The 144,179-nt window shown below is 40.0% G+C and overlaps 2 protein-coding genes and 1 long non-coding RNA gene across 7 annotated transcripts in view; 2 read left to right on the top strand and 1 right to left on the bottom strand.

Moving 5' to 3' along the window:
• Window positions 1–28,223: 28,223 nt before the first annotated feature.
• LOC131274941 (protein IWS1 homolog) lies at window positions 28,224–67,479 on the bottom strand. 3 transcript variants are annotated; one of them, XM_058283314.2, is made up of 17 exons: window positions 52,866–53,003; window positions 51,831–51,892; window positions 51,331–51,355; window positions 46,552–46,707; window positions 40,640–40,710; window positions 40,158–40,182; window positions 38,317–38,384; window positions 37,843–37,870; window positions 35,583–35,653; window positions 35,134–35,158; window positions 34,499–34,572; window positions 34,019–34,043; window positions 32,616–32,675; window positions 30,755–30,843; window positions 30,235–30,344; window positions 30,063–30,157; window positions 28,224–28,452 (listed from the first exon to the last, which is right to left on the bottom strand). In XM_058283314.2, the coding sequence occupies exons 1-17, from the start codon at window positions 52,891–52,893 to the stop codon at window positions 28,403–28,405; spliced, it is 1,062 nt and encodes a 353-aa protein (XP_058139297.1). In that variant the 5' UTR covers window positions 52,894–53,003; the 3' UTR covers window positions 28,224–28,402. The 3 variants fall into 3 exon arrangements, with proteins under 3 accessions (XP_058139297.1, XP_058139296.1, XP_058139302.1); XM_058283313.2 differs by having other exon boundaries at window positions 38,317–38,387; window positions 52,866–52,997; XM_058283319.2 differs by lacking the exons at window positions 51,331–51,355; window positions 51,831–51,892; window positions 52,866–53,003 and adding an exon at window positions 67,405–67,479 and having other exon boundaries at window positions 38,317–38,387.
• LOC131274940 (protein IWS1 homolog) lies at window positions 67,278–107,914 on the top strand. Of its 3 annotated transcripts, XM_058283310.2 has the most exons (18): window positions 67,278–67,336; window positions 67,425–67,503; window positions 84,247–84,308; window positions 84,784–84,808; window positions 89,432–89,587; window positions 95,429–95,499; window positions 95,957–95,981; window positions 97,750–97,820; window positions 98,267–98,294; window positions 100,485–100,555; window positions 100,980–101,004; window positions 101,566–101,639; window positions 102,095–102,119; window positions 103,463–103,522; window positions 105,295–105,383; window positions 105,794–105,903; window positions 105,981–106,075; window positions 107,686–107,914. In XM_058283310.2, exons 5-18 carry the CDS (start codon window positions 89,527–89,529, stop codon window positions 107,733–107,735), a joined length of 855 nt encoding a protein of 284 aa, XP_058139293.1. In that variant the 5' UTR covers window positions 67,278–67,336; window positions 67,425–67,503; window positions 84,247–84,308; window positions 84,784–84,808; window positions 89,432–89,526; the 3' UTR covers window positions 107,736–107,914. The 3 variants fall into 3 exon arrangements, with proteins under 3 accessions (XP_058139293.1, XP_058139292.1, XP_058139291.1); XM_058283309.2 differs by lacking the exons at window positions 67,278–67,336; window positions 67,425–67,503 and adding an exon at window positions 83,139–83,273 and having other exon boundaries at window positions 97,753–97,820; XM_058283308.2 differs by lacking the exons at window positions 67,278–67,336; window positions 67,425–67,503 and adding an exon at window positions 83,145–83,273.
• Window positions 107,915–138,390: 30,476 nt separating this feature from the next.
• Window positions 138,391–144,179, top strand: part of LOC131274942 (uncharacterized) — a 10,351-nt gene continuing 4,562 nt past the window's right edge. The window contains exons 1-2 of the long non-coding RNA XR_009182260.1: window positions 138,391–138,455; window positions 144,025–144,090. This is a non-coding gene — a long non-coding RNA (uncharacterized lncRNA). The remainder of the gene's footprint in view (window positions 138,456–144,024; window positions 144,091–144,179) is intronic.

The raw sequence follows: 144,179 nt of genomic DNA, 5'->3' as shown, positions 1-144,179 counted from the left end.
TTGGGATTTTGGGTTCACCTGAATGGTATTATGGGGACAGATGGAGGACACTGTATGTCCTGCCATGGCCCACTGGATAGACTGGGGGAGAGTGTAGGCTGTACAGTGTAAACTGCAGCCCTTGTGGCATAGCAGTGCTCCAAAAAGTTTACAGCAAATGCAGTGAATGTTCCGTGCCAATGAAAGAGGTTGTTGTGGGAGGAGTAGGGATGGTGGGGAGTAGTGTATTTGGGAGCCTCTTATATTTTCTAATGTAACACTTTGTCTGATCTATGTATCTTTAAAAACAAAAAGGACAAAAAAATTACAGAGACATACCTTAATCTCATTGAGCATAGACAGAACAACCATTTTGTCTGATAAATCCTTCTGTGGTTAATTTAGGACAGTGTCTACTGATTGAGTTTTCCCTTAAGAATAGGTCAGGTTTTCCTAGCTTTTTGTATATTACATAGGGTAAATTTGAGTGATATTTTGATAAGCATGTTTACATTGTGAAACTCTTTCAAGTCTCTCTTGGCTAGCTTAGCCACTTAATGATTCCATGGGAATCTGAGGACCAGTTTTTCCATTTCTGTAAAAAGTCTACTCAATTTTGATTTTGAATTTAATCTGTAGTTTCCTTTGCATGGTATTGATATCAGAACAATATTTAGTCGATGACAATGAACATCTTGCTATTTGATTAGGTCTTCAGTGTCACTCAGCAGTGTTTTCTAATTTCAGTTTATACATTCTGGTTAAATTCTTGGATATTTTATTCATTAGAGGCTATTTGATTGGAATTTTTAAAAAGCTCCATTTAAGATTGTTCTATGCTGGATTATAGAAATAAAAATGACTTTTGCCTTGTATATCTTGTATCTTTCAATTTTGCTGAATGCCTTTTTTAGTTCCATTCCTATTCTTGTGAATTCTTTGGGATTTTGTTTGTAAAGGATTAGGCCATCTGTGTTTATAGAAATAGCTTTACGTCTTCCTTTCCAGTTTCAATGCCTTTCATTTCTTTTTCTTGCCTGATTGCTCTAACAAGAACTTCAGTACAATGTCGAATAGCAGTGATGAAAGTTCACCAATTTATCTTGCTCCTGATTTCAGGGCAAGACATGTAGCTATAATTTATGTAGATGCAGTACAGCTGCTCATGGAGTTGAAGGACTTCCACCAATGACCATCCACTCAGTGAGCAGTAAAACATCCCCAGGGTACAGGAAGTCTGGGAGTGCATTTCTGAAGTCTTGGAATTTTAGCTAATTTTAGGAGGCCAACATTCTAATCATTTTGAATGGCATCTTTCTTGTTAATGTGTATGTATTCAGGTGTTCATAATGAGATCATGATATGATATAGCTGAAATATTTTTACGTGGTCCTAAATTTTAATATTCTGTAAATCATTTTAAATGACTTTTTTTGTTTGTAGAGGTTATTCCTAAAATAGTGCTTTTAATGTAGCAAGGAGAGATATTAAGGACAATCCTTGGTGACCATGGAAAATATATAGATTGCTTTGGGGGTTGTTGGTGTATGTGCCTGAGGATAGTTATAAAGCTACTTGGTGCTATATATGTAGTCCAGATATACATAACATTTTTCTTATGTGATTAGCAATCAGAACAATATAAATTAAAATATTATTTAAAAATGAATTGCCATTGCTAAAGCCAAATATGTTTGAAAATAGATTAATTTAAAACTAAAAAGAAAATAGTACTGAAATTAATGACTCACCTATAATGTATACAGAACAAAGAAAATTCAATATAAAATAAGTATAAGAAACCAAAATCTAATAATTGTGGAAATAAAATGCATATAAATATATACAAACAAAGTGATTCAGAAATGAAATACATTTCAGGACATACAATTAAAAATACCCTTAAAGATAATTGATTCTGGAAATATATAGACCTTTATCTTTTAGGGAATGGGCAGATTTTGGCAAAGTGGTTTTAGCTATTCCACATCAAGACAAGAGCATACATTCAAAGGAGATATTCACTACTCAGATGCAGAAACAAATAGACAATGACAGGTGCAATAGAGGTAATGATAGTGAAAATCCATATTTAAGAGTGATAGAAGTACAGAACCCAGAAATATCAGGAAGAAAGCTGTTATATATTTTTTTAATTTCAAAGAATATTTGGACAGAGACAGATCTGTATTGTTGGGAATGCTATTTTGAATCTTGTTTCTATCTACAAATTTTTAAAAAATCATATGAAATACCAACAAAAAAATATTGCTGTTATTTCCAATACAGGTATAAAGGCAGACTAACACTACCACGTGAACAAATGCTCTTCATTTTGATATACATTATGTAGTAAAATGTACTATCTCAAAAAGAAGGTAAAAGCATTAATGAAAGGAAACAGTACATGAAAGAACATCATCAATGAGATAGGAAAAAACTGAAAAATGAAGGGATAGAAATCAGGGAATTATGAGAAAAAATGGGGGAAAAAATCATTTCATGATTTACATATAAACTAGAAGAAACAGTGAAAAGGTAATACCTAAATAGAAAGAGAAGTTAAAAAGAAGAAATTGCTGAAGAGAAATTTAATGTAATGTAAACGATTTGAGAAAAAATGTCAAAAGTTTAAGATCAGCATAGAAAGGGCAATATATGAATACTGCAGTGTTTGAATGAGAAACTAAAGGCAAATACTTGTACCAATTATTAAAAATTATTACTCCATTTTTTTCTGGGAAGAATTATTTGAAGCTCCACATTAAAATTACACACTGAGCATTGATACAGAAGGTCTAAAGATAAGGCAAATTTAGTGAAATTATTATGGTTTAAAGAAAACAAAACCATTTATTAGAGGAAAGCATGTGGCATTCTGGAAAGAACAGAATCTCATGAATATTTTTGAGAAAAATAATTTGTACTATGTGAAAATGGGGTAATATCTTTGTGGAAGGAAATGTGAATCATGGTTTTATCCCCAGCAAGACTGAACAGAAAGTAAAAAAGACTGAATTTGAAGTTATCCTGCTAGACCAAGGGTGATGTTATTGCCATGATCCCTTCCAGGTGAGTAAACAGATTTCAGTAAATGAAATGTCTGGAAGACATTGTCCTGAGGATGGAAGTTAAGCACTAAGTTTTCAGTTTCTTGTTCAATTATCAAATATTGATTCTATGAGAGAGTAGTGACCTTGGTGGGAGCCAGAAGGGAGACCAAATTTTATAATTAATTTGGCTCTAACTTTGTTTAACATGCTGATCTAAATATGTGTTTAATTTTTTTTTGACAAATTAAGAAACACTAGTAGTAGGAGAAAATATTGATTAATATAGTAATATCTAACATTAAATGTAAAATGTTTCTCTAAAACTCAATCTAAATTTATCTAACTAAATTCAAAATTGTCACGAAATTGATTTATTTGGGTATGGGTAGAAGAGGATAAGCACAGAGGCATCTCTAAACCCCATATGATCTATAGCTCTTCTAAGCTCAGGCTGGGGCCTCCAGCTTAAGGCCTTTGTAGCTGTCAATGGTGGGGTCTGCAATAAAAGCACAGGGTATAGAATCACCAGATACACAGAGACAGATGGAGGAGGGGTTTTGCTGATGAAGGTTGTGGGACTCAAAAGGTACAATAGACCCTGGAGAAGCAAAGTTGGCCCCCAATACCTAGGAACCAGATCCAAATGACACTGAATTCCTATTGCTACTCTCAGCTTAAGGTACCGTCTGTGTCACAGTGTCTGTAAATGTCCAACTGAAGGGATTTAATCTGTTTGCTTGGATGGGCACCCTTGAAGTGACTTCCCTGAAAGTAAGTCTGACTATAGGACTCCAGGAAGAAAAGGCAGAGTCCTATATATCAGACCAGTGAGAAGCAGGACATCTGAAGGATAGGTGTGGAAGTGATAACCCTGCTTCCCCAACCCCTGCCCCCTACACAGTCCAAGTCATGACTGTATCTTCACATTACTATTGGACAGGTTCCTTTTTCTCTCTGAAAACTAGTTTCATTTTAAAACACACCAAAACTTACCTGTGCTTTTTGGTTAAAAAACAGCTAGGCTCTAGTACTAAAAACATAAGTTTACTTACACTAGTATATTCCAACATGAAAACATTACAGAAAACACTCCTTTTAACAAGATGCTATAAGCATTATGTTTATCTTTAGTTACTTATGAAAGTAAAAAATAAAAGGAACATAAATAACTTGCAATTCTACCCATTTCACTCATCCCAAGTGAACTCTTCATTGACCATTCTTTCAGGTGTCTTTGAATTATACATACATAAAAACCTTCTCAAGAACCACAGCTTGAGGAAAGGTGGCGTGAGCTGACCAGGGATCTGAACAGGCCCCTACAGAGGGTGAGAACCCTCAGGGCTTGGGCAACTGCCAGTCAGGACTTAAGTTTCCCCTTAAAATGGAAACTGGCCTAGAATACCTACCCTACCTGCCTGTGAGGGACCCCAGAGTGCCATGGTCCTTATTATGGATTGAATCAGATCCGCCCATAAAGTCATGTTTTTGTCCTAACCTCCGCTCTTACAAACGTGAACTCATTTCTAAGAACGTCAAATGTCATACTAATGAATGTGAGTCCAACTTTAATCAGGGGGGCCTTAATCTAATATGACTGGAGACCTTATAAGGAGAAAATTAGGCACATTCAGGCACAGGAGATAGGAGGCAGATGACCGAGAGATGGAGGCAGAGGTTCAGTTATGGATTGCTGGCAAGCTGCCATCAATTTCAGAGAAAGCACAGTGCAGCCCAAACCATGATTTTGGGCTTCTAATCTCCCAAACTCTCCCTCTGTTTGAGCTAGCTGGTTACGAGTATTGATTAAAGCAGCCCTGGCAAACTAAGACAGCCTAATTCACCCTTTTGCCAGAGACCTGAATTGGTGTCATTTAGGTTCACTCCACCTTGTTCCCCAGACTCATTAATAACCAGGAGAGGCTTTTGTTGACTGTAAATGGATTATTAGTGCAAACTTCACTTCAGCAGGGCTGAGGTGTTGAACTAATCCAGGGGTGATCTTCACAAAGAATGCAGTGTGAGTGCACATAAGGCTTAAAAGGGACTAGTGCCCTCTCCTGCAAATTAAGGAGCCTTTGGAGGCTGTGGCTTGTATGGAATGAGGTTTTGTTCCCTGAGAAGAGGTTATGAGGATATATTCTACTTGCTTGTGCTTATTTTTTTACCAGGCAGTTCTTGTCTCCACCTCCATGTTCACCCTCATTTGTTGCAACGCCAATGTTCTCCTTAGTTTTACTGATTTTCCTGAAGTGCCAAAGAGAAAATTAGGAAAGAAATGTAATGTGTGTAACTTAATTCCCTTCCTTTTTCATCCTATTCCCTCCACATTCACATTTCCTTTTCCTCCTCTTCTTCTCTTTTCATTTCTTCGATGCCTTCTGGGTATTCCAGGAAAAGAGAAATTATGAAAAGAGACTCCTCCTTCACCTCAAACAGTGTAGTAAGCTGTAAGGAACAGAAAAAACTTGCTTGTCCAGAGATACCATTTGCAGGAACATACCTGTGAGGGGAGAGCGCAGCCCAGAACCAAGTTCATAAGTGCCCTCCGAAAGAGTGGCCCAAGGCACCTGACTCCCAGCCCAGCTCCCGTCCTGTTACATTCTGGTTTACTTGAGATTGTGCATGCTGCATAGTAGGTTTGGAAATGATGGAAATGCTAAAGCAGCTGTTGAGAAGGATGTAGAAAGTTGTTAAAAACCTTCTCAAACCCATGACCTCAACTTCCTAGATGAGATCAAATCCTTCAAGATTAATATCATAAAAAGAGAAGATGGGAGAGGTTCAAAGAGAAGTTTATGAGCAGGAATAGATGATAAAAGACAGAAGACATGTATTACATGCAGATTGTCATCCCTGTGGCTGAATCATCTGACTTGAAGAATGCTACTGAATGTACCATGGCAGTAACCATGATGGGGCATCCTTGTAAAAGGAAAGGAAAATGTTAGGGTTGAGGGGAGAGCTTGAACAATAATATTGTTCATGCCTGGTTATGAACTTGTCCCAGCACGTAATTTTGTCCTTATCACAACATTGCATTCCTTGGGCCTTGATTGCTTCACCTTTACCATCTAAGTTTGGTCTAAGATCTCCACAATTCCTTTTCCAGTCCTCACCTACTCTAAATGTAGGGAAGACTGTCCACCTTTTCCCTCTAAGAAGGCAATCACTTTGTCCATGTCTTCCTGACCATGACATTATAGGATCTCTTACTATCATCTTACTGAAATATGAAAAGAACAAAGCAGATCTCAATAAATATTTCCTTTACTTTCTGATTTCACACCCCTCTCCTCCATCTCCAATGCAGAAGGGGTAATGCATCTGCTCCCAGGAACTCTCTCTCTCATTGGATACTTCCGTGAGCATTGTTACCTACTTGGATTGTTACCGTCATCACTGCTGGTAGAGTCATACCTCCAATCCACAAGCCAATTGGAGGTATTGTTTAGGAACACAGATATCACCAAGAACTTTAATTGAGAGAATGGCACACCAGACCCTTCCTTTTCCAGTTGAGACCAGGCTGGCCACCCAAGATCACCTCAACTCTTTACCCCAGGTTCTCAGACCTTCCCTGAGCTCTGTGGAGTCAGAGACCTTCCACAGGACATTGGACACAGTATGCAAATGAAAGAGAAGTGGGGATGGAAATCTTTCTCAACCTCTCACTTTCCCATTTTGCTGGACTGTTACAGCACAAGCCTCCAAGCTTATCACCCTGAAAGTTGGACTCTTGTGGATGTGGTCTATGTTAGAAGAGCCCAGTGGGTTAGATGAGTTCAGCGGCCGACTCTGAGCAGCCTCCCAGGAGATGTTTTGTGAGGATGAATATGTTCACTCTGCATTGTCTGTATCATAGTTACTAACACACGTGGCAATTGGGCTTTTGACAAATGGATGACATGGACTTGTGCTGCAGGTGCCCTGGTGGTGTGGTGCTCAGTAACAAGAATTAAAAATGACAAATGTTGCCAAATTCATAGTAGAAGATTAGAGATTGCCAGGCAGAAGAGGCATGATGAAATTGTGCTTTGGTATCAAACCACCTAATATCTCAGTGCCTAGTTTCCTGTTTGGTACTTTGCATTTCTGCAAAATTAATTCGGATTCTAAGCCTCTTTTCTCCTATGTTCAAAAGGACAGATAGGGCTGCTTTTCTTTCATCATCATCAATGAAAGTGCCATTAGGGTAAGTAAAGTGCTCTACACAGGCTATACTATTCCGTATTAAATGAATTCTTCTCATTAAATCCTAATGACAGTGATTTTGTAACATAATATTTTCACTTGGAGTCCTTTGAACATTTTCCTGGATTGTTATGGGATACTTTCCAGGTTTATTGAGGCATACTTGACTTATAATGAACTATATTATTTGAAGTATATAATTTGATAATATGGACATATGTATATGTCCTTGAGGAAATTATTATGGAAATGCACAGGTAATTGTGCTGGTTATAGGAGAGAAATCTAGGAAGGCACAGAGCAGACATAGGATCTCACACATGCACATTGGCAATCACATTCATTACACTGAGAATCACAGCACATACTCATATACACACACAACACTCACATGAACACAAACCCATGCCATCTACACAGAAACCAACTATTCAAGAAACATCACTCTAGTTCTTGCCTGAAATACCCATTTACTTCCCCATACCCAAATCCTTGTTCCTACCTGGGAATTTTAATCAGGGGGCTCTTGACTGAAGCCAGCAAGAAAGACCCACATTATCATGTAGATTTTTTTCCTCAGCCCACCTACCATTGACACTTTCTTTTCAGGCCAGCTGCAATTACAGACAAGAATACATTGTAAGAATTATAGATTATTATGTAATGCTAACAGAAGGATTTTGTCCTCTTGGTGACTTTAGAATATCAGATAGGAAAGAATGGTCAAACGAAGGAAAGCCAAAACCGGTGAGGGGACACCTGTGGAAAAGGAATGAGTTTTTCCTCATTGATGCATCTCTCAAATCCATTTTGGTTGCCAGTTACAAAATTCTTTTTTTTTTTTAAAAAAAAGATTTATTTATTTATTTAATTTCCCCCCCTCCCCTGGTTGTCTGTTCTTGGTGTCTATTTGCTGCGTCTTGTTTCTTTGTCCGCTTCTGTTGTCGTCAGTGGCACGGAAAGTGTGGGCGGCGCCATTCCTGGGCAGGCTGCTCTTTCTTTTCACGCTGGGCAGCTTTCCTCACAGGCGCACTCCTTGCGCGTGGGGCTCCCCCATGCGGGGGACACCCCTGCGTGGCACGGCACTCCTTGCGCGCATCAGCACTGCGCATGGCCAGCTCCACATGGGTCAAGGAGGTCCGGCGTACCGCGGACCTCCCATATGGTAGACGGACGCCCTAACCACTGGGCCAAAGTCCGTTTCCCCAAAATTCTTAATCCAAGGTAAAAGTATTGCTCTTTAGGGTGGGCCTAATACCATATAGTTAATAAATTGATGCTGCCTTTGTGATTTTACTCTTGAAACAGGAATCAGCTAGTAATAGACTCCCATTGAAGACATTCCCCAATAATTTTGTGCATATCACCTATAATAATGTACATGGTCAGATTATCCAAATTGGATTGAAAAAGACGGAAACCAAGAAAGCAACAGCTTGATCTCAGACAAAGAAAGGTGACCTCACCTTGGAATCAGATGGAGTTTACTCTACTGCTCTGACATTCAGAAGCTCCTCCAACATGCCCCCAGGGAACTAGGAGGACAGAGAGTAACAGTCAGTAGCTCGGGGCTGTTTCTCCTGGATTACTAATGGTGCTTTGTTTATCTTGGGGAAGGGATTAGAGTATTATGGAGGCAGTTTTCAACTAGTATGGAGTGAGCTGCTCAGGAGTGGAAGAAGCAAAATGGAGGAGCAGGAGAATAAAAGGAAGCAGTCCTTGGCTTTGTCATTAAAGACATTCCAAAGCAACATGAAATAGTCAATTTACAAAGGGTAGGAAAATACATGCTATTGTTCATTGATGAATTCTTATCACTTCTGCCTTTTAAAAAATAAGTCAAACTTTTATTTATGGATTTGTAGGGTAAAACCACAGCTCATACCTCATGCATGCAAATATGTCATAATTTAAAAATATTTCTATTTCTATTTTGAGCCCCCTTTTGGTAGCATATGGGAAACACAGTCTCAGGCTCCTGCAGGTCTCCTTCTGTGTTTCCCCGGGGGCCAGGAGTTCCAGGAGACTTACACGATATCAAAGCATCAGGCTGGAGCATCTGCCTGTTTCACTTGATCTTTACTTTTCAGTCTGTGTAGGCGAGTTCTGCATCCTTGTCCCAGTATAAAGATTCATCAGGTCTGTCAGATGTCTGTCAACCACTTCACTCCTCTCATTGCTGGGTAGAGGAAATCATCATAATATTTTAGTCTCCTATTATATGCTGGGTACTCAGAATTGTTTCAGGCCCCTTTGCATAGACAGGATCAGATGCGTAATTTGTGGGGCCTGGTTCAATATGAAAATGTGAGGTCCCTTGTTTAAAATGTGTTAAGAATCTCAGGATGGCAACAGGCATTAAACCATGCACAGAGTCCCGTGTGACTGCACAAGTCACATGTTTCCTGATGCTCAAACACCATGCTGGATGCCAAGAAAAGCATGATTCTTCCTCCTAAGACAAGCATAGGGCTCTGAGTTTTCAGTAACTGGACATTCTGTCTCTCCTACCAGCCCTTATCCTGGGATGCAAGTGGCTGGTACATAGGACATATTGCCCAAATTGTCTTCTTTCTCTCTTTCTCCCTCCACATAAACAATCATGGGTACTCCATCAAGTCTGGGAGTGTGCCAGCCTGCCTCTTTTCTATTCTCAATATCTTGTTCAAAGGGAAGAAAATTCTTTAAGCCCTGAGACCTTTAGAGCTTAGACTTTTAAACAAAGCAAAACATAAAATGAGCAGCCTGTGTTAACTCAAAGCCCTTTTCTTTCAATACTATTCTGTCATTTGCTTTAAAAACCTGTTCTGAAATTCAAAAGCACTGTTTTGGTCCTTTTTTTCTCTTTTGACTATGGCATCCCTTTCTGGAGTAAGCAAGCATATAAAGGCCAGATGCTAAAACAACTGCAAAGGAGCCAATGAGTAAGATAAATGGGAAATAACATTGGTTCTTAATTTACTGATGAGAGGGTTAAGTATGTTGCCCAAGGTCATGCAACTTATTAATTGGCAGAGGTGGGAATTCAGTTTATGTGGTTTAGTTCCAGAGTATGGAATCTGAGTCATAATGCTCTACTGCCTCTTTTAGTAAGCTCTACTAAATGACAGCTTCATTACTGATTATAATGTAAAGTACCAATAACAAAAAAGCTTCATTATTTATTGTGATGATAAAGTACCAGAAACAAAAGAATATCTGGATCATTAAAACAAATATATTTAAGGCACAAGAAAATTTGTTTAGTGTGACATTTATTAGCTCGTCACCATCTTTAACAAAAGATTAATACTAAAACAATAATAGAAAGTAGTTAATAATTGATAATATAGTTTCTCTCATTTGTATTTTTTTAAAGAAGTTGGGAGTTTACAAGAGAATCATGTGTAACGTACAGAATTCCCATACAACACCTGGGGCAGTTTGATATTACTTATAAATTCCAGAAAGGGATACTGATTATGTTTGTAAACTGGCCTTTTCCTCTGGACGTGATACCCTTTGACTGACCTAAATTCAAAGACTTTGCATTTACTTGATTAAATCAAGATTAGGACTTTGATTCGACTACATCATTAGGGTGTGCAGGGTTGAGTTCCCCACTCCCTTGGGGGGCTGATAAAACAGACTCTCAGACAAAGGCAGGCACACAGAGAATATACACAGAGGGAGAGAGACAGCTCCACAGACATGGCAGAGGCCCTGGGAAGAGAGAAGAGCTGTTCCCCTGATAGTAAACAGCTGACCTTGTGAAGAGACTAGAACTGAGCCTGGAAAGAAATGAGCTCTGAAGAGAGATGAGTCTTATGCCAGCCTATGCTAAGATCAGAAGAAGCTAGACCCATGGAGTCTTAAGAGGAAAGAGGAAGGCTGAACTCTGAAGAGATCAGCAGCCATCTTGTTCAACATGTAGTAACAGATATTTGGTGAGAAAATACCACTACCACTTAGGGTACCTTGAGTAGGACTCTTTAGGGCCGTGTAACTATAAGCTTCTACCCCAAATAAATACCCTTTACAAAAACCAGAATATTTCTGGTACTTTGCATCAGCACCCCTTTGGGTAATACTATCCTACCACAAGCATCCTGCATTGTTGTGGAATGTTCGTTGTAATTGATAAAATAACATCTAAATATTACTACTAAGTATGGTCTAAAGCTTGCATTAGGTATAGTTTATGGAGAAAAATTTCCCCATAAAACACTCTATTATCAGCACCATGTATTTGTATTATACATTTGCTATAATTCACATAAAGAATGTCCTCATATTTGTACTGTTAACAAAAATCCACCATCCACCACAGGGTTCACTATTAAACTGCCCCATGTCTTGTGCAATCCAAATCCTCCTGACATTTTGAAGCCAAACTCAAATGCCACTATCTTCTTGACATATTCAAAAAACATTTTAGCCTCCATGGTTCCACCTCTACTACACTGCATTTATTAGCTGTTGTATAGGATTTTGCACTTGATTGACTGCCAACAAAGTATTTTCTTCCCAAAATGTAACAATAGAATAATTGCTTTAAAGACATTTTTATTCATAACCTTTTGTTGTGGGACTGGATTCAATTCTACATACTATTGTATTTATTCACTAATCATTCATCAGAAATATAATCAATTAAACAAGGCTGGAAACTACTAAAATACTACCATTTAAAATGGACAGTTATATATCATGTAATAGTTTTTCTTCCAGTCTTCCTTTTCTATGCCCCGTGTGTGTGTTCATTGACTGGGTTTGTTGTCCATGTTTACACTCCCCATGGCTAAGGGGAAGTGTGGGGTTAGCATTTAGACTCTAACTCAGCTGTAAAACTTGAAATAAGGACTGTGTGCACCAGGCTGGTCATGAAGTGGTAACTTGAGTTCTTATGGTCACTGTCCCTTGGTTGTGGAGCTACAGGATTTGAACATTTCTAAAGCTCATGTTGATGGTATTATCAAATACACTAAAACATATCCCTGATACTTATCTGGTTGGGGCCAGGTTGGAGGATTTACTACAGTAAACACCTCTCAGAATCTCTGAACTGACCACAAGAATGGGGGCTTTCTCTGTGCGGTATTGTGGTGAGGCCATAGTGGGTACAGGCATCTGTCACCTCTTTGTCTCATGACACCACTGAGACTACTTACAATGAGGAATAGGGATTGGGGTCTCCGCAGTTTGGATACTTCCAGGAATACAAATGGAGGTTCAGCCTCCCTTGCATGGTGTACACTGACCCCGTGGCTGAGCAGTGAATGAAGATAGTGGCTTGGGGCATGAGCATTGGGGCTGCATGCCTGATTTCACAAAGAGGCTCCTATATGTAGGAGCTTGAAATCCTAGGCTGTTCATCTCTGCACCACAGTTTTTCCACCCAAGGTGTGGAAATATTAAACAAAGCCCTAGTGCTGTAGTTCTGTGGACTGATTGAATAAATATATGTAAAGTGTGTAGTCAGGAAGGGATAAATTTGAGAAAGTTGACAATAATTGTCCTGCGTAGTTGGGAAATACCTCATAGGGAAACACACTCACCCTCACCTAACCTTCACAATCACAAACTATTCTTAAAGGCGGTTCCCACTCAACTGCCATATGCAAAACCACGCCACCTAAAGGGAACGCAGCTGTTTACAAGGACTGTAGAACATAGCCATTTTCCTTTACCTAGAACATAAACAGTGCCCATAACTCATTCCCATCTGGAAAGTGGTTTTAGGGTTCCCACACTACAGGAAGCACAAAAGCTGGGTTTTAATCATAGCTTCATTCTCAATAAATGAGTGGTTCCACAATATATACCGTTTTTTCTTGTTCCCGAGGCCACCTACAATTAGGCAAAAGACAAGCAAAAAACCCACAGAACTCTGAGGGCTCGACCATGCCGACCATGCCGTATAGTGTTTGCACCGGCTTTTGTTTTCTGAGTACCTTTAGAAAAGCAAATGGGAATCAGGTCAAGTCAGTCTCCATAAATAATTGCAGCAGATGTGTGCAATGGCACAAGCTTTTCCTGAACGATGCTTCTCTCAAGTATATTTAGGTTGAGAATTTAGGTTGGGTGTTGAAATATTTTTAATCCTAGGAGGAAAAAACTGCCTGTGAGGAAAAGTCACTGTACTGAACACTTGGTTGCTGCCACCCTCTTGAATCCAGGGTCAGTTAATTATAGGTTCTCATTGACCCCTCCCCCAAACAAAGGAATCCTATATCATCTATAATTACATGGTCAGATTTTCATGTCTGAACTCATTTGAAAAATAATAAAGTGACAATTTTAGCTCAGACAAAGAAAGGCAACATTACCTTGGAATTAGATGGGACCTCCTCCTCCTTCCTATCACTAGGAATCTCCTCCACCAGGTCCTTAGGGAGAGCTAGAAGGATAGAGTAACTGTCAGTACATTGGGATGTTCCTCATGGGTTACTAAGGGAGCTGCACATGATGTGGTAACAGGCAAGAGAGCAAGGGGGTAGATGGATAGTAAGCCTGGAATGATCAGTTGCTGGACCAACCTCCTGGGTGGAAGGATTGTAAAGAGGAGGAGCAGAAAACAAATGAGAAATAAGTTTCTTTGGTTGTGTATGTAAAGGCATCCCATTGTAACATGAAATGATCTATAAATGGTACTAAAACGGACACTATGATTCATTGACAGAGTCCCATCACTCCTCCTGACCATTTTGTCACTGTCCTGTTGAACTTTCCAAGATCATTTCAAATTCCACACATTCAAAGTGTTGCTGCTAGAATTCTCATCTCTTATGAAGTATTTTTCTCTTTATAATAAGCAAACTTTTATTGGTGGACTGGATTTAATTCTAGGCAAAGCATTCTATTGTATTAAATCATTAGTCCTTATAAAGATAATTACAGTGGTTTTGATAATACTGATACCCTACCTTTAAAAAATAAGCAATTGTGACATAATATTTTCCCTCCATCTTCCTTTTCTTTATCACTTATGCACATTTGTTGAGTGCTGTGACACTCCGTGCTCACACTAACCAGCCATAGTGGGCCAGTTCATGAGGAGGGAGGCACAGGTTGAGCACGGAGGCTCTATACCAACTCTACAAGAGAGTTGTAAGAAGGGCAATGGAAAGTAGGCTAATGACTACGTGGGACTTTACGATCTTATTGGTTATTGTCCCTTGAGTGTGTAGCTTAGATTTGATCATTTGAAGGGCTCAGGGTGATAAAGTTATCAAATAGATGAAAACAAGTCCCTGATTATTATCTTGTTGGGCCAGGTACTTAGCAGTGACCCAGCACTGGCAAAGATTGTCAGGCTTGTCCTCAGATGCCTCCCAATTCTGAGAATCTGTGAGCTTGACAGAAACATGAGGACTTCTGTTGCTTTTGACACAAACAGCTATGTCTAAGTATCTAGTAAAATGCCCCTAATGGTAGCCTGGGTTATGTGACCCTCAGGCTTCCTAATATATAAGATCAGTGTTTAGGAGCCCTCTAGGCAAATGCCTATACATGGATGATGGGAATCCTTTGCATGGCCACTAATGAACCATGTCTGTGAGCTAAGTGAGAGTGGGTTATTCAGAGTATGAGCATATGGGCTCATGCCTGTGTTCTCATTTTCACTCTACCTCTTAGGAACTCGAGATCTTAGGTTATTAATCTGTGCCCCTCAGTCTGCATGTAAGAGGTGGGGAGAGCAAACATAACCAGAATTTTGTGGTAAAGATTTTATGAGTGAATATATGCTACATGTGCGATATTAATGGTTTGGTTTTTGAGAAAGTTTGCAATGGCAAATGTACAGGGTGAGTTGGGCACATCTCTTGGGAAAGCAAACACTAACATCCCACAGTCACCCATTCACAATCACGCCACATAGGCTCACTCACTAACCCCTGTACACACAAATCCGTGCCACCTAAAGGGAACACAGCTGCTTTCAGGACTTTAGAGCATGCCCCATAATGCTTCCCCAATCCTCATTCCTCCCAATAACTAGAACCACTATCTCTGCAGACAAATCCACTAATGACACACTGGTATCTTATCTTCCATGTTTTTCCAGATATCAGTAATTCTAGATACATACCATTTCACTTATTCCTAGAGCCACCTGCAATTAGAGAAAAATCTATGAGTATTACATCATGCTATACCCTGTTTGAACAGGACTTTTGCTTGCTTGATACCATTAGAAAAGCAGATAGGAAACAGTGGTGAAGGCAAAGCCCCATAAGAAAGTACATCAGGACACATCTATTAAGGCACAAGCTTTTCCTAGAAAGTCTCGCAGGTCCATTTTGGTATGTGATTACACATTCTTACTCCAAGCAATAAAATAAAAATTGCAGCTGAGGAAAAGGACCTTTACCACATAGTTTATAATCTACTCTTGCCATTTCTAGATACCCTGTTGAATCATGGATCAGTTGGAACATGCTCCCATGAAACACTCTGCATTCCTAAAAAACTGTATATACCATCTATAATGCACACTATTAGGCATCCTTACCTGAAATCAGTTGCAAAAGATAGAATACAAAAAGCAACCCCTCTCCCTTAGACAAAGAATAGCATCCTCACCTTGGCATTGGGTGAGGCTTCCTCATCCTCTCGGTCCTTGGAAGCACCACCTTCAGTTGTTCCTGGGGAGCCAGGAGGATACAGAGTAATTCTCAGTATATTGGTGTGTTACATGTAAATTTCTCAGGGAGGATTCTAGTCTTGGGCAAGATACTAAAGGGTGTAGAGTTTGTAGTGTAAGAAGCCTAGTATGACCTGCTGTAGGGGCTGTCTTCTGTACTGAAAGCAGGTTGGCCAGGAGTGTAGCAGGGAAGAAGCAGGAATCAAAATCCTTAGCTTTGTAGCTATTGGCAATCTATAACAACTGACCGTAGCCTATAAATAATACTAAATATATATATATTATTATTCATTGATAGTCCCCAAATGCCTCCTGATTATTCCATATTTAGCCTAAGTTGCCAGGATCATGGGACATCTCCAGACAAATCCAACCTCCATGGATATACATATACTGACAAGGCATTTACTATATGTTCTTAGATAATTTCCACTTGATTAGAAGCAACCTTTCGGTGGACTACATTGAATCCTGGGCAAGTCATTCTATTGCATCTATTCACTAGTGCTTTGTTGTAAAGGTAATTGTAGATTTGAATATACTGAGATAATTTGATAATCATTACTTATTTATCATACAGTTTTCCTTTCAGTCTTCCTTTGCTGTGCCACGTGTGTGTATTCATTGCATGAGTGGCTCTCCATCATTGCCGTTTCAACACTGTGACAGTCATTATGGAGGGACACATGGATTTAGTGTGGACGCCCTCTAAGCCAGATCTCCAAGAGCATTTCAACAAGGGTGTTGAACACCAGGTTAAGAATGTATTGAAAGCCCAGTGTCTTTGGGTTCTATTTTATCAAGGACTCATAGAACTTGAGCATCTATAGGGTCCATTATGGTGATGATATCAAATGCACTAAATTGTCTTCCAATGTCTATCTGCTTTGAGCGACCTGCTGAGCTGACACCTCAACTCTGGCAGGGTTGACCAAGTCAGCATCACAACAGAGGATTTTGGGGTGATCAGAAGCATGTGGGCTTTCTATGTGTTTTTGACACTAATAACTATATCAAAGTCTGTGAAAATCTGCACAACCTGCTGCCCTAGGCTGTGTGACTACTGAGGCTATCTTAAAATGGTGGGCAGTTTGGTTTCTCTGTCGACTCAGGTAATTCCAAGACATAGGGAGATGCTAGAACTCCTTTGTCTGATGTCTACTGATCCAATGGCTAAATCATGCAATGTGTTTGAGAAAGTTGACACTGGCAATTCTCTGCATAAGTGGGACATAACACCTCGGGGAATTGCACATGATAATCCTATAGTTACCTAAAGGGAACACAGTTTCTCCTGGGGACTTTAGAAACAAGGACAGAATACCTTAACAAAAACCCTTTCATCATACCCCCAATCCTGTGAAACTCCCATGGCTGAGTATAAAGCGCAGGTCTGTAGCTTAGAGCGTCAGCATTGGGGCCAAAAGCCTAGGTTCACATTGAGGCCCTTCCCCTCGGGAGCAGACAGCTCAGGCTGTTGTTCATTTCTGCAACTCAGTTTCTCCACCTGTGTTGTGGGGATAAAAAGCACACCCTAGGTGCAGCTGGATGAAGTGAATGTGCATAAAATGTTCAGTGGTGATAGGGTTTATTTGAGAAAGTTGAGAAAGTTGGCCCTAGCAATTTTCCTTTGTAAATGGTACATATCACCCGGTTAAATGCACACAGACTCAAAATCAGACCCCAGAGACTCACATGTGGACTCCCATTAGTCCCTGTACACTAAAATCTCTACCACCTCAAGAGAACACAGCTGCTACTTGGAACTGTAGAAACAAGGACAGAACACCCTAATGAAAGCCTTTCATCACACCCCAACCCTCATTTCCCAATGAAACTAGGATCAGGCTGGGTCCACAGGCTAAAGCTTGGAGGAAACTCCCTAGTTTATTTTGATTTCTCCCACAACAGTTGCATGAACCAGAATAACTACCATTTTTGTTGTCTGAGTTCACCTGCAATTGCAGAAAGTGAGTAATGAGAATCAGACTACGCAGTATTGTTTTTTTTCTCAGATCTCTGTGATTTTATAAAAACAAATGGGACACAGTGATAAAATCAAAGACCCCATGAATACATATGGTAGGCTCCTATGGGAAAGGCTCAGACTTTACCTGGGGGCTTTGTCTCTCAAGTCCATTTTGGCAGGAATTACAGAAGTCTTAATCCAAGTAAGGAAAGTGGTGCTGAGGCAAAAGCCTCCAACTCTATGGGTTATGACCTGGTGTTGCCATTTTTAATGCCTTCTTTTATCAGTGATCTATTAGTAGAAATCCCTCTGCAAATATTCCTTCCCCCAAACATCACCCATTATCTGTAATGTACATCATCATATATTAAGATCTATGCTTAGTTGAAAAAGCATAAATCTGAGAAAGGAACATTTCTATCTTAAAGGAAAACGTGACTGCCTCAGCATTAGATGGGGCCTCCTCACCTGCCACGTCACTAGGAGCCTCCTCCACCATGTCTTCCAGGAGCTCTAGTGGGATATAGAATAACAACTAATACATTGGGGGAGCAGCTCATGCATTATTCAGGGGCATTTGCTTTATTAAGTCAACAGGCTCCAATGTATGGAGCTGGTTGGTTAGCGAGCGTAGACTCGCACTATTTGGCCTTCCTTGGCAGAAGAAAGACTAAGTTGAGGAACAGGAAAGCAAACAGAAACAGACTCCTTGGCTTTGTAGCTAAAGACAATCTAAATTAATGTGAAATAGTTCATCTATAAATGATAGAAATTTATAGCCTATGATTCAACACTTCTGCCCATTTTGAAGCCCATGTTATTTTCTGTTTTTAATAGCAACCGTTTTAGTGGATGTGAAAAGGTATCTCATTATGGTTTCCTTTTCTTTTAAGGTTTATTTTTTATTTATTCCTCTCCACATCCCCTCCCCCCTCCCCACTGTCTGTTCTCTGCGTCCATTCACTTTGTGTTCTTCTGAGTCTGCTCGCATTCTTGTCAGCGGCACAGGGATCTGGGTCTTTTTGTTGCATCATCTTGCTGTGTCAGCTCTCTGTGTGTGTGGTTCCACTCCTGGGCAGGCTGTGCTTTTTTCGCATGGTGCAGCTCTCCTCTTGGGATGCACACCTTGTACTTGGGGTTCCCCTATGTGGGGGACAACCCTGTGTGGCACAGCACTCCTTGAGCGTGTCAGCACTCTGCGTGGGCCAATGCACCACACAGGTCAGGAGGCCCTGGGTTTGAACCCTGAACATCCTGTATAGTAGGCAGGTGCTCTATCAGTTGAGCCAAATCCTCTTTCCTCATTGTGGTTTCAATTTGCATTTTCCTAAAGGCGTTCAGCATCTTTTCAAGGTCCTTCTGGTCCTATGTATATCTTCTTTGGAGAGTCATCTTTTCAAGTCTTTCTCTGATTGTTTGGAGGTTTTTGATGCTGATTTCATCCCTTTACATTTAACTGCTCTGTTGAGATTTTCTATCTTTTCTACAGTCACAAAGGTTGCTTGAGAGTTTCTAGGAATGTTTCTATTTCATCTAGGAGTCTACCTTGTTGGCATACAGTTGTTCCTAGTGTGCTCTTAAGATCTGTAACAGTTTAAAGTTTTTTGTGAATCCCAGAAGATCAAGTACTTAAACTAATACATGCCTGTGAGTGTGTGATCCTTTGATTGGACTGTATCAGTGAGGGGTAACACGGATTGGGCCTCCACCCTCTTGCTGGTGTCTTTTATACTATATAGTGAGAAGTGAATCAAAACACAAAGGCAGGTGTCATTTTTAAGCTGCCATGTGAGAGAGACCTGAGGATCTTTAGCTGCCATAGCTGAAGAAATGTGATACCCAACAGGCTAAGCACAGAATGTAGCTCCAAGATGAAGAGACCAGCCCTGCCATATGCTTCATTGCCCACAGCTAGCTCAAGGGGAATGCAGCCTGGAGGAGAGGGCACACACAGGCCACCAGTTTGCCTTGCTATGTGGCAGGGCTACAGGGTCTGCTAGCAGCCAACTTTGATGAGAAAGCATATCTGATGGTGCCTCAGTCTGGACATTTTTGCAGCCTCAGAACTGTAAGCTTTTACCCTAAGAAATTCTCTTTAGAAAAAGCTGATGCACTTTTGGTACACTGCATTGGCTATCTTTGACAAAGAAGAACAAGATCTTTTTTACTCCTGTGGGATCAGTGGTAATGTTCCCTGCTCATTTCTGAAGTTATTTATTTGCATCCTCTCCCTTTCTTCCTTTTTCTGTCTAGCTAAAGGTTTGTCAACTTTATTGATCTTTCCAAAGAACCAACATCTGGTTTTCTCAATACTTCTCTATTGTTTTTGCATTTTATTCTCTATCTCATTATTTATTATCTAATGTTTGTAATTTCCTTCTGCTAGTTTTGGATTTAGTCCGCTGTTCTTCTCCTAGTTCCTCCTGGTGTGCAGTTAGGTCTTTTATTTTTCCTCTTCTTTTGTAATATAATCATTTAGGGGTATAAATTTCCCTCTCAGTACTGCCTTTGCTACATCCCAAAAGTTTGGTTGTAGTGCATTTGTTGTCATTCATCTCAAAATATTTCCTAATTGCTTTTCTGCATATTTTTTGACTTGTTGGTTTGCCAGATGAGCCGTGGCATATTAGGACCCTCCCTTTAAAAAACATTCCTGCCACAAAGTAACTGGGGGTGAGAATCAAAGCCCCTGAGGATATTCCTGAGCCACAAGAGGGCCCAAATCCTGACCCAACCTCCTGATACTACATTACAAACCTTGACCTAAATGACAGTGTTATTTCCCTTACATGAAGTCCACTGATGGTGTAGATAAACTCCAAACTTGTGGCCTTCCTTCCCTGCATCATCAGTGCTTCTCTTTCCTGCTGTGAGACCTTCTGGGAGTCAAGTGACTATCTTGAATGACTAGTGGTCTGCATGGCTCACAAGCTGTCTCTAAACTGCAGGCATTCCAGACCAACTACCATGTAACAGATCATCAAAGGATTAGATTCACCTTCCATTGACCAACCTTAGATGACCAGTTGATGATCATCCACTGCAAAAGTCACCTGCTGCATTGGGGATTGTTGGTATTATGTATAAAGTCTGCAGGCCCCAACTATCTCCCTGACTACCATCTGCACACCTTCCTGAGGAGTCTAGACTGAGAGTGGGTAGTGAGTACACAAGCACTGAGTATGTATCTTTCCTGCTTGGGCCCTTTCTCACCAAATCGAGTCGACTCAGGAAGCTATTGCTCTGAAATCTGGCAGTCCATATCAATTTTACTGATCACAAGAGATATTAAATGCCTTTCCACACCCTTTTTCAGTTCAGGAACTCACTACAGATCCTATGATTTATTGTACACTGAATAAAGAGACTCTGTGAATAATTTGTTCTTTCACAGTCCTCCACATCCTGTTGATAACTCCAGCCTGCTTGCAGCCTGATCCCTAAACCCCAAGGGAGACAGCCAGTCCTTTTCCTAGAGATTGATTTTGTCCTTCCCCGAGAGTCCCAACAAGACATATGGGGGAATTTTGTCCTTCTGTGAAGTGGGAGAATTACATGCCCATACTCAGTGAACACATATTTCCCTCAAGGAATCCCACCAATAACTATATATTTAGGTCAGCCAGATTGCAACCAAAGACCACACCATGTGATACGTTTTAAACCATCACAGTCTCACAAAAGAGAAGGGCTTCACCCATTATTAGCAGAGAGGACAGCAGCAGAGAACAGACAGTGAGCGCCATCCAGAATAGAAGGAAACAGACCAAGGACTCATGCAATATATTGTCTACGGAAGGGCCAGTTCCATTCACAAATCACACAATAATGAAAAGGATATTGAACTCCCATTCTGGGGAGTTCTGCTACATTCTCTAATAGAACAGCAAGAATCCCAGGGTGCTGCAGTGCCTATTGAAGAAAGGCAGAATATTAAGGCAGACCCTTGATATTGGTGACTGTACTTATGAGCCTTTCCTTGTGAAATTGAAACTTATCCTAGTATTATATATTGCCTAAGTGTTACCTCCTGAAAGCCTCCTTCTTGTTTAAATGTGTCTTCTCCTTAAGCCAAACTCAGGATATAAATACACTACCACCCCTCTCCATGGGGCATGACTCACAGGGATGAGCCTTCCTGGCACCAGGGGATTGTTACCAAGCACCAACTCGCAATGCATCTAGAAAAACAGCTTGACCAAAAGGGGGAAATATTAAATACAAACGAGTTTTTATACTAAGAAATTTCAAAGTGAGTTGGGAGGCCATTCCTGTGGTTATGTTTTTGCAACTATTACCAGGATCTCTTTTGACTGCCACAGTAAACAGTGCCTCAGATAGTGGGACTTCTGAGGGCTCTGGAGACATCTAGACACTATAAGGAGGGCAGACAGCTCAGGAATTCCATTCCCTGCCTTATTTTGGTATATATGCTCCACAATGTAACATAGTTATACTCATTCATTGGGCTATCCTGCCCCTTTCATTTGATCCTCTAATTAGCACTATACTTGTTAAATATATGTCCCAGAGACTTAAATCATTGGTCCATCCATGGGCCATTTGAGCCCTGAATTTCAGCAGAGTTCCTATGCCTACACTCCAGTTCTTTGGATGAGCCCAGGACGACTAACAGGGAGATGATGATTGAGAACACTCATTACAAGTAACAGAGAGTGCCTGCAATTGCAAGCAAGATAGTTCCATCCATCTGCCCCATGGGATCTAAGCTACCTCTCAGTTAGAAGTAGAGTGGGCATCACCATTCCCAAGTCCTCAATACTGGGGCATGAACAATGGACTAATGTAGACATTATTATTAGTTTTTCTATTTTTATTTTTATTTTTTTAATTATCTTTTTTAAAGTTAATAGATCACATAAAATATTACCTTAGAAAACATAAGAGGTTCCCATATACCCCACTCCCCACCCCTCAGCCCCATCAATTTTTTAATTGTGTGTTTTTATTTTTAAAATTTGTATATTTTGGGGGCATCACCATCCCAAAATCCTCAAGATTGGGGCGTGGACAATGGACTAAAGTAGACATTATTGAAGTAGATATAAAAGACATATTGTCACTCTAGTACTGGAAGAACTCTTATCATTGATATAAAGGCAGTGACCACAAGAGGTTCTGAGGGATGGGAGAGGAATGAATAGGAGTAATGTGAGGGCATTTTCAGGACACTGGAGTTGTCTTGCATGACATTGCAATGATAGATACAGGCCATTGGATATTCTGTCATAATCTACAAAATTGTGCAGGACAGAATGTAGACTATATTGTAAAATGTAGTCCATGGTTAATAGCTGTGCTTCAACATGGGTTTGTCAATTTTAACAAATGTAACACAGTAATGAAGGATGTTGATAATGTGTGAAAGTGTCAGAGGGATAGGGAGTGGGGCATATGAGAATCCCTTGGATGTACCACTTTTGTATTCTAAAGCTTCTTTAAGTGTGTGTGTGTGTGTGTGTGTATACACAATTTTTTTAAAAATGGAAAAACAAAAAATACCCATGGAGGCACTCTCACCATTCCTGCTATCCCCATACTAGTTCAAGATGTGTGGCAAGCAAAGGCAATTTGAAAATAACTGTGGGAGAAAAGGAAGAGGGAAGATGATAAACAGTCATTAGGATGTTATAAAGCTTCTGCTTAAAGAATAACCCCAAGCAGAGTGAAATAATGAAATATGTATCTGGAATTTCAGATCATGGATTATTGGGAAAGTATTTCACACTATGTACAAATTTTAAGGGCTGGTTAGCTACAAAGGAGCAGAATGTCAACAGCAAAAATAGTGGATTTGGGGAGTCCTGGAGTCAGGCCATCCACAAAAGCAAAAAAGAAAATGACAAAAATAGCAGAATAAAATTGTTATGAACTGTGGAATCTAACCAAAATCGTACAGCAAGAAGGGGAACTTTGAATCAGGTGAAGGAAAGAAAAAAATAAAAATAAAACAGGTGAAACTTGTCAGAGGTTTGGGTTATTTTCCTTTACCCTGGTCCCAGTCTGCTCACCGCCTTGGTATGGCTTTGAAGACAACAGCCTGCATTTCTGTTACAGTAATCTATACGAGAGGGAGCAGAAAGGACCTTATTCACAGAGGCTTCTGGTTGACTGTTTTACTTGGATGGCAAATCCATGGAGGTCCTTCTCCAAGGACCTGCGTATATTTCAGGCAGTTACCCGGGAGGTATTCACCCAAAACATTTAAGACAAATAGACTGGTTGATGTCACATGGCTCACAGGAATACATTGGTGCAGGAAAACACTGGGACAAATGTTTTGGAGGAAGGCTGAGGAATGAGGTGCTTTGGTTAATAAGATCTTTGAAAAGCTGCAATATATTCCTGGTTATGTACAAACTATGTATATAGAAGGGACTGGGTGCATGTATAAAAAGGACCTGAGAACAACCTAAGCACTCATTTCTGGTTTACTATTAAGATTTGTACAAACAGGACATGTGGAGTTGTGGAGTCATAAACTGAGTGTTGAAGCCATGTTGCAGTGTAAACATACAACATATCTGCAAGGACTTTTAAATTTATTGTTGGTTTTAGGCATATGTGGAAATTTCTGTCCATTCACAGTCTGGCCAGTAAGCTACCGGGACAAGAGATTTTAGTGACTATCCATGACAAATTGTACTGACTTCACACAATTAGTGCCAAGAAGTGACCAAACAAAGAAAAACAACAAGCAGTCACAACAAACCCTGGATTCAGGAAAATCTAATTTCCAGACTGGCCACCTTAAAATATTCAAAAGATCCAGTTTTATGGGCATGGAGTGTACCAAGAACGAATGTCCCACACACAAGAGAAAAGACAATTAATAGAAAATATCCTTCGGTTATAAAACAAAGTTATAAATGACCGGTTTTTAATATGCTCAATGATGAAAGGAGAATATGAGGATGATGTCTCAGTAAACAGAATATCAGTAAAGAGGTAAAAGTGTAAAATCAACTGAAATAGAAATTCTGGGGCTGAAAAGTACAATCACCGATATGAGAACTTCTCTAGAGGTTGACAACATTTTTCTCCCTGGCTGAAGACCTGAACCACTCTTTGAGCAGCCTGGTATATACACCTTCCCCAATCCTTCTTCAACTAAATTGTGTCCATTCTGTAAGATGTGTCAATGAGACTTTCTCTTTTTCATGTGAATTTTACTGGTCACTATGTTGAGTAAATAGTCATACCCTTGTTCATGCTTAACTCAATGTAGATCCTATGATTTAGGGTATATAGAGGAGAGGACATGGTGAATTATTTATTCTTCCAGAGAGCACTCTTTCCTTCTGAGAACCCAAGACTGCACCCAGCCTAAATGAAAATTCCCCAAAGGAAAGACACAGTACTCTTCTCAGAGATATTCTCCATCTTTGCCTCTGAGTTCCCATAGAATTTCAAGAAAATGATGGCAGTCCATTAAGAGGGAGAATTAGAACCCCTTTTTCTGTGAACCCCAATATTCTTCAGAGTATCCCAGAAATTCCTACATATCTAAAGCAGCCAGATCATAACAAAGCCCTCCTCCTGTTCTATAAATTAATCAATCCCAATCTCACCATAAAGTTCTTTGTTTTGCATAGTCTAGCCACTTGCTGATGTCATGTAAATTGGAGCATCTGTTTTTCCATTTCTGTAAAAAAAAAAAAAAAAAAAAAAAAGTCGGTTGGGATGTTTATAACTATAATACCGAACCTGTAGTTCCCTGTGGGTAGTATTGGTATTAGAACGATATTTAGTCTTACCATCCATGAACAATGGATGTCTTGCCATTTGTTTAAGTCTTCTTCAGTTTCATTCAGGTATGACTGCTCCTGTTCAAGTGCTTTACGCTTTCAATAAATTCATTCCTAGATATTTTATTCGTTAGAGGGTAATGGAATGGATTTTTTAAAAAATTCGTTCTCGGACTTTTTTTTTTACCATACTATATAAGCAGAACTGACATTTGTATGTATATCTCATACAATGCAAGTTTACTTAATGTCTGTATTTGTTCCAGTAGTATTTTTGTGGGTTCTTGGGAATATCTACTTAAAGATTATGTCATCCGTGTATCAGGATAGCTTCCTTCTTCTGTTCCATTTTTCTCGCCCAATTCCTCTGGCTAGAACTTCCAGTACACTGCTGCATAGCAGTGATGAAAGTGAGCAAATTTATCTTGTCATGGCAAAACGTTCAGTATTTCACAATTGAATATAATGTTTGCAGTGGATTATATAGACGCAGCTGTGAAGAGAATGGAATGACTTCCACAAATGACCCTCCACTCAGTGAGCAGCAGAAAGTCCCCAGTTTATAGGAAGGCTGTGAATGCACTTCAGAAATCCTGGAATGTGAGTTAATTGTAGGAGACCTACATTTTTATGGTTTTGAAGAACGTAATTCTTAATAATGTACAAGTGTCCCACTTTCATAATAAGATCATGGTAGACTATGTCTGAAATGTCTTTTATGTATTCTTAAATTTTAAAATTCAGTAAACCATATTAAGTGAATTTTTCCTTTCTAGAAGTTATTTATAAAACATTACTTTTAATGGAGGAGAGACAAGTGTTAAGGACATCCTTGGAGACCATGGGAAATAGAACTATTACATTGGGGGATGCTGATGTATGTGTCTGATGATAAGTATAGGGCCATATGGTGGTAATATTGCAGACCTGATATGAATGACAGTGAACCTATGTCATTGTGACTCTAAAGCAACAGCATTTTTAAAAAAATTCACTGACTATGAACTGCCATTGCCAACACCAAATATGTATGAATATTGATTTAAAACTGGGGAGGAAATTAATAATTCTGAATTCAAATGACTCAAATACAAAGTATAAAAACAAAGAAATTTCCATGTAAAATAAATATAAGCAACTAAAATCTATATGATTATAGAAATAAAACACAGGTACATAGGCAAATATAATTCAGAAAGGAAATACAACAGAAGATATCTAATATAAAATCCCTTACAGATAAATAATTTTCAACCTATATGGACATTTATAGAAAACGACTAGATTTTGGCAATGTGGTAATAGATGTTTCGCTTCAAGTAAAGAGTATATATGAAAAGGAATATTCACTAGTCAGATGAAGAAAGAAAATGATAGGTGCAATAGAGGTGATGAGAGTAAAAGTCCCATGTTTAAGAGAGGTAGAATTGAAGCATCTGGAAATACCAGGAAGAAAGATTTTGTACTTTAAAAAATTTCATAAAAAATCTAGGAAGACACACTTATCTCTGTTCCTGGGAAAGCTAATTTGAATTGCACTTCTATAATTCTTTCTAATTACATGAATACGAAGAAAAAAAATCACATTATTTTTATGTAACAAAGTAATTTAGTAGGGAGAAACGGAATACAGAGTAACCACAATAAATGCATGAAAGACCGTCTTCATTATGTATATTATGTCCTGAAAAACGCTTTCACAGAAGTAGATAAAAGGTATTTAGAAAATGAGACAATACATGATAAGATGTCATAAATTAAAAATAGAAAATCAAAAAACAATTGGGATGACATCAGAAAATAAGAAAAATATCAGTTCAAAATTGAAATGTAATGCATAATAAATAGAATGACCAGAAATGGTTAAGTAGAAAGCAAAAGGAAAAGCAGATAGTGTTGAAAAGAAATTTTGTGGAGAATGTAAAAGATTTGGAGGAAAAAAGGAAAAGAATGAAGAATGGCATAGTTGGTCTAATATCTGAACACTGCAGTGTCTGAACCAGAAATCAAAGCAAAGACTTGAAAGAAATGCTAAAAATTACAATTTGTTTTTTTCTCTGGAAGGAAATTCATTGAAGCTGCGTGTCAGAAGTGCATGCTGTGCACTGACTCGGAAGGACTAAAAGCAAGGGATATTCTAGGAAAATTAACCAGGTTAACAAAAATGTGAAAACATTTACACTCATATTATGTGAAGGAATTAGAATCTCATCAGTGTTTTGGAGAACAAGATTTTGTGCCAGATACAAATGGGGTAACGTTTGTGGAATGAAATGTGAATCATGGTTTTATACACAGCAACACTGAAATGTAAGTGAAAAAGGCCCTGAAATTCAAGTTATCCTGCTAGACACCAAGATGAGTATTTTTGGCATGACCCATCCCAGGTGACTGAACATAGTTCAGTAAATGAAATTTCAAAAACCCATTGACAGGAGGACTTATGATAAGCTGTCAGTTTCCAGTTATTTTTTCAACTAACACTTAATGAAGATTCCATGAGTGAGTGTATCACCTTGGTGGGAGCCAATACAGAGACCAGATATTATAATTCATATAAGCTCTAATATTGTTTAGGGTACTTATCAGTATATTTCTTTACTTATTACATAAAGAATAAGAAATGTAAGTAGTAAAGGTACAAAAACTGTTTAATATGACATAAAATTAAAAGTAAAACCTATTTCTAAGACTTCATCTAAGTCTTTGGATTAAAAACTAAAGTGCCACTTAGTTGTTCATTCACAATGGAGTAGAAGGGTGAGCACATAAGTGTCTCCAAGCACCATAAGATCTCCAGTTCTACTCAGCTTCAGGCTGAGGCCTCCAGCTCAGCATCCTTGTAGCAGTCAGTTGTAGGATCTGCAACACAAATACGGGATCTGGAATCACTGGGGAGGCACAGAGGTGGTAGGAGCTTAAGGTTTCCCTGAGGTGGTTTGCAGGACTCAAAAGTTACCTCAGACCAACCCCAGAGAGGTGATCTTTGGTCCATGATATCCCAGGAGCCAGATCCAGAGGGACTGAATTCCTACTGCTGCTGTCTGCAGAAGGTGCTGTCTACGACTAAGAGTGTCTCTAAATTTCCAGGCAAAGGGCTGTGACCTGACTGCTAGATTGGGCACCTTTCAAGTGAATGTCCTCTGAAGAACAACACTGATGCAGAGGAAAAGGTGGGCTCGAGTCCTCTAGAAAGAAAAGGCAGAGTCCCATCTCCCTGGGGCAGGCGAGGGGCAGGAATTCTGAAGGGAGAGGCATGGAAGTGATAACCTTGCTCCCTCCACCCTGGTCCTCAACAGCATCCAGTGGTGAAAGCCTCAGATAAAAAAGGGACAGATTCTTGGAGTGCTTTCCCTATTTAACAGTGTCATTCTAAATCAAACACTGAGCTTACTGTGCAATCCGTTTTAATATAAAGTGACTGCGATGCCAAAATCATATATTTTCTTACATTAAGATATTCCAACATGTAAGTGTTACAAAACACTCATCATAATCTAATAAGAGTTATTACTTAAATGCTATAAAATAAATAAGGAGACTTAAGTAACATGTAATCCTCTCTGATTTTCTCATTCCTAGCAAGCCCTGCAGGGAGATTTCCTTTGTGCTTTGTGTTTGTTTGAATTCTACATACATGAATAAATTGTAAAGAAGTACAGCTTGAGAAAATGAGTGTGAGCTGAAGTGGGATGTGGAAGGAAACTACAGAGGCTTAGAACCCCAAGGCTTGGGCAGCAGTGACTCAGGTCCCACTGAGGTAGAAAACAGGGCCTCAATAGCTACCCTGTTTGCCTGAGAGTGACCCCACTGTTCTGGGTTCTGGATTGAATAATGGGCAGCCATAAACTCATGCTTTCATCCTCACCTGCACACCTATGGATGCAAAATCATCTGTGAATAGGGTCGTCAGAGATCTTACTAGTGAAGGGGAGGCCGACCTGCATCTGGGTGACCTTAATCCTATATGCTTGGAGTCCTTCCAAAGAGAGGAAGACTAGACAAATTCAGAGCAGGAGCCCCGGGAGACAGATGAAGACAGATGATCAGCTGATGGAGGCAGAGGTTGAGTTATGTGTTGCTGGCAGCATCAGGGAAAGCATCATCATGCTGACACCTAGATTTTGCGTCTCATCTCCTAAACTGAGTGTCAATTCCTGTGTTTGCCCCAGTTAATCACTGATATCAGATAAAGCAGCCCTGGCAAACTAACACAGGCTAATTCACCCTTTCCCTATGAGAACTGGTGGCACTCTAGGTTACTACTCCACAGTGTACACCACACTCAGAAAGAAAGACAGGAGGATTTGGCAGGCCTTAGTGGATTGGGAGGGCAAACTTTGGTCCTGAAGAGGGCTAGAGCCCTCCTACAAATTAAGGAGCTAAGGGAAGGCATAGCTGATCAGCTTTAGGGCTCACATGGAAAGCACTTCTACTCACAGGGAGAGGTTCTCAGGGCACCCTTCACTTGCCTGTGCTCATGTTCCCCATCAGATTCCTATCTCCGCCTCCATATTCACACACAGTTGTAGGCACTCCGGCAAGCTCCTCATGAACGCTGAATTTCCTGAAGTGGCAAAGAAAGTTAGTGCACATGAACTTGTTTCCCTTCCCTCTTCATCCTACCCACTACTCCACACTAACATGTCTTCTTCCTCTTCTTCCTCTCTTTTTACATCGTTGATTCCTTCTGTGCATTCTCGGAAAAGAAGGTTGATGTCAACAGACTCCTCCTCCTCCAAGAGTGTAGGCAGCTGCAGGGTAGAGAACACACTTGCTTTTCCAGAGCCATATGTGGAGGAACACGGCAGTGAAGGGAGAGTCCATCCCAGAAAAAACTTCCCAGGGGCCAACCCCACATGATGTGGGCCAATGCTTCAGACTTCAGCACAACTTCTTGCCTGGGCCATTCAGGGACACACCAGTTGATGTATGGTGCATAGTAGGGTTGGAAATCCATGCAATGTTAAAATGCAGTAGGTGAAGAAGGTGGAGAAACATTTTAAAAACATTGTCAATTGTATAACCTCACCTTCCTGGAGGCTACCAGGACCTTTGAGATGACAATTGTAAAAGGAGGGGGAAAGAGAAGAGCTACAAAGAAATGTTTACAAAGAAGAAACAGGAAGATTTTAAAATTAGGCAAGAAGAGGAAATAAATTACATGCATATTGCCATTCTCTACGTCTGACTCTTCTGAGTCCGAGAAAAACGCCTCTGAGTGTACCATTGCGGTGACCGTGATAGGGTGACCTTGCAAAAGGAAAGGAGAAAGTTAGGATTCAGGGGAGATTTAGAGCCCCTATTGTCTTTGTCATACCGTGACCTGAGCTTGGCACCCAATTCTGTCTGTATCACTCCCAACTTTCTTTGGGCCTCGATAGCGTCTCCTGTGCCCTGTGTGGTTGGCCTAATGTCAACAGGGTCCGTTTACTAGACCTCACATACTATAACTTTGGGGAGGAATGCCCATTTCCTCCTTGTCCTCAAAGAAGGCAGTCATATTCTCTATGTCTTGCTAAGCATGTTGTTGATTTCCTTTCCATCATCTTGCCTCAGGACCTCCCTGCCTCTCTTCTCTCTCCCAATACTGCTTATTTCCTTGATTCTTGTCTTCCATTCACATTGTTCTTCCTTATGAGAACATAGGGGAATGATCAAGCGTATCATGCCACCCTCTCCATTCAATGGATTGGCCTATTACCAATTCAACCAATGCCAGATGCAACGCTCAGGATCTGGAGCTGAATCAGATCTTGTGGAAGAGAGCTACCACCAACCCCCAAAATCAAGTGGTTTTTGAAGTGTCTGTTATGGCTTTAGGTGTGAAGCAAACATTCTGTCCTCTCAACATCTCCATAGGTTCCAAAAAAAAAAAAAAAAAAACGATTTAGAGAGGATTAACAGGAAATTAGACGTAAAGTAACTTGTCCACATTCCCTTATCTTGCAAGTGTGTTAATAGCCTTGTGTAGAATGTGTGGCCATTTAAATGAATTCAGCCTTCTAGGTTCCATCAAGCCTTCTTAGGCCTGGGTACCTTGGGTGCTTTGAGAAGCCTGTGGAAAGGCACAGGGAGAGAAAGGAATATTGCTTGAGAAACAGGGCATTGCTGACCATAGCACTGAATTCAAAGAGCAGGAGGAAACCTGTGGCCCTGCTGCCAAGAGGCTCTGATTTGGGCATACTCAATTCCAGAGCACCAGCTCAGTAGGACTCTGAGAGCCAGTGTGTGAAACAAGTCAGTGGCCCGTTCACACAAGTCCTCAGAAAGCCTGCTGGGCTTTGCAAGCTCTTCTGGGGCAACTAGAATCAAACCATTCTCAGATGTAATTAAATTTAGGTTTCCAAACTACATTGGCATTTTGGATTTGGGTTGGAAGTGCAAAATAGTAGTGAGTTCAAGAATTTGCTTTAGCCACGCCTCTCAAGGACACAGGTACAGGCTAAGCTCAGAGAAAATGTTCTTCCTGGCTTCCAACCCATGGTTAACCTTTAAAGCAGGATCCACAGTAAGGATGGAACATGAAGAAAGTAAAACTAGATCTAAAATTGCACGGGATGAGGCCTTACTTCTCAAGTGCCATCTGGCACTAGCTAAAAACACTTTGTCCCAGGTCCAGGTGACAACCTGAGAGGTTGTGTCCCAACAGACCCGCTCCATTGAAGTTCAACACTTAAATCCAAACCACAATCTCTTGTATCAGTTACTATGGGAGGCTAAGCAAAGGAAACAAAAGTTTTGTTGTCAGACTGTTGAGAAGACATGAAAAAACTAATCCGTGGGAAGTTAATTAAAAAAAAAATACATGGAAATTTCATTTAACACGCAACACACACAAAGCTCACGGTCATTATATCTCCTACTTTTATGTTATTGAAAACGAAAAGATGGAAGCAGGCCCTCATAAGTATTTCCTATACTTTCTAATATCATGCCCCCTTCCATAGACTCGAAGGCACCAGGTATAACTACTGATCTTGGTATCTTCTCCATTGGATCCTTCCTTGAGAATTGTAACCTACCTGGATTGTCGTCGTCGTCATCGCTGCTAGTGGAGTCATACTTGCGGTCCGCAAGCCAGTCTTTAGGAAAACAAAGATCCGCAGGGACGTTATTAAGGATTGGGCCACTCCCATCCCTCCCTTCTTCCTTGAGACCTTGCTGGCTACCATAGGAAAACCCAGCTCTCTACCCTGGGTTCTAAGACCTTCCTGGGCCCCTCTGGAGCCTGAGGCCTTAGCAAGAATTTGCAAAGTGCTTGCAAGTGAGGGAGAGGAGGGGAAGGTATCAGCTCTCAACTTCTCACTCCCTTATTTAGCTGGAAAATAGAGCACGGACCTCCAATCTTGTCACCCTGAAATTATGACTCTTTGGGCATGCTCTGTCTTAGATGAGTTCAAAGCACAGACCTAGTGCTAGACTCTGGGCTGCTGCCTTGGGGAGCATTTTGTGAGGATGAACATGTTCCCTTCTGCATCATCCCTACCACAGCTACCAGCACAAATGGGCGTTGGGCTTTAGCAAAACTGCAAAAACTAGAATCTGCTCTAGATGCCCTGGCTGTGTGAACTAAAATGACAAATGTTGACAAATTCGTAGGAGAACTTTAGAGACTCTGCCAGGCAGAAGAGGCTTGAAGAAAACGTGTGGATTAGGAGTCAAAGCACCTAAAATCTCAAGTTCTTTGGTCTGTATTCATTAAATGTCCAGTTCTGAAGATTTTCTTTCACCTTCTCGAAACTTCCCTGTCTCATATGTTAATGAAGGGACATGTATGTCTGCCTTTCTTTCATCCTGACCATTCAAAATGCTATGAGGTATAAGTAAAGCCTTACAAAGAGGAGAGATTTATGATTAAGCCAAGACATATTATTACATCCCAGAAAGAAGGGTCCTGTACCACATTTCAGTCCCTGTAGAGCTTCGTGAAAATTGTCTTTGATGTTGATGGATTATTCTTGAGTTATTGCGGTATACTTGACATATTGTAAGCCACACTAATTTAGGACATAATTTGATAATATTTGAAGAGATATTGATGGGATTTTTTACAAAGAAAGTTGACACTAGTCATTGTGCTGTTTGGTGTGTGAAAAATCCAGAAGACACATTAAAGACTCACATTTGTACGCATGCCCATTGAGAATCAAAACGTGTATCCTGAGAATCACATCACAAACATACACATGTAAACACACACCACTTTCATGCAGACAAACACATGCCAACTAATCAGTACTCGACTTCTTAAGAAAGACAACCCTAGTTCTTACCTGGAATGTCCATTTCATTCACCACACCCAAATCCTCATTCCCTCAAGGAGGTTGTCATCAGGAACCTCTTTAAACTCAATTGACAAGGGAGGCTCATGTTTTTTAATATCTGGACTTTTTCTCAGCAAGTGTATGACTTCAGAATACTTACCATTGTTGCTTGCTCTTGGGATTGGCTGCAATTTTACAGAGAAGATAATGCCGTAAGAATCAGAACTTAATCTATAGTGCTCCAAGAGGCCTGTGTCCTCTTGGAGACTTCAGAATACAAGAGGGAAAGAATGAAGTTAAGGAAAACCAAAAGCAGGTGTAAAGCATGAACAGTCCTGGATGATGCATCTCTCAAGTACATTTTGATTACTAAGTACAAAATTCTTAATTCCAGGTGAAAAAATTTCTGCTAAAGAATGTCCTCCTGCCATATAGTTTATAACCTGATGCTGTCATTTATGATTGCCCCCTTTAAACTGGGATTAGCTCCTAAAAGATGCCCACTGAACACTGACCCACCAAGCATTTGAACCTCTCATCTATATTGTACGTGGTCAAATTTTCATAACTGAATTGGATGAGAAATGAAAGAAACCAAGAATGCAATGGTTCTATCTCAGATAAAGAAAGTTGGCCTTACCTTGGTGTAAGTAAATGGAGTGTGCTCTATGGCCTCGGCACTTAGGAGTTCCTCCAGCAGGCCCTCAGGGGGAGCTAGGAAGACAGAGAGTTAGCATCAGTACATTGGGGTAGTTGCTCTGGGTTCAGTCAAGAAGCATTGCTTGACTTGGACGAGGGACTAGAATAACAAGGAGGCAGGTATTCAGCAAGACTAAGTGAGCTGCTAAGGAGTGGAAGGAGGGCAACAGGGAGGAGCAGTAACACAAAGGGACGCAGTCCTTGGCACTGTAGCTAAAGACGTCCCAAAGCACCATAAAAGGAACCTGCAAAGGTACTAAAAAAGAGGATGTTGTTCAATGACAGTTTCTTACCACTCCTCCTGCCCATTTTGAAGCCCACTGTTATTGTTGAACTTTGAACATTTAAATACACGTAAAGTGTGCAACTATCATGGGATATGAACAAAAACCCAATCCACCTAAGGGGAACACAACTGCTAAAAGTACTGTACAATGTGGCCATTTTTCTCTATTTCTTATGCCCACATGGAAGGTAAAATCAGATTGCTTTCCACAGTAAAGAAAGCATGAAACTCCTAGTTTAAATCATCTAGATGTTTTTAAAAAAGAAGTAAAGTGATGCCAAAATACATACCATTTTCACTTACTCCTGAAGCCACCTACAATTAGAGAAATGAAGACACTCTGAGGACTGGAGCAGGCTGTATAGTGTTTGCACAGTTGGGTTACTCTGTTGCTGCCTTTAGAAAACTAGATGGGAAACAGGGGTTGAGATGAAGGCCCAAAAAGTAATTGTAACAGACACTTGTGGAAAGGCACAGCATTTCCTCTTTTATGCATCTCTCCCATCTATTGAGGAGGAAACCTAGCCCTGTAATGTAGAGGGGACTCCTTGAAGACCCTCTTGAAGCAGAGATGTTAGTAAAGGGTTCCAAATAAACACTCTTCTGACTCAGGAAATTGCAGGCATCATCTATAATTATTTGGTCTGATTTTCATATCTGAACTCAATTGGCAAATAAAAGAAAGGAAAAAAACTTAAAATCAGCAATTTGACATCAGAGAAAGAATGGGTGACCATACCTTGGAATTTGATGGAACCTCCTCATCTTCCCTCTCACTGGGGGACTCATCCAGCAGGCCCTTAGGGGTTCCTGGGAGGACACAGAGTAAATGTCAATACATTGGGCAGTGTTCATGGGTTACTCAGGGACCTACCCTGACACTGCAATGGGCAAGAAAATAGGGACCTGAGGGGTAATAAGTCTGTAAAAATATATTGGTGGAAGAAGGATGGTAAAGGAGAAGAGGAACAGGAAAAAAAAAAAGAGAGAAATGAAGACTTTGTGTCTGTGTACCTAAAGGCAACCAAATTCAACATGATATATTCAATCTAAAAATAGTATTAAACAGATGGTATTACTTACAGAGCTCCATCACTTTTCCTTCCTGTTTTTTATAATAGTTGTGTTTTTATTATTTTCTTTAAGATTTACTTTTTATTTCTCTCCCCTTCCTCCTTACCGCCCCCCCCCCCCAGTTGTCTGCTTTCTGTGTCCATTCGTTTTGTGTTTTTCTGGGTCCACTTATATTCTTGTCAGCAGCACTGGGAACCTGTGTCTCTCTGTTATGTCATCTTGTTGCGTCAGCTGTCCATGTGTGTGGAGCCATTCCTGGGCAGGCTGCGCTTCTTTCATGCTGCGCGGCTTTCCTTATGGGGCACACTCCTTGTGTGTGGGGCTTCCCTGTGTGGGGGACAACCCTGCATGGCACTGCTCTCCTTGTGCGCATCAGCACTGCGTGTGGGCCAGCTCATCGCACGGGTCAGGAGGCCCTGGGTGTGAACCCTAGAACTCCCACGTGGTAGGTGGACACTCTGTCCGTTGAGACAAAATCTGCTTCCCCCTTCCTGTTTTGAATCTAGACAAGTTGTCAATGCCCTTTTGAACTTTCCAAGGTCATTTCCATCTCCACTAATGCAAAGTGCTCCTACTACAATACTAATCTGTTGTATAGTGTTTTATTTATTCATTTATTGGTTGACTGGATTTAATTCTAGACAAGGTATTCTTTTGTATTGAGTCACTAACACGTGTCACAAAGATAATTATAGGGTTTGTCATAATACTCATGGACTACCGTCTAAAAGTACCCAATGTTCACCATGTGATATTTTCCCTTCATCTTCCTTTCCATTACCATGTTTTTGTATTCATTGCATGATGTGACTCTCCATGCTTATATGATCCATCCCACAGTGGGAGAGTTAGTTAGGATCGACTGAGGGTTGAGCATGAATCTCTATGCTAGCTATAAGGGAAACTTGAAATACGAATGATGAACATGAACCTAATGGCTAAGAGGGAATTTTTGAGTTCTTACTCATTACTCTTCCTCAAATGAGTAGCTCACAGAATGATCTTTTTTTTTTTTAATGGCTTATGGTGATAATGTTATTAAATAGATGAAAATCTCTCCTTGTCTGTCTGCTTGGGCCATGTGCTGAGCTGTGAACCAGTACTGGCAGTGATTGGCAAGCTTGTCCTACTAAAACCTCACGAGTCTGAGAGTCTGTGAGTTTACCAGCAACATGTGGGGCTCTCTCTGTGTTTTCCACACTAATAACTGTGAATAAGTATCTTGTACAATGCACCTGCTAACCTGTGTTATGTGACCCCTGTGAATATCTAATACGTGAGTGTCATGTTTAGGAAATGCCTAGGGCACATACATATATATAGGCAGTGGAAATTCCTTCATTGTCACTAGTGACCCATACCTGTGATTAGGTAATATTCAGTAGTTCAGAATAGTAGTATAGGGATTACATGCCTCACTCCAAATCTTGTCTCTACAACGTAGGAATTTGAAATCTCGGGTCATTAATTTACGCCCCTCGGAACCTGGCTGTAAGGGATAGGGAGAGTTTACATAATTCCAGGAATGATTCTAGTGAGATGTTTACAGGTTATTGTATGCAATATGTGCTGTGGTGATGTGATGGTGTTTCAGAAAAGTTTCAATGACAGTTGTCCTGTGTATGTTGGACGCTTCACTTAGGGAAACACACAGCAATGCCCCAACACACACCTTCTCAATCCCTCCAATAGGCTCGCTCATACACACTCCATGACTGCCATAGACACAAATCCATACAAGTGAAGTGAATACATCTACTGGGAGAACAATAGAGCATGACCATATTCCTTATCAGGAGGAATTAATGTTTAATGTGTAACCATACCTCAGAAAATCCCACCAGTAACTGGAACCACCTTGGCTTTCCAGGCAAACCTAGGATCTAATTCAAAATTACCTAAATTCAGTAATTCTAGATACATACCAGCAGTTTGACTTTCTCCTGGGGCCACCTGCAATTAGAGAAAACCTTATGAGGATCAGATCATGTTTTGGCTGTTTGCAAAGGATTTTTGCTTGATTTGCAGCATTAGAAATTCAGGTGTGAAATAGGGGTCAAGCAAACCTGATGAGCAGGTGTAGCAGACACACCAAGAAAGGCATGAGCTTTTCCTGGACGCACATTTGTTAAATTCAATTTGTGTGGCGATTACAAATTCTTAATCCAAGGAGAACAAAATTGTAGCTGAGCAAAAGCCTACTTTGTCAACTTCTGCTCCCCTTTGTGGTTGATCTCTTCAATGTTGGATCAGTTAGAAGAGGCCCCACGTGATGCTTCCCACCCCAAGGAAATGGAATATTTCATCGAATATGTTCATGATCAGGTATCCTCATCTGAAATCAATTCTAATGGAAGAGACCAAAAAATCAACTTTAGATCAATGACTAGTAAGCTCACCTTGGCTTTAAATGGGACCTCTTCATCCTCTTGATCACTTGGAAGTGCCCCCATCAGTTGTTCCTGGTCTTCTAGGGTGACACAGAGTAACTCATCACATTGGTGTGTTTCTCATAAATTTCAAAGTAAATTTATAGTCTTGGACAAGATTCTTAACTGTGTAGAGGAGGTAGTTTATCAAGCATGCTGAGAACTGCTGTGGGACCATCGTCCATCATGAAGGAAGGATGCAAAGAGAGCAGCCAGAAAGAAACAAAAATATATATCCCTAGCTCTGAAGCAAATATCAGCCTAAACCTTCTGACCATACCCAGTGTACAAATGGCACTGAAAAACATGCTATGATTCAATGCCTGAGTCCCATCATCCCTCCTCTTTGTAGTATATCTCAACATAAGTGCCAGTATCTTCTGGACAACTCCAAATGAATTCAATCTCCATGCCACATATATAGACACGGCATTTACCATTTGTTCTACAGAAATTTGTCACTTGATTAGAAGCAAAGTTTTCTGGTGGTCTGGATTCCATTCCATGTAATGCATTCTCTTGCATTTATTCACTAACCCATTGGGATAAAGATAACATATCACAGAAGATTGGGAGTACTAAAATCTTACCATTTAAATAGTAACACTTATTAATCAGATGGTTTTACTTCCAGTCTTTCTTTTCCACACCAAGTGTGGGTAGCCATTGAAATATTGAATGATATTGAAATATCACTGGCCATCAAATATGGGATAGCCATTATGTAGGGACATATAGATTGAGTGTCAGCACCCACAAATGCAACTCTTTAGGAATGTTTCCACAAGGGGTTTGGACACCAGGTTAAGAACCAAGATGTATCTGCATTCTTATTTTTCAAAGACCATCTCGTGGGACTCGTGATTTGAGTGCCTATCGTGTCCTTTGGGATGATGCTGTCATATGTACTAAATTGTCCTCCCGATGCCTGTCTGCTTTGGGTAAGCTCCTGAGCTGTGACCTCAATCCAGTTATCATGGATCATGCCATCCTATGTGATGCCTCATGACTCTCAGAATTTGGAGCTGCTCATTACCATGTATGCTTACTGTGTCCTTTGAGCACTAATAACTATATCAAAGTCTGTGGTGGTCAGCACAGGTAGTTGGCCTAGGTCATGTGAACACTGAGGCTACTTTATAATGATGGGCAGTTTTGGTCTCTTTGTGGGCTCATGTAATTCTGGGGTATGCATCTATACAGATGCTGTAACTCCCTTGTATGGTTTCTGGTAAGCATATGGCTGAGTGGCAAGGTCAGGTCTGTAACTCAAGGTATGATGACATGTGACTAGGTTCCCATTTAGGACCTTCCCTTTAGCAGTGCCAGAGCTTGGGATGTTCACCTTTGCCCTCAGTTTTCCATCTGTGTTGTGGTCATAGAAAGCAAACCCCAGATCCAGCTTTGGTGAGTGTGGAACAAGTTCATGTACATAGAACATGCAGTGGTGATGGGGTATACTTGAGAAAACTGTCCCTGTTGTCCCTGGTAATTGTCCAGTCTAAATGGGATATAACATCTGGGAAACTGCTCATGGTTGCCCCCATATATGCACACACACAAAGTCAAAATTACACCACAGAAACTCACACTAGACTCCCCAAACCCCCATGCATGCAAAGCCTGCACAACCTAAAGAGACCACAGACCAAACCACAGACTGTAGTAACAAGGGCAGATTCCCTTCACAGAAACCATTTCCTCATCACCATGATGCTTTGTCCAGGATGTCCCCAGCTGAAAGTTTTCTGGAAGTTCCTTATTTCACCTCTATTTTACCCTCAGAAGTGGGATTAGCACAGAATACCTACCGTTTTCACTTTCTCTGGAGTTCCCCTGCAATTGCAAAAAAGAAAACACTATGAGGATCCTAGGATGTTGAGTAGCATCTTCTCAGGTATTGGTGATTTTATGAAAACTGATGGGAAGCATTTGTAAAGTCAAAGGCCCCATAAATAAACATGGAAAATACATTAGGAATGGCTCAATTGTTGCCTGATGGATATGAATTTCCAGACCACTTTGATGGGAGTTACAAAAGTTTGAATCCAAGCAGAATACTGGTGCCGAGGCAAAAGCCCACTACCGTATGCTATAGAACCTGGTGCTTCAATTTCTAATGCCTTCTTTATCAGGGCACTTTTGGAAAGAGAAGCCTTCCAAATATCCTTTCCCCTGACCAGTGGGTGATATCTATAATTCACACCGTCATATATTATGATATTTACTCAATTGAAAAGGACAAATAGGAGAAAGGAGTATTTCTATCTTAGACCAAAACAGATGACCTTACCTCAACATTAGGTGGAACCACTTCATCCTCCCTGTCACGAAGAGGGTCCTCCACCAGGTCTTCCAGGGGAGCTAAGGGGACACAGAGTAACAGTCAGTACAGTGGGGTGTGGCTGATATTATTCAGGGATCTTTGCTTGACCCAGACAGGGGCTTACAATGTGCAGGTCCGGGTGGTCAGGAAACATGGACTGTGGAGTTACCCAGACACACTTCATGGAAGAAGGAGACCAAAGAGAGGAAGCATGGGCATCAGAAATAGGATTCTTGGTTTTGTAGCTAAAGAGAGCCTAAACCAAAGTGAAATAGCTCACGAACAAGCGGTACTAAAATGTACAATATGATACAGTGATATGGTTCCAACTCTTATGCGACCCATTCTGAAATCCAGCAAAATTGCCAGAATCTCATTGACATCATGAGATACTGCTTCATACTCACAGATCTTTGTTGACTTTGAGTTTCTCATTTGTTCTACAGGATTTTTAAAAATTTTCAACAAGTTAACATCTACATAACATGTAATTTGCCAGTTTACCCATTTTTATCTATACAATTAATTTATTACCATCAATTAATTACATGTCCAATGTTGTGTTACCATCCCATCAAACATTCAATTCCAAATTTTCTCATTACCTGAAACAGAAACTCTGTAGCCATTAACCAATGAGACGAATCTATCTCCTTAGCCCTGGTAATAAAGTCTAATCTCCTTTTCTTTCTCTGAATTTTCTTTTTCTTATATTTCAAAGAAGTACATCGAAACAGTATCTTTCTTTCATATCTTCCTTATTTCCTCAGTATAATGTTTTAAAGTATCATGCATATAGTAGGGTGCATCAGAACTTCTTTACTTTGTGTGGCCCATCCCATTCTATGGATATGCTTTTGTTTTTTTTTTACTGATTCCCATATTGATGGACACTTGGGTGGTTTGAAACTTTTGGCCATTCTGAATGATGCGGCAACAAACACTGAGTTTTCACATACCTATTTGTGTCCCCTCTTTTAAGTTAAATTCTTTTCATATATAGACCTAGTTGTTAGATTGCTGGTCCCATGGTAATCCTGTGTTTATCTCAATGAGGGATTGCCAAACTATTTCCCAATGTGGCTGATCCATTTTACATTCCTTCCACCAATGTATGGGCCTTCCAGTTGATTCACAGCCTCCCTTGTATTTTTTATTTTTCATTTTATTTCCTCTTAAAAACATTAGCTACCCTACTGGATATAAGGGGCACCTCATTGTGGTTTTGATTGGCATTTCGTTGAGGATTAATTATATTGAGTATCATTTCTTGTGCTTATTATCAATTTGCATATATTCTTTCAAGATACATCTACTCAAGACTCAGCTAGTTTCCAACCCAGAAACTAAGTAAAAACCAAGTTTACCTGCTTTGCTTAACAACAGCTACATTATTCACGTATCATCTCCCTTTTGAATGAATCTGACAAAGATGGCAAAGATCCTATTGTTGACAGCCTAAGTGTAATGACTGTTCTTCTGAATGAATGAGTTTCCTGACTGTTAACAGAGACCCAGTCAAGTGAGATGAACGGCAATTACAAATGATAGTGGTCTTATCTATTGTGAAGTCCTTTGTCCCAAAATGCATAAAAACATCACTTTGGATTATGTTTTACCTTAATTATAAGTGTCTCAATTGATATATTTGCCAAGGCATGGAATGAACCATAACTTAACCTTGAATAGAGTTCTGAGTGAAGAAGAATTAGGAGACCTTTATAGTGACCCCAATGTTGGCAGCACCTAAATGGGAATATATTTCTTTGCTGTGCTGTATGTGTGTTTGTGTGGGGTGGAGTGGAGAAAGGCGGGATGGAGAAAGGATTGGGAGAGGAGTGTTTAGGAGAGGTATAATAAGACACTGACCAATATTTTACCAGGAAGCACTCCTGTGCAGTGCCTACACGATGACTGAAACAGTGATTAAGGCATCTAGGAAATGGGTAATTTTCAAATGACACTTGAAGTAAATGACAAAATAATTTTATGTGTAAGACACTAAGTGTTTATCATAAAGTTCCAATTCTTTGAGTAATTCTCAAAGAAAGAAAAATGAAAAGGTATCAGAAAAAAATGTAAATACCAAAGCATTTGCAACAAAGTTTTCAGGAACTCAAAAGGGGAAAAGAAATAAAATTAAACCTCCCCAGAAACATGAAACATTTCCCTAGCCAGAGAGCACATTGATGTAGAAAAAGGCATGTAATACCATTCCCAAGCTCCCTTATCCAATCAGCCAGTGTCCCTGTAAAATGAGAAGGGACACAGAAAGAAACAGTAAAGGGAGAAGGCTATATGAATGTGGAGGCAGAGGCTGGACTCATGCAGCTACATGCCATGGATCACCAAAGATTGCCACCCTCCACCAAAAGAGAGGGAAAGCCAAAGGAGAACTCTTCCCCTAGGGCCTCCAGAGGGAGCATGGTGCTGTGACACATTGATTCCAGACTTCTGCACTCCAGAGCTGTAGAAGAACACATTTCTAGGTCTTATTCTTTCCTTTTGCTATTATGTGGCCAAGATTTTGGTACTTTGTATGGCAGCCCTGGAAAATGAATATAGTACCCTTCACGATATGGAAGGCTCCATACAAATGACCACCACTGCTGATTCACAGCCAGTTTCTTTCAACTAATAATTGACACATGCAAGGACGTGAGTGTTCTGCACACCTCAGGACGATCTCAAGGACTGCCATAGAAAACAATGCTTCAAGCAGGGGTGCTGCTGTGGGCTCTAGAGACATCTGGACACTTGAGGCCTTTCAGCCAAACTCAGGAAATTGGCACCACATGGGTGGGCCTTACCTTAGAATATATGATAGCCAGTCTCCCTGGTGTATCAGAGTTAGGCTCATTTCCTACACACGGTTTTTCTGCCCATGTATTTGAACCTATACTTATCACTATATCCATTTTTAGATGTATGTCCCAGAGACTTAAATCTGCAGTGTGTTCATATGCCAGTGGAGCCCTGAATCTCAGCAGAGTTGCAGCCAACACCTACTCTCCAGTTCCTCAGATTCACCCAGGATAAGTAACAAAAGAAGGATGATGGACAACGCCCATCCCAAAAGACAGAGAGTATCTAGCACTGCAAGCAACAGTGTTTCCTCCATCTGCCCCATAGGACCTAACACCCATCTTAATCAGAAGTAGCGTGGGCATAAGCATTCCAAAATCCTCAAGATTGAGGAATGAACACCCATAAGAGGAAAATGTAAATATGGACCAAAGTAGACTGATTATTACTCTAGGACTAGAAGTCCTTTCCACATTGATGGAAAGACAGTGATCACCGCGGTTTCTGTGGGGAAGCACAGGGAAGAAAAGGTGTAACATGGGGCATTTTTGGCATATTGGAATTGTTCCACATGGCATTGCAATGACAGATACAGGCCAGTATACATTTTGTCAAAACCTGTAAAATTGTGCAGGGCATAGTGTAAACTGTAATGCCAACTATAGACCGTGGTTAGTAACACGTTAGTAATAGTGATGTATTTGTTCATCAATTGTCAAAATATATCACAATAATGAAATATGTTGTTAAATGTGTAAAATGTGAGCAGATGAGGTGGGGTATATGGGAATCCCTATATTTACAAATAACTTTCATGTGATCTAAAACTTCTTTAAAAATGAAGAACATGTGAGTACTATAGGTAAAGCCCTTAGAAAGGTTGTGGTACAGTGTCACTTTCACATGAATGTTCAATTAGTAAATCTGAAAGGATGTGCAAAAATTTAACAGTTGGTACTTAATGACAGAACCTAGAGGAGTACAGAAAATGGAGGGAAAGTCAATCAAATTTCAATATACAGTTTTTCATATACTTTTATTTGTCTACAAGTACATTATTTTTTGTTGTTATCTCTTTTTTTATTCATTTTTTAAAAAATATTACATTAAAAAAATATGAAGTCCCATTCAACCCCACCGCCCCCACCCCCCACTCCCCCCACAGCAACACTGTCTCCCATCATCATGACACATCCATTGCATTTGGCAAGTACATCTCTGGGCATCGTTGCACCTCATGGTCAACGGTCCACATCACAGCCCATACTCTTCCACGTTCCATCCAGTGGGCCCTGGGGGGATCTACAATGTCCCGTAATTGTCCGTGAAGCACCACCCAGGACAACTCCAAGTCCCGAAAACGCCTCCACATCTCATCTCTTCCTCCCATTCCCCGTACCCAGCAGCCACCATGGCCACTTTTCCCACACCAATGCCACATTTTCTCTGTGGACATTGGATTGGTTGTGTCCATTGCACTTCTATGTCAAGAGGGGGCTTAGATTCCACATGGATACTGGATGCCATCCTCCTGCTTTCAGTTGTAGGCACTCTAGGCTCCATGGTGTGGTGGTTGACATTCTTCAACTCCATGTTAGCTGAGTGGGGTAAGTCCAATAAATCAGAGTGTAGGAGTTGACGTCTGTTGAGGTTCAGGGCGTGGCTATCATATTGTCAGTCCAGAGATTCAAATCCCCTAGATATATCTTAAACCCCAGCACCAACTACAATTCCAGTAAAGTAGCATGAAAGTCTTGTGAAATTGTTGTTATCTTATGCAAAAAACCTACTCTCTGAAATTCTTGAATACAACAATGATTTCCCTTTTTTTTGGGTACATATTTGGAAATCCAGGGAGGGCAGAGTGCTGAGTTCTGTTTGTTATCTTTGCTGTCTGGGGCCTCAATGGGAAGTCTCACTGGCTGCACACAACTCGGAAACATGTGGGTAAACTTCACCCATGTCTGTGTTCAGAAGCAATGCTTTGATGTGAAGCCTCTGTGCGACCTCTCCATGTATCTATTAAGGCAACACCCCACTTCCCAATACCAAATCTAGTTAGTTTCCTAGTGTTTCCATAATAAATTGCCACAAATTGGGTGGGTTGAGAACAGAAACTTATTCCCTCACAGATCTAGGGACAAAAACTCCAAAACCATCGTGTCCATAGCACCACTCTCTGTCTCTCTGAGGAGCCTAGCCAGGAATCACTCCTTGACTCTTCTGGCTTCAGGTGGCTCCAGGTGCCCTGGCTTATGGCAGCACAACTCCAGTCTCTTCTTCCATCTTCACATGGCCTCCTTCTCCCAGTGTTGGTCCATCTTCACACAGCTTTCTCATGTCTCTTACCTTCTTATAAGTGCTCTCTAGTCATAGAATATTAACACCCACCCTTAATTCAATAGACCTCATCTTAATCACATCTGCAAATACATTATTTCCAAATGAGTCCACCACACACAGTTACCAAGGATTTCTGAATGTAATTTGTGGGACACAATAAAACACCTGAATTTTTGTCACGGGAGTTACATGACAATATGCCTTTGTCAAAATGCACAGAGGAGTAGATAGGAAGCATGACTCTCCAGAACAATGTACTGGTGCTGTCCCTTTAATTGTACACACATCCATAATAATGAGAGGGGTCAACAGGGGAAACAGTGCTGGGTCTGCACTGGAAGGATGGCAGGGAAACATGTAGGAACTTTTTGTACTCTCTGCTCAATTTTTATGTGAACCTAAAATTCCTCTAACAATTTATATCATTTTTATAACAATCTCACAGCACTTTTTTGAAGTCAACTCTTTCAGCTAAAGTTCATAAATAGATTAATGACCAAACATTACCTTGAAATGCTGTGTACCAGTAAACACAAACCGACTTTTGTCAGTGCATCTTTCACTATGTGGTTGTGGTGCTATCTACTAACACGATTAATAAAGTTGTCAAACATGAATTTTAAAAAAAGATGGTGTCTTAGCCTTTGTGTAGGTTTTTCCTCAGTAGGGAACACTAAATAAACCACAGGCAACATTACTGAGGCAATACAATGATTGCAATTCCACTGTACCTTCCAAAGAAGAAGAGTTGCTTGGGGACATTTGACGGCCCTTCCTCTTCCTTGGCCACATGGTGATTTTGCGACGTCTGACAGACTGGGAATGGCGGGCAGTAGACTTTTTGGATTGAGTAGCACATTTTCTTTTTTTATACTTGAGACATGAACCTGGGAAATGCATTCACAATAGAAATATCAGTTGACATGTTATTGACAGTTGAGCATAGGAAATCTTTAATGAATGATTTAGAGTTCAAACTATCATCCTCTCATTAAGGAGCTTCCCAGAAGACCCCATTGGGTCTAATTTTGGTTTCAAAAGATGTTGTAGTTTTGTGTTGTTCACTTTAGACACTCAATAGACAGATGCAGGATGCCTTTTTGTAGATGGGACAGCATAGGAAAGCAGCAAAGCACAGTGGCCAAAGTATGTGTGCTAGTATCAACTGGGTTCAAATACCATTTAGAGGCCACCCAAGCCAGGTTATAGCTTGTAAATTTTCTGGGTTCAGTTTTCAGCACTGTCATTTGAAAACTTTAATAAGATCTACTTAATTGTGCATATTATGAAACTGAAAGAATGAGTAATTGCAAGCAAAGCCTTAAGAAAAGTGCCCAATACGTCATAAAAGACTTAGAAGAGCTCAATTGTTAAAAGTTGGGAGGAATAAGCAAGTATTCTACTAGTGCTTTCCTCCAGAGAGGGTGGCTCAGGACATCATCAAGGCTCAGGACAGGGGAGGCGTGACACTGACTTTCAGCCCTACATGGGTGTGATGCTTTAGAGCTCCTGGAGAACATGCGCACTGTCCTGTCAACCCCAAATGAGTCCTTTGTGTTCACAACATTGCTGAGTGAAGGATTTGGGTCAGGAAATGTAAGCACTACTCCAACTTGGCAAATTCCAGGGGTTCCAAGTTCCCTCCCAGGAGCCGTGGACAAAGGCCAGCCAAGTACTTGATTCCAGGGAAGAGAATGGCTCAAATCCTCACCCTACTGTCTGCCTAAAAGTTAATTCTCTGATGCAGAATATGACTCAGGTTCCCCCAAATGGAGTTCCTCTGAAGGACCAGGGACTCTTGTGGACATCCTACCCCAAACTATTCACACTGTCAGCTGCCTTGTGCAAGACTTCCTGGGGGTCAGCTAACCACTCCTGATGACCAGTCATCAGCTTGGCTACCATGGTGGCTCAGAACCCAGGATTTTCACAAATAACTGCCCAGGGCAGCTCTGCAAAGCACTAGCTCCCTTCAACCAGTGAAGCCTGAATAAGCAGTGAGGAAGGAGAGAGTCCCATCCCTAGACATAGCTTAGAATCCCCATCTAGGGATTTGCTCAGCAACCCGGGCCTGCATTCCTTTGGGTCCCACGCTCTGATCAATTAAGGGATTTCCCTTCTACTCCCTCTCCCAGGCTGCCCTCAGAAACCTGCATCCTCTGCTATCGTCCCACAGAAATCCTGCCAGGAAATCCCAGGTACTTTCCTTTGCAATCTCTGGTCCAAAATGCAGACGTTTTCCACGCTTTCAGCACGTGTATTCAGAAGAATGTTCTTTCTGTAATTTCCCTTTCCCATCTTTGTCTTTCTGGAGTTTGGTATCGAGATTCTCTTGATTTGATGAAAGAGTGTCCCTCTATCTATTCTTTGCAAGTGTGTTCTGCTTTGGCATTATGTCTTTATGAATATTGTGTGGTAAACATAGGAAGCCACTGGGACCTGGAGATAACTTTTGTGGGCATGCTTACTTTTTGTATTTCTTTTTTCTAAACATGAATGCTTATTGTAATGGTTGTGAAGTACACAAATGCACTTCACAGGGCTTGGTGGTTCATATAAACACACGTGTTGTGAACACCCTGACCTACACTCAGAATGTGTCCAGCCCCTGGCGGCCTATCGTTTGCTCCTTCCTGTCAGTAGCCCCCAGCAATTACCACTATTCTGACCATGATCACCGTCATTTAGAGTTCTCTCTTTTTCACACCCTATCAATGGAAGCACACAGTATAAACTCTTTTGAGTATGGCTGGATGTTATATCTGAATATTGTGGGAATTCCAAGCTGTTGCTGTGTGAATCAACATTTGCTATTTGGCATGCCAAGTAATTATATCACATTAGGACATAGCACAATAAGTGTATTCCTTCTACATTTTATACACTGTATTGTTTCCCTGAATGACTGCTCAGGATCAAACTGTTGCAAATGAGTCTTTGCAGGCCTTTGTGTGGACAATTGCATTCGTGCCTCATTCATGGCCCTTAGATTATACAGAACAAGGACAGGGCCTGCTGGGTCACAGGTGCACATGCCTCTAATCCATACCAGAACACTGTTTTCCAGGTGAATGTAACAGCACCATCCCCACAGCATCATGGGTGAGTTTCTCCATGTGTGCACCCATTCTTGGTGTTGATCTTTATACCCAGGTCGTTCTGGCACATTTAAGAGGCACCCAGAGCATCCAGGATACAATTATCCCTTCTATACATCAATGCAATTGACATGTATTGTATAGGTGACACGTTCTGCAAAAGAACCTGTACTGTGGATGATTTGACAGGAGACAAATATCAAAACTTTTTAGTTCTTTTTTTTTTTTTTTTTTTTTTTGCCTTTTAATATCTTGGAGAATGAGATATTCAAGTTAAAAGTTTTCATTGCATTTGTTTCCCGGCAAAAATATGAAATGAAAACACCTATCTGTACTTTGAATATGTTTTTGTCATACAGGGTATAGTCTTATAAGTAACACTACAAACAAACCATGCAAAGAAATCAATTCTGTGATGTACTTCAAAACCTGGCAAAAGTTTTCTGTGAAGATAGACAGTTCACTAATGCAAAAGGCTGTTAAAAGGAATCCTTCCATTTAAGTTAAGCATTTATTTATATAGTCATGCTTCATAACCACTGAAGCACCTTAAAAGTCTTAAGTGAGTTGTTATGAGGAAAAAACCCTAAAGAAAATCAATATTTGATATAAAACAGAAAGAAGAAAGCGGGTCATTAGTGACAACGCTGATTACAGGAGGGAATGAAAGAAGGAGGGAGGGAGAGAGGGACAAAGGAAGGAAGGAAGGGAGGGAGAGAGGGAGGGAGGAAAGAAGGGAGGGAGGAAGGAAGGAAGGAAATAATGGAAAGGTTCAGGAACAAATGAGAAGCAGATTCCTTGGATTTCCAGCTAAGGATTCCTAAAGTGTCTTACAAATGGTAAATCTACAAATGCACAAATAGTAATGTGTTCATTATGACACAACCTGCATCCCATAACACCATGTGTTTTGAAGCACAGCTTAACTACCTTTAAAACCATTTCACCTTCCGCAGGTCCATTTATGCTGCCTCTCCATTTGTTGTCCCTTTTATGGAAGTTTACAGTTTATTTAGGGTCTGGATTATTGAATCCTGGGCACAGTATTTTGTGTATTTATTCAGTAATCTGTTGACATATAGGAAATCCAATTTTGAAATTTAAAATGTTGAAATCCTAACATTTAAGATAACTCTTTTTGCTATTGTGTTTTCCTTCTCAACTTAAAAAATTGTTTGTATTTATAGAAGTTGTAGATTATGTAAATGTTACATAATAACAAATTCCTCTTTTATTCCATGTGTGTATTCATGAGTGAGCTGGTGCTTGATCTGTGATGGCACTAAGCAGCCCACACTGGAGAATTCATTAAGGAGATAGGCATGGGTTGAGCACAGAGGATCTCTAACCAGGCGCACAAGACAGTTCAATAAGGGTGACCTGGGCTAATAACTGAGGGAAATTTTGAGTTCTTACCTTCCGCTGTACATACAACTCATGGCTTGCAAGACTGGCACATTTCTTGGGCTACTGGCAATAATGTTAGCAAATACACTAAAAGAATCTCCTGATTTTAATCAGATACTGGCCAGGTAATGACGAGTCACCCAAATCTAAGAGATATTGTCTTTGTTTCCCTACATAGTGACTTTGAACTCTCAGATATGTGACTGGACAAATGCATGTGAAATTAGCAGTATGGTAATTTGAGAGGTAATCTGGGTTATGTGACACTGGCAAAAATCTTATACTGATGAGCAGTGGTTGAAAACTCGGTAGGCTTGAAAACTTTCAAGTACATGCATAGATGCTAATGTTGTCCAATTTTCCCATGTACATTGTTTGATATCCCCATGTCTGAGCTTTAAATGCACGTTCAGTTTCAATATTGGAGCCTCATGCCTGGGTACAGAACCTGGCTCTGAGTCTTAGGCTCTAGTGAGATTGTTGACATGTGTCTCTGTGCCTCTGTATTCCAGCTGAGGTGTCAGTATTTTAAACCCCTGCATGACATATGGCTGTGATGAGGATTTAATAAGTTACTGTATGTAAACTGTGCACTGGTCAGAAGGAATTATTTTCTTGGTAGAGTTGACAATGTTGATTTACCTGTGTAAACAGGAACACTGTCTAGTATGAATAAATACAAGCACACAGACACACACACATTCAGATTCACAGTTACACAACACAGACTTACTCATTGCCATGCCTCAACTACAATCAATAGTAATCCACACTACCCAAGGGCAACCCAGCTGCTTCCAGAAACATGATCAAAGTTGAGGAAACATGATCAAGGTTCTTTCCCTTGAGATCAGTTTCTCTCACACCATCCCCAATTCTCACTCCCACCAGGAATTGGGAATTATCCCAATTATCCCCACCTAAGCCATCATGGAAAGCCAACCTATTCATCTAGATTTCTATTATTTTCTATCCTCAGCCATTCAGTGATTCCAGAATACACACCTTGTTCTCTTGTTCTTGAGGCTACCTGTAATGAAAGAAAAGAAAGCATGTGAGAATCAGATTAGGCTGGGTATTGTTTACACAGGTCTTTTGCTCTCTTAGTTGCTGTAGAAAACCAGATGGGAATCCACCGTTAAGTCAAAGAACAAAAAAGCAAAGTAGAGGACACCATTAGAAAAGGTGCAGACCCTCCCAGATTGTATTTCCTTCTATTCCTTTTTGGCACACAATTACAAAATTATTAATATAAGGAGAAAAAAATGCCACTAAGGCAGGGGGTCTTCTACATAGTGTCTCCCAACTGACACCACCAATGTTGAAGGCCCTCTGGCACCAGCTGTCTGTTGGAAAGAGAGTCTACCCATTCCTGCTTACCCCCAAGCAGACAGTACCTAAATTCTATACTCTACGTGATGAATTTTTCAAATCTGAATTTGATTGCAAAAGAAAGAAACCAAGAAACCAACACATTTATTTTAAATACAGAAAGTCAACCCTACCTTTGTGTTAGATGGGTTCTCCTCACCTGCCCTGGCATTAGGGAGTTCCTCTGATGGGTCACCTGTGGGAGGCGGGAAGACACAGAGTAACTCTCAGTATATCAGGAATACATCTCATGAATTATTCTGGGAACACTGCTTGACTCGTGATGCTTCTCTTTATGGATGTTGGTTATACCAAACCAGAACTGGGCTGCTATTGGGCCACCGACTACATAAATATTATTTATCTTCTCATCTATATACATTATCTTTTTTTCTCTGTGTGGGAAAGTGTCAAAGCACTTGCTTATCTATCAATGTCTATGAGTTCATTTTCCTATTTTTCTATCTATTGCTGTGTGTTGAAAGATATGCTGCTCATTGGGTGGTAGAGAAAAAAATTACAGTATTTTCCCCATACTTACCATTAGGGAGGGCAGTGGGTAAGTGAAAGCATCAATAAGTAAGTTTGTCAAATGAAAATTTTGGATAAACCCCAAGGATAAAAGGAAAGGTGCATATTGGTTCATAAACTGACATTTAGAAACTCAAGTTCTTGGAAAACTAGTTATATGAATGGAAGCAATGGATTCCCTAAACATACTGAGTTACATATGCATTTCAGGATGCATAGCAATGGTAAAGCATGTTAAAAACCAACTTTAGTACACTTCGTCTTATGAAATGCCTCACTTCTGATGTCTAGCCATCCATTTTAACTCCAAATTCTGAAATGAATAATTTACTTGGCCCTTGCTGAGTGAAAAACAGCATCAAAACAGACATGGAGCTGAGGAGAAGATGGAAGGGTACAGAACATTAAAAGAAATGCTAAATTTTTCTAGTGGGAGATTCATTTTAAGGCAACCAGCTTGATAGAAGGATCTAAAATATGAACAAAGTAGTAAGAGACAAGTATAAAGCTCATCTGAAATGTTGTAGGATGAGTTGGGAGAGGAGAAACTAGAAAAGAATGAGGAGAATATTTTGTTGAAAAATAACTAGCCAATTTGAGGGGTATTAACTAGATTAAGTAGGTCAGTATGTTCACACCTCTTGAGCAGCAATTGAGGTTTCCCATCTCTATGAGCCGTACGAACGAAGCTGGGAGCTTTTCCACCTGCCACCAACTTCAAATCTCTCTGGGCACAGAGTGACAGTTAGAACCGTGAGGCAGATGTGCATCATGAAGTAACCATGGCGACCAGTCATCACAGAATTTTCAGAGTGAATGCCTTCTCCATATTGCAAGGTCCAACTGCTGCTGTGTGGCCATTTTCCTTTGCCACCAGCAATGACTGGGTGCTCCTATTTTTCCACATCCTCTCCAGTACTTGTTATTTTCCATTTCTTAATAAGAGCCATTCTAGTGGGTATGTTATGATATCTCATTTTGGTTTTGAATTGCATATCTATCATAGCAATGACAGGGAGCATCTTTTTTTGTGCTTTCTTGCCATTTTTTACCCTTTGGAGACATATCCAAGACTTTTGCCCATGTTTCAAAACGTACTTTTAGTTTCATTTTTTCACTGTTAGAAACATTAATTTTGATTCAGTCTACCATAAATAACTCAGGAGAGATTCCACTCAGTCTCAGATGCAATATTTTGTTTATTTTTCAAAGATATATACATCACACAAAACGTTCCATTAAAAAATGAAGGAGATTCCCATATGCCCCACTCCCCACAACTCCCATTTTCCCACATCAACAACTTCTTTCATTAGTGGTGCACATTTATTGCATTTGATGAATACATTTTGGAGCATTGCTACACAGCATGGATTATAGTTTACATTGTAGTTTTCACTCTCCCAGTCCATTCAGTGGGTTATGGCAGGATATATAATGCCCTGCATCTGTGCCTGCAATATCATTCAGGTCAACTCCAATTCCCCAAAACGCCTCCATAATACGCCTCCTTTTCCCTCTCACTGCCTTCAGCAACTCCAGTGGCCACTGTCTTCACATCAGTGGTATAATTTCTTCCATTGCTAGAGCCACAATAATTCCATAGTAGAATACCAGTAAGTCCACTCTAGGCCATAGTTCATTTCCCAATCCTGAGGACTCTGGCATGGCGATGCCCACTCCACCGTGCAACTGACAGCAGCTTTGTCCGTTTTTTAATTGGGTTGTCTTTCATTCTATATATGTTGACGACCTTCACGATTCTTTATATTTTCTAGATAGAAAACCCTTATTGGATATATGATTTCCCCATATATTCTTCCATAGAATTAGACTGATTTTGCTTTCATTATAAAGGTATTTTAGGCACAAAGGCTTATAATCTTGATTAGGTCTCACGTATCTATTTTTCTTTTGTTGCTTTTGCTTTGGGTGTAAAATCTAAGAGGACATTGCCCTGGAGAACTCCCTCCTACCCATGCATTCCCCATCAATGATACCTCACTTCAGAGTTTCCAACAACTGAGGGAGTGCTGAGTTCCCATTCTGGGAAACTCTGCCCCACTCCCCAGTGGAGCAGCAACAATACCCCAAGTACAAGGGCAAAGACCAGTGAAGAAGGATGGTCCAGTGATGGGCCCTTGATACTGATGACTATGTTTATGGGCCTAAGTGCTTTAAATTACAAGTAGGCCTAAACTGTAGGGTGCCTACGAGTTACATCCCAAGAGCCTCCACATTGCTCAAATGTGGCCACTCTCTAAGCCAAACTCAGTATGTACGTGCATTACCTTCCCCCCAGTGTGGGATATGACTCTGGGCTGAGGTATTACTACCAACACCTGCCGGTGATGCACCTAGAAAAAGACCTTGAATAAAATGGGTAAGTGGTAAAGACAAATGAGTTTATATGGCTAAGAGGCTTCAAAATGTGTTGGGAGGTCTTCAGAGGGGTTGCACTTATGCTCATCTCAACCAGATCTCAGAGACAGCCAAAGTAGGTACAACCCCAGGGAAGGGTCCTTCTGAGGGATACAGGCACACCCAGGTCCTATGATCATGACAGATGGCTCTGGAGTTCACTGCCTTGTCAGTGGAATTTGTGTTCCTGAGTGTGGAGTTGGATTCAGATGTGACCTCTCTATGCATGCTTCTTCTGTCACTTTTCCCTTACCTGTGATAGGTGCTGGGTTTGGTGTATGCTCAGGAGACTTGAATCTCTGGACTGTCTATATGCCAGCTGGGTCCTGAGCCTCAGCAGAGTTGCAACACCTACTCTCCTGTCCATTGGACTGCCCATGTCAACTAACAGGGAGGTGAGGATAGTCAACCACTGCACCAGGGAACCAAGAGAGTCTACAAATGCAAGTGGGAAAATTCCATCCATCAGCCATGTGGGATGTAAGCCCCCTTTTGATTTAAAGTTGGAGTGGACATGGCCATCCCAGGGTCCTCAGGATGCAGGCATAAAATAGAATGGATTTACTGGTATTCTCCTATAGAATTGTCATGACTCTAGCACTGGAAGAATTAAATCATTTCATTGATGTGAAGACAGTGGCCATGGGAGTTGCCGAAGGCAGGGACGGGGGAAAAAGAGGTGTGATATTGGGGCATTTTCAGGACTTGGGAGTTCCCCTCAATGATATTGCGGGGACAGATGCAGGCATAATATAACCTGACATAACCCACTGAATGGACTGGGAGTGAGTGCAAACTACAAAATAAACTATAATCCATGCAGTGTAGCAATGCTCCAGAATGTGCCCTTCAAGTGCAATGAATGTACTGCCCTAATGAAAGAAGTTGTTGATTGGAAGGAGTGGGGGTGTGTGTGGAATGCAGTATATGGGAACCTTTATGTTTTTTAATGCAAAAATTTGTGTGATCTATGTATCTTTAAAATAAGAATGATAATAATAAAATATTTTTAAAAAACAAAACTAAATATTGCCCAACACATGGTTCTGAAGATCTTCTTAAGTTTTCTTCTACAAGTTTTATGTTCCTAGTTCTTTTAAGTCTTTATACGTTTCAGTTAATTTTTGTATATGATATGAGATAGTTGTCCTCCATCATACTTTTACATATGGATGCCCAGTTCTGCCAGCATCAGTTATTGAAGAGACCATTATTTCCCCATTGAGGGTACCTGGCATCCTTGGGAAAAATCAATTGGCCATAAAAGAGAAGGTCAATTTCTGAACTCTCACTTTGATTCCATTGATCTATATATTTATTCTTATGCCAGGACCATGTTTTTATGACCACTGTTGCTTTGTAATAAGTTTCAAGTCAAGAAAGGTGTATCCTCCAACTCTGTTTTTCATGATGGTTGTGACTTTTCAGGATAGCATATCCTTCCAAATAAATTTGATGATTGTCTTCCATTTCTGCAAAGCTGTTTATTGCAATTTTCATTGGGATTGCATTGAATCTATCATTCGTTTTTGGTAGAGTTGATACCTTGGCAATATTTAGCCTTCCAGTCCGTGAGCATGCAATGTCTTTCCCTTTATTAGGTCTTTGATTTCTGTTTGCAGTTTTGTAGTTCCCATACATAAGTTCTTTACAACCTTGGCTATATTTATTCTGAGATATTTGTTTTAATTGTAATTGGAAATGGATATTTTTCTTCATTTCCTCCTTGAAACGCTCATTACAATCGTTCATAAATATTACAAATTTGTGGGTGTTTATCTCATAGGACATCACATTGCTCAATTTCTTTCTTGCTCTAGTATTTTTGTTGTGGAGTTATGAGGCTTTCTATACATGGAATCTTGTGGTTTGCAAATAGTGAAAATGTTACTTCTTCCTTTCCAATATGGATGACTTTGATTTATTTTTCTTCTCTGCTTGCTCTAGCTAGAATGTCCAGTACAGTGCTGAAGAGCAGTGGTGACAGCGGGCATCCTTGTTTTGCTCCAGATCTCAGAAGGAAAGCTTTCGATCTTTCACCATTCAGTATGATGTTGGGAGTGGTTTGTTTCATATATGCCTGTATTAGTCAGCCAAAGGGGTGCTGATGCAAAGTACCAAAAATCTTTTGGCTTTTATAAAGAGTAATTATTTGTGGTAAAAACTTACACTTATAAGGCCATACAGATTCCAACTCATGGCTGCTTTCCAACCAAAGCCAATTGCCATGTGTTGAGACAAGATGGTGGGTGTTCTCTGCCTCCTTCTTTCTTCCTCTTAAGGCTGCCGGCCCAGTTTCTTCCAATCTCAGCTTTATGCTGGCATAGGGCTTGTCTCTCTGGGCAGACAATCAGGAAATGACTCATCTCTCCTCGGGGCTCCGGAACTGACAAAGTTCTCTCTTCCTTGTCTTCTTCTCTCTTCCTGTGTGTTGTCTTGAGTAAGAGTCCTTTTGTACCAAGGGTGTGGGTACTCAAACATGAGTCACACCCTCCTGACTTGGTTGAATCAAAGCCCACATTTCACAGGTAAATCTTAAAAATATTTTTTTATTTATTTTTAGAAGATACTTAAGATTACATAAAATGTTTCATAAAAAACTATAAGGGATTCCCATATGCCCGACTCCCCACCCCTCCCACTTTTCCTCTCATGAACAACTTCTTTCATTAGTGTGGCACATTCATTGCAATTGATGAACCCACTTTGGAGCATTGCCACTAAGCATGGATTGTAGTTTACATTCTCTCCCACGCAATTCTGTAGGTTTTGGCAGGATATATAATGGTCTGTATCTGTCATTGCAGTGTCATTCAGGACAATTCCAAATCTTAACAGGTAATTTAGTTAAAGACCTCTGTGGTGAATCTAAGGCAATCAAAGTGGGTTACACTGAGGAACAGGCCCATTTACAAAATAATGTCTTTCGGGGTTTACAAACATAATGACACTTGGGAGGTCCATTGATTATTTCAAACTGCCACAGTGTTCATTCTCATGTAGAGGGCATTTCCTTTTATTCTTACTTTTCTAAGTGATTTTATGAGGAAAAGAAACAGGATTTTGTCACATGCCTTTTGCACATAAATTGAGATGATCATTTTGTTCCCTTCTTTTTGTCAATATGGTGTATTATATTAACAGATTTTCTTTTCTTGCATAATGGGGACAATCCCACTCCTTTTTATGACTAAATAATATTGCACTGTATGTCTGTATATGCGTGTGTGTGTGTGTATACCATGTTTTCCTTATCTATTCATTAGTTGATTGATAATTTGAGTTCCTTCCATCTTTTCACAATTCTGAATAATGGCCTTATGAACACTGGTGTACAAACATCTTTTCATGACCCTGCTTTCATTTCTTTAGGGTATATATCTAGTGGTGGAATTGCCAGGTCATATGGTAGTTCTATACTTAGATCTCTCAGGAATCCCCAGTCTCTCTTCCATAGCCACTACACGATTTGACATTGCCACTGGCCTTGAAAGAGTGTTCCTATTTATCCTCATCCTCTCTACATGTTATTTTCTGTGTTTAATAGCAACCATTTTAGTGGATGTGAAAAGGTATCTCACTGTGGTTTCAATTTGCATTTTCCTAAAGGCAAATGGTGTTGACCATCTTTTCAAGGTCCTTCTGACCCTATGTTTATCTTCTGTGGAGAGCTGTCTTTTCAAATCATTCTCTGATTGGAGGTTTTTGATGTGGATTTCATCTCTTTACTTGTAACTGCTCTGTTGAGACTTTCTATCTTTTCTAGAGTCACTGTAGGTTGCTCATGTGTTTCTAGGAATGTATCTATTCCATCTAGGTTTCTAATTTGTTGGCATACAATTGTGTGCTCTTAAGATCTGTGACAGCTTGATGTTCTTTTGTGAATCTCAGAAGACCAAGTAATTAAACTAATACATGCCTGTGAGCGTGTGGTTCTTTGATTGGACTGCATGATTTCAGAAATAGACCCTCACATATATGTCGCATTGATTTTTGGCAAGTCTTCCAAGTCCACTCAATGGAGGAAAGAATAGCCTCAATAATGATGTTGGAGAACTGGATATCCATATGCAAAAGAGTGATGGAAGACCCTATCTCTTATCATATACACAAATTAACTGAAAGTCTATAAAGTCTTAGAAGAGCTAGAAACATTAATCTTTTAGAAGAAAACATAAAGATGGCCTTCAGCATCTTGTGTTAGGAAATGGTTTCTTAGAATTTGTACCGAAAGCACACATAGCAAAAGAAAATAGATGAATGAGACGTCGTGAAATTTAAAACTTTTGTGCCTAAAATGACTTTGTCACAAAGACAAAAAGTCAACTAATTCCAGGGTAGAAAATATTTGTAAACCATATATCCAATAAGGGTTTTATATCTAGAATATATAAAGAACCCTAAACTCAACAAACAGTGAAAAACAACCCAATTAAAAAATTGGAAAAAGAAGTATATGTCCTTCAAAGAGGACATATAAATTTCCATAAAGCTGGTGAAAAGAGGTTCACCATCTTTAACTATTAGGATATGTTACTCAAAACCAAAATAAGATACCATTCCACACCTACTAGAATGACTGTTATAAAAAACAAAACTGAAAATAGCAAGTATTAGAGAGGATGTGGAAAAACAGTAGTACCCATTCATTGCTGGTCACAATGGTCACATAACAGCAGTTGGACCTCACAATATTGAGAATACATTCGCTCTGAAAATTCTGCGATGACCAGTTGGCATGGTTATCTTATGATACATATATGGCTCCTGGTTCTAACAGTCACTCTGTGCCCAGTGAGATTTGAAGTTGGTAGCAGGCAGGAAAAGCGACCACGTTTCATTACTATGGTTCATAGAGATGGGAAATCTCAATTGCTGCTTGAGAGATATGATCATTGACCTACTTAATTAATCCAATCCCCCCAAATATGGTTATTTTTTTCACAAAATATTCTTTTGTTTTTTTAGTTTATCTTCTCCAATTTGCCCTACAGACTTTTATATGTGTTTTATACTTTTCTCTTACTCTTGAATATATATATATATTAGGTCCTTCTGTCAAGCTCATTGCGTTAAAATGAATCTCCCTTTAGAGAAATTTAGTTTTTCTTATGATTTTCTGTATCTTTCCTCTCTTCCTCATGGCCATGTCTATTCTGATCATATTTTTTTTTACCAAGGAAGGATGTAGTCAGTTATTTATTTCAGATTATGTAGTAAATCTGGAATTGTAGTGATCAAAAGGGAGACATTTCACATGATGAGACGTCTGAAAGTTTGCTTTTTACAACTTCTATTCATCTTGAAATGTGTATATAACTCAGTATATGTGGGGTGTGTTCCTTCCATTCACATAATTAGTTTTCCAAATCTATAAAAACTTGAATTTCTAAATATCAATTTATGAACCAACATGCACATTTGCTTTTATACTTGTGGGTTAAGCTAAAATTTCCATTTTTATATAGTTATATATCAATGCTTTCACCTATCCATTGTCCTCCATAATGGTAAGTATTGGGAAAATAGAGGACATTTTCTCCACTGTGCATTGAATAGTCTTTCAATACACAGTGATATTTGGAAAATTAATTCAATTAAGTCATAGCAATTGATAGATAATCAAGTTCTTAGGCAGTTTCCACATTGAGAAAACATAATATATACAGATAAAAGAGAAATAAAATTTGCACAGTGGATAGCCCAGTAGGTCAATTTTTGTTTGATAACAAACATCCATAAACAGAAGCACGTTGTAAGAGTCAAGCATTGTTACCTGAGTAATTCACAAGGTGCATCTCTAATACACTGATAGTTACTCTGTAATCTCCCATCTTCCACAGGTGATCCATTGGAGGAACTTCCTAATTCCAGGGCAGATGTGTAGAATCCATATGAGACCAAGGTAAGGCTTCCTTTCTTTGTTTGAAAATGATGTTTTGCTTTCTAGGTTTCTCTTTCAATCAAGTTCAGATTTGAAAACCTGATTATGTAGATAATAGAATTCAGGTACTGTCTGATTGGGGTTAGTGGGCATGGGTAGACTCTCTAACCAACAGATACCTGGTGACAGAGAGGCTTCAGTTTTGGTGGCCTTGGGTGGGAGACTCAAAGATAGAAGACCTTTTCCTCAGTGACAAATTTTCCTCTTTGGATTAATAATTTTGGAATTGCCTGCCAAAAAGGAAGAGAAAGAAATAACTTTTAGGAAATTGTGCACCTTTTCAAATGGTGTCCTCTACTCTTGCTTTTGTGTTCTTTGACTCAACCATGGTTTCTCATCTGATTTTCTAGGGTAACTAAGAAAGCAAAAGATCTGTGTAAACAGTACACATCACGATCTGATCCTCATATGCTCTCCTTTCTTTCACTACAGGTGGCCTCAAGAACAAGAGAAAAAGATGTGTATTTGGGGATCTCTCACAGTCTGAAAATAGAAAAGGATGGAAATCTAGATGAATTCCATCAGTTTTTCCTTGCTGGTTTTAGTGGGGAGAACTGGTGTAATTCCTGATTCCATGTGAGGGTAAGAATTGAGGTGTGGTGAGAGAAACTGATCTCAAGTGTAAGAATTTGAACATTTCTGCAGTCCCTGGAAGCAACTGCATTCTACTTCAGTGGTATGGATTTGTTTAAATTGGAGTTAAGGGATGTCAATGAACAAGTCTACATCATGTTGTTGTATATCTGAGTATATATATGTGGGTGTACTTGTATTTCTTCATACTAGACTGTGTTGTGTTTACACAGGAAAGTTATCACTGTCAACACTGACAACAAAATACTTCCTTCTGACCACAGCAAAATTTACTACAGTAACTCATTGAATTCTGATCAAGCCATATGTGGTGTCTGTGTTTACTACTCACATACATCAGATGGAAAACAGAGGCACAGAGACAACTGTCAACAATGTTACTAGCTTCTATGACTTAGAGCCAAGATATGTACCCAGGTATGTGGCCTAAATGTTAAAACTGTAAACATGCACTTAAAACTCAGACATGGGAATATTATACTACATACATGGGAATATTAGACAAAATTAGCATCTGTTTATGTGTTTGAAATTTTGCAAGCCTGCAGAATACCCAACCACTGCCCATTGTTACAAGATACTGCCAGTATAACATAACCTAGGGCCCTTCTCAAAGCATCTCACTGTAAATTTCCCATGCTTTTGGTCATCCACAGATCTAAGAGTTCAAGGTCAACACTTAAAACAAGAAAGTCAACATCTGTTAGAGTTGGGTCACTCTTTGTTACCTGACTGGAATCTAATTATAACTGGAGAGATACTTTAGTATATTTCATAACATTATTTTCATAAGCCCATGAAATGCTCCAATCTGACAAGCCATGTGCTTTATATACAGCAGCATGTAAGAAATCAAAATCTCCCTGGGTTATTTTGTCCCCCAAAATTCTTTTTTTGCCTATGTCATTCTTTTCAAAGAGTCTTGTCCACCTGGACTAGAGAACCTCTATGCTCAACCTATGCCTACTCTCCTGAATGAATGCTTATTGCCAGTGTAGAGTGCCAGATCATTTGATGAATATACACACATAATAAAAAAGGAAGCCAAGAAGGAAAATAGTATATGAAAAAGAGCAGTTACTTTTAAATGTTAGGATTTTAATTTTCAATATTTGATGACCTTTATAGTAACAGTTTACTGGTTAAATACAATAAAATATTGTGCCCAAAATTCAACAATCCAGTCCCCCAATTGAATTTAAGATTTCATTAAGTGATGACAAAAGCAGAGGCAGCATAAATGGATCTGTGTAAGGTGGTTTTGGAAGGTGTAAAGAAGCTATTGGAGCTTAGGCTATGCTTGCAGCCAGGTGGAGTTATGGAACACAGTGCCTTAATGCATATTTTAGTATTTACACATTTGTAGATTGTGTTTCTAATTACTTCAGATGCCTTAGTTAGAAATATAAGGAAACTTTTTCATATTTTCCCTGAACCTTTCCTTTACCTATCTTTTATTTTATTTTATATTTTCTGGTCATGAAACATCAATAATGATCAACTTGATCTAATTTTTTCTTTGTGTTTTACATCACAAATTAATTTTTAGATGTTTTCAATAATAATCCAAATTAGACATTTAAGGTGTTTCTTTGTTTGGTTGCAGCAAAGTCAAGGAGTACTGAATAACAGAGAAACCGAAATCCAGCACTCAGACATGGAGGAACATATTTATTACATGTGGGCCCAGAGAAGAGTCTATCTCCAAATTCTGAGCCCCATTTTTCATTTTCTGTAGGTTTATATAGGATTTCAGGTGGGACTGGCATAAATCTTGCTCATTGGCTAATGCATTGCTAGGCAAAATTTTGCAGGCAGGGTTACAGAAGCAGAATGCCGGTGCAAGGCTGCACTTTTAAAGGCTGGTATACAGATGCAGGGGCAGGAATTACTTGTTAGATATTCTCCTGCTAGGCCATGTTTTCACAGACTGATGTACAGAAGCAGGGGGCAAGGGTCATTCATTTGATATTTTCCTACAAGGCCATATTTTCACAGGCTGATTTACAGAAGCAGGGGCAGAAGTGATTTGCTAGATATTTTTGTAATCTTTGTTAGGCTTTTTATTTCTCAACATTCCCCCCTCCCCCTTTGATGCCCCTAAAAGTTTTTCTATAGGGCATCACTCATGCTAAGTGGTTTATATTCTCCTATGGCCAGAACTCTTGCTGTTGCTCTCTAGATTACTGTTGTTTCAATGAACCTGATAAGGGCATTGACTGTGCAGGGGCCAAATGTGACTAACATGAGTAAAGTGATTAGGGGACCTGCTAGGGGCAGGAACCAAGAAGACCATTGTCTGAGATTCCAGCTCCATGACTCATCTGATTCCCTTTTTCTCCTCTGAATCTGGTTTCTTAGCTATTTTACTTTGGTATAAACTATTCCTGTTTGGTTGACATAGTAACAGCATTCTTCCCTGAGGAAGATGCATGTTCCTCCTTTTTCTGCTGTTAATAGGTCTAAGGCTCTCCTGTTTTGTGGGCTACTGTGGTTAGTGAGTTGACTTGGCTCTGGAGGGAGAGTATGGAGTCAGCAACCTGTCCTATGTCCTCATTTAATTCTCAGGAGAGTTTGTAATAAAAGTTGAAGGGAGAACCTAATCCTCCCAGTCCAGTTCCTATTTCTGCAACTATACCTGCTCCTATAAGGGTGGCGACAAGCAGCGTTTGTTTGGCCCACTCTTGGTGCAGGTTTAGGGCTTGTTCTACCACATGTTCAGTATATACTGACACTTTTGGTGTTAAGAACACCATGAAGCAATTCCCTGTCCAATTGGCTTCTAAGTATCTATATGCAGTGCTCCCACATAGGAAGAACAATCCTGAGAGATTACACTGGGTCAAGTTGTTTGCTAGGGTTTTACTGGCAGTACCTAAGTTTGCAGGGATTGTCCCAACCAATTCTGATGTTAAATCAGAGTTTTTACCCAGATAGCAGGTTATATAGTTTTGATTGCCTTCTGAGAGAACTAGCTGGATATTGAGGGCCATGGGGCCAATAGGGGCAACTTCATTTTTCATTTTAGCTAAGGTTTGTTTGGGGGTCCACCCTGGAGGAGATGGGGTGCCTACAAGGTTTTTCTCGAGAGGGGCAGGCACAGTCAACAGATGTTGGTGTCCAGGTGAGCGTTAAGGAGGAGGGTATTAGTGGTGTTGACTGGCTGCTCCACCTGCTGAATGGGGGCTATGAGCTGAGTAAGTTGGCAGAGTCCTTTGAGGTTCACCCTCTGATATAGATATTTGGGACCTTTGGCTAGTCAGATGAGTTTGGCTCAGACCTGTTTTAGGACTTTTTCCTGGACTTGGTTGTGCACTCCTCCCCCATCAGACATGTCTATTTGTGGGAGATAGGCCCAGCCTACAGTTTCCACTGGTTTACCCCAGGTTTTGCAGTTGGCCCAGTGCTTCATTACACCCATCCAGAACTTTTGCCCAGTTTCTGGACATAGGGTAAGAGTTTGGATATCATAACATTTTGTTGGCACATAAGTATGATGGTTAAAGGCACGCACAGGAGACCATTGTTCCTTGAGCTGCTTTAGCCTCTGTATAGCAGTGGATACTATGGCCTTGTAGCACCCAGTACAGTGGGGTAAGCATTGGCAGTGGCCCCAAGCCAAGTAAAGAAAAACAACTTAAAATAGCAAAGCATCCTACAAGACTCAAGTACACTATTAAGATTAGTATCCTTTCAGCTACACTCCAGTCTCTGGGAGGTCTGAAACAGGAAGCTGAGCAGTCCAAAGAGTAGTAGGAACTGCAGGGAACAGGAGTACATCTAGTTGGGTGATGGTGATTCTCAGTGGCTCTGGGTTTTCAAGGGAAAGTCAGGTACAGGGTGAGCTGTCCAGTAGTCTTGTTTTTCATTGATGTGTGCCCTTTTAACTCTAGTATGATGAATCCAAGGGGCAATACCTGAAACTTTAAGAGCAGTGTGGTTACAAAGATAACAGTATGTGGGCCCATCCAGGTAGGCTGGAAGGGCTCCTTTTTCTAGTCTTTTACCCAAATTAGGTCTCCAGGTAAGTGTGGGTGTACTGAGTGGCCTAATGAGATGGGAACTGAGACAGGACAGTTTTGTGTATTTGGGCCAGGGTTTATCCTTGTTGTTGGCTAAGTTCCCTTGAAGGAAAATATTAGGACTAGAGAAAGCAAAAGGGGTAAGAAAAGAAAAATGTAGTAGTAGTATTGATAGTGAATGTTTGCAAAAGAACCATGTGAGATCTAGGAGAAAGGATATACCTATAATGAGATTGTAAACTGAATATGAGGAGGAATATAGTATGATTTAAAAGGCCAGTATGGTCAGGAGAGAGGGATAGAGAAAAGAAAGGACAAAAAATATAAAGAGTGAATTAAAGATAGAAAACAGAATAGAGGTATTAGAGATAAAAAGTCAGAAATATTGGAGGCTAACCAGGAGAGGTGGAATGTAAGAGAAACAATAAATGGTGGAGGATAGAAAGATGTGGAGGAAAGTGAATAGCATTGGTAGCCAAAATCACAGAAAAGAGGAACTTGAGGATGAGGAAGCCCAGCAAATAAGAAATGTTGCCTGCAACACCTAATATTAAAAAAGAAAAAGAAAAAAGATAATGAAAAAAAGGGAAAAAACAAGCAAGAAAAAGAGAAAGGAAAAAAAGAAAGAAGGGCCTTGGCAGGATAAAGAGGAAGGAAAAACAGTAAACAAATCCCCCCCAAAAAAAAGACCAGACAGTGCCTTAGGCAAGGAATCCTCTTTGCAATTGAATAAACTGTTTAGGAGTCTGACTTTCCCCTTTTCTCCCTTCCTGGATTCCCTCTCTCCCAGGGTAATATGAAGGCTGTGTGAGGGTGCCTATAGGAGATTCAAATGGGTCCCTGGTGAACCAACTCACCTCAGAAAATGTCTCTTAATTTCTTGAGAGAACTAAACCCATCCCTTGCCAGGGACCCTAAATATTATTGGAAGCCTGCAAAGCATGTCTTACTCTCCCTCTCAGGTGTGCTACAGGGGAACTAGTTAATTTTTTTACTCCACCTTCTCTCAGACCGTTTCCTATCTCCCCAGGGCATTTAGGTAAATCAGGATCTCTCAAGGGATTCACCTCTCCTCTCTTCCTAGCCTCTCCCCAAGTCAGCTGATATGCTCCTCCAAACTCAATAAAATGGGGGACCAGACAATTGAACCCACACTCCTTGGGCCCCTCTGAACCTCCCACCTAAACCCTCCCCCTCTTGGAGTTAGTCCATGGCAAGAGGGCTAGGACAGGGCTGGGTTTCTGGGAGGGCTGTGCTTGAGAAACAGAGGCCCAGGAGGATGTGGACTTGGGGTACATAAGTCTGTGAAATGTGGGTTGCAAGGGTTCAGGAAACACAGGCTTGGGGTTCATGCATTTGGGGAACGTGAGGCTTGGGAATGCTGGGGTGTGACTGGTAGTTCACAGGGAGCACTGTGGCCTTTAGCCCTAGGGGCAAGGGATTTACCTTCCCACAGCTTCTGAGTTCAGTGTTAGAAACCCACAGCTTTACCTTGAGGAAGCACTAATTTTGTTGCAGTATCTCTAGATTGATGTCCAGACACCTCCTGCTTTGTAGGTTCCCTAAACAGCCCACTCTGGCAGGATTGCGTCACCACTTAGCTGGTCTTTTGCAGGAGAGATGATGATGTACTTATTTGGTGCAGGAGAGATGAGGTGCACTTATTCGGACTCACATCTTGTACCGCCTCCCCTCTGTTTCTTATTTGTAAGCATTTCTTTGTAGTACTTTCTGTTCCCTCTCTTTATAAAAAAAAAAAAAAACCATTTCTCCAACTTTCTCACCCTCTGTATTTTAACTTTGCACAGATTTCCAAATCTACCATGCATCTTGAATTAACTCATGCAACTCTGAATTGCCCAGGCAAACGTCATGCTGGAAGGCAGAAGCCTTGAACCACACTGTATGGAGGGGCTCCTGTGAAATTGTTTCTAGGCTGGGCTCTCCCCTCACAGGTTTTTTTCCTGCACAAGTTGCTCTGGAAATGCAAGTGTGTTCTCTTCCCTGGAGTTGGCTTCACTCTTTAGGAGGAGGAGCATATTTACATCAATTGTTTTTTTTCCTGGAAATACACAGAAGGAATTCAAAATGTAAAAAAAAAAAAAGAAGAAGAAGAGGAAAAGGAAATGTGAGTGTGGAGTGGTAGCATGAGGAGGGAAAGGAAAACAAGTTGACATGCACTCAGATGACTCTTACCTTTCTCTTTGACACTACAGGAAACTCAGCATTCCTGAAGAGTTTAGTGGAGTGGCTTCACTTGTGTGTGAACATGGAGGTGGAGATAAGAACTGGAAGGTAAAAATAAGTTCAGGCAAATGAAGGGCATCCTGAGAACATCTCCTCAGGGACTAGAAACCCTTTCCACATAAGCCCCAAGGTTGCTCAGTTATAGCTTCCCAAGACACCTTAATTTGGAGGAGAGGGCTCTAGCCCTGTTCAGGACCAAATTTTGACCTCCAATCCACTTAAGCTCAACCAAGTCCCTCCCTTTGTTACTGAGTTTGGTGAACACTGTCGAGTGACCTTGAGTGCCACCAATTCAGGTCTCTTAGAAAAGGCTGAGTTAGATTGAGGTAGTTTGCCTTGGTTGATAACACCATTGGCTAGTTGGTATATTCGCAGTAATTGACTGTCTCAAGTTTAGGTGGTTAGAAGTAAAGTCTAGGTATTAGCCTGGTGATACATTCCCTGAAGCTGGTGGCAGCTTGCCAGCAAACCCTTACTCAACCATTCAGTTAATCATATATCTATACCCGTCTCCTGCTCTGGCTCATGAATTTGTCTACACTTCCTCTCTTTATAAGCCTTCATGCATATTGAATTAAGGCCCCCCTTAAGGGGTAGCACATTGGCATTCCCTTCATTAATAAGATTCTTGATGATCCTGTTCATGTATGAGTTCGCATTCCTAGTAGTGGAGGTGAGGATGATACCATGGCTATATGTCCAGACTTCATTCAATTCATAGTCAGAAAAACAATGCTCTGGGGTCCTTCTCATGCCAGTAGGGTTATTTGTGGCCCTGTTTTCTATCTCAGTGGGACCTGACTCTTTTAGCTCCTTTAGCCATGTGGTTCTGAGCCTCTGTAGTTCCCTATTCACATCCAGGTTTAGCTCATGCACCTTTTCTCAAGCTGCAGTTATTTAGAAGTTATTTATGCAAGTAGAATTCAAACAAACATAAAACCTGAATGATATTTCTCTTCAGAGCTTACTTGGGATGGCAGAAGTAGGTAAGATTACATGTCACTAATGTCCCCTTATTTATTTTGTAATACTGTTATTAATAGAATAACTTTTTTACATTATAATGATTAGTGTTTTAAATATTTACATGTTAGAATATCTTAATGTAAGAGAATGTATGTTTTTGGTATCACAGTATAACTTTTTAAAAAACAGAATGCACAGGCAAGCTTTGTGCTTGATTTAGAAAGAAAATGTTAATTAGGAAACTGAAGCATTCTAGGAATCTCTCCTTTTATAATGTAAAACTTTCAAGACTGGACTATGCTGAGGGTCAGGGTGGAAAGGGCAGGATTATCACTTCCATGCATGTCCCTTCAGAACTACTTCTATTCACCTGGCCCAGGTAGATGGGACTCTGCCTTTTCCTTCAAGAGTACTTGAGCCCACCTTTTCCTCTGCATCAGTTTCAGTCTTCAGAGGACATTCACCTTAAGGGTATCTAGTCTAGCAATCAGGTCAAATTCCTTTGCTTGGAAATTTATAGAGAAACTGTCATAGACTGCACTAGGAATTCAGTGCCTGCTGGATCTGGCTCCTGGGAATATCATGGACCAAATATCACTTTTCCAGGGTCTGAGGTGACTTTTGGGTCCTACAACCCATTGCAGAGAAACCCCAGCTCTGGCCATCTCTGCACCATCCCAGGGATTCCAGATCCTATATTTGTATTACAGATCCTACAACTGACAGCTGCAAATCTCTTGAGATGGAAGCCTCAGCCTGAGCTGTAGATCTTACGGTGTTTGGAGATGCCTCGGTGCTCACCTTTCTACTCTATTCTGAATCAGCCAATTTACGGACAGTCGAGTTTTTACTTCAAAAGTTTTAGATGAACTTTTAGAAATAGGTTTTAATTTTACATATCTTATTAAACAGCATTTGATCTTTGATAGTTACATTTATTATTTATCAAATAAATAGAAACACAACCTAAAAAAAGTTAGAGCTATATAAATTATAATCTTTTGTCTCCATATTAACTCCCAGCAAGGTCACACACCCACTCATAGAATCCTCTTTGAGTGTTAGATGATTAAATAATTGGAAATTGAGTGCTTATCATCTGTTCTCCTGCCAATGTGTTTTAGAAATTTAATTTACTGAAATCTGTTCACTCACCTGGAAGGGGCTTTGTCAAAAATATTAACCTTAGTTTAGCAGAACAATTTGAATTTCAGTGCCTTCTTGACTTACATTTCAGTGTTGCTGGGTATAACACCATGATTCACATTTTTTGGAGAAATGTTACTCCATTTTCATCTGGCATAAAATCGTGCTTTTAAAAATAGTGATGAGATTCTAATTACTTTAAATAATGTGTGTATAGTTATTCATGTTTTCTTTAGTCTGGATAATTTTCCTAGAATATACCTTGTCTTTAGTCCTTTTAAGTTAATGCTCAGCAAGTACTTTTGACAGGCAACGTAAAAGAATTACATTCCAAAAAAAAAAAAAAAAGAATTATAATTTTTAGCATTTGTTTCGAGTCTTTGCTTTCGTGTTCTGGTTCAGGGACTTCAGTGTTCCTCATCTATACTATTCCTCATCTTTTGACATATTTTTTCCAAATCTTTAACATTCATTGTTTAATTTCTTTTTAACACTTCCCACTTTACACCTTTTCTTTTTTTACTTATACATTATATTGTCACACTATTTCTTATCAATCGTATTTTGATTTTGAAATTATATTTTTCCATTCTTCTTATTTCCCATGTCCTCCCATTTTTCTTGAGTTTTATTTTAAATTTATGATATCTTATATATTATTTCTTTTTCTTAATGCCTTTCATTTTCTATTCAGAAAGTACATTTCATTACATAATATAGCTTATGAGGAAAACCTTTTATTCATTTGTTGCTGTACTTACTCCTTCTCTCCCTATATTACCTTGGTAACTGAAAATAATATGAATTTTTTTTTCTTTTGGTATTCATACAATTAAAAAAAAAGAATAGAAGTGAGATTCAAAATAAGTTTCCCAACAACAAAGATTTGCTTCTCTTTGCAGATTTTTTTACTACATTTTTTCATATGAAAGCTTTCCCACTGATGTTTCCAGATTCTATATTTCTACCACTCTTAAAAATGGGTCTCCACTCTCAATACCTCTATTGAACCTTTTGTTGTCCATTTTCTTTCTCTGACTACTGAATATTCCTTTTAACACATACTCCTCTCTTAAAGTGAAACATATATTACCACATTGCCAAAATCTAGTCACTTTATAAATGTTGATATACATTCAAAACCAATTATCTAGAAGTTATTTTCAAATAGATGACTACATTTTATTTCATGCCTCAATTATCTTATTTTTATATATTTATATGTATTTCATTCCTACAATCATTAGATTTCAGTTTCTTATATTATTTTATATGGAAATTTATTTGTTTTTATACTTTATTTGAGTTCAGAGTTGGTAACTTTCTTTCAATTGAGTTTTAAATCAATCTCTTTTTATACATATTTGGTTTCAGCAATGGCAGTTCTTATTCAGGAAATTTTTAAAAATCTATTGCTATAGATCCATAACCACATAGGTTCAGTGTCTTCTTTATCTGGACTAGAATATTACCACCATATAATTTTATAGCTATCAGGCACACACACAAACATCCTCCAAAGTAATCTTTATATTTTCCATTGTCCCCAAGGATTGTCCTTAATAATTCTCTTCCCTCCATGAAAATACTGTTTATAAATATCTCTAGAAAGAACATGTTCATCTAATATGGTTTCCTGAATTTTTAAAATTTAAGAATACATCAAAACATTTCAGGCATATTCTACCACAATCTTTTTATCATAACCTGAGCATATGGACATTAGTAAGAATTAAGCTCTCCAAAATCATAAAAATGTAGGTCTTCTACAATTAGCTCACATTCTGGTATTTCAGAAAGACACTCACAGGTTTCCTATATTCTGGGGACTTTCTGCTGCTCATGGACTAGGTGGTCATTGTGGAAGTCCTTCCACTCTGTTAACAGCTGTATCTATATGACCCAGGGTGAAATTAGACTCAGTTGTGAAATAATGGAAGTCTTTTGCATGAGGTCATGAATACAATAAATTAGCTCACTTTCATCACTGCTATTCAACATTGTACTGAAAGTGCTACCCAGAGTAACTGGGGAAGAAAAATAAATAAAGCTATCCAAATTGGAATGAAGAAGGAAAGCTATCCTTATACACAAATGACATTATCCTTTATATACATAATTCAAAAGAATCCACAACAATACTACTGGAACAAATAGACATTAAGTAAACTTACATTGTATGAGATATACACAAAGAAGTCGTTTTGTTTCTATAATACAACAAAAATTAATATGAAATGGAATTTTTAAAAATCAATTTGATTAGCCTCTAACCAATAAAATACATAAGAAGGAATTTAATGAAAGGGTAAAGCAATTGAAAACCAGCAAAGATACCTGAGTAAAACTAAAGACCTAGGAAAACAGAAAGACATCCATTGTGCATGGGTTGTAAAACTAAACAACATTACAATATCAACACTAACCACAGGGAACTAGATATTCAATATAATAGTTATAAAAATCCCAACACCATTTTATTTCTTTTTTTTTTCCCAATGGAAAAGTTGATTCTCAAATTACATGGCATCAATAAGTGGCTTAAGTAGGGAAAAAAGTCACCTTTCCTTTTGTGAGATTGGGACAGATTAATTTATGACAGGAGGTCTTTCATTGATATATGGCAGACTTAGATATATAAGAATTTGTGGAATCCTCTGAGAATTATTGGGTTCACAGAAAATGGGGTCGTAATTCTCCCTCTGAATGGAGGACCACTATTTTCTTATAAGTCTCCTGGAGACTAAGAGGCAGGATGCAAAATATCTCTAGGAAATATGCTGTGTCTCTCCTTTGGGGCATTTTCATTGAGGCTGGGGGCAGAGTAGGTTTCTCAGAAGGAAGTTGAAGTCTTGAAAGAAATAATACTTCACCACATCCCCTCCTCTCTATACACTAAATCATAGGATCTGCAGTGAGTTAAGCACAAACAAGTCATTTAACATCACTAGTGACTAGTTAAATTCATATGAAAACTAGAAGGACTCACTGCTACATCTTTTGCAATGGACATGATCTGGGTGAGGAAGGACTTAAAGAGTAAAGGTGCACACACCAGGCTGCTCAGAAATTTGTTTAGGTCTTTAGTCAGGAAAACAATTGTTGTTCACCTCTAGGCAAGCTCTCATATCAGTGATTGTACTTTTCAACTCCAGCATTTCAACTTCAGTTGATTTTATACTTTCTACCCTCTATTGATATTCTCCATTTGGTAAGACATTATTCTCATATTTTCCTTTTATTCATTGAACATATTAAAAATTGTTAATTTATTATCTTTGTAAGTTAAAAATCTGGGCTTCCTGAAGGATAGATTCTATTAATTATATTTTCTCTGGTGTGTAGGACATTCTTTTTTGTTTCAGTGCATGCTGTGAAAACTGGATCCTTCAAATATTTTAAGGTGGCAAGTCTGGAAACTAGATTTTCAGGAATCTATGGTTTGTAGTGACTGCTGCTTGTTTTAGTTATTTGCTTCTTTAGTCACTATCTGGCACTAACTTTGTGAAGTCAGTATAATTTGTCATGTATGTTCACTGAAATCTCTGTCCCAAGCGCTTAGTGGTCAGATAGTGAATGACAGAAAATTTCACATATGCCTAAATTCAACCAAAAATTTAAGAGTCCTTGACTTGGCTTCAACACTAAGCCAGCTATTTTATGATTCCACAACCCCACACCTCCTGTTTGTACAAATCTTAATGTTCAACAAGAGATGATCATTTAGGACATTCTCAGGTCTTTTCTATGCATGTGCCCAAACCTTCTATGCACATAGTTTCCAGATACCCAGAATATATTGCAGCTTTTCAAAGTCTTTATTGGCCAAAGCACCTCACTACTCAGCCTTCTTCCAAACCATTTGTCTTAGTTTTTTGTTTCCCCAACTGTGATCCTGTGTGCCAAGTGGAACTAACTAGTCTATTTGCCTTTAATGTTTATGTTTTGAATGAATACCTCCTAGCTAGCAGCCTGAACACTGGGAGAGTTCTGAGTTAGGTGAAATAAATGTAGTTATTTTAAAATTGTAGTACTGTAAAGTTGTACTACATAACATGCAAAGACCTAGATAAACCTGCTCCCTTCTCAAGGGCAAATACTTTCAAAAGAAACAGTCCTAAAGTAACCATAAAAGGAGTTATCAGACAAATTTCCTATTTGTATGCTCAGTCAGAAAGGTAAGACCTTGCAATGAGTGGAAAGATAGGAGTTCTCAGCAGAAAAACAGAACCAATTAAAACATGGAACTGAATATTTAGACTTGAGCATAAAAGATCGAAACTAAATTAACAGAGCCTAAAGGAACTGTACATTATTAAAATTTTTAATATTCATTCGAAAGATGGAAAGAGGGAGAAAGAAGTTGGTATAGAAAAAAATGAGTTGAAAGTGATTGAACCCCTCTCTACTTTGGAAAAACGGATTCACAAAGCTCAGAAAATATCCCCACGAGAGAATATAAGCAAAGAACCAAAAATTGAGTCAAAGACAAAATCTTGCAAAGTGGCAAGGATACTGAACTACATTTCATGTTGGAAAATAACGATTTTGAAGAACTGTGATTTTTGTGATTTCATACAGGCCAGAAGAGATTGAAACTTTAAAATGCTGAAAGAAAGGAAATGTTATTAACCAAGGAAAGTCTAGGCAGCAAATGTTACTTTAGATTTGAAGGGAAAATTATGACAGAAGGACAGACTTGAAAAGCAAGAGAATTCATCAGCAGAGTACTTGCTCTATAAAGATGTAAGAGGAACTATTTCAGGCTGAATAAAAATTATGCAAGAAGGAAGATTTGAACTTCGGAAATAAAGGATGAAGTATGGATATGGTGACTATATGGGTGAATGAAATTTTCCAGAATCAGAAAGTCCAGAAATGCAAGAGGTTTGTGGGGGCTTGGTTGTAGACTTTGGAACACCTGCATCCAGCTGTGTTTGTGCATGCTCTTTCCTGCATTGCATCCCAGGCACAGGTCAATCAGGATGGGATTTGCCTTTGACCAAATTTTCCTGCTCCAAAATTATGTAGCCATAGACACACGCTACACATTGGCTCCTTATGGACAGTTACCTGGCCAAGCTTTGCCCCTTCTGCCAGCCCACAAATGCACCGAGGACCTATCAGGACAATCAGAGATCAATCTTTTTTGCTCTAGAAGTGTAAAGCTGACACTGTGCTCTAGAGGTCAATGAGGGACTCATCTTTCCTGGGAAAAATGGGTCTCAGAAAGAATACTCCATTCCAAAAGATCAGAAGCAGCACTAATCAAATCACCCAGATATATGCTTCAAACTCATGTGCTAAGGGAAATGCCATTTACATGAGCCCATACAGTGCCACTGGAGGTTTCCCTTCAGTTCAGAGGCTAAGAGTCCTGATCCTCACCCCACCAGGCTGCAGCAGAGTTTACAGAGAACCTGAGCTGGCCAGTATAGTACTATCTGTGCAGTCTTACAAATAGCCCAGAGGACGATTCTAAGAAAAGAGGGTTTATACGTGACCTCAGGGATAAAAGGAATTTAAAAAATTGTCCACTCAAATCTAACAATTTTAGTCTCCATGAAGTCAAGTAATTTGGCTACTGTAGAGGCAACGGGATCCTCTGATGGTGTCACCATACCATGAGGCAATCAAGTCCTTACTTAGATCTAGACTAGAAGAAGAGAGCAGCATTCCTGACCATCGATGCACTGGGGGTGATAGAAGACAATCTATATAGACTGCCATATCACCCACCTTTCAGTTCTTTGCATCTGTTTAATATTAATCCTATATCTTTTATAAAATCAACTTCATGAACTCACATCAATATATGCATTTTAACCCACATCCATAGGGATCACTGATTTTTGCATTTGCATATATGTAACTATTTTTGATATACAAAGAAAGCAAATGGGGTCAGACACAAGAAAGGACTGGATGGTAAGTTGAATTACAAGGCTGCAGTGTGATTTCTGAATGAAACTGGCAACCTGTAGCCACATTTTATTGAATGAGTCCTTGATCTATTTCTTTCAAGATTGCACTCACTATCTGTTTCCTGCTGCTGTCCTCTCTGCTGAAAGGGGATGAAGCCTTTCTCTTTTGTCAGACTGATAGTTTAAAACTAATCACATGGAGTGGTCTTTGATTGAGATCTGGCTGACCTACATATGTAGGAATTGGAGGGATTTTCTGATGTATAAAAGGGCTCATTGAGTATGGGCATGTAATTCTTCCATTTAACAGGAGGACATAATTCCCTCATTTGTCTTATTGGGACTCATAGGGAAGGACAAAGACTATCTCTAGGAACAGGGCTGGCTGTCTCGCTTGAGGTTTGGGGATCAGGCTGAAAGCAGGCTGGGGTTATCAACAGGATGAGGAGGGATGTGAAAGAACAAATGATCCTCAGTGTCCCTTACACAGTGTCCAAGAAATCATAGGATCTGTAGTGAGTTCCTGAAATGAAAAAGGGTATGGAAAGGCATTTAATACCTCTTGTGATCAGTAAACATGAAATGAACTACAAGGTATCAGAGCAATGGCTTCCAGAATAGACTGAATTTGGTGAGGAAGATCTGAGCAGGGAAGATATGTTCTCAGTGCTTCTGCACTCACCGCCCACCCTCAGACTAGACTCTTCAGGAAGGTGTGCAGATGGTAGTCAGGAAGAAAATTGGGGGCTTGTAGACTTTATACATAAAACCAGGTGTTTTCATGACAGTTGGTCTGGAATGGCTGTGGTTTAGAGACAACTTGTGAGCCATGCAGGCCAATGGTCATTCAAGGAAGTCACTTGACATCCAGAAAGACTCAGCAGGAAAGAGATATACAGATGATACAGAGTGAAGAAAGCCAAAAGTTTGGACTTTATCTAGACCATCAGTGGAATTCATGTAAGGGAAATAACACTCTTATTTAGGTCAGGGTTTCTAATGTAGTATCAGGAGGTTGGGTCAGCATTCGGGCCCTTCTTATGGCTCAGGAACATCTTCTGGGGCTTTCATTCTCACCACCAGTAACTTTGCTTTTTTAAAAGGAGGGTCCGAATATGCCACGGCTCAAATGGCAAACCAACAAGTCAAAAAATATGCAGAAAAGCAATTAGGAAATATTTTGGGATGAATGAAAACAAATACACTACAAGCAAAACTATGGGATGCAATGAAGGTAGTACTGAGAGGGAAATTTATTCCCCTCAATGATGACACTACAATAGAAGAAAGAGGAAAAATCAAAGACCTAACTGCACACCAGGAGGATCTAGCGAAAGAACAGCAGACTAAATCTAAAACAAGCAGAAAGAAATTACAAACATTACATGATTAATAAAATAAATAGAGACTAAAAAACAAAAACAATAGAGAAGTATTAAGAAAACCAGAAGTTGGTTCTTTGGAAATATCAATAAAATTGACAAACTGTTTGCTAGGCAGACAAAGAAAGAGAGGAAAAGGATGTAATAAATAATTTCAGAAAAGAGTAGGAAATATTACTACTGATTCCACAGGAATAAAAAAGATCTTGTTCTTCTTTGACAAAGATAGCTAATGCAATATACCAAAAATGCATTGGGTTTTTGTAAAGGGAATTTCTGAGGGTAAAGGCTTACAGTTCTGAGGCTGCAAAAATGTCCAAATTGAGGCATGATCAGAGATGCTTTCTCATCAAAGGTTGACTGCTAGCAGAACCTGAAGTCCTGCAACATGGCAAGACAAGGTGACAGCCTGTGTGTGCCCTCTCCTCCAGGCTACATTCCCCTTGAGCTAGCTGTGGACAATGAAGCATATGGCAGGACTGGTCTCTTCAGCTTTGATCTGCTCCATGGGTTTAACCTCTCGGGTATCACGTTTCTTCAGCTATGGCAGCTAGAGATCTGGAGATCTTTCTTATATGGCAGGGTAAAAATGGTCAACTTCTCTATGTATAATATATGAGAAACCAGCAAGAGTGTGAAGACCCAATATATGTTATGCCTCACAGACACAGTCCAATCAAAGAACCACACGCTCACAGGCATGTATTAGTTTAATTACTTGGTCTTCTGAGATTCACAAAAGAACATCAAGCTGTCACAGATCTTAAGAGCACACAATTGTATGCCAACAAATTAGAAACCTAGATGGAATAGATACATTCCTAGAAACACATGAGCAACCTACAGTGACTCTAGAAAAGATAGAAAGTCTCAACAGAGCAGTTACAAGTAAAGAGATGAAATCCACATCAAAAACCTCCAATCAGAGAATGATTTGAAAAGACAGCTCTCCACAGAAGATAAACATAGGGTCAGAAGGACCTTGAAAAGATGGTCAACACCATTTGCCTTTAGGAAAATGCAAATTGAAACCACAGTGAGATACCTTTTCACATCCACTAAAATGGTTGCTATTAAACACAGAAAATAACATGTAGAGAGGATGAGGATAAATAGGAACACTCTTTCAAGGCCAGTGGCAATGTCAAATCGTGTAGTGGCTATGGAAGAGAGACTGGGGATTCCTGAGAGATCTAAGTATAGAACTACCATATGACCTGGCAATTCCACCACTAGATATATACCCTAAAGAAATGAAAGCAGGGTCATGAAAAGATGTTTGTACACCAGTGTTCATAAGGCCATTATTCAGAATTGTGAAAAGATGGAAGGAACTCAAATTATCAATCAACTAATGAATAGATAAGGAAAACATGGTATACACACACACACACGCATATACAGACATACAGTGCAATATTATTTAGTCATAAAAAGGAGTGGGATTGTCCCCATTATGCAAGAAAAGAAAATCTGTTAATATAATACACCATATTGACAAAAAGAAGGGAACAAAATGATCATCTCAATTTATGTGCAAAAGGCATGTGACAAAATCCTGTTTCTTTTCCTCATAAAATCACTTAGAAAAGTAAGAATAAAAGGAAATGCCCTCTACATGAGAATGAACACTGTGGCAGTTTGAAATAATCAATGGACCTCCCAAGTGTCATTATGTTTGTAAACCCCGAAAGACATTATTTTGTAAATGGGCCTGTTCCTCAGTGTAACCCACTTTGATTGCCTTAGATTCACCACAGAGGTCTTTAACTAAATTACCTGTTAAGATTTGGAATTGTCCTGAATGACACTGCAATGACAGATACAGACCATTATATATCCTGCCAAAACCTACAGAATTGCGTGGGAGAGAATGTAAACTACAATCCATGCTTAGTGGCAATGCTCCAAAGTGGGTTCATCAATTGCAATGAATGTGCCACACTAATGAAAGAAGTTGTTCATGAGAGGAAAAGTGGGAGGGGTGGGGAGTCGGGCATATGGGAATCCCTTATAGTTTTTTATGAAACATTTTATGTAATCTTAAGTATCTTCTAAAAATAAATAAAAAAATATTTTTAAGATTTACCTGTGAAATGTGGGCTTTGATTCAACCAAGTCAGGAGGGTGTGACTCATGTTTGAGTACCCACACCCTTGGTACAAAAGGACTCTTACTCAAGACAACACACAGGAAGAGAGAAGAAGACAAGGAAGAGAGAACTTTGTCAGTTCCGGAGCCCCGAGGAGAGATGAGTCATTTCCTGATTGTCTGCCCAGAGAGACAAGCCCTATGCCAGCATAAAGCTGAGATTGGAAGAAACTGGGCCGGCAGCCTTAAGAGGAAGAAAGAAGGAGGCAGAGAACACCCACCATCTTGTCTCAACACATGGCAATTGGCTTTGGTTGGAAAGCAGCCATGAGTTGGAATCTGTATGGCCTTATAAGTGTAAGTTTTTACCACAAATAATTACTCTTTATAAAAGCCAAAAGATTTTTGGTACTTTGCATCAGCACCCCTTTGGCTGACTAATACAGGCATATATGAAACAAACCACTCCCAACATCATACTGAATGGTGAAAGATCGAAAGCTTTCCTTCTGAGATCTGGAGCAAAACAAGGATGCCCGCTGTCACCACTGCTCTTCAGCACTGTACTGGACATTCTAGCTAGAGCAAGCAGAGAAGAAAAATAAATCAAAGTCATCCATATTGGAAAGGAAGAAGTAACATTTTCACTATTTGCAAACCACAAGATTCCATGTATAGAAAGCCTCATAACTCCACAACAAAAATACTAGAGCAAGAAAGAAATTGAGCAATGTGATGTCCTATGAGATAAACACCCACAAATTTGTAATATTTATGAACGATTGTAATGAGCGTTTCAAGGAGGAAATGAAGAAAAATATCCATTTCCAATTACAATTAAAACAAATATCTCAGAATAAATATAGCCAAGGTTGTAAAGAACTTATGTATGGGAACTACAAAACTGCAAACAGAAATCAAAGACCTAATAAAGGGAAAGACATTGCATGCTCACGGACTGGAAGGCTAAATATTGCCAAGGTATCAACTCTACCAAAAACGAATGATAGATTCAATGCAATCCCAATGAAAATTGCAATAAACAGCTTTGCAGAAATGGAAGACAATCATCAAATTTATTTGGAAGGATATGCTATCCTGAAAAGTCACAACCATCATGAAAAACAGAGTTGGAGGATACACCTTTCTTGACTTGAAACTTATTACAAAGCAACAGTGGTCATAAAAACATGGTCCTGGCATAAGAATAAATATATAGATCAATGGAATCAAAGTGAGAGTTCAGAAATTGACCTTCTCTTTTATGGCCAATTGATTTTTCCCAAGGATGCCAGGTACCCTCAATGGGGAAATAATGGTCTCTTCAATAACTGATGCTGGCAGAACTGGGCATCCATATGTAAAAGTATGATGGAGGACAACTATCTCATATCATATACAAAAATTAACTGAAACGTATAAAGACTTAAAAGAACTAGGAACATAAAACTTGTAGAAGAAAACTTAAGAAGATCTTCAGAACCATGTGTTGGGCAATATTTAGTTTTGTTTTTTAAAAATATTTTATTATTATCATTCTTATTTTAAAGATACATAGATCACACAAATTTTTGCATTAAAAAACATAAAGGTTCCCATATACTGCATTCCACACACACCCCCACTCCTTCCAATCAACAACTTCTTTCATTAGGGCAGTACATTCATTGCACTTGAAGGGCACATTCTGGAGCATTGCTACACTGCATGGATTATAGTTTATTTTGTAGTTTGCACTCACTCCCAGTCCATTCAGTGGGTTATGTCAGGTTATATTATGCCTGCATCTGTCCCCGCAATATCATTGAGGGGAACTCCCAAGTCCTGAAAATGCCCCAATATCACACCTCTTTTTCCCCCGTCCCTGCCTTCGGCAACTCCCATGGCCACTGTCTTCACATCAATGAAATGATTTAATTCTTCCAGTGCTAGAGTCATGACAATTCTATAGGAGAATACCAGTAAATCCATTCTATTTTATGCCTGCATCCTGAGGACCCTGGGATGGCCATGTCCACTCCAACTTTAAATCAAAAGGGGGCTTACATCCCACATGGCTGATGGATGGAATTTTCCCACTTGCATTTGTAGACTCTCTTGGTTCCCTGGTGCAGTGGTTGACTATCCTCACCTCCCTGTTAGTTGACATGGGCAGTCCAATGGACAGGAGAGTAGGTGTTGCAACTCTGCTGAGGCTCAGGACCCAGCTGGCATATAGACAGTCCAGAGATTCAAGTCTCCTGAGCATACACCAAACCCAGCACCTATCACAGGTAAGGGAAAAGTGACAGAAGAAGCATGCATAGAGAGGTCACATCTGAATCCAACTCCACACTCAGGAACACAAATTCCACTGACAAGGCAGTGAACTCCAGAGCCATCTGTCATGATCATAGGACCTGGGTGTGCCTGTATCCCTCAGAAGGACCCTTCCCTGGGGTTGTACCTACTTTGGCTGTCTCTGAGATCTGGTTGAGATGAGCATAAGTGCAACCCCTCTGAAGACCTCCCAACACATTTTGAAGCCTCTTAGCCATATAAACTCATTTGTCTTTACCACTTACCCATTTTATTCAAGGTCTTTTTCTAGGTGCATCACCGGCAGGTGTTGGTAGTAATACCTCAGCCCAGAGTCATATCCCACACTGGGGGGAAGGTAATGCACGTACATACTGAGTTTGGCTTAGAGAGTGGCCACATTTGAGCAATGTGGAGGCTCTTGGGATGTAACTCGTAGGCACCCTACAGTTTAGGCCTACTTGTAATTTAAAGCACTTAGGCCCATAAACATAGTCATCAGTATCAAGGGCCCATCACTGGACCATCCTTCTTCACTGGTCTTTGCCCTTGTACTTGGGGTATTGTTGCTGCTCCACTGGGGAGTGGGGCAGAGTTTCCCAGAATGGGAACTCAGCACTCCCTCAGTTGTTGGAAACTCTGAAGTGAGGTATCATTGATGGGGAATGCATGGGTAGGAGGGAGTTCTCCAGGGCAATGTCCTCTTAGATTTTACACCCAAAGCAAAAGCAACAAAAGAAAAATAGATACGTGAGACCTAATCAAGATTATAAGCCTTTGTGCCTAAAATACCTTTATAATGAAAGCAAAATCAGTCTAATTCTATGGAAGAATATATGGGGAAATCATATATCCAATAAGGGTTTTCTATCTAGAAAATATAAAGAATCGTGAAGGTCGTCAACATATATAGAATGAAAGACAACCCAATTAAAAAACGGACAAAGCTGCTGTCAGTTGCACGGTGGAGTGGGCATCGCCATGCCAGAGTCCTCAGGATTGGGAAATGAACTATGGCCTAGAGTGGACTTACTGGTATTCTACTATGGAATTATTGTGGCTCTAGCAATGGAAGAAATTATACCACTGATGTGAAGACAGTGGCCACTGGAGTTGCTGAAGGCAGTGAGAGGGAAAAGGAGGCGTATTATGGAGGCGTTTTGGGGAATTGGAGTTGACCTGAATGATATTGCAGGCACAGATGCAGGGCATTATATATCCTGCCATAACCCACTGAATGGACTGGGAGAGTGAAAACTACAATGTAAACTATAATCCATGCTGTGTAGCAATGCTCCAAAATGTATTCATCAAATGCAATAAATGTGCACCACTAATGAAAGAAGTTGTTGATGTGGGAAAATGGGAGTTGTGGGGAGTGGGGCATATGGGAATCTCCTTCATTTTTTAATGGAACGTTTTGTGTGATGTATATATCTTTGAAAAATAAACAAAATATTGCATCTGAGACTGAGTGGAATCTCTCCTGAGTTATTTATGGTAGACTGAATCAAAATTAATGTTTCTAACAGTGAAAAAATGAAACTAAAAGTACGTTTTGAAACATGGGCAAAAGTCTTGGATATGTCTCCAAAGGGTAAAAAATGGCAAGAAAGCACAAAAAAAGATGCTCCCTGTCATTGCTATGATAGATATGCAATTCAAAACCAAAATGAGATATCATAACATACCCACTAGAATGGCTCTTATTAAGAAATGGAAAATAACAAGTACTGGAGAGGATGTGGAAAAATAGGAGCACCCAGTCATTGCTGGTGGCAAAGGAAAATGGCCACACAGCAGCAGTTGGACCTTGCAATATGGAGAAGGCATTCACTCTGAAAATTCTGTGATGACTGGTCGCCATGGTTACTTCATGATGCACATCTGCCTCACGGTTCTAACTGTCACTCTGTGCCCAGAGAGATTTGAAGTTGGTGGCAGGTGGAAAAGCTCCCAGCTTCGTTCGTACGGCTCATAGAGATGGGAAACCTCAATTGCTGCTCAAGAGGTGTGAACATACTGACCTACTTAATCTAGTTAATACCCCTCAAATTGGCTAGTTATTTTTCAACAAAATATTCTCCTCATTCTTTTCTAGTTTCTCCTCTCCCAACTCATCCTACAACATTTCAGATGAGCTTTATACTTGTCTCTTACTACTTTGTTCATATTTTAGATCCTTCTATCAAGCTGGTTGCCTTAAAATGAATCTCCCACTAGAAAAATTTAGCATTTCTTTTAATGTTCTGTACCCTTCCATCTTCTCCTCAGCTCCATGTCTGTTTTGATGCTGTTTTTCACTCAGCAAGGGCCAAGTAAATTATTCATTTCAGAATTTGGAGTTAAAATGGATGGCTAGACATCAGAAGTGAGGCATTTCATAAGACGAAGTGTACTAAAGTTGGTTTTTAACATGCTTTACCATTGCTATGCATCCTGAAATGCATATGTAACTCAGTATGTTTAGGGAATCCATTGCTTCCATTCATATAACTAGTTTTCCAAGAACTTGAGTTTCTAAATGTCAGTTTATGAACCAATATGCACCTTTCCTTTTATCCTTGGGGTTTATCCAAAATTTTCATTTGACAAACTTACTTATTGATGCTTTCACTTACCCACTGCCCTCCCTAATGGTAAGTATGGGGAAAATACTGTAATTTTTTTCTCTACCACCCAATGAGCAGCATATCTTTCAACACACAGCAATAGATAGAAAAATAGGAAAATGAACTCATAGACATTGATAGATAAGCAAGTGCTTTGACACTTTCCCACACAGAGAAAAAAAGATAATGTATATAGATGAGAAGATAAATAATATTTATGTAGTCGGTGGCCCAATAGCAGCCCAGTTCTGGTTTGGTATAACCAACATCCATAAAGAGAAGCATCACGAGTCAAGCAGTGTTCCCAGAATAATTCATGAGATGTATTCCTGATATACTGAGAGTTACTCTGTGTCTTCCCGCCTCCCACAGGTGACCCATCAGAGGAACTCCCTAATGCCAGGGCAGGTGAGGAGAACCCATCTAACACAAAGGTAGGGTTGACTTTCTGTATTTAAAATAAATGTGTTGGTTTCTTGGTTTCTTTCTTTTGCAATCAAATTCAGATTTGAAAAATTCATCACGTAGAGTATAGAATTTAGGTACTGTCTGCTTGGGGGTAAGCAGGAATGGGTAGACTCTCTTTCCAACAGACAGCTGGTGCCAGAGGGCCTTCAACATTGGTGGTGTCAGTTGGGAGACACTATGTAGAAGACCCCCTGCCTTAGTGGCATTTTTTTCTCCTTATATTAATAATTTTGTAATTGTGTGCCAAAAAGGAATAGAAGGAAATACAATCTGGGAGGGTCTGCACCTTTTCTAATGGTGTCCTCTACTTTGCTTTTTTGTTCTTTGACTTAACGGTGGATTCCCATCTGGTTTTCTACAGCAACTAAGAGAGCAAAAGACCTGTGTAAACAATACCCAGCCTAATCTGATTCTCACATGCTTTCTTTTCTTTCATTACAGGTAGCCTCAAGAACAAGAGAACAAGGTGTGTATTCTGGAATCACTGAATGGCTGAGGATAGAAAATAATAGAAATCTAGATGAATAGGTTGGCTTTCCATGATGGCTTAGGTGGGGATAATTGGGATAATTCCCAATTCCTGGTGGGAGTGAGAATTGGGGATGGTGTGAGAGAAACTGATCTCAAGGGAAAGAACCTTGATCATGTTTCCTCAACTTTGATCATGTTTCTGGAAGCAGCTGGGTTGCCCTTGGGTAGTGTGGATTACTATTGATTGTAGTTGAGGCATGGCAATGAGTAAGTCTGTGTTGTGTAACTGTGAATCTGAATGTGTGTGTGTCTGTGTGCTTGTATTTATTCATACTAGACAGTGTTCCTGTTTACACAGGTAAATCAACATTGTCAACTCTACCAAGAAAATAATTCCTTCTGACCAGTGCACAGTTTACATACAGTAACTTATTAAATCCTCATCACAGCCATATGTCATGCAGGGGTTTAAAATACTGACACCTCAGCTGGAATACAGAGGCACAGAGACACATGTCAACAATCTCACTAGAGCCTAAGACTCAGAGCCAGGTTCTGTACCCAGGCATGAGGCTCCAATATTGAAACTGAACGTGCATTTAAAGCTCAGACATGGGGATATCAAACAATGTACATGGGAAAATTGGACAACATTAGCATCTATGCATGTACTTGAAAGTTTTCAAGCCTACCGAGTTTTCAACCACTGCTCATCAGTATAAGATTTTTGCCAGTGTCACATAACCCAGATTACCTCTCAAATTACCATACTGCTAATTTCACATGCATTTGTCCAGTCACATATCTGAGAGTTCAAAGTCACTATGTAGGGAAACAAAGACAATATCTCTTAGATTTGGGTGACTCGTCATTACCTGGCCAGTATCTGATTAAAATCAGGAGATTCTTTTAGTGTATTTGCTAACATTATTGCCAGTAGCCCAAGAAATGTGCCAGTCTTGCAAGCCATGAGTTGTATGTACAGCGGAAGGTAAGAACTCAAAATTTCCCTCAGTTATTAGCCCAGGTCACCCTTATTGAACTGTCTTGTGCGCCTGGTTAGAGATCCTCTGTGCTCAACCCATGCCTATCTCCTTAATGAATTCTCCAGTGTGGGCTGCTTAGTGCCATCACAGATCAAGCACCAGCTCACTCATGAATACACACATGGAATAAAAGAGGAATTTGTTATTATGTAACATTTACATAATCTACAACTTCTATAAATACAAACAATTTTTTAAGTTGAGAAGGAAAACACAATAGCAAAAAGAGTTATCTTAAATGTTAGGATTTCAACATTTTAAATTTCAAAATTGGATTTCCTATATGTCAACAGATTACTGAATAAATACACAAAATACTGTGCCCAGGATTCAATAATCCAGACCCTAAATAAACTGTAAACTTCCATAAAAGGGACAACAAATGGAGAGGCAGCATAAATGGACCTGCGGAAGGTGAAATGGTTTTAAAGGTAGTTAAGCTGTGCTTCAAAACACATGGTGTTATGGGATGCAGGTTGTGTCATAATGAACACATTACTATTTGTGCATTTGTAGATTTACCATTTGTAAGACACTTTAGGAATCCTTAGCTGGAAATCCAAGGAATCTGCTTCTCATTTGTTCCTGAACCTTTCCATTATTTCCTTCCTTCCTTCCTCCCTCCCTTCTTTCCTCCCTCCCTCTCTCCCTCCCTTCCTTCCTTCCTTTGTCCCTCTCTCCCTCCCTCCTTCTTTCATTCCCTCCTGTAATCAGCGTTGTCACTAATGACCCGCTTTCTTCTTTCTGTTTTATATCAAATATTGATTTTCTTTAGGGTTTTTTCCTCATAACAACTCACTTAAGACTTTTAAGGTGCTTCAGTGGTTATGAAGCATGACTATATAAATAAATGCTTAACTTAAATGGAAGGATTCCTTTTAACAGCCTTTTGCATTAGTGAACTGTCTATCTTCACAGAAAACTTTTGCCAGGTTTTGAAGTACATCACAGAATTGATTTCTTTGCATGGTTTGTTTGTAGTGTTACTTATAAGACTATACCCTGTATGACAAAAACATATTCAAAGTACAGATAGGTGTTTTCATTTCATATTTTTGCCGGGAAACAAATGCAATGAAAACTTTTAACTTGAATATCTCATTCTCCAAGATATTAAAAGGCAAAAAAAAAAAAAAAAAAAAAAAGAACTAAAAAGTTTTGATATTTGTCTCCTGTCAAATCATCCACAGTACAGGTTCTTTTGCAGAACGTGTCACCTATACAATACATGTCAATTGCATTGATGTATAGAAGGGATAATTGTATCCTGGATGCTCTGGGTGCCTCTTAAATGTGCCAGAACGACCTGGGTATAAAGATCAACACCAAGAATGGGTGCACACATGGAGAAACTCACCCATGATGCTGTGGGGATGGTGCTGTTACATTCACCTGGAAAACAGTGTTCTGGTATGGATTAGAGGCATGTGCACCTGTGACCCAGCAGGCCCTGTCCTTGTTCTGTATAATCTAAGGGCCATGAATGAGGCACGAATGCAATTGTCCACACAAAGGCCTGCAAAGACTCATTTGCAACAGTTTGATCCTGAGCAGTCATTCAGGGAAACAATACAGTGTATAAAATGTAGAAGGAATACACTTATTGTGCTATGTCCTAATGTGATATAATTACTTGGCATGCCAAATAGCAAATGTTGATTCACACAGCAACAGCTTGGAATTCCCACAATATTCAGATATAACATCCAGCCGTACTCAAAAGAGTTTATACTGTGTGCTTCCATTGATAGGGTGTGAAAAAGAGAGAACTCTAAATGACGGTGATCATGGTCAGAATAGTGGTAATTGCTGGGGGCTACTGACAGGAAGGAGCAAACGATAGGCCGCCAGGGGCTGGACACATTCTGAGTGTAGGTCAGGGTGTTCACAACACGTGTGTTTATATGAACCACCAAGCCCTGTGAAGTGCATTTGTGTACTTCACAACCATTACAATAAGCATTCATGTTTAGAAAAAAGAAATACAAAAAGTAAGCATGCCCACAAAAGTTATCTCCAGGTCCCAGTGGCTTCCTATGTTTACCACACAATATTCATAAAGACATAATGCCAAAGCAGAACACACTTGCAAAGAATAGATAGAGGGACACTCTTTCATCAAATCAAGAGAATCTCGATACCAAACTCCAGAAAGACAAAGATGGGAAAGGGAAATTACAGAAAGAACATTCTTCTGAATACACGTGCTGAAAGCGTGGAAAACGTCTGCATTTTGGACCAGAGATTGCAAAGGAAAGTACCTGGGATTTCCTGGCAGGATTTCTGTGGGACGATAGCAGAGGATGCAGGTTTCTGAGGGCAGCCTGGGAGAGGGAGTAGAAGGGAAATCCCTTAATTGATCAGAGCGTGGGACCCAAAGGAATGCAGGCCCGGGTTGCTGAGCAAATCCCTAGATGGGGATTCTAAGCTATGTCTAGGGATGGGACTCTCTCCTTCCTCACTGCTTATTCAGGCTTCACTGGTTGAAGGGAGCTAGTGCTTTGCAGAGCTGCCCTGGGCAGTTATTTGTGAAAATCCTGGGTTCTGAGCCACCATGGTAGCCAAGCTGATGACTGGTCATCAGGAGTGGTTAGCTGACCCCCAGGAAGTCTTGCACAAGGCAGCTGACAGTGTGAATAGTTTGGGGTAGGATGTCCACAAGAGTCCCTGGTCCTTCAGAGGAACTCCATTTGGGGGAACCTGAGTCATATTCTGCATCAGAGAATTAACTTTTAGGCAGACAGTAGGGTGAGGATTTGAGCCATTCTCTTCCCTGGAATCAAGTACTTGGCTGGCCTTTGTCCACGGCTCCTGGGAGGGAACTTGGAACCCCTGGAATTTGCCAAGTTGGAGTAGTGCTTACATTTCCTGACCCAAATCCTTCACTCAGCAATGTTGTGAACACAAAGGACTCATTTGGGGTTGACAGGACAGTGCGCATGTTCTCCAGGAGCTCTAAAGCATCACACCCATGTAGGGCTGAAAGTCAGTGTCACGCCTCCCCTGTCCTGAGCCTTGATGATGTCCTGAGCCACCCTCTCTGGAGGAAAGCACTAGTAGAATACTTGCTTATTCCTCCCAACTTTTAACAATTGAGCTCTTCTAAGTCTTTTATGACGTATTGGGCACTTTTCTTAAGGCTTTGCTTGCAATTACTCATTCTTTCAGTTTCATAATATGCACAATTAAGTAGATCTTATTAAAGTTTTCAAATGACAGTGCTGAAAACTGAACCCAGAAAATTTACAAGCTATAACCTGGCTTGGGTGGCCTCTAAATGGTATTTGAACCCAGTTGATACTAGCACACATACTTTGGCCACTGTGCTTTGCTGCTTTCCTATGCTGTCCCATCTACAAAAAGGCATCCTGCATCTGTCTATTGAGTGTCTAAAGTGAACAACACAAAACTACAACATCTTTTGAAACCAAAATTAGACCCAATGGGGTCTTCTGGGAAGCTCCTTAATGAGAGGATGATAGTTTGAACTCTAAATCATTCATTAAAGATTTCCTATGCTCAACTGTCAATAACATGTCAACTGATATTTCTATTGTGAATGCATTTCCCAGGTTCATGTCTCAAGTATAAAAAAAGAAAATGTGCTACTCAATCCAAAAAGTCTACTGCCCGCCATTCCCAGTCTGTCAGACGTCGCAAAATCACCATGTGGCCAAGGAAGAGGAAGGGCCGTCAAATGTCCCCAAGCAACTCTTCTTCTTTGGAAGGTACAGTGGAATTGCAATCATTGTATTGCCTCAGTAATGTTGCCTGTGGTTTATTTAGTGTTCCCTACTGAGGAAAAACCTACACAAAGGCTAAGACACCATCTTTTTTTAAAATTCATGTTTGACAACTTTATTAATCGTGTTAGTAGATAGCACCACAACCACATAGTGAAAGATGCACTGACAAAAGTCGGTTTGTGTTTACTGGTACACAGCATTTCAAGGTAATGTTTGGTCATTAATCTATTTATGAACTTTAGCTGAAAGAGTTGACTTCAAAAAAGTGCTGTGAGATTGTTATAAAAATGATATAAATTGTTAGAGGAATTTTAGGTTCACATAAAAATTGAGCAGAGAGTACAAAAAGTTCCTACATGTTTCCCTGCCATCCTTCCAGTGCAGACCCAGCACTGTTTCCCCTGTTGACCCCTCTCATTATTATGGATGTGTGTACAATTAAAGGGACAGCACCAGTACATTGTTCTGGAGAGTCATGCTTCCTATCTACTCCTCTGTGCATTTTGACAAAGGCATATTGTCATGTAACTCCCGTGACAAAAATTCAGGTGTTTTATTGTGTCCCACAAATTACATTCAGAAATCCTTGGTAACTGTGTGTGGTGGACTCATTTGGAAATAATGTATTTGCAGATGTGATTAAGATGAGGTCTATTGAATTAAGGGTGGGTGTTAATATTCTATGACTAGAGAGCACTTATAAGAAGGTAAGAGACATGAGAAAGCTGTGTGAAGATGGACCAACACTGGGAGAAGGAGGCCATGTGAAGATGGAAGAAGAGACTGGAGTTGTGCTGCCATAAGCCAGGGCACCTGGAGCCACCTGAAGCCAGAAGAGTCAAGGAGTGATTCCTGGCTAGGCTCCTCAGAGAGACAGAGAGTGGTGCTATGGACACGATGGTTTTGGAGTTTTTGTCCCTAGATCTGTGAGGGAATAAGTTTCTGTTCTCAACCCACCCAATTTGTGGCAATTTATTATGGAAACACTAGGAAACTAACTAGATTTGGTATTGGGAAGTGGGGTGTTGCCTTAATAGATACATGGAGAGGTCGCACAGAGGCTTCACATCAAAGCATTGCTTCTGAACACAGACATGGGTGAAGTTTACCCACATGTTTCCGAGTTGTGTGCAGCCAGTGAGACTTCCCATTGAGGCCCCAGACAGCAAAGATAACAAACAGAACTCAGCACTCTGCCCTCCCTGGATTTCCAAATATGTACCCAAAAAAAAGGGAAATCATTGTTGTATTCAAGAATTTCAGAGAGTAGGTTTTTTGCATAAGATAACAACAATTTCACAAGACTTTCATGCTACTTTACTGGAATTGTAGTTGGTGCTGGGGTTTAAGATATATCTAGGGGATTTGAATCTCTGGACTGACAATATGATAGCCACGCCCTGAACCTCAACAGACGTCAACTCCTACACTCTGATTTATTGGACTTACCCCACTCAGCTAACATGGAGTTGAAGAATGTCAACCACCACACCATGGAGCCTAGAGTGCCTACAACTGAAAGCAGGAGGATGGCATCCAGTATCCATGTGGAATCTAAGCCCCCTCTTGACATAGAAGTGCAATGGACACAACCAATCCAATGTCCACAGAGAAAATGTGGCATTGGTGTGGGAAAAGTGGCCATGGTGGCTGCTGGGTACGGGGAATGGGAGGAAGAGATGAGATGTGGAGGCGTTTTCGGGACTTGGAGTTGTCCTGGGTGGTGCTTCACGGACAATTACGGGACATTGTAGATCCCCCCAGGGCCCACTGGATGGAACGTGGAAGAGTATGGGCTGTGATGTGGACCGTTGACCATGAGGTGCAACGATGCCCAGAGATGTACTTGCCAAATGCAATGGATGTGTCATGATGATGGGAGACAGTGTTGCTGTGGGGGGAGTGGGGGGTGGGGGCGGTGGGGTTGAATGGGACTTCATATTTTTTTAATGTAATATTTTTTAAAAAATGAATAAAAAAAGAGATAACAACAAAAAATAATGTACTTGTAGACAAATAAAAGTATATGAAAAACTGTATATTGAAATTTGATTGACTTTCCCTCCATTTTCTGTACTCCTCTAGGTTCTGTCATTAAGTACCAACTGTTAAATTTTTGCACATCCTTTCAGATTTACTAATTGAACATTCATGTGAAAGTGACACTGTACCACAACCTTTCTAAGGGCTTTACCTATAGTACTCACATGTTCTTCATTTTTAAAGAAGTTTTAGATCACATGAAAGTTATTTGTAAATATAGGGATTCCCATATACCCCACCTCATCTGCTCACATTTTACACATTTAACAACATATTTCATTATTGTGATATATTTTGACAATTGATGAACAAATACATCACTATTACTAACGTGTTACTAACCACGGTCTATAGTTGGCATTACAGTTTACACTATGCCCTGCACAATTTTACAGGTTTTGACAAAATGTATACTGGCCTGTATCTGTCATTGCAATGCCATGTGGAACAATTCCAATATGCCAAAAATGCCCCATGTTACACCTTTTCTTCCCTGTGCTTCCCCACAGAAACCGCGGTGATCACTGTCTTTCCATCAATGTGGAAAGGACTTCTAGTCCTAGAGTAATAATCAGTCTACTTTGGTCCATATTTACATTTTCCTCTTATGGGTGTTCATTCCTCAATCTTGAGGATTTTGGAATGCTTATGCCCACGCTACTTCTGATTAAGATGGGTGTTAGGTCCTATGGGGCAGATGGAGGAAACACTGTTGCTTGCAGTGCTAGATACTCTCTGTCTTTTGGGATGGGCGTTGTCCATCATCCTTCTTTTGTTACTTATCCTGGGTGAATCTGAGGAACTGGAGAGTAGGTGTTGGCTGCAACTCTGCTGAGATTCAGGGCTCCACTGGCATATGAACACACTGCAGATTTAAGTCTCTGGGACATACATCTAAAAATGGATATAGTGATAAGTATAGGTTCAAATACATGGGCAGAAAAACCGTGTGTAGGAAATGAGCCTAACTCTGATACACCAGGGAGACTGGCTATCATATATTCTAAGGTAAGGCCCACCCATGTGGTGCCAATTTCCTGAGTTTGGCTGAAAGGCCTCAAGTGTCCAGATGTCTCTAGAGCCCACAGCAGCACCCCTGCTTGAAGCATTGTTTTCTATGGCAGTCCTTGAGATCGTCCTGAGGTGTGCAGAACACTCACGTCCTTGCATGTGTCAATTATTAGTTGAAAGAAACTGGCTGTGAATCAGCAGTGGTGGTCATTTGTATGGAGCCTTCCATATCGTGAAGGGTACTATATTCATTTTCCAGGGCTGCCATACAAAGTACCAAAATCTTGGCCACATAATAGCAAAAGGAAAGAATAAGACCTAGAAATGTGTTCTTCTACAGCTCTGGAGTGCAGAAGTCTGGAATCAATGTGTCACAGCACCATGCTCCCTCTGGAGGCCCTAGGGGAAGAGTTCTCCTTTGGCTTTCCCTCTCTTTTGGTGGAGGGTGGCAATCTTTGGTGATCCATGGCATGTAGCTGCATGAGTCCAGCCTCTGCCTCCACATTCATATAGCCTTCTCCCTTTACTGTTTCTTTCTGTGTCCCTTCTCATTTTACAGGGACACTGGCTGATTGGATAAGGGAGCTTGGGAATGGTATTACATGCCTTTTTCTACATCAATGTGCTCTCTGGCTAGGGAAATGTTTCATGTTTCTGGGGAGGTTTAATTTTATTTCTTTTCCCCTTTTGAGTTCCTGAAAACTTTGTTGCAAATGCTTTGGTATTTACATTTTTTTCTGATACCTTTTCATTTTTCTTTCTTTGAGAATTACTCAAAGAATTGGAACTTTATGATAAACACTTAGTGTCTTACACATAAAATTATTTTGTCATTTACTTCAAGTGTCATTTGAAAATTACCCATTTCCTAGATGCCTTAATCACTGTTTCAGTCATCGTGTAGGCACTGCACAGGAGTGCTTCCTGGTAAAATATTGGTCAGTGTCTTATTATACCTCTCCTAAACACTCCTCTCCCAATCCTTTCTCCATCCCGCCTTTCTCCACTCCACCCCACACAAACACACATACAGCACAGCAAAGAAATATATTCCCATTTAGGTGCTGCCAACATTGGGGTCACTATAAAGGTCTCCTAATTCTTCTTCACTCAGAACTCTATTCAAGGTTAAGTTATGGTTCATTCCATGCCTTGGCAAATATATCAATTGAGACACTTATAATTAAGGTAAAACATAATCCAAAGTGATGTTTTTATGCATTTTGGGACAAAGGACTTCACAATAGATAAGACCACTATCATTTGTAATTGCCGTTCATCTCACTTGACTGGGTCTCTGTTAACAGTCAGGAAACTCATTCATTCAGAAGAACAGTCATTACACTTAGGCTGTCAACAATAGGATCTTTGCCATCTTTGTCAGATTCATTCAAAAGGGAGATGATACGTGAATAATGTAGCTGTTGTTAAGCAAAGCAGGTAAACTTGGTTTTTACTTAGTTTCTGGGTTGGAAACTAGCTGAGTCTTGAGTAGATGTATCTTGAAAGAATATATGCAAATTGATAATAAGCACAAGAAATGATACTCAATATAATTAATCCTCAACGAAATGCCAATCAAAACCACAATGAGGTGCCCCTTATATCCAGTAGGGTAGCTAATGTTTTTAAGAGGAAATAAAATGAAAAATAAAAAATACAAGGGAGGCTGTGAATCAACTGGAAGGCCCATACATTGGTGGAAGGAATGTAAAATGGATCAGCCACATTGGGAAATAGTTTGGCAATCCCTCATTGAGATAAACACAGGATTACCATGGGACCAGCAATCTAACAACTAGGTCTATATATGAAAAGAATTTAACTTAAAAGAGGGGACACAAATAGGTATGTGAAAACTCAGTGTTTGTTGCCGCATCATTCAGAATGGCCAAAAGTTTCAAACCACCCAAGTGTCCATCAATATGGGAATCAGTAAAAAAAAAACAAAAGCATATCCATAGAATGGGATGGGCCACACAAAGTAAAGAAGTTCTGATGCACCCTACTATATGCATGATACTTTAAAACATTATACTGAGGAAATAAGGAAGATATGAAAGAAAGATACTGTTTCGATGTACTTCTTTGAAATATAAGAAAAAGAAAATTCAGAGAAAGAAAAGGAGATTAGACTTTATTACCAGGGCTAAGGAGATAGATTCGTCTCATTGGTTAATGGCTACAGAGTTTCTGTTTCAGGTAATGAGAAAATTTGGAATTGAATGTTTGATGGGATGGTAACACAACATTGGACATGTAATTAATTGATGGTAATAAATTAATTGTATAGATAAAAATGGGTAAACTGGCAAATTACATGTTATGTAGATGTTAACTTGTTGAAAATTTTTAAAAATCCTGTAGAACAAATGAGAAACTCAAAGTCAACAAAGATCTGTGAGTATGAAGCAGTATCTCATGATGTCAATGAGATTCTGGCAATTTTGCTGGATTTCAGAATGGGTCGCATAAGAGTTGGAACCATATCACTGTATCATATTGTACATTTTAGTACCGCTTGTTCGTGAGCTATTTCACTTTGGTTTAGGCTCTCTTTAGCTACAAAACCAAGAATCCTATTTCTGATGCCCATGCTTCCTCTCTTTGGTCTCCTTCTTCCATGAAGTGTGTCTGGGTAACTCCACAGTCCATGTTTCCTGACCACCCGGACCTGCACATTGTAAGCCCCTGTCTGGGTCAAGCAAAGATCCCTGAATAATATCAGCCACACCCCACTGTACTGACTGTTACTCTGTGTCCCCTTAGCTCCCCTGGAAGACCTGGTGGAGGACCCTCTTCGTGACAGGGAGGATGAAGTGGTTCCACCTAATGTTGAGGTAAGGTCATCTGTTTTGGTCTAAGATAGAAATACTCCTTTCTCCTATTTGTCCTTTTCAATTGAGTAAATATCATAATATATGACGGTGTGAATTATAGATATCACCCACTGGTCAGGGGAAAGGATATTTGGAAGGCTTCTCTTTCCAAAAGTGCCCTGATAAAGAAGGCATTAGAAATTGAAGCACCAGGTTCTATAGCATACGGTAGTGGGCTTTTGCCTCGGCACCAGTATTCTGCTTGGATTCAAACTTTTGTAACTCCCATCAAAGTGGTCTGGAAATTCATATCCATCAGGCAACAATTGAGCCATTCCTAATGTATTTTCCATGTTTATTTATGGGGCCTTTGACTTTACAAATGCTTCCCATCAGTTTTCATAAAATCACCAATACCTGAGAAGATGCTACTCAACATCCTAGGATCCTCATAGTGTTTTCTTTTTTGCAATTGCAGGGGAACTCCAGAGAAAGTGAAAACGGTAGGTATTCTGTGCTAATCCCACTTCTGAGGGTAAAATAGAGGTGAAATAAGGAACTTCCAGAAAACTTTCAGCTGGGGACATCCTGGACAAAGCATCATGGTGATGAGGAAATGGTTTCTGTGAAGGGAATCTGCCCTTGTTACTACAGTCTGTGGTTTGGTCTGTGGTCTCTTTAGGTTGTGCAGGCTTTGCATGCATGGGGGTTTGGGGAGTCTAGTGTGAGTTTCTGTGGTGTAATTTTGACTTTGTGTGTGTGCATATATGGGGGCAACCATGAGCAGTTTCCCAGATGTTATATCCCATTTAGACTGGACAATTACCAGGGACAACAGGGACAGTTTTCTCAAGTATACCCCATCACCACTGCATGTTCTATGTACATGAACTTGTTCCACACTCACCAAAGCTGGATCTGGGGTTTGCTTTCTATGACCACAACACAGATGGAAAACTGAGGGCAAAGGTGAACATCCCAAGCTCTGGCACTGCTAAAGGGAAGGTCCTAAATGGGAACCTAGTCACATGTCATCATACCTTGAGTTACAGACCTGACCTTGCCACTCAGCCATATGCTTACCAGAAACCATACAAGGGAGTTACAGCATCTGTATAGATGCATACCCCAGAATTACATGAGCCCACAAAGAGACCAAAACTGCCCATCATTATAAAGTAGCCTCAGTGTTCACATGACCTAGGCCAACTACCTGTGCTGACCACCACAGACTTTGATATAGTTATTAGTGCTCAAAGGACACAGTAAGCATACATGGTAATGAGCAGCTCCAAATTCTGAGTCATGAGGCATCACATAGGATGGCATGATCCATGATAACTGGATTGAGGTCACAGCTCAGGAGCTTACCCAAAGCAGACAGGCATCGGGAGGACAATTTAGTACATATGACAGCATCATCCCAAAGGACACGATAGGCACTCAAATCACGAGTCCCACGAGATGGTCTTTGAAAAATAAGAATGCAGATACATCTTGGTTCTTAACCTGGTGTCCAAACCCCTTGTGGAAACATTCCTAAAGAGTTGCATTTGTGGGTGCTGACACTCAATCTATATGTCCCTACATAATGGCTATCCCATATTTGATGGCCAGTGATATTTCAATATCATTCAATATTTCAATGGCTACCCACACTTGGTGTGGAAAAGAAAGACTGGAAGTAAAACCATCTGATTAATAAGTGTTACTATTTAAATGGTAAGATTTTAGTACTCCCAATCTTCTGTGATATGTTATCTTTATCCCAATGGGTTAGTGAATAAATGCAAGAGAATGCATTACATGGAATGGAATCCAGACCACCAGAAAACTTTGCTTCTAATCAAGTGACAAATTTCTGTAGAACAAATGGTAAATGCCGTGTCTATATATGTGGCATGGAGATTGAATTCATTTGGAGTTGTCCAGAAGATACTGGCACTTATGTTGAGATATACTACAAAGAGGAGGGATGATGGGACTCAGGCATTGAATCATAGCATGTTTTTCAGTGCCATTTGTACACTGGGTATGGTCAGAAGGTTTAGGCTGATATTTGCTTCAGAGCTAGGGATATATATTTTTGTTTCTTTCTGGCTGCTCTCTTTGCATCCTTCCTTCATGATGGACGATGGTCCCACAGCAGTTCTCAGCATGCTTGATAAACTACCTCCTCTACACAGTTAAGAATCTTGTCCAAGACTATAAATTTACTTTGAAATTTATGAGAAACACACCAATGTGATGAGTTACTCTGTGTCACCCTAGAAGACCAGGAACAACTGATGGGGGCACTTCCAAGTGATCAAGAGGATGAAGAGGTCCCATTTAAAGCCAAGGTGAGCTTACTAGTCATTGATCTAAAGTTGATTTTTTGGTCTCTTCCATTAGAATTGATTTCAGATGAGGATACCTGATCATGAACATATTCGATGAAATATTCCATTTCCTTGGGGTGGGAAGCATCACGTGGGGCCTCTTCTAACTGATCCAACATTGAAGAGATCAACCACAAAGGGGAGCAGAAGTTGACAAAGTAGGCTTTTGCTCAGCTACAATTTTGTTCTCCTTGGATTAAGAATTTGTAATCGCCACACAAATTGAATTTAACAAATGTGCGTCCAGGAAAAGCTCATGCCTTTCTTGGTGTGTCTGCTACACCTGCTCATCAGGTTTGCTTGACCCCTATTTCACACCTGAATTTCTAATGCTGCAAATCAAGCAAAAATCCTTTGCAAACAGCCAAAACATGATCTGATCCTCATAAGGTTTTCTCTAATTGCAGGTGGCCCCAGGAGAAAGTCAAACTGCTGGTATGTATCTAGAATTACTGAATTTAGGTAATTTTGAATTAGATCCTAGGTTTGCCTGGAAAGCCAAGGTGGTTCCAGTTACTGGTGGGATTTTCTGAGGTATGGTTACACATTAAACATTAATTCCTCCTGATAAGGAATATGGTCATGCTCTATTGTTCTCCCAGTAGATGTATTCACTTCACTTGTATGGATTTGTGTCTATGGCAGTCATGGAGTGTGTATGAGCGAGCCTATTGGAGGGATTGAGAAGGTGTGTGTTGGGGCATTGCTGTGTGTTTCCCTAAGTGAAGCGTCCAACATACACAGGACAACTGTCATTGAAACTTTTCTGAAACACCATCACATCACCACAGCACATATTGCATACAATAACCTGTAAACATCTCACTAGAATCATTCCTGGAATTATGTAAACTCTCCCTATCCCTTACAGCCAGGTTCCGAGGGGCGTAAATTAATGACCCGAGATTTCAAATTCCTACGTTGTAGAGACAAGATTTGGAGTGAGGCATGTAATCCCTATACTACTATTCTGAACTACTGAATATTACCTAATCACAGGTATGGGTCACTAGTGACAATGAAGGAATTTCCACTGCCTATATATATGTATGTGCCCTAGGCATTTCCTAAACATGACACTCACGTATTAGATATTCACAGGGGTCACATAACACAGGTTAGCAGGTGCATTGTACAAGATACTTATTCACAGTTATTAGTGTGGAAAACACAGAGAGAGCCCCACATGTTGCTGGTAAACTCACAGACTCTCAGACTCGTGAGGTTTTAGTAGGACAAGCTTGCCAATCACTGCCAGTACTGGTTCACAGCTCAGCACATGGCCCAAGCAGACAGACAAGGAGAGATTTTCATCTATTTAATAACATTATCACCATAAGCCATTAAAAAAAAAAAAGATCATTCTGTGAGCTACTCATTTGAGGAAGAGTAATGAGTAAGAACTCAAAAATTCCCTCTTAGCCATTAGGTTCATGTTCATCATTCGTATTTCAAGTTTCCCTTATAGCTAGCATAGAGATTCATGCTCAACCCTCAGTCGATCCTAACTAACTCTCCCACTGTGGGATGGATCATATAAGCATGGAGAGTCACATCATGCAATGAATACAAAAACATGGTAATGGAAAGGAAGATGAAGGGAAAATATCACATGGTGAACATTGGGTACTTTTAGACGGTAGTCCATGAGTATTATGACAAACCCTATAATTATCTTTGTGACACGTGTTAGTGACTCAATACAAAAGAATACCTTGTCTAGAATTAAATCCAGTCAACCAATAAATGAATAAATAAAACACTATACAACAGATTAGTATTGTAGTAGGAGCACTTTGCATTAGTGGAGATGGAAATGACCTTGGAAAGTTCAAAAGGGCATTGACAACTTGTCTAGATTCAAAACAGGAAGGGGGAAGCAGATTTTGTCTCAACGGACAGAGTGTCCACCTACCACGTGGGAGTTCTAGGGTTCACACCCAGGGCCTCCTGACCCGTGCGATGAGCTGGCCCACACGCAGTGCTGATGCGCACAAGGAGAGCAGTGCCATGCAGGGTTGTCCCCCACACAGGGAAGCCCCACACACAAGGAGTGTGCCCCATAAGGAAAGCCGCGCAGCATGAAAGAAGCGCAGCCTGCCCAGGAATGGCTCCACACACATGGACAGCTGACGCAACAAGATGACATAACAGAGAGACACAGGTTCCCAGTGCTGCTGACAAGAATATAAGTGGACCCAGAAAAACACAAAACGAATGGACACAGAAAGCAGACAACTGGGGGGGGGGGGGCGGTAAGGAGGAAGGGGAGAGAAATAAAAAGTAAATCTTAAAGAAAATAATAAAAACACAACTATTATAAAAAACAGGAAGGAAAAGTGATGGAGCTCTGTAAGTAATACCATCTGTTTAATACTATTTTTAGATTGAATATATCATGTTGAATTTGGTTGCCTTTAGGTACACAGACACAAAGTCTTCATTTCTCTCTTTTTTTTTTTCCTGTTCCTCTTCTCCTTTACCATCCTTCTTCCACCAATATATTTTTACAGACTTATTACCCCTCAGGTCCCTATTTTCTTGCCCATTGCAGTGTCAGGGTAGGTCCCTGAGTAACCCATGAACACTGCCCAATGTATTGACATTTACTCTGTGTCCTCCCAGGAACCCCTAAGGGCCTGCTGGATGAGTCCCCCAGTGAGAGGGAAGATGAGGAGGTTCCATCAAATTCCAAGGTATGGTCACCCATTCTTTCTCTGATGTCAAATTGCTGATTTTAAGTTTTTTTCCTTTCTTTTATTTGCCAATTGAGTTCAGATATGAAAATCAGACCAAATAATTATAGATGATGCCTGCAATTTCCTGAGTCAGAAGAGTGTTTATTTGGAACCCTTTACTAACATCTCTGCTTCAAGAGGGTCTTCAAGGAGTCCCCTCTACATTACAGGGCTAGGTTTCCTCCTCAATAGATGGGAGAGATGCATAAAAGAGGAAATGCTGTGCCTTTCCACAAGTGTCTGTTACAATTACTTTTTGGGCCTTCATCTCAACCCCTGTTTCCCATCTAGTTTTCTAAAGGCAGCAACAGAGTAACCCAACTGTGCAAACACTATACAGCCTGCTCCAGTCCTCAGAGTGTCTTCATTTCTCTAATTGTAGGTGGCTTCAGGAGTAAGTGAAAATGGTATGTATTTTGGCATCACTTTACTTCTTTTTTAAAAACATCTAGATGATTTAAACTAGGAGTTTCATGCTTTCTTTACTGTGGAAAGCAATCTGATTTTACCTTCCATGTGGGCATAAGAAATAGAGAAAAATGGCCACATTGTACAGTACTTTTAGCAGTTGTGTTCCCCTTAGGTGGATTGGGTTTTTGTTCATATCCCATGATAGTTGCACACTTTACGTGTATTTAAATGTTCAAAGTTCAACAATAACAGTGGGCTTCAAAATGGGCAGGAGGAGTGGTAAGAAACTGTCATTGAACAACATCCTCTTTTTTAGTACCTTTGCAGGTTCCTTTTATGGTGCTTTGGGACGTCTTTAGCTACAGTGCCAAGGACTGCGTCCCTTTGTGTTACTGCTCCTCCCTGTTGCCCTCCTTCCACTCCTTAGCAGCTCACTTAGTCTTGCTGAATACCTGCCTCCTTGTTATTCTAGTCCCTCGTCCAAGTCAAGCAATGCTTCTTGACTGAACCCAGAGCAACTACCCCAATGTACTGATGCTAACTCTCTGTCTTCCTAGCTCCCCCTGAGGGCCTGCTGGAGGAACTCCTAAGTGCCGAGGCCATAGAGCACACTCCATTTACTTACACCAAGGTAAGGCCAACTTTCTTTATCTGAGATAGAACCATTGCATTCTTGGTTTCTTTCATTTCTCATCCAATTCAGTTATGAAAATTTGACCACGTACAATATAGATGAGAGGTTCAAATGCTTGGTGGGTCAGTGTTCAGTGGGCATCTTTTAGGAGCTAATCCCAGTTTAAAGGGGGCAATCATAAATGACAGCATCAGGTTATAAACTATATGGCAGGAGGACATTCTTTAGCAGAAATTTTTTCACCTGGAATTAAGAATTTTGTACTTAGTAATCAAAATGTACTTGAGAGATGCATCATCCAGGACTGTTCATGCTTTACACCTGCTTTTGGTTTTCCTTAACTTCATTCTTTCCCTCTTGTATTCTGAAGTCTCCAAGAGGACACAGGCCTCTTGGAGCACTATAGATTAAGTTCTGATTCTTACGGCATTATCTTCTCTGTAAAATTGCAGCCAATCCCAAGAGCAAGCAACAATGGTAAGTATTCTGAAGTCATACACTTGCTGAGAAAAAGTCCAGATATTAAAAAACATGAGCCTCCCTTGTCAATTGAGTTTAAAGAGGTTCCTGATGACAACCTCCTTGAGGGAATGAGGATTTGGGTGTGGTGAATGAAATGGACATTCCAGGTAAGAACTAGGGTTGTCTTTCTTAAGAAGTCGAGTACTGATTAGTTGGCATGTGTTTGTCTGCATGAAAGTGGTGTGTGTTTACATGTGTATGTTTGTGATGTGATTCTCAGGATACACGTTTTGATTCTCAATGGGCATGCGTACAAATGTGAGTCTTTAATGTGTCTTCTGGATTTTTCACACACCAAACAGCACAATGACTAGTGTCAACTTTCTTTGTAAAAAATCCCATCAATATCTCTTCAAATATTATCAAATTATGTCCTAAATTAGTGTGGCTTACAATATGTCAAGTATACCGCAATAACTCAAGAATAATCCATCAACATCAAAGACAATTTTCACGAAGCTCTACAGGGACTGAAATGTGGTACAGGACCCTTCTTTCTGGGATGTAATAATATGTCTTGGCTTAATCATAAATCTCTCCTCTTTGTAAGGCTTTACTTATACCTCATAGCATTTTGAATGGTCAGGATGAAAGAAAGGCAGACATACATGTCCCTTCATTAACATATGAGACAGGGAAGTTTCGAGAAGGTGAAAGAAAATCTTCAGAACTGGACATTTAATGAATACAGACCAAAGAACTTGAGATTTTAGGTGCTTTGACTCCTAATCCACACGTTTTCTTCAAGCCTCTTCTGCCTGGCAGAGTCTCTAAAGTTCTCCTACGAATTTGTCAACATTTGTCATTTTAGTTCACACAGCCAGGGCATCTAGAGCAGATTCTAGTTTTTGCAGTTTTGCTAAAGCCCAACGCCCATTTGTGCTGGTAGCTGTGGTAGGGATGATGCAGAAGGGAACATGTTCATCCTCACAAAATGCTCCCCAAGGCAGCAGCCCAGAGTCTAGCACTAGGTCTGTGCTTTGAACTCATCTAAGACAGAGCATGCCCAAAGAGTCATAATTTCAGGGTGACAAGATTGGAGGTCCGTGCTCTATTTTCCAGCTAAATAAGGGAGTGAGAAGTTGAGAGCTGATACCTTCCCCTCCTCTCCCTCACTTGCAAGCACTTTGCAAATTCTTGCTAAGGCCTCAGGCTCCAGAGGGGCCCAGGAAGGTCTTAGAACCCAGGGTAGAGAGCTGGGTTTTCCTATGGTAGCCAGCAAGGTCTCAAGGAAGAAGGGAGGGATGGGAGTGGCCCAATCCTTAATAACGTCCCTGCGGATCTTTGTTTTCCTAAAGACTGGCTTGCGGACCGCAAGTATGACTCCACTAGCAGCGATGACGACGACGACAATCCAGGTAGGTTACAATTCTCAAGGAAGGATCCAATGGAGAAGATACCAAGATCAGTAGTTATACCTGGTGCCTTCGAGTCTATGGAAGGGGGCATGATATTAGAAAGTATAGGAAATACTTATGAAGGCCTGCTTCCATCTTTTCGTTTTCAATAACATAAAAGTAGGAGATATAATGACCGTGAGCTTTGTGTGTGTTGCGTGTTAAATGAAATTTCCATGTATTTTTTTTTTAATTAACTTCCCACGGATTAGTTTTTTCATGTCTTCTCAACAGTCTGACAACAAAACTTTTGTTTCCTTTGCTTAGCCTCCCATAGTAACTGATACAAGAGATTGTGGTTTGGATTTAAGTGTTGAACTTCAATGGAGCGGGTCTGTTGGGACACAACCTCTCAGGTTGTCACCTGGACCTGGGACAAAGTGTTTTTAGCTAGTGCCAGATGGCACTTGAGAAGTAAGGCCTCATCCCGTGCAATTTTAGATCTAGTTTTACTTTCTTCATGTTCCATCCTTACTGTGGATCCTGCTTTAAAGGTTAACCATGGGTTGGAAGCCAGGAAGAACATTTTCTCTGAGCTTAGCCTGTACCTGTGTCCTTGAGAGGCGTGGCTAAAGCAAATTCTTGAACTCACTACTATTTTGCACTTCCAACCCAAATCCAAAATGCCAATGTAGTTTGGAAACCTAAATTTAATTACATCTGAGAATGGTTTGATTCTAGTTGCCCCAGAAGAGCTTGCAAAGCCCAGCAGGCTTTCTGAGGACTTGTGTGAACGGGCCACTGACTTGTTTCACACACTGGCTCTCAGAGTCCTACTGAGCTGGTGCTCTGGAATTGAGTATGCCCAAATCAGAGCCTCTTGGCAGCAGGGCCACAGGTTTCCTCCTGCTCTTTGAATTCAGTGCTATGGTCAGCAATGCCCTGTTTCTCAAGCAATATTCCTTTCTCTCCCTGTGCCTTTCCACAGGCTTCTCAAAGCACCCAAGGTACCCAGGCCTAAGAAGGCTTGATGGAACCTAGAAGGCTGAATTCATTTAAATGGCCACACATTCTACACAAGGCTATTAACACACTTGCAAGATAAGGGAATGTGGACAAGTTACTTTACGTCTAATTTCCTGTTAATCCTCTCTAAATCGTTTTTTTTTTTTTTTTTTTGGAACCTATGGAGATGTTGAGAGGACAGAATGTTTGCTTCACACCTAAAGCCATAACAGACACTTCAAAAACCACTTGATTTTGGGGGTTGGTGGTAGCTCTCTTCCACAAGATCTGATTCAACTCCAGATCCTGAGCGTTGCATCTGGCATTGGTTGAATTGGTAATAGGCCAATCCATTGAATGGAGAGGGTGGCATGATACGCTTGATCATTCCCCTATGTTCTCATAAGGAAGAACAATGTGAATGGAAGACAAGAATCAAGGAAATAAGCAGTATTGGGAGAGAGAAGAGAGGCAGGGAGGTCCTGAGGCAAGATGATGGAAAGGAAATCAACAACATGCTTAGCAAGACATAGAGAATATGACTGCCTTCTTTGAGGACAAGGAGGAAATGGGCATTCCTCCCCAAAGTTATAGTATGTGAGGTCTAGTAAACGGACCCTGTTGACATTAGGCCAACCACACAGGGCACAGGAGACGCTATCGAGGCCCAAAGAAAGTTGGGAGTGATACAGACAGAATTGGGTGCCAAGCTCAGGTCACGGTATGACAAAGACAATAGGGGCTCTAAATCTCCCCTGAATCCTAACTTTCTCCTTTCCTTTTGCAAGGTCACCCTATCACGGTCACCGCAATGGTACACTCAGAGGCGTTTTTCTCGGACTCAGAAGAGTCAGACGTAGAGAATGGCAATATGCATGTAATTTATTTCCTCTTCTTGCCTAATTTTAAAATCTTCCTGTTTCTTCTTTGTAAACATTTCTTTGTAGCTCTTCTCTTTCCCCCTCCTTTTACAATTGTCATCTCAAAGGTCCTGGTAGCCTCCAGGAAGGTGAGGTTATACAATTGACAATGTTTTTAAAATGTTTCTCCACCTTCTTCACCTACTGCATTTTAACATTGCATGGATTTCCAACCCTACTATGCACCATACATCAACTGGTGTGTCCCTGAATGGCCCAGGCAAGAAGTTGTGCTGAAGTCTGAAGCATTGGCCCACATCATGTGGGGTTGGCCCCTGGGAAGTTTTTTCTGGGATGGACTCTCCCTTCACTGCCGTGTTCCTCCACATATGGCTCTGGAAAAGCAAGTGTGTTCTCTACCCTGCAGCTGCCTACACTCTTGGAGGAGGAGGAGTCTGTTGACATCAACCTTCTTTTCCGAGAATGCACAGAAGGAATCAACGATGTAAAAAGAGAGGAAGAAGAGGAAGAAGACATGTTAGTGTGGAGTAGTGGGTAGGATGAAGAGGGAAGGGAAACAAGTTCATGTGCACTAACTTTCTTTGCCACTTCAGGAAATTCAGCGTTCATGAGGAGCTTGCCGGAGTGCCTACAACTGTGTGTGAATATGGAGGCGGAGATAGGAATCTGATGGGGAACATGAGCACAGGCAAGTGAAGGGTGCCCTGAGAACCTCTCCCTGTGAGTAGAAGTGCTTTCCATGTGAGCCCTAAAGCTGATCAGCTATGCCTTCCCTTAGCTCCTTAATTTGTAGGAGGGCTCTAGCCCTCTTCAGGACCAAAGTTTGCCCTCCCAATCCACTAAGGCCTGCCAAATCCTCCTGTCTTTCTTTCTGAGTGTGGTGTACACTGTGGAGTAGTAACCTAGAGTGCCACCAGTTCTCATAGGGAAAGGGTGAATTAGCCTGTGTTAGTTTGCCAGGGCTGCTTTATCTGATATCAGTGATTAACTGGGGCAAACACAGGAATTGACACTCAGTTTAGGAGATGAGACGCAAAATCTAGGTGTCAGCATGATGATGCTTTCCCTGATGCTGCCAGCAACACATAACTCAACCTCTGCCTCCATCAGCTGATCATCTGTCTTCATCTGTCTCCCGGGGCTCCTGCTCTGAATTTGTCTAGTCTTCCTCTCTTTGGAAGGACTCCAAGCATATAGGATTAAGGTCACCCAGATGCAGGTCGGCCTCCCCTTCACTAGTAAGATCTCTGACGACCCTATTCACAGATGATTTTGCATCCATAGGTGTGCAGGTGAGGATGAAAGCATGAGTTTATGGCTGCCCATTATTCAATCCAGAACCCAGAACAGTGGGGTCACTCTCAGGCAAACAGGGTAGCTATTGAGGCCCTGTTTTCTACCTCAGTGGGACCTGAGTCACTGCTGCCCAAGCCTTGGGGTTCTAAGCCTCTGTAGTTTCCTTCCACATCCCACTTCAGCTCACACTCATTTTCTCAAGCTGTACTTCTTTACAATTTATTCATGTATGTAGAATTCAAACAAACACAAAGCACAAAGGAAATCTCCCTGCAGGGCTTGCTAGGAATGAGAAAATCAGAGAGGATTACATGTTACTTAAGTCTCCTTATTTATTTTATAGCATTTAAGTAATAACTCTTATTAGATTATGATGAGTGTTTTGTAACACTTACATGTTGGAATATCTTAATGTAAGAAAATATATGATTTTGGCATCGCAGTCACTTTATATTAAAACGGATTGCACAGTAAGCTCAGTGTTTGATTTAGAATGACACTGTTAAATAGGGAAAGCACTCCAAGAATCTGTCCCTTTTTTATCTGAGGCTTTCACCACTGGATGCTGTTGAGGACCAGGGTGGAGGGAGCAAGGTTATCACTTCCATGCCTCTCCCTTCAGAATTCCTGCCCCTCGCCTGCCCCAGGGAGATGGGACTCTGCCTTTTCTTTCTAGAGGACTCGAGCCCACCTTTTCCTCTGCATCAGTGTTGTTCTTCAGAGGACATTCACTTGAAAGGTGCCCAATCTAGCAGTCAGGTCACAGCCCTTTGCCTGGAAATTTAGAGACACTCTTAGTCGTAGACAGCACCTTCTGCAGACAGCAGCAGTAGGAATTCAGTCCCTCTGGATCTGGCTCCTGGGATATCATGGACCAAAGATCACCTCTCTGGGGTTGGTCTGAGGTAACTTTTGAGTCCTGCAAACCACCTCAGGGAAACCTTAAGCTCCTACCACCTCTGTGCCTCCCCAGTGATTCCAGATCCCGTATTTGTGTTGCAGATCCTACAACTGACTGCTACAAGGATGCTGAGCTGGAGGCCTCAGCCTGAAGCTGAGTAGAACTGGAGATCTTATGGTGCTTGGAGACACTTATGTGCTCACCCTTCTACTCCATTGTGAATGAACAACTAAGTGGCACTTTAGTTTTTAATCCAAAGACTTAGATGAAGTCTTAGAAATAGGTTTTACTTTTAATTTTATGTCATATTAAACAGTTTTTGTACCTTTACTACTTACATTTCTTATTCTTTATGTAATAAGTAAAGAAATATACTGATAAGTACCCTAAACAATATTAGAGCTTATATGAATTATAATATCTGGTCTCTGTATTGGCTCCCACCAAGGTGATACACTCACTCATGGAATCTTCATTAAGTGTTAGTTGAAAAAATAACTGGAAACTGACAGCTTATCATAAGTCCTCCTGTCAATGGGTTTTTGAAATTTCATTTACTGAACTATGTTCAGTCACCTGGGATGGGTCATGCCAAAAATACTCATCTTGGTGTCTAGCAGGATAACTTGAATTTCAGGGCCTTTTTCACTTACATTTCAGTGTTGCTGTGTATAAAACCATGATTCACATTTCATTCCACAAACGTTACCCCATTTGTATCTGGCACAAAATCTTGTTCTCCAAAACACTGATGAGATTCTAATTCCTTCACATAATATGAGTGTAAATGTTTTCACATTTTTGTTAACCTGGTTAATTTTCCTAGAATATCCCTTGCTTTTAGTCCTTCCGAGTCAGTGCACAGCATGCACTTCTGACACGCAGCTTCAATGAATTTCCTTCCAGAGAAAAAAACAAATTGTAATTTTTAGCATTTCTTTCAAGTCTTTGCTTTGATTTCTGGTTCAGACACTGCAGTGTTCAGATATTAGACCAACTATGCCATTCTTCATTCTTTTCCTTTTTTCCTCCAAATCTTTTACATTCTCCACAAAATTTCTTTTCAACACTATCTGCTTTTCCTTTTGCTTTCTACTTAACCATTTCTGGTCATTCTATTTATTATGCATTACATTTCAATTTTGAACTGATATTTTTCTTATTTTCTGATGTCATCCCAATTGTTTTTTGATTTTCTATTTTTAATTTATGACATCTTATCATGTATTGTCTCATTTTCTAAATACCTTTTATCTACTTCTGTGAAAGCGTTTTTCAGGACATAATATACATAATGAAGACGGTCTTTCATGCATTTATTGTGGTTACTCTGTATTCCGTTTCTCCCTACTAAATTACTTTGTTACATAAAAATAATGTGATTTTTTTTCTTCGTATTCATGTAATTAGAAAGAATTATAGAAGTGCAATTCAAATTAGCTTTCCCAGGAACAGAGATAAGTGTGTCTTCCTAGATTTTTTATGAAATTTTTTAAAGTACAAAATCTTTCTTCCTGGTATTTCCAGATGCTTCAATTCTACCTCTCTTAAACATGGGACTTTTACTCTCATCACCTCTATTGCACCTATCATTTTCTTTCTTCATCTGACTAGTGAATATTCCTTTTCATATATACTCTTTACTTGAAGCGAAACATCTATTACCACATTGCCAAAATCTAGTCGTTTTCTATAAATGTCCATATAGGTTGAAAATTATTTATCTGTAAGGGATTTTATATTAGATATCTTCTGTTGTATTTCCTTTCTGAATTATATTTGCCTATGTACCTGTGTTTTATTTCTATAATCATATAGATTTTAGTTGCTTATATTTATTTTACATGGAAATTTCTTTGTTTTTATACTTTGTATTTGAGTCATTTGAATTCAGAATTATTAATTTCCTCCCCAGTTTTAAATCAATATTCATACATATTTGGTGTTGGCAATGGCAGTTCATAGTCAGTGAATTTTTTTAAAAATGCTGTTGCTTTAGAGTCACAATGACATAGGTTCACTGTCATTCATATCAGGTCTGCAATATTACCACCATATGGCCCTATACTTATCATCAGACACATACATCAGCATCCCCCAATGTAATAGTTCTATTTCCCATGGTCTCCAAGGATGTCCTTAACACTTGTCTCTCCTCCATTAAAAGTAATGTTTTATAAATAACTTCTAGAAAGGAAAAATTCACTTAATATGGTTTACTGAATTTTAAAATTTAAGAATACATAAAAGACATTTCAGACATAGTCTACCATGATCTTATTATGAAAGTGGGACACTTGTACATTATTAAGAATTACGTTCTTCAAAACCATAAAAATGTAGGTCTCCTACAATTAACTCACATTCCAGGATTTCTGAAGTGCATTCACAGCCTTCCTATAAACTGGGGACTTTCTGCTGCTCACTGAGTGGAGGGTCATTTGTGGAAGTCATTCCATTCTCTTCACAGCTGCGTCTATATAATCCACTGCAAACATTATATTCAATTGTGAAATACTGAACGTTTTGCCATGACAAGATAAATTTGCTCACTTTCATCACTGCTATGCAGCAGTGTACTGGAAGTTCTAGCCAGAGGAATTGGGCGAGAAAAATGGAACAGAAGAAGGAAGCTATCCTGATACACGGATGACATAATCTTTAAGTAGATATTCCCAAGAACCCACAAAAATACTACTGGAACAAATACAGACATTAAGTAAACTTGCATTGTATGAGATATACATACAAATGTCAGTTCTGCTTATATAGTATGGTAAAAAAAAAAGTCCGAGAACGAATTTTTTAAAAAATCCATTCCATTACCCTCTAACGAATAAAATATCTAGGAATGAATTTATTGAAAGCGTAAAGCACTTGAACAGGAGCAGTCATACCTGAATGAAACTGAAGAAGACTTAAACAAATGGCAAGACATCCATTGTTCATGGATGGTAAGACTAAATATCGTTCTAATACCAATACTACCCACAGGGAACTACAGGTTCGGTATTATAGTTATAAACATCCCAACCGACTTTTTTTTTTTTTTTTTTTTTTTTACAGAAATGGAAAAACAGATGCTCCAATTTACATGACATCAGCAAGTGGCTAGACTATGCAAAACAAAGAACTTTATGGTGAGATTGGGATTGATTAATTTATAGAACAGGAGGAGGGCTTTGTTATGATCTGGCTGCTTTAGATATGTAGGAATTTCTGGGATACTCTGAAGAATATTGGGGTTCACAGAAAAAGGGGTTCTAATTCTCCCTCTTAATGGACTGCCATCATTTTCTTGAAATTCTATGGGAACTCAGAGGCAAAGATGGAGAATATCTCTGAGAAGAGTACTGTGTCTTTCCTTTGGGGAATTTTCATTTAGGCTGGGTGCAGTCTTGGGTTCTCAGAAGGAAAGAGTGCTCTCTGGAAGAATAAATAATTCACCATGTCCTCTCCTCTATATACCCTAAATCATAGGATCTACATTGAGTTAAGCATGAACAAGGGTATGACTATTTACTCAACATAGTGACCAGTAAAATTCACATGAAAAAGAGAAAGTCTCATTGACACATCTTACAGAATGGACACAATTTAGTTGAAGAAGGATTGGGGAAGGTGTATATACCAGGCTGCTCAAAGAGTGGTTCAGGTCTTCAGCCAGGGAGAAAAATGTTGTCAACCTCTAGAGAAGTTCTCATATCGGTGATTGTACTTTTCAGCCCCAGAATTTCTATTTCAGTTGATTTTACACTTTTACCTCTTTACTGATATTCTGTTTACTGAGACATCATCCTCATATTCTCCTTTCATCATTGAGCATATTAAAAACCGGTCATTTATAACTTTGTTTTATAACCGAAGGATATTTTCTATTAATTGTCTTTTCTCTTGTGTGTGGGACATTCGTTCTTGGTACACTCCATGCCCATAAAACTGGATCTTTTGAATATTTTAAGGTGGCCAGTCTGGAAATTAGATTTTCCTGAATCCAGGGTTTGTTGTGACTGCTTGTTGTTTTTCTTTGTTTGGTCACTTCTTGGCACTAATTGTGTGAAGTCAGTACAATTTGTCATGGATAGTCACTAAAATCTCTTGTCCCGGTAGCTTACTGGCCAGACTGTGAATGGACAGAAATTTCCACATATGCCTAAAACCAACAATAAATTTAAAAGTCCTTGCAGATATGTTGTATGTTTACACTGCAACATGGCTTCAACACTCAGTTTATGACTCCACAACTCCACATGTCCTGTTTGTACAAATCTTAATAGTAAACCAGAAATGAGTGCTTAGGTTGTTCTCAGGTCCTTTTTATACATGCACCCAGTCCCTTCTATATACATAGTTTGTACATAACCAGGAATATATTGCAGCTTTTCAAAGATCTTATTAACCAAAGCACCTCATTCCTCAGCCTTCCTCCAAAACATTTGTCCCAGTGTTTTCCTGCACCAATGTATTCCTGTGAGCCATGTGACATCAACCAGTCTATTTGTCTTAAATGTTTTGGGTGAATACCTCCCGGGTAACTGCCTGAAATATACGCAGGTCCTTGGAGAAGGACCTCCATGGATTTGCCATCCAAGTAAAACAGTCAACCAGAAGCCTCTGTGAATAAGGTCCTTTCTGCTCCCTCTCGTATAGATTACTGTAACAGAAATGCAGGCTGTTGTCTTCAAAGCCATACCAAGGCGGTGAGCAGACTGGGACCAGGGTAAAGGAAAATAACCCAAACCTCTGACAAGTTTCACCTGTTTTATTTTTATTTTTTTCTTTCCTTCACCTGATTCAAAGTTCCCCTTCTTGCTGTACGATTTTGGTTAGATTCCACAGTTCATAACAATTTTATTCTGCTATTTTTGTCATTTTCTTTTTTGCTTTTGTGGATGGCCTGACTCCAGGACTCCCCAAATCCACTATTTTTGCTGTTGACATTCTGCTCCTTTGTAGCTAACCAGCCCTTAAAATTTGTACATAGTGTGAAATACTTTCCCAATAATCCATGATCTGAAATTCCAGATACATATTTCATTATTTCACTCTGCTTGGGGTTATTCTTTAAGCAGAAGCTTTATAACATCCTAATGACTGTTTATCATCTTCCCTCTTCCTTTTCTCCCACAGTTATTTTCAAATTGCCTTTGCTTGCCACACATCTTGAACTAGTATGGGGATAGCAGGAATGGTGAGAGTGCCTCCATGGGTATTTTTTGTTTTTCCATTTTTAAAAAAATTGTGTATACACACACACACACACACACACTTAAAGAAGCTTTAGAATACAAAAGTGGTACATCCAAGGGATTCTCATATGCCCCACTCCCTATCCCTCTGACACTTTCACACATTATCAACATCCTTCATTACTGTGTTACATTTGTTAAAATTGACAAACCCATGTTGAAGCACAGCTATTAACCATGGACTACATTTTACAATATAGTCTACATTCTGTCCTGCACAATTTTGTAGATTATGACAGAATATCCAATGGCCTGTATCTATCATTGCAATGTCATGCAAGACAACTCCAGTGTCCTGAAAATGCCCTCACATTACTCCTATTCATTCCTCTCCCATCCCTCAGAACCTCTTGTGGTCACTGCCTTTATATCAATGATAAGAGTTCTTCCAGTACTAGAGTGACAATATGTCTTTTATATCTACTTCAATAATGTCTACTTTAGTCCATTGTCCACGCCCCAATCTTGAGGATTTTGGGATGGTGATGCCCCCAAAATATACAAATTTTAAAAATAAAAACACACAATTAAAAAATTGATGGGGCTGAGGGGTGGGGAGTGGGGTATATGGGAACCTCTTATGTTTTCTAAGGTAATATTTTATGTGATCTATTAACTTTAAAAAAGATAATTAAAAAAATAAAAATAAAAATAGAAAAACTAATAATAATGTCTACATTAGTCCATTGTTCATGCCCCAGTATTGAGGACTTGGGAATGGTGATGCCCACTCTACTTCTAACTGAGAGGTAGCTTAGATCCCATGGGGCAGATGGATGGAACTATCTTGCTTGCAATTGCAGGCACTCTCTGTTACTTGTAATGAGTGTTCTCAATCATCATCTCCCTGTTAGTCGTCCTGGGCTCATCCAAAGAACTGGAGTGTAGGCATAGGAACTCTGCTGAAATTCAGGGCTCAAATGGCCCATGGATGGACCAATGATTTAAGTCTCTGGGACATATATTTAACAAGTATAGTGCTAATTAGAGGATCAAATGAAAGGGGCAGGATAGCCCAATGAATGAGTATAACTATGTTACATTGTGGAGCATATATACCAAAATAAGGCAGGGAATGGAATTCCTGAGCTGTCTGCCCTCCTTATAGTGTCTAGATGTCTCCAGAGCCCTCAGAAGTCCCACTATCTGAGGCACTGTTTACTGTGGCAGTCAAAAGAGATCCTGGTAATAGTTGCAAAAACATAACCACAGGAATGGCCTCCCAACTCACTTTGAAATTTCTTAGTATAAAAACTCGTTTGTATTTAATATTTCCCCCTTTTGGTCAAGCTGTTTTTCTAGATGCATTGCGAGTTGGTGCTTGGTAACAATCCCCTGGTGCCAGGAAGGCTCATCCCTGTGAGTCATGCCCCATGGAGAGGGGTGGTAGTGTATTTATATCCTGAGTTTGGCTTAAGGAGAAGACACATTTAAACAAGAAGGAGGCTTTCAGGAGGTAACACTTAGGCAATATATAATACTAGGATAAGTTTCAATTTCACAAGGAAAGGCTCATAAGTACAGTCACCAATATCAAGGGTCTGCCTTAATATTCTGCCTTTCTTCAATAGGCACTGCAGCACCCTGGGATTCTTGCTGTTCTATTAGAGAATGTAGCAGAACTCCCCAGAATGGGAGTTCAATATCCTTTTCATTATTGTGTGATTTGTGAATGGAACTGGCCCTTCCGTAGACAATATATTGCATGAGTCCTTGGTCTGTTTCCTTCTATTCTGGATGGCGCTCACTGTCTGTTCTCTGCTGCTGTCCTCTCTGCTAATAATGGGTGAAGCCCTTCTCTTTTGTGAGACTGTGATGGTTTAAAACGTATCACATGGTGTGGTCTTTGGTTGCAATCTGGCTGACCTAAATATATAGTTATTGGTGGGATTCCTTGAGGGAAATATGTGTTCACTGAGTATGGGCATGTAATTCTCCCACTTCACAGAAGGACAAAATTCCCCCATATGTCTTGTTGGGACTCTCGGGGAAGGACAAAATCAATCTCTAGGAAAAGGACTGGCTGTCTCCCTTGGGGTTTAGGGATCAGGCTGCAAGCAGGCTGGAGTTATCAACAGGATGTGGAGGACTGTGAAAGAACAAATTATTCACAGAGTCTCTTTATTCAGTGTACAATAAATCATAGGATCTGTAGTGAGTTCCTGAACTGAAAAAGGGTGTGGAAAGGCATTTAATATCTCTTGTGATCAGTAAAATTGATATGGACTGCCAGATTTCAGAGCAATAGCTTCCTGAGTCGACTCGATTTGGTGAGAAAGGGCCCAAGCAGGAAAGATACATACTCAGTGCTTGTGTACTCACTACCCACTCTCAGTCTAGACTCCTCAGGAAGGTGTGCAGATGGTAGTCAGGGAGATAGTTGGGGCCTGCAGACTTTATACATAATACCAACAATCCCCAATGCAGCAGGTGACTTTTGCAGTGGATGATCATCAACTGGTCATCTAAGGTTGGTCAATGGAAGGTGAATCTAATCCTTTGATGATCTGTTACATGGTAGTTGGTCTGGAATGCCTGCAGTTTAGAGACAGCTTGTGAGCCATGCAGACCACTAGTCATTCAAGATAGTCACTTGACTCCCAGAAGGTCTCACAGCAGGAAAGAGAAGCACTGATGATGCAGGGAAGGAAGGCCACAAGTTTGGAGTTTATCTACACCATCAGTGGACTTCATGTAAGGGAAATAACACTGTCATTTAGGTCAAGGTTTGTAATGTAGTATCAGGAGGTTGGGTCAGGATTTGGGCCCTCTTGTGGCTCAGGAATATCCTCAGGGGCTTTGATTCTCACCCCCAGTTACTTTGTGGCAGGAATGTTTTTTAAAGGGAGGGTCCTAATATGCCACGGCTCATCTGGCAAACCAACAAGTCAAAAAATATGCAGAAAAGCAATTAGGAAATATTTTGAGATGAATGACAACAAATGCACTACAACCAAACTTTTGGGATGTAGCAAAGGCAGTACTGAGAGGGAAATTTATACCCCTAAATGATTATATTACAAAAGAAGAGGAAAAATAAAAGACCTAACTGCACACCAGGAGGAACTAGGAGAAGAACAGCGGACTAAATCCAAAACTAGCAGAAGGAAATTACAAACATTAGATAATAAATAATGAGATAGAGAATAAAATGCAAAAACAATAGAGAAGTATTGAGAAAACCAGATGTTGGTTCTTTGGAAAGATCAATAAAGTTGACAAACCTTTAGCTAGACAGAAAAAGGAAGAAAGGGAGAGGATGCAAATAAATAACTTCAGAAATGAGCAGGGAACATTACCACTGATCCCACAGGAGTAAAAAAGATCTTGTTCTTCTTTGTCAAAGATAGCCAATGCAGTGTACCAAAAGTGCATCAGCTTTTTCTAAAGAGAATTTCTTAGGGTAAAAGCTTACAGTTCTGAGGCTGCAAAAATGTCCAGACTGAGGCGCCATCAGATATGCTTTCTCATCAAAGTTGGCTGCTAGCAGACCCTGTAGCCCTGCCACATAGCAAGGCAAACTGGTGGCCTGTGTGTGCCCTCTCCTCCAGGCTGCATTCCCCTTGAGCTAGCTGTGGGCAATGAAGCATATGGCAGGGCTGGTCTCTTCATCTTGGAGCTACATTCTGTGCTTAGCCTGTTGGGTATCACATTTCTTCAGCTATGGCAGCTAAAGATCCTCAGGTCTCTCTCACATGGCAGCTTAAAAATGACACCTGCCTTTGTGTTTTGATTCACTTCTCACTATATAGTATAAAAGACACCAGCAAGAGGGTGGAGGCCCAATCCGTGTTACCCCTCACTGATACAGTCCAATCAAAGGATCACACACTCACAGGCATGTATTAGTTTAAGTACTTGATCTTCTGGGATTCACAAAAAACTTTAAACTGTTACAGATCTTAAGAGCACACTAGGAACAACTGTATGCCAACAAGGTAGACTCCTAGATGAAATAGAAACATTCCTAGAAACTCTCAAGCAACCTTTGTGACTGTAGAAAAGATAGAAAATCTCAACAGAGCAGTTAAATGTAAAGGGATGAAATCAGCATCAAAAACCTCCAAACAATCAGAGAAAGACTTGAAAAGATGACTCTCCAAAGAAGATATACATAGGACCAGAAGGACCTTGAAAAGATGCTGAACGCCTTTAGGAAAATGCAAATTGAAACCACAATGAGGAAAGAGGATTTGGCTCAACTGATAGAGCACCTGCCTACTATACAGGATGTTCAGGGTTCAAACCCAGGGCCTCCTGACCTGTGTGGTGCATTGGCCCACGCAGAGTGCTGACACGCTCAAGGAGTGCTGTGCCACACAGGGTTGTCCCCCACATAGGGGAACCCCAAGTACAAGGTGTGCATCCCAAGAGGAGAGCTGCACCATGCGAAAAAAGCACAGCCTGCCCAGGAGTGGAACCACACACACAGAGAGCTGACACAGCAAGATGATGCAACAAAAAGACCCAGATCCCTGTGCCGCTGACAAGAATGCGAGCAGACTCAGAAGAACACAAAGTGAATGGACGCAGAGAACAGACAGTGGGGAGGGGGGAGGGGATGTGGAGAGGAATAAATAAAAAATAAACCTTAAAAGAAAAGGAAACCATAATGAGATACCTTTTCACATCCACTAAAACGGTTGCTATTAAAAACAGAAAATAACATGGGCTTCAAAATGGGCAGAAGTGTTGAATCATAGGCTATAAATTTCTATCATTTATAGATGAACTATTTCACATTAATTTAGATTGTCTTTAGCTACAAAGCCAAGGAGTCTGTTTCTGTTTGCTTTCCTGTTCCTCAACTTAGTCTTTCTTCTGCCAAGGAAGGCCAAATAGTGCGAGTCTACGCTCGCTAACCAACCAGCTCCATACATTGGAGCCTGTTGACTTAATAAAGCAAATGCCCCTGAATAATGCATGAGCTGCTCCCCCAATGTATTAGTTGTTATTCTATATCCCACTAGAGCTCCTGGAAGACATGGTGGAGGAGGCTCCTAGTGACGTGGCAGGTGAGGAGGCCCCATCTAATGCTGAGGCAGTCACGTTTTCCTTTAAGATAGAAATGTTCCTTTCTCAGATTTATGCTTTTTCAACTAAGCATAGATCTTAATATATGATGATGTACATTACAGATAATGGGTGATGTTTGGGGGAAGGAATATTTGCAGAGGGATTTCTACTAATAGATCACTGATAAAAGAAGGCATTAAAAATGGCAACACCAGGTCATAACCCATAGAGTTGGAGGCTTTTGCCTCAGCACCACTTTCCTTACTTGGATTAAGACTTCTGTAATTCCTGCCAAAATGGACTTGAGAGACAAAGCCCCCAGGTAAAGTCTGAGCCTTTCCCATAGGAGCCTACCATATGTATTCATGGGGTCTTTGATTTTATCACTGTGTCCCATTTGTTTTTATAAAATCACAGAGATCTGAGAAAAAAAACAATACTGCGTAGTCTGATTCTCATTACTCACTTTCTGCAATTGCAGGTGAACTCAGACAACAAAAATGGTAGTTATTCTGGTTCATGCAACTGTTGTGGGAGAAATCAAAATAAACTAGGGAGTTTCCTCCAAGCTTTAGCCTGTGGACCCAGCCTGATCCTAGTTTCATTGGGAAATGAGGGTTGGGGTGTGATGAAAGGCTTTCATTAGGGTGTTCTGTCCTTGTTTCTACAGTTCCAAGTAGCAGCTGTGTTCTCTTGAGGTGGTAGAGATTTTAGTGTACAGGGACTAATGGGAGTCCACATGTGAGTCTCTGGGGTCTGATTTTGAGTCTGTGTGCATTTAACCGGGTGATATGTACCATTTACAAAGGAAAATTGCTAGGGCCAACTTTCTCAACTTTCTCAAATAAACCCTATCACCACTGAACATTTTATGCACATTCACTTCATCCAGCTGCACCTAGGGTGTGCTTTTTATCCCCACAACACAGGTGGAGAAACTGAGTTGCAGAAATGAACAACAGCCTGAGCTGTCTGCTCCCGAGGGGAAGGGCCTCAATGTGAACCTAGGCTTTTGGCCCCAATGCTGACGCTCTAAGCTACAGACCTGCGCTTTATACTCAGCCATGGGAGTTTCACAGGATTGGGGGTATGATGAAAGGGTTTTTGTTAAGGTATTCTGTCCTTGTTTCTAAAGTCCCCAGGAGAAACTGTGTTCCCTTTAGGTAACTATAGGATTATCATGTGCAATTCCCCGAGGTGTTATGTCCCACTTATGCAGAGAATTGCCAGTGTCAACTTTCTCAAACACATTGCATGATTTAGCCATTGGATCAGTAGACATCAGACAAAGGAGTTCTAGCATCTCCCTATGTCTTGGAATTACCTGAGTCGACAGAGAAACCAAACTGCCCACCATTTTAAGATAGCCTCAGTAGTCACACAGCCTAGGGCAGCAGGTTGTGCAGATTTTCACAGACTTTGATATAGTTATTAGTGTCAAAAACACATAGAAAGCCCACATGCTTCTGATCACCCCAAAATCCTCTGTTGTGATGCTGACTTGGTCAACCCTGCCAGAGTTGAGGTGTCAGCTCAGCAGGTCGCTCAAAGCAGATAGACATTGGAAGACAATTTAGTGCATTTGATATCATCACCATAATGGACCCTATAGATGCTCAAGTTCTATGAGTCCTTGATAAAATAGAACCCAAAGACACTGGGCTTTCAATACATTCTTAACCTGGTGTTCAACACCCTTGTTGAAATGCTCTTGGAGATCTGGCTTAGAGGGCGTCCACACTAAATCCATGTGTCCCTCCATAATGACTGTCACAGTGTTGAAACGGCAATGATGGAGAGCCACTCATGCAATGAATACACACACGTGGCACAGCAAAGGAAGACTGAAAGGAAAACTGTATGATAAATAAGTAATGATTATCAAATTATCTCAGTATATTCAAATCTACAATTACCTTTACAACAAAGCACTAGTGAATAGATGCAATAGAATGACTTGCCCAGGATTCAATGTAGTCCACCGAAAGGTTGCTTCTAATCAAGTGGAAATTATCTAAGAACATATAGTAAATGCCTTGTCAGTATATGTATATCCATGGAGGTTGGATTTGTCTGGAGATGTCCCATGATCCTGGCAACTTAGGCTAAATATGGAATAATCAGGAGGCATTTGGGGACTATCAATGAATAATAATATATATATATTTAGTATTATTTATAGGCTACGGTCAGTTGTTATAGATTGCCAATAGCTACAAAGCTAAGGATTTTGATTCCTGCTTCTTCCCTGCTACACTCCTGGCCAACCTGCTTTCAGTACAGAAGACAGCCCCTACAGCAGGTCATACTAGGCTTCTTACACTACAAACTCTACACCCTTTAGTATCTTGCCCAAGACTAGAATCCTCCCTGAGAAATTTACATGTAACACACCAATATACTGAGAATTACTCTGTATCCTCCTGGCTCCCCAGGAACAACTGAAGGTGGTGCTTCCAAGGACCGAGAGGATGAGGAAGCCTCACCCAATGCCAAGGTGAGGATGCTATTCTTTGTCTAAGGGAGAGGGGTTGCTTTTTGTATTCTATCTTTTGCAACTGATTTCAGGTAAGGATGCCTAATAGTGTGCATTATAGATGGTATATACAGTTTTTTAGGAATGCAGAGTGTTTCATGGGAGCATGTTCCAACTGATCCATGATTCAACAGGGTATCTAGAAATGGCAAGAGTAGATTATAAACTATGTGGTAAAGGTCCTTTTCCTCAGCTGCAATTTTTATTTTATTGCTTGGAGTAAGAATGTGTAATCACATACCAAAATGGACCTGCGAGACTTTCTAGGAAAAGCTTGTGCCTTAATAGATGTGTCCTGCTGTACTTTCTTATGGGGCTTTGCCTTCACCACTGTTTCCTATCTGCTTTTCTAATGGTATCAAGCAAGCAAAAGTCCTGTTCAAACAGGGTATAGCATGATGTAATACTCATAGATTTTTCTCTAATTGCAGGTGGCTCTAGGAATAAGTGAAATGGTATGTATCTAGAATTACTGATATCTGGAAAAACATGGAAGATAAGATACCAGTGTGTCATTAGTGGATTTGTCTGCAGAGATAGTGGTTCTAGTTATTGGGAGGAATGAGGATTGGGGAAGCATTATGGGGCATGCTCTAAAGTCCTGAAAGCAGCTGTGTTCCCTTTAGGTGGCACGGATTTGTGTGTACAGGGGTTAGTGAGTGAGCCTATGTGGCGTGATTGTGAATGGGTGACTGTGGGATGTTAGTGTTTGCTTTCCCAAGAGATGTGCCCAACTCACCCTGTACATTTGCCATTGCAAACTTTCTCAAAAACCAAACCATTAATATCGCACATGTAGCATATATTCACTCATAAAATCTTTACCACAAAATTCTGGTTATGTTTGCTCTCCCCACCTCTTACATGCAGACTGAGGGGCACAGATTAATAACCTAAGATCTCGAGTTCCTAAGAGGTAGAGTGAAAATGAGAACACAGGCATGAGCCCATATGCTCATACTCTGAATAACCCACTCTCACTTAGCTCACAGACATGGTTCATTAGTGGCCATGCAAAGGATTCCCATCATCCATGTATAGGCATTTGCCTAGAGGGCTCCTAAACACTGATCTTATATATTAGGAAGCCTGAGGGTCACATAACCCAGGCTACCATTAGGGGCATTTTACTAGATACTTAGACATAGCTGTTTGTGTCAAAAGCAACAGAAGTCCTCATGTTTCTGTCAAGCTCACAGATTCTCAGAATTGGGAGGCATCTGAGGACAAGCCTGACAATCTTTGCCAGTGCTGGGTCACTGCTAAGTACCTGGCCCAACAAGATAATAATCAGGGACTTGTTTTCATCTATTTGATAACTTTATCACCCTGAGCCCTTCAAATGATCAAATCTAAGCTACACACTCAAGGGACAATAACCAATAAGATCGTAAAGTCCCACGTAGTCATTAGCCTACTTTCCATTGCCCTTCTTACAACTCTCTTGTAGAGTTGGTATAGAGCCTCCGTGCTCAACCTGTGCCTCCCTCCTCATGAACTGGCCCACTATGGCTGGTTAGTGTGAGCACGGAGTGTCACAGCACTCAACAAATGTGCATAAGTGATAAAGAAAAGGAAGATGGAGGGAAAATATTATGTCACAATTGCTTATTTTTTAAAGGTAGGGTATCAGTATTATCAAAACCACTGTAATTATCTTTATAAGGACTAATGATTTAATACAATAGAATGCTTTGCCTAGAATTAAATCCAGTCCACCAATAAAAGTTTGCTTATTATAAAGAGAAAAATACTTCATAAGAGATGAGAATTCTAGCAGCAACACTTTGAATGTGTGGAATTTGAAATGATCTTGGAAAGTTCAACAGGACAGTGACAAAATGGTCAGGAGGAGTGATGGGACTCTGTCAATGAATCATAGTGTCCGTTTTAGTACCATTTATAGATCATTTCATGTTACAATGGGATGCCTTTACATACACAACCAAAGAAACTTATTTCTCATTTGTTTTCTGCTCCTCCTCTTTACAATCCTTCCACCCAGGAGGTTGGTCCAGCAACTGATCATTCCAGGCTTACTATCCATCTACCCCCTTGCTCTCTTGCCTGTTACCACATCATGTGCAGCTCCCTTAGTAACCCATGAGGAACATCCCAATGTACTGACAGTTACTCTATCCTTCTAGCTCTCCCTAAGGACCTGGTGGAGGAGATTCCTAGTGATAGGAAGGAGGAGGAGGTCCCATCTAATTCCAAGGTAATGTTGCCTTTCTTTGTCTGAGCTAAAATTGTCACTTTATTATTTTTCAAATGAGTTCAGACATGAAAATCTGACCATGTAATTATAGATGATATAGGATTCCTTTGTTTGGGGGAGGGGTCAATGAGAACCTATAATTAACTGACCCTGGATTCAAGAGGGTGGCAGCAACCAAGTGTTCAGTACAGTGACTTTTCCTCACAGGCAGTTTTTTCCTCCTAGGATTAAAAATATTTCAACACCCAACCTAAATTCTCAACCTAAATATACTTGAGAGAAGCATCGTTCAGGAAAAGCTTGTGCCATTGCACACATCTGCTGCAATTATTTATGGAGACTGACTTGACCTGATTCCCATTTGCTTTTCTAAAGGTACTCAGAAAACAAAAGCCGGTGCAAACACTATACGGCATGGTCGGCATGGTCGAGCCCTCAGAGTTCTGTGGGTTTTTTGCTTGTCTTTTGCCTAATTGTAGGTGGCCTCGGGAACAAGAAAAAACGGTATATATTGTGGAACCACTCATTTATTGAGAATGAAGCTATGATTAAAACCCAGCTTTTGTGCTTCCTGTAGTGTGGGAACCCTAAAACCACTTTCCAGATGGGAATGAGTTATGGGCACTGTTTATGTTCTAGGTAAAGGAAAATGGCTATGTTCTACAGTCCTTGTAAACAGCTGCGTTCCCTTTAGGTGGCGTGGTTTTGCATATGGCAGTTGAGTGGGAACCGCCTTTAAGAATAGTTTGTGATTGTGAAGGTTAGGTGAGGGTGAGTGTGTTTCCCTATGAGGTATTTCCCAACTACGCAGGACAATTATTGTCAACTTTCTCAAATTTATCCCTTCCTGACTACACACTTTACATATATTTATTCAATCAGTCCACAGAACTACAGCACTAGGGCTTTGTTTAATATTTCCACACCTTGGGTGGAAAAACTGTGGTGCAGAGATGAACAGCCTAGGATTTCAAGCTCCTACATATAGGAGCCTCTTTGTGAAATCAGGCATGCAGCCCCAATGCTCATGCCCCAAGCCACTATCTTCATTCACTGCTCAGCCACGGGGTCAGTGTACACCATGCAAGGGAGGCTGAACCTCCATTTGTATTCCTGGAAGTATCCAAACTGCGGAGACCCCAATCCCTATTCCTCATTGTAAGTAGTCTCAGTGGTGTCATGAGACAAAGAGGTGACAGATGCCTGTACCCACTATGGCCTCACCACAATACCGCACAGAGAAAGCCCCCATTCTTGTGGTCAGTTCAGAGATTCTGAGAGGTGTTTACTGTAGTAAATCCTCCAACCTGGCCCCAACCAGATAAGTATCAGGGATATGTTTTAGTGTATTTGATAATACCATCAACATGAGCTTTAGAAATGTTCAAATCCTGTAGCTCCACAACCAAGGGACAGTGACCATAAGAACTCAAGTTACCACTTCATGACCAGCCTGGTGCACACAGTCCTTATTTCAAGTTTTACAGCTGAGTTAGAGTCTAAATGCTAACCCCACACTTCCCCTTAGCCATGGGGAGTGTAAACATGGACAACAAACCCAGTCAATGAACACACACACGGGGCATAGAAAAGGAAGACTGGAAGAAAAACTATTACATGATATATAACTGTCCATTTTAAATGGTAGTATTTTAGTAGTTTCCAGCCTTGTTTAATTGATTATATTTCTGATGAATGATTAGTGAATAAATACAATAGTATGTAGAATTGAATCCAGTCCCACAACAAAAGGTTATGAATAAAAATGTCTTTAAAGCAATTATTCTATTGTTACATTTTGGGAAGAAAATACTTTGTTGGCAGTCAATCAAGTGCAAAATCCTATACAACAGCTAATAAATGCAGTGTAGTAGAGGTGGAACCATGGAGGCTAAAATGTTTTTTGAATATGTCAAGAAGATAGTGGCATTTGAGTTTGGCTTCAAAATGTCAGGAGGATTTGGATTGCACAAGACATGGGGCAGTTTAATAGTGAACCCTGTGGTGGATGGTGGATTTTTGTTAACAGTACAAATATGAGGACATTCTTTATGTGAATTATAGCAAATGTATAATACAAATACATGGTGCTGATAATAGAGTGTTTTATGGGGAAATTTTTCTCCATAAACTATACCTAATGCAAGCTTTAGACCATACTTAGTAGTAATATTTAGATGTTATTTTATCAATTACAACGAACATTCCACAACAATGCAGGATGCTTGTGGTAGGATAGTATTACCCAAAGGGGTGCTGATGCAAAGTACCAGAAATATTCTGGTTTTTGTAAAGGGTATTTATTTGGGGTAGAAGCTTATAGTTACACGGCCCTAAAGAGTCCTACTCAAGGTACCCTAAGTGGTAGTGGTATTTTCTCACCAAATATCTGTTACTACATGTTGAACAAGATGGCTGCTGATCTCTTCAGAGTTCAGCCTTCCTCTTTCCTCTTAAGACTCCATGGGTCTAGCTTCTTCTGATCTTAGCATAGGCTGGCATAAGACTCATCTCTCTTCAGAGCTCATTTCTTTCCAGGCTCAGTTCTAGTCTCTTCACAAGGTCAGCTGTTTACTATCAGGGGAACAGCTCTTCTCTCTTCCCAGGGCCTCTGCCATGTCTGTGGAGCTGTCTCTCTCCCTCTGTGTATATTCTCTGTGTGCCTGCCTTTGTCTGAGAGTCTGTTTTATCAGCCCCCCAAGGGAGTGGGGAACTCAACCCTGCACACCCTAATGATGTAGTCGAATCAAAGTCCTAATCTTGATTTAATCAAGTAAATGCAAAGTCTTTGAATTTAGGTCAGTCAAAGGGTATCACGTCCAGAGGAAAAGGCCAGTTTACAAACATAATCAGTATCCCTTTCTGGAATTTATAAGTAATATCAAACTGCCCCAGGTGTTGTATGGGAATTCTGTACGTTACACATGATTCTCTTGTAAACTCCCAACTTCTTTAAAAAAATACAAATGAGAGAAACTATATTATCAATTATTAACTACTTTCTATTATTGTTTTAGTATTAATCTTTTGTTAAAGATGGTGACGAGCTAATAAATGTCACACTAAACAAATTTTCTTGTGCCTTAAATATATTTGTTTTAATGATCCAGATATTCTTTTGTTTCTGGTACTTTATCATCACAATAAATAATGAAGCTTTTTTGTTATTGGTACTTTACATTATAATCAGTAATGAAGCTGTCATTTAGTAGAGCTTACTAAAAGAGGCAGTAGAGCATTATGACTCAGATTCCATACTCTGGAACTAAACCACATAAACTGAATTCCCACCTCTGCCAATTAATAAGTTGCATGACCTTGGGCAACATACTTAACCCTCTCATCAGTAAATTAAGAACCAATGTTATTTCCCATTTATCTTACTCATTGGCTCCTTTGCAGTTGTTTTAGCATCTGGCCTTTATATGCTTGCTTACTCCAGAAAGGGATGCCATAGTCAAAAGAGAAAAAAAGGACCAAAACAGTGCTTTTGAATTTCAGAACAGGTTTTTAAAGCAAATGACAGAATAGTATTGAAAGAAAAGGGCTTTGAGTTAACACAGGCTGCTCATTTTATGTTTTGCTTTGTTTAAAAGTCTAAGCTCTAAAGGTCTCAGGGCTTAAAGAATTTTCTTCCCTTTGAACAAGATATTGAGAATAGAAAAGAGGCAGGCTGGCACACTCCCAGACTTGATGGAGTACCCATGATTGTTTATGTGGAGGGAGAAAGAGAGAAAGAAGACAATTTGGGCAATATGTCCTATGTACCAGCCACTTGCATCCCAGGATAAGGGCTGGTAGGAGAGACAGAATGTCCAGTTACTGAAAACTCAGAGCCCTATGCTTGTCTTAGGAGGAAGAATCATGCTTTTCTTGGCATCCAGCATGGTGTTTGAGCATCAGGAAACATGTGACTTGTGCAGTCACACGGGACTCTGTGCATGGTTTAATGCCTGTTGCCATCCTGAGATTCTTAACACATTTTAAACAAGGGACCTCACATTTTCATATTGAACCAGGCCCCACAAATTACGCATCTGATCCTGTCTATGCAAAGGGGCCTGAAACAATTCTGAGTACCCAGCATATAATAGGAGACTAAAATATTATGATGATTTCCTCTACCCAGCAATGAGAGGAGTGAAGTGGTTGACAGACATCTGACAGACCTGATGAATCTTTATACTGGGACAAGGATGCAGAACTCGCCTACACAGACTGAAAAGTAAAGATCAAGTGAAACAGGCAGATGCTCCAGCCTGATGCTTTGATATCGTGTAAGTCTCCTGGAACTCCTGGCCCCCGGGGAAACACAGAAGGAGACCTGCAGGAGCCTGAGACTGTGTTTCCCATATGCTACCAAAAGGGGGCTCAAAATAGAAATAGAAATATTTTTAAATTATGACATATTTGCATGCATGAGGTATGAGCTGTGGTTTTACCCTACAAATCCATAAATAAAAGTTTGACTTATTTTTTAAAAGGCAGAAGTGATAAGAATTCATCAATGAACAATAGCATGTATTTTCCTACCCTTTGTAAATTGACTATTTCATGTTGCTTTGGAATGTCTTTAATGACAAAGCCAAGGACTGCTTCCTTTTATTCTCCTGCTCCTCCATTTTGCTTCTTCCACTCCTGAGCAGCTCACTCCATACTAGTTGAAAACTGCCTCCATAATACTCTAATCCCTTCCCCAAGATAAACAAAGCACCATTAGTAATCCAGGAGAAACAGCCCCGAGCTACTGACTGTTACTCTCTGTCCTCCTAGTTCCCTGGGGGCATGTTGGAGGAGCTTCTGAATGTCAGAGCAGTAGAGTAAACTCCATCTGATTCCAAGGTGAGGTCACCTTTCTTTGTCTGAGATCAAGCTGTTGCTTTCTTGGTTTCCGTCTTTTTCAATCCAATTTGGATAATCTGACCATGTACATTATTATAGGTGATATGCACAAAATTATTGGGGAATGTCTTCAATGGGAGTCTATTACTAGCTGATTCCTGTTTCAAGAGTAAAATCACAAAGGCAGCATCAATTTATTAACTATATGGTATTAGGCCCACCCTAAAGAGCAATACTTTTACCTTGGATTAAGAATTTTGGGGAAACGGACTTTGGCCCAGTGGTTAGGGCGTCCGTCTACCATATGGGAGGTCCGCGGTACGCCGGACCTCCTTGACCCATGTGGAGCTGGCCATGCGCAGTGCTGATGCGCGCAAGGAGTGCCGTGCCACGCAGGGGTGTCCCCCGCATGGGGGAGCCCCACGCGCAAGGAGTGCGCCTGTGAGGAAAGCTGCCCAGCGTGAAAAGAAAGAGCAGCCTGCCCAGGAATGGCGCCGCCCACACTTTCCGTGCCACTGACGACAACAGAAGCGGACAAAGAAACAAGACGCAGCAAATAGACACCAAGAACAGACAACCAGGGGAGGGGGGGAAATTAAATAAATAAATAAATCTTTTTTTTAAAAAAAAAAAAGAATTTTGTAACTGGCAACCAAAATGGATTTGAGAGATGCATCAATGAGGAAAAACTCATTCCTTTTCCACAGGTGTCCCCTCACCGGTTTTGGCTTTCCTTCGTTTGACCATTCTTTCCTATCTGATATTCTAAAGTCACCAAGAGGACAAAATCCTTCTGTTAGCATTACATAATAATCTATAATTCTTACAATGTATTCTTGTCTGTAATTGCAGCTGGCCTGAAAAGAAAGTGTCAATGGTAGGTGGGCTGAGGAAAAAAATCTACATGATAATGTGGGTCTTTCTTGCTGGCTTCAGTCAAGAGCCCCCTGATTAAAATTCCCAGGTAGGAACAAGGATTTGGGTATGGGGAAGTAAATGGGTATTTCAGGCAAGAACTAGAGTGATGTTTCTTGAATAGTTGGTTTCTGTGTAGATGGCATGGGTTTGTGTTCATGTGAGTGTTGTGTGTGTATATGAGTATGTGCTGTGATTCTCAGTGTAATGAATGTGATTGCCAATGTGCATGTGTGAGATCCTATGTCTGCTCTGTGCCTTCCTAGATTTCTCTCCTATAACCAGCACAATTACCTGTGCATTTCCATAATAATTTCCTCAAGGACATATACATATGTCCATATTATCAAATTATATACTTCAAATAATATAGTTCATTATAAGTCAAGTATGCCTCAATAAACCTGGAAAGTATCCCATAACAATCCAGGAAAATGTTCAAAGGACTCCAAGTGAAAATATTATGTTACAAAATCACTGTCATTAGGATTTAATGAGAAGAATTCATTTAATACGGAATAGTATAGCCTGTGTAGAGCACTTTACTTACCCTAATGGCACTTTCATTGATGATGATGAAAGAAAAGCAGCCCTATCTGTCCTTTTGAACATAGGAGAAAAGAGGCTTAGAATCCGAATTAATTTTGCAGAAATGCAAAGTACCAAACAGGAAACTAGGCACTGAGATATTAGGTGGTTTGATACCAAAGCACAATTTCATCATGCCTCTTCTGCCTGGCAATCTCTAATCTTCTACTATGAATTTGGCAACATTTGTCATTTTTAATTCTTGTTACTGAGCACCACACCACCAGGGCACCTGCAGCACAAGTCCATGTCATCCATTTGTCAAAAGCCCAATTGCCACGTGTGTTAGTAACTATGATACAGACAATGCAGAGTGAACATATTCATCCTCACAAAACATCTCCTGGGAGGCTGCTCAGAGTCGGCCGCTGAACTCATCTAACCCACTGGGCTCTTCTAACATAGACCACATCCACAAGAGTCCAACTTTCAGGGTGATAAGCTTGGAGGCTTGTGCTGTAACAGTCCAGCAAAATGGGAAAGTGAGAGGTTGAGAAAGATTTCCATCCCCACTTCTCTTTCATTTGCATACTGTGTCCAATGTCCTGTGGAAGGTCTCTGACTCCACAGAGCTCAGGGAAGGTCTGAGAACCTGGGGTAAAGAGTTGAGGTGATCTTGGGTGGCCAGCCTGGTCTCAACTGGAAAAGGAAGGGTCTGGTGTGCCATTCTCTCAATTAAAGTTCTTGGTGATATCTGTGTTCCTAAACAATACCTCCAATTGGCTTGTGGATTGGAGGTATGACTCTACCAGCAGTGATGACGGTAACAATCCAAGTAGGTAACAATGCTCACGGAAGTATCCAATGAGAGAGAGAGTTCCTGGGAGCAGATGCATTACCCCTTCTGCATTGGAGATGGAGGAGAGGGGTGTGAAATCAGAAAGTAAAGGAAATATTTATTGAGATCTGCTTTGTTCTTTTCATATTTCAGTAAGATGATAGTAAGAGATCCTATAATGTCATGGTCAGGAAGACATGGACAAAGTGATTGCCTTCTTAGAGGGAAAAGGTGGACAGTCTTCCCTACATTTAGAGTAGGTGAGGACTGGAAAAGGAATTGTGGAGATCTTAGACCAAACTTAGATGGTAAAGGTGAAGCAATCAAGGCCCAAGGAATGCAATGTTGTGATAAGGACAAAATTACGTGCTGGGACAAGTTCATAACCAGGCATGAACAATATTATTGTTCAAGCTCTCCCCTCAACCCTAACATTTTCCTTTCTTTTTACAAGGATGCCCCATCATGGTTACTGCCATGGTACATTCAGTAGCATTCTTCAAGTCAGATGATTCAGCCACAGGGATGACAATCTGCATGTAATACATGTCTTCTGTCTTTTATCATCTATTCCTGCTCATAAACTTCTCTTTGAACCTCTCCCATCTTCTCTTTTTATGATATTAATCTTGAAGGATTTGATCTCATCTAGGAAGTTGAGGTCATGGGTTTGAGAAGGTTTTTAACAACTTTCTACATCCTTCTCAACAGCTGCTTTAGCATTTCCATCATTTCCAAACCTACTATGCAGCATGCACAATCTCAAGTAAACCAGAATGTAACAGGACGGGAGCTGGGCTGGGAGTCAGGTGCCTTGGGCCACTCTTTCGGAGGGCACTTATGAACTTGGTTCTGGGCTGCGCTCTCCCCTCACAGGTATGTTCCTGCAAATGGTATCTCTGGACAAGCAAGTTTTTTCTGTTCCTTACAGCTTACTACACTGTTTGAGGTGAAGGAGGAGTCTCTTTTCATAATTTCTCTTTTCCTGGAATACCCAGAAGGCATCGAAGAAATGAAAAGAGAAGAAGAGGAGGAAAAGGAAATGTGAATGTGGAGGGAATAGGATGAAAAAGGAAGGGAATTAAGTTACACACATTACATTTCTTTCCTAATTTTCTCTTTGGCACTTCAGGAAAATCAGTAAAACTAAGGAGAACATTGGCGTTGCAACAAATGAGGGTGAACATGGAGGTGGAGACAAGAACTGCCTGGTAAAAAAATAAGCACAAGCAAGTAGAATATATCCTCATAACCTCTTCTCAGGGAACAAAACCTCATTCCATACAAGCCACAGCCTCCAAAGGCTCCTTAATTTGCAGGAGAGGGCACTAGTCCCTTTTAAGCCTTATGTGCACTCACACTGCATTCTTTGTGAAGATCGCCCCTGGATTAGTTCAACACCTCAGCCCTGCTGAAGTGAAGTTTGCACTAATAATCCATTTACAGTCAACAAAAGCCTCTCCTGGTTATTAATGAGTCTGGGGAACAAGGTGGAGTGAACCTAAATGACACCAATTCAGGTCTCTGGCAAAAGGGTGAATTAGGCTGTCTTAGTTTGCCAGGGCTGCTTTAATCAATACTCGTAACCAGCTAGCTCAAACAGAGGGAGAGTTTGGGAGATTAGAAGCCCAAAATCATGGTTTGGGCTGCACTGTGCTTTCTCTGAAATTGATGGCAGCTTGCCAGCAATCCATAACTGAACCTCTGCCTCCATCTCTCGGTCATCTGCCTCCTATCTCCTGTGCCTGAATGTGCCTAATTTTCTCCTTATAAGGTCTCCAGTCATATTAGATTAAGGCCCCCCTGATTAAAGTTGGACTCACATTCATTAGTATGACATTTGACGTTCTTAGAAATGAGTTCACGTTTGTAAGAGCGGAGGTTAGGACAAAAACATGACTTTATGGGCGGATCTGATTCAATCCATAATAAGGACCATGGCACTCTGGGGTCCCTCACAGGCAGGTAGGGTAGGTATTCTAGGCCAGTTTCCATTTTAAGGGGAAACTTAAGTCCTGACTGGCAGTTGCCCAAGCCCTGAGGGTTCTCACCCTCTGTAGGGGCCTGTTCAGATCCCTGGTCAGCTCACGCCACCTTTCCTCAAGCTGTGGTTCTTGAGAAGGTTTTTATGTATGTATAATTCAAAGACACCTGAAAGAATGGTCAATGAAGAGTTCACTTGGGATGAGTGAAATGGGTAGAATTGCAAGTTATTTATGTTCCTTTTATTTTTTACTTTCATAAGTAACTAAAGATAAACATAATGCTTATAGCATCTTGTTAAAAGGAGTGTTTTCTGTAATGTTTTCATGTTGGAATATACTAGTGTAAGTAAACTTATGTTTTTAGTACTAGAGCCTAGCTGTTTTTTAACCAAAAAGCACAGGTAAGTTTTGGTGTGTTTTAAAATGAAACTAGTTTTCAGAGAGAAAAAGGAACCTGTCCAATAGTAATGTGAAGATACAGTCATGACTTGGACTGTGTAGGGGGCAGGGGTTGGGGAAGCAGGGTTATCACTTCCACACCTATCCTTCAGATGTCCTGCTTCTCACTGGTCTGATATATAGGACTCTGCCTTTTCTTCCTGGAGTCCTATAGTCAGACTTACTTTCAGGGAAGTCACTTCAAGGGTGCCCATCCAAGCAAACAGATTAAATCCCTTCAGTTGGACATTTACAGACACTGTGACACAGACGGTACCTTAAGCTGAGAGTAGCAATAGGAATTCAGTGTCATTTGGATCTGGTTCCTAGGTATTGGGGGCCAACTTTGCTTCTCCAGGGTCTATTGTACCTTTTGAGTCCCACAACCTTCATCAGCAAAACCCCTCCTCCATCTGTCTCTGTGTATCTGGTGATTCTATACCCTGTGCTTTTATTGCAGACCCCACCATTGACAGCTACAAAGGCCTTAAGCTGGAGGCCCCAGCCTGAGCTTAGAAGAGCTATAGATCATATGGGGTTTAGAGATGCCTCTGTGCTTATCCTCTTCTACCCATACCCAAATAAATCAATTTCGTGACAATTTTGAATTTAGTTAGATAAATTTAGATTGAGTTTTAGAGAAACATTTTACATTTAATGTTAGATATTACTATATTAATCAATATTTTCTCCTACTACTAGTGTTTCTTAATTTGTCAAAAAAAAATTAAACACATATTTAGATCAGCATGTTAAACAAAGTTAGAGCCAAATTAATTATAAAATTTGGTCTCCCTTCTGGCTCCCACCAAGGTCACTACTCTCTCATAGAATCCTCAATATTTGATAATTGAACAAGAAACTGAAAACTTAGTGCTTAACTTCCATCCTCAGGACAATGTCTTCCAGACATTTCATTTACTGAAATCTGTTTACTCACCTGGAAGGGATCATGGCAATAACATCACCCTTGGTCTAGCAGGATAACTTCAAATTCAGTCTTTTTTACTTTCTGTTCAGTCTTGCTGGGGATAAAACCATGATTCACATTTCCTTCCACAAAGATATTACCCCATTTTCACATAGTACAAATTATTTTTCTCAAAAATATTCATGAGATTCTGTTCTTTCCAGAATGCCACATGCTTTCCTCTAATAAATGGTTTTGTTTTCTTTAAACCATAATAATTTCACTAAATTTGCCTTATCTTTAGACCTTCTGTATCAATGCTCAGTGTGTAATTTTAATGTGGAGCTTCAAATAATTCTTCCCAGAAAAAAATGGAGTAATAATTTTTAATAATTGGTACAAGTATTTGCCTTTAGTTTCTCATTCAAACACTGCAGTATTCATATATTGCCCTTTCTATGCTGATCTTAAACTTTTGACATTTTTTCTCAAATCGTTTACATTACATTAAATTTCTCTTCAGCAATTTCTTCTTTTTAACTTCTCTTTCTATTTAGGTATTACCTTTTCACTGTTTCTTCTAGTTTATATGTAAATCATGAAATGATTTTTTCCCCCATTTTTTCTCATAATTCCCTGATTTCTATCCCTTCATTTTTCAGTTTTTTCCTATCTCATTGATGATGTTCTTTCATGTACTGTTTCCTTTCATTAATGCTTTTACCTTCTTTTTGAGATAGTACATTTTACTACATAATGTATATCAAAATGAAGAGCATTTGTTCACGTGGTAGTGTTAGTCTGCCTTTATACCTGTATTGGAAATAACAGCAATATTTTTTTGTTGGTATTTCATATGATTTTTTAAAAATTTGTAGATAGAAACAAGATTCAAAATAGCATTCCCAACAATACAGATCTGTCTCTGTCCAAATATTCTTTGAAATTAAAAAAATATATAACAGCTTTCTTCCTGATATTTCTGGGTTCTGTACTTCTATCACTCTTAAATATGGATTTTCACTATCATTACCTCTATTGCACCTGTCATTGTCTATTTGTTTCTGCATCTGAGTAGTGAATATCTCCTTTGAATGTATGCTCTTGTCTTGATGTGGAATAGCTAAAACCACTTTGCCAAAATCTGCCCATTCCCTAAAAGATAAAGGTCTATATATTTCCAGAATCAATTATCTTTAAGGGTATTTTTAATTGTATGTCCTGAAATGTATTTCATTTCTGAATCACTTTGTTTGTATATATTTATATGCATTTTATTTCCACAATTATTAGATTTTGGTTTCTTATACTTATTTTATATTGAATTTTCTTTGTTCTGTATACATTATAGGTGAGTCATTAATTTCAGTACTATTTTCTTTTTAGTTTTAAATTAATCTATTTTCAAACATATTTGGCTTTAGCAATGGCAATTCATTTTTAAATAATATTTTAATTTATATTGTTCTGATTGCTAATCACATAAGAAAAATGTTATGTATATCTGGACTACATATATAGCACCAAGTAGCTTTATAACTATCCTCAGGCACATACACCAACAACCCCCAAAGCAATCTATATATTTTCCATGGTCACCAAGGATTGTCCTTAATATCTCTCCTTGCTACATTAAAAGCACTATTTTAGGAATAACCTCTACAAACAAAAAAAGTCATTTAAAATGATTTACAGAATATTAAAATTTAGGACCACGTAAAAATATTTCAGCTATATCATATCATGATCTCATTATGAACACCTGAATACATACACATTAACAAGAAAGATGCCATTCAAAATGATTAGAATGTTGGCCTCCTAAAATTAGCTAAAATTCCAAGACTTCAGAAATGCACTCCCAGACTTCCTGTACCCTGGGGATGTTTTACTGCTCACTGAGTGGATGGTCATTGGTGGAAGTCCTTCAACTCCATGAGCAGCTGTACTGCATCTACATAAATTATAGCTACATGTCTTGCCCTGAAATCAGGAGCAAGATAAATTGGTGAACTTTCATCACTGCTATTCGACATTGTACTGAAGTTCTTGTTAGAGCAATCAGGCAAGAAAAAGAAATGAAAGGCATTGAAACTGGAAAGGAAGACGTAAAGCTATTTCTATAAACACAGATGGCCTAATCCTTTACAAACAAAATCCCAAAGAATTCACAAGAATAGGAATGGAACTAAAAAAGGCATTCAGCAAAATTGAAAGATACAAGATATACAAGGCAAAAGTCATTTTTATTTCTATAATCCAGCATAGAACAATCTTAAATGGAGCTTTTTAAAAATTCCAATCAAATAGCCTCTAATGAATAAAATATCCAAGAATTTAACCAGAATGTATAAACTGAAATTAGAAAACACTGCTGAGTGACACTGAAGACCTAATCAAATAGCAAGATGTTCATTGTCATCGACTAAATATTGTTCTGATATCAATACCATGCAAAGGAAACTACAGATTAAATTCAAAATCAAAATTGAGTAGACTTTTTACAGAAATGGAAAAACTGGTCCTCAGATTCCCATGGAATCATTAAGTGGCTAAGCTAGCCAAGAGAGACTTGAAAGAGTTTCACAATGTAAACATGCTTATCAAAATATCACTCAAATTTACCCTATGTAATATACAAAAAGCTAGGAAAACCTGACCTATTCTTAAGGGAAAACTCAATCAGTAGACACTGTCCTAAATTAACCACAGAAGGATTTATCAGACAAAATGGTTGTTCTGTCTATGCTCAATGAGATTAAGGTATGTCTCTGTAATTTTTTTGTCCTTTTTGTTTTTAAAGATACATAGATCAGACAAAGTGTTACATTAGAAAATATAAGAGGCTCCCAAATACACTACTCCCCACCATCCCTACTCCTCCCACAACAACCTCTTTCATTGGCACGGAACATTCACTGCATTTGCTGTAAACTTTTTGGAGCACTGCTATGCCACAAGGGCTGCAGTTTACACTGTACAGCCTACACTCTCCCCCAGTCTATCCAGTGGGCCATGGCAGGACATACAGTGTCCTCCATCTGTCCCCATAATACCATTCAGGTGAACCCAAAATCCCAAAAATGTCTGCATATCACAACTCTTCTTCCATCTCCCTGCCCTCAGCAACCCCTGTTGCCACTGTATTGACATAAAGGATACAATTTCTTCCAATGCTAGAATCACAATAGTTCTATAGTAGAATACCAGCAAATCCACTGCATTCCATACTCTCTTCCTCCATCTTGTGGGCCCCGGGATGGCAAATGTCCACTCCAAGTATAAATTGAGAGGGGGCTTGCAGCCCACATGGCTGATGGACTGTGTTATCCCATTTGCAGTTGTAGACTCTCTTGGTACCCTGGGGTGGTGGTTGGCTATCCTCACCTCCCTCTTGGCTGACCTGGGTAAGTATGATGAACTGGAAAGTAGGTATTGCTACTCTGCTGAGGCTCAGGGTCCAGTTGGAACACGGTCCAGAGACCCAATCCTACTGAGCACACACCAACCCCAGCCCCAACCACAGGTTCAGTGAAATTGACAGAAAAGGCATGTATAGAGAGGTCACATCTCCATCCAACTCCATCAAAGAGCATTCTCTTTAATTGAATGGAAAGATAGGAGTTCTCAGCAGAGAAAAAGAAACAAAGAAAAGATGTACATGACAACTTTTGATGTAAACATAAAGTTATAGAAAATAAAAAATATTCATTGAGCCATCTCAATTAGAGAAGACAAGGGATGAATGAATTGGTGAGATGGAATTTAGATGAATAGTAATGATATAATCTGAGAATAGAGAGTGAGTGAGAAAGACAGAATTGATCCAAAACTGAGCCTCATGATCTGTGGGGCAATACAAAAAGTTTTAATATTCATTCAAAACACTGGGTTGAGCAGAAAGAGGCTGGTGCCAATAAAAAGGTAAGGGAAAAAATGGCTGAACACTACTCTATGAAATATAGATCCAAGGGACTCAAAATCTCACCGTGATACATCATAATCAAACTGCTGAAAACTAAAGATGAAGAAAAAATCTTGAAAGGAGTCAGAAAATTTGACAATTTGTAGAAATATAACAATTTGAAGACCTTTGATTTCTCTTTAGAAAATATAGAGGCCATAAGAGTGAAAAACATCATTAAAGGGCTAAAAGAAAAACCCTCAGCCAAGAATACTGCATTCATCAAAAGTTGCTTAAGGTTTAAAGGCAAAATAAAGACAGAAGGAGAGGATCGAAAAACATGTGAATTCATCACCTGATGACTTGCTCTACAAAGATGGGAAAGGAACTTCAGGCTAAATGGAAATTATTCAAGAAGGAAGCTTTCAGCTTCAGGAATAAAAGATGTGGATCAGGAATGGTGAGTATCTGGGGAGAAAGAATAACTGTTTTTCAACTGTTAAATGGTTAAATATATGAATGAATTTTGAAAAATTATAAAAATACAAAATGTTTGCAGAAGTTATACCCTGGACTGGGAACTCAGAAGAAGACTTCAGCAAAGAAGGGGATTAAATGATTCCTATGGCTGTAAGGTGTCCACATGTTACTTGGATGGGTAAAACATTAATTCTTTTAGACTGTGATACCTGTATTATTCTCAGAGAAACCACTAAAAAAGAATTCCAAAGGAACTCCAGAAAAATTGTATAACCTAAATGGTCCTTTTTCTAAGAGATAGGAATAAAGTAGCTAAAGCATCAGTATACAAGTTATTAAGTGAAAAATAACTCTCTTGGACAAATACCTACAAGCAGGATTGCTGGGTCCAATGGTAACTCCATTTCTCTTAACCTGTCCTTCTCCTCTTCATGGAGGAGACCCTTGATGCAGGAAGATGAAGCATTTCTGAGAACAGGGCTGTGTGTTTGGGTTCTCAAAGGATGTGGACATTTCAAAGTACAAATGATTCACCATGTGCCCTCTCTGTAAACCATAAATCATAATTTCTGCAGTGAGTTCAGAATGAGCAGAAGTATCAAAATGCATTCAACATCACTAGTGATCAGTAAAATACATATTAGAACACAAAGTCTCATGCCCATATCTTCCAGAAAGGGTACTCTTAGGATGAGAAAGACTTCAGCAGGGAAGGTACAAACTCCACACTAAGAGAGTTGTTCAAATATTTAGTCAGGGAGATAATTGGGAACAGGGAGACTTCATTCATTAACTCACCAAGCCTCAGTCAGGTGGGTGACTTTGCCATTTGATGAGCATTAACTGTTGTTCCAGAGTAGTTGAGTTAAAGGTGAAGCTAATTCTTTGCATAGCTGTTATCAGGCAGTTGGTCTGGAATGTCTTAGGTTCTGAGCCAGTAGAGGAGCCAAGCAGACTACTGGTCACTTCAGGTGGTAGTCCAACCCCCAGGAAGACTCACATGAGGCAGAAGGTATTGTGAAGATGCTGGGGGAGGAGGGCCAAAAATTTGGACATCCTTGGTACTTCAGAAGGCCTTTTTTTTTTTTTTTTTTTAAGATTTATTTATTTATTTAATTTCCCCCCCTCCCCTGGTTGTCTGTTCTTGGTGTCTATTTGCTGCGTCTTGTTTCTTTGTCCGCTTCTGTTGTCGTCAGTGGCACGGGAAGTGTGGGCGGTGCCACTCCTGGGCAGGCTGCACTTTCTTTTCACGCTGGGCGGCTTTTCCTCACGGGCGCACTCCTTGCGCGTGGGGCTCCCCAACGCGGGGGACACCCTTGCGTGGCACGGCACTCCTTGCGCGCATCAGCACTGCACGTGGGCCAGCTCTACACGGGTCAAGGAGGCCCGGGGTTTGAACCACGGACCTCCCATGTGGTAGACGGACGCCCTAACCACTGGGCCAAAGTCCGTTTCCCAAGAAGGCCTTTATGTAGGGGAAACTACCTCATATTTTGCATCAAGGAAGGAAATGTAGAGACAGGAGGTTGGGTCAAGATATGTACTCTTCTTGTGGGTGAGCCACCTCCTCCAGGGCATCAATTCTTCCCCTCAGGAACTTTGGGGCAAGAGGATTTTTCAAAGGAACTGTTTCAGTACACCATGGCTGACATGTCATATAACACATACTTGTTGGCTTAAAGGAGTTTATTGTTTCACAGTTTTGGATGCAGTGACACCAAGATTAGACTCAGTAAGGTCTGTGCCCTCAGTGCTTGCTTCTGCCTTTCCTCCCCACCATCCAGGGCAACACTGGGGTTATGGAGGTGAGGATTTCTGACCCCCCTTTCCCCAGAATAGTCACACTAATATACAGACTCAGGCTCCAGGGTAGGTCACTGTCTAGAATGCCTCTCCTTTACTTCCTTTCCCTGACAACTTGGGGCCATCTGGCTCTCTAGCAGACCTGTTTTCAAGTGTTTCAAGGTTTGGTTTGGGTTTCTATCCCCATTATTTGTAATGCCCTCGGCAGGTGTTGGTAATAAACTTTCCTGAAAACAGTAACAACAACAACAACAAAAGACACCTTGGCTGCCTTTAATTCACAACTATTGTGAAGTAGTTTGCAATATTTCATGCTCTGGTTTTCCAGACAGATACTTTAGTAATTCACACTCAGTTTGGGCCTAGTCCTTTGGCAGAAGTTTTAACACAACATAAGAACAGTGTGCCAACTAACTATTATTTTGCCCCCAGTTTATCCAGTCTGCCTTTGCTGTCCATAAATATTTGTCAATTGGAGGGTAGAAAAAGGTCAGAACTCCACTGTGGGTATTGCTCTTGGAATTTAGGATGACTTTTGTCTCACAATACTTATACATTACAGTTATGAATTACCATATGAAGAAAAGTAACTGAGTAAACAGGTGAATAATAGGAAAAAGAACACTAGATATATCAATAAAATAATATGGATTGTATCTCTAATTTGAGCCAGGACCATTACTTAATTCTGAGGGCAGCCGATGAGGCCAATGGTACTTGCTCTGTATTTCAGATCTGGAAATGAGACATAGACAATTTAGTAAATTTCCCAGCTGACAGGAAGCAGAGTCAGGAATCAGCCCTGAACATGTAATTCCAATGTCCATGTTCCCGATCACATTCATCTTCTGGCCTTGAACATCACAGTTGCTGTCAAAAACATGCTGGGTAAGGCATTAGAAAAGCATTTCAAGGCAAGTGTTCAGAAGCACATTTGACCTTTTTACTTTTACAGGTGTCATTAGCACTCAAAATAGTTATTTCTCTATGCAACTTATACATACTATTTAAGAAACTTCAGATGACACAGCAAACGGAATCAAAATCACAAGCTCACCACTGAAAAAAATACCAATGGTAATTTTTTTTTTGTTTTTTAACGTACCGGGGTTGGGGATTAAACCTGAGACCTCATATGTGGGAAGCCAGTGCTTAACCACTGAACCACATCGGTTCCCCTGAGTTGGTTTCTTTTGTTTGATTTTGGTTGGTTGGTTTTTGTTTTTTTTTTTAGGAGGCACCGGGAACCCAACCTGGGACCTCCCATGTGGGAAGCAGGTGCTCAACTGCTTCAGCCACATCCATACTCCAATGCTAATATTTGAAAGTATTTCTTCTCTGATCTTCAACCATTAAAACACACACACACACACAAGATAAAGAACTCAGTTAACTATCTAACCTGAAGGACAATATAGTATACTGAATACCCCAAATACACTACAACTACAAACAACTTCTCAAGTCTTCTTTAAAGCCCCTTGTCTGGAAATACAAAGATGGGACATGATTTGGATTGCTACTTGAATCTGTGCTCCCCTAATTGCAACTCTAAGACCCTAAATCAATGCCTTTGTTGCCTTGCAGCTTAGTTTATTTCTCAGTTGACATTACATAGTGTTAGAAACAGGATTCTAAGTAACTACCAACCTGACTCTGGAGCTACTGTTGGATTTGAGCATGGTAAAGGCAAGAGCCCCTTCAGCTCTGCCATCTCCCCAACAGCCCTGAGTTCCTGTCTGTGAGTCCCTCTTGGTTCTGAACATCCCTCTTTTTGGTTGAGGCTCTAGACCTTTTAGGGGTGACTTTTGAACTGACATTTTGAACTTTGGTTCTTATGGTTTAAGCTACTAACAGCAGTCCTGTTTGTATACTTGAACCTTTTTTCTTCTGGTTTGGCCTGGTGACATAGGGCCTTTCTGATGGCCTTTTTTTTTTTTTTTTTTTTTTTTTGGTATATAGGGAAAATTTGTTTGGCAAGTACTTGAATGGGACTTTTAAAATTCAACTTTGATAATGAGCTCTTTTAAGTGGGGGATGCCTCCCTAACAATCAATTTGGCTTTTGTAAGCAAGCAAATTACTTTTGATCAGCACAGGATGGGCACTTAAACACTATTAGAATCTATTAGCATGTGTACCACCTTTTAAAGAGAGGTCTTGGCCTGATGGAGGAACCACCTAGTGACAGGGCAGATGAGGAGACCCCATCTAATTCCAAGGTAAGGTTGCCTTTCTTTGTCTGAGAAAATCGTCACTTTACTTATTCCTTTCATTTTCAATTGAGTTCAGATAAGAAAATTCTGACCATGTACATTATAGATGACATATAGAATTTCCTTATTTAGGGAGTATTCTATTACTGTTTCAAGTTGTTATTTACAACTAGCAACAGCAGGGAGTCAAGTATATGGGCTTTTTAAATGGCAGTGGTTTTTCCTTCTAAGAGTAAGAATTTTTTGTGCCAACCAAAATAGACATGAGAGATGCATTATCTAGGAAAAGCTTGTATCTTTCCATGTGTGTCTCCTACAATTACTTATGGGATCTTTCACTCAACCACTGTTTCCCATCTGCACCAAAAGCGCAAAAGATCTGTGTCAACACTACACAGCATGATCTGATCCTGAGTATTTTCTTTAATATAATTACAGGTGGCCTCAGGTACAAGAGAAAATGATATGCATTTTTTAACTTCTGAAAAACTCTAGATAATTAAAAAACCAGGGTGGAGCTGATGTAGCTCAGTGGTTGAGCACCTCCTTTCCATGTATGAGGGCCTGTGTTCAATCCCCAGGGACTGTGTGCTTGCTTTACTCTGAAGAGCCACCCTGATTCCAGCTTCCAGGTGAGAATGAGAAATGGGGATGTGATTATTTTCTAGTTAAGTGATGGCCATGTTCTACAGTCCTTGTAGGCAGCTGTGTTCCCTTTAGCTGGTGAGGGTTTGTGTACCGGGGCTGGAGATATCTATGTTAGAGTCTTTGAGATGAGATTGTGAAGGTGGGGGTAGAGAAGCTATTTCCCACCTATATAGCACAATTGCCAGTGACAACTTCTCAAAAAAACCACTACTACACCCTTTACATATATTTACTCATTCAACCTTCAACACTACCATACTATGACTGTTTATTCCCACTCTTCTGATGAAGAACTGAGGTGCAGAGACAATTAGCCTACAATTTCAAACATGAGTGTCCCTGACCCTGATGCTATAGCCATAACCTAGCCCCATCACTTGGCCATGGGATGATTCTACCCCGTGCCAGCAAAGGAAACTGATCATTTGTGTGTATTCCTGAATGTATCAGACCTGCAGACCCCACACCCTGTCCATCATAAGTCAATTCAGTGATCACATGACTCAGACCTGTTATTATTGCCGTTACTACAAACTATGAATTGACATAGTGTGAAATGCACATAGAAAGTACACATGCCTGTTCAGCTCAGATTCTGAATGACTGCAAGCACAATCTAGTTTAACTAAGTCAGTCCTCCACACTACAGTCCAAACAGATAGGAATTGGGAGGTATTAGCATATTTCTTGAGTCCTAGAAGTGCTCGGCACTGTTTGCTGCATGCCTTAGGGACAGTGGCCAATAAGAACTCAAGTTACCATTTGGCTACTGATCTGGTGTATATCATCCTTGCTGCAACTTTTATAACTGCATTAGAGCCTTAGCACTCAACTCATGTCTCCCCTTAGTAATAAACTATCAAATTGGTGCCTGGATAGTGTAAAGATGGACATCCAACACATTCAATGAATAAACATTCAGAGTATAAAAAAGGAAGACTGGAAGGAAAAATAACACATGATTTATAGTGGTCAATTTTTAAATGACAGTATTTAAATGTCTTCAAATCTTCTATAACTGAGTATCTTTATGATAAAGCATTAAAAAAAATAAAACAGAATGTTTTGCCTATCCAGTCCCACAATAAAATTTATAAATGTCTTTAAAACAATTACCTTATTATTAAAGTTTGGAAAGCGAATAAAATGTTCATGTACAAATAACAGCAAAATCCTGCAGAAACAGGTGCTGGACATTGTATGTCCTGCCATGGCCCACTGAGTGGACTGGGGGAGAGTGTAAACTACAATGTAAACCATTATCCATGTGGTGCAGCAGTGCTCCAAAATGTATGCACCAAATGCAATGAATGTCCCATGATGATGAAAGAGGTTGTTGATGTAGGAGGAAAGGAGTGGGGTGAGGGGGATGGAGGGTAAATGGGGACCTCTTACATTTTTTTTAATGTAACATTTTTTTTTAAATAGAGGAAAAAATCCTATACAAAATATGAAAATGGGAAGCAGGTATAGCTCAGTTGTTGAGTGCCTGTCTCCCATGAATGAGGTCCAGAGTTAAATCCCTCATACCTCCTTGAAAAAAAAAGAGATGACATATGTGAACCATGAATACTGATGATTTTGTATACAGGACAAGGTGATAGTAGCATTTTAGTTGGACTTCAAAATGGCAGGAGGAATGATAATCCATCATTGAACAATGGCATGTATTTTGTAACTTTTTTGGATTATTTCACATTGCTTTGGGAGGTCGTTAGCTACAAAGTCAAGGACTGCATCTTGTTTTATTCCTGCACCTCCATTTTGCTATCCTTTTTCTACTCGTCAGCAGCTCACACTATCCTTGTTAAATACCTGCCTCCATATTACTCTAATCCTTTGTCCATGTCAAGCAAAACTTCAGAGTACTCCAAGGGCACCAACTCCAATATACTATTACTCTTTATCCTCCTAGCTCCCTAGAGGGCCTGCTGAAAGATCTGAGAGCCCGGGCAGTAGAGGAAGCCCCATCTAATTCAAGGTAAGTTTCGCTTTAGAACCATTGCTTTCTGTATTTTTCTTTTTCCATTCAATTAAATATGACCATTACTTTACAGATGATATGTACAA

The sequence above is a fragment of the Dasypus novemcinctus genome, chromosome 21 (genome assembly GCF_030445035.2).
Source record: "Dasypus novemcinctus isolate mDasNov1 chromosome 21, mDasNov1.1.hap2, whole genome shotgun sequence".
NCBI classification, from domain to species: Eukaryota; Metazoa; Chordata; class Mammalia; order Cingulata; family Dasypodidae; genus Dasypus; species Dasypus novemcinctus.
The sequence above is the reverse complement of the archived record's forward strand: the minus strand, read 5'-3'. Positions and strand labels throughout refer to the sequence as shown.

Excerpts from the sequence above, each read along its gene's own strand:
- LOC131274941 (XM_058283313.2), bottom strand. The coding sequence starts at position 52,893 with ATGGGAAACCTCAATTGCTGCTCAAGAG. Across the intron at positions 46,708-51,330 it reads CTCAAGAACAAGAGAACAAG|GTTCATGTCTCAAGTATAAA; the intron begins GTGTGTATTCTG and ends TGCATTTCCCAG. Across the intron at positions 35,654-37,842 it reads AGGAGAAAGTCAAACTGCTG|GAACCCCTAAGGGCCTGCTG; the intron begins GTATGTATCTAG and ends GTGTCCTCCCAG.
- LOC131274940 (XM_058283308.2), top strand. The coding sequence starts at position 83,246 with ATGGGAAACCTCAATTGCTGCTCAAGAG. Across the intron at positions 95,500-95,956 it reads TGGTTCCACCTAATGTTGAG|GGGAACTCCAGAGAAAGTGA; the intron begins GTAAGGTCATCT and ends TTGCAATTGCAG. Across the intron at positions 105,384-105,793 it reads TAGAGAATGGCAATATGCAT|CTGCCTACACTCTTGGAGGA; the intron begins GTAATTTATTTC and ends TCTACCCTGCAG.